At 33.5% G+C, this 144,179-nt stretch overlaps 8 protein-coding genes across 35 annotated transcripts in view; 3 read left to right on the top strand and 5 right to left on the bottom strand.

Moving 5' to 3' along the window:
- The window catches only part of LOC112276930 (histidine kinase 5), a 7,280-nt gene extending 4,702 nt beyond the window's left edge, over positions 1 to 2,578 (top strand). Inside the window, exons 8-10 of the mRNA XM_024508752.3 lie at positions 1 to 785; positions 1,067 to 1,267; positions 1,569 to 2,578. The exon at positions 1 to 785 is cut by the window's left edge and continues 49 nt beyond it. Coding sequence (XP_024364520.1) covers positions 1 to 785; positions 1,067 to 1,267; positions 1,569 to 1,802 — 1,220 coding nt within the window. The 3' untranslated portion in view covers positions 1,803 to 2,578. The remainder of the gene's footprint in view (positions 786 to 1,066; positions 1,268 to 1,568) is intronic.
- Positions 2,579 to 49,732: 47,154 nt separating this feature from the next.
- LOC112296100 (putative glycosyltransferase At5g03795) lies at positions 49,733 to 52,500 on the bottom strand. The gene has a single exon (XM_024548267.3). It carries the CDS (start codon positions 51,544 to 51,546, stop codon positions 50,131 to 50,133), a length of 1,416 nt encoding a protein of 471 aa, XP_024404035.1. The 5' UTR covers positions 51,547 to 52,500; the 3' UTR covers positions 49,733 to 50,130.
- An 8,781-nt stretch (positions 52,501 to 61,281) lies between these two features.
- Positions 61,282 to 66,705, bottom strand: LOC112293607 (protein FIP1). 6 transcript variants are annotated; one of them, XM_024543251.3, is made up of 16 exons: positions 66,479 to 66,705; positions 65,982 to 66,229; positions 65,519 to 65,606; positions 65,284 to 65,392; positions 64,853 to 64,902; positions 64,550 to 64,616; positions 64,238 to 64,313; positions 63,976 to 64,031; positions 63,446 to 63,542; positions 63,193 to 63,277; positions 62,906 to 62,971; positions 62,595 to 62,654; positions 62,398 to 62,490; positions 62,127 to 62,189; positions 61,739 to 61,822; positions 61,282 to 61,482 (listed from the first exon to the last, which is right to left on the bottom strand). In XM_024543251.3, the coding sequence occupies exons 2-16, from the start codon at positions 66,059 to 66,061 to the stop codon at positions 61,465 to 61,467; spliced, it is 1,092 nt and encodes a 363-aa protein (XP_024399019.1). In that variant the 5' UTR covers positions 66,062 to 66,229; positions 66,479 to 66,705; the 3' UTR covers positions 61,282 to 61,464. The 6 variants fall into 6 exon arrangements, with proteins under 6 accessions (XP_024399019.1, XP_024399043.1, XP_090100257.1 ...); XM_024543275.3 differs by having other exon boundaries at positions 65,982 to 66,184; positions 66,479 to 66,656; XM_090244131.1 differs by having other exon boundaries at positions 65,982 to 66,357; positions 66,479 to 66,627.
- Positions 66,706 to 68,463: 1,758 nt separating this feature from the next.
- Positions 68,464 to 71,839, bottom strand: LOC112278570 (uncharacterized). Of its 6 annotated transcripts, none has more exons than XM_073532254.2 (8): positions 71,698 to 71,839; positions 71,262 to 71,453; positions 70,636 to 70,789; positions 70,353 to 70,420; positions 69,902 to 69,965; positions 69,594 to 69,759; positions 69,223 to 69,348; positions 68,464 to 68,840 (listed from the first exon to the last, which is right to left on the bottom strand). In XM_073532254.2, exons 2-8 carry the CDS (start codon positions 71,352 to 71,354, stop codon positions 68,732 to 68,734), a joined length of 780 nt encoding a protein of 259 aa, XP_073388355.1. In that variant the 5' UTR covers positions 71,355 to 71,453; positions 71,698 to 71,839; the 3' UTR covers positions 68,464 to 68,731. The 6 variants fall into 6 exon arrangements, with proteins under 6 accessions (XP_073388355.1, XP_024367970.1, XP_073388356.1 ...); XM_024512202.3 differs by having other exon boundaries at positions 71,298 to 71,453; XM_073532255.2 differs by having other exon boundaries at positions 71,262 to 71,465; positions 71,698 to 71,815.
- A 615-nt stretch (positions 71,840 to 72,454) lies between these two features.
- Positions 72,455 to 74,870, bottom strand: LOC112278649 (universal stress protein PHOS32). Of its 2 annotated transcripts, none has more exons than XM_024512265.3 (3): positions 74,505 to 74,870; positions 73,037 to 73,432; positions 72,455 to 72,863 (listed from the first exon to the last, which is right to left on the bottom strand). In XM_024512265.3, the coding sequence occupies exons 2-3, from the start codon at positions 73,422 to 73,424 to the stop codon at positions 72,622 to 72,624; spliced, it is 630 nt and encodes a 209-aa protein (XP_024368033.1). In that variant the 5' UTR covers positions 73,425 to 73,432; positions 74,505 to 74,870; the 3' UTR covers positions 72,455 to 72,621. The 2 variants fall into 2 exon arrangements, with proteins under 2 accessions (XP_024368033.1, XP_090100287.1); XM_090244161.1 differs by lacking the exon at positions 74,505 to 74,870 and adding an exon at positions 73,720 to 73,855.
- A 26,904-nt stretch (positions 74,871 to 101,774) lies between these two features.
- LOC112295781 (uncharacterized) lies at positions 101,775 to 104,621 on the top strand. 3 transcript variants are annotated; one of them, XM_090244128.1, is made up of 6 exons: positions 101,775 to 101,907; positions 102,054 to 102,311; positions 102,438 to 103,120; positions 103,292 to 103,429; positions 103,692 to 103,771; positions 103,882 to 104,621. In XM_090244128.1, the coding sequence occupies exons 3-6, from the start codon at positions 103,012 to 103,014 to the stop codon at positions 104,017 to 104,019; spliced, it is 465 nt and encodes a 154-aa protein (XP_090100254.1). In that variant the 5' UTR covers positions 101,775 to 101,907; positions 102,054 to 102,311; positions 102,438 to 103,011; the 3' UTR covers positions 104,020 to 104,621. The 3 variants fall into 3 exon arrangements, with proteins under 3 accessions (XP_090100254.1, XP_090100252.1, XP_024403505.1); XM_090244126.1 differs by having other exon boundaries at positions 102,054 to 103,120; XM_024547737.3 differs by lacking the exons at positions 101,775 to 101,907; positions 102,054 to 102,311; positions 103,292 to 103,429 and having other exon boundaries at positions 102,334 to 103,120.
- Positions 104,622 to 123,130: 18,509 nt separating this feature from the next.
- LOC112295352 (PHAF1 protein At3g51130) lies at positions 123,131 to 127,505 on the top strand. Its single transcript, XM_090244123.1, has 14 exons — positions 123,131 to 123,532; positions 123,797 to 123,879; positions 124,304 to 124,405; positions 124,613 to 124,680; positions 124,770 to 124,875; positions 124,981 to 125,041; positions 125,124 to 125,290; positions 125,543 to 125,605; positions 125,733 to 125,780; positions 125,899 to 126,012; positions 126,191 to 126,290; positions 126,475 to 126,560; positions 126,712 to 126,816; positions 127,035 to 127,505. The coding sequence occupies exons 1-14, from the start codon at positions 123,283 to 123,285 to the stop codon at positions 127,086 to 127,088; spliced, it is 1,407 nt and encodes a 468-aa protein (XP_090100249.1). The 5' UTR covers positions 123,131 to 123,282; the 3' UTR covers positions 127,089 to 127,505.
- A 58-nt stretch (positions 127,506 to 127,563) lies between these two features.
- On the bottom strand, positions 127,564 to 132,624 carry LOC112295316 (uncharacterized). Of its 15 annotated transcripts, none has more exons than XM_090244108.1 (7): positions 132,166 to 132,551; positions 131,585 to 131,840; positions 130,549 to 131,083; positions 129,659 to 130,158; positions 128,964 to 129,365; positions 128,520 to 128,731; positions 127,564 to 128,296 (listed from the first exon to the last, which is right to left on the bottom strand). In XM_090244108.1, exons 3-7 carry the CDS (start codon positions 130,893 to 130,895, stop codon positions 128,120 to 128,122), a joined length of 1,638 nt encoding a protein of 545 aa, XP_090100234.1. In that variant the 5' UTR covers positions 130,896 to 131,083; positions 131,585 to 131,840; positions 132,166 to 132,551; the 3' UTR covers positions 127,564 to 128,119. The 15 variants fall into 15 exon arrangements, 14 of the variants coding, with proteins under 14 accessions (XP_090100234.1, XP_090100240.1, XP_090100241.1 ...); XM_090244114.1 differs by having other exon boundaries at positions 131,585 to 131,810; positions 132,166 to 132,538; XM_090244115.1 differs by having other exon boundaries at positions 132,218 to 132,477.
- Positions 132,625 to 144,179: the final 11,555 nt, after the last annotated feature.

Raw genomic sequence — 144,179 nt, 5'->3', positions numbered from 1 at the left:
GTTCGACGTTCTCCTTCGCCCTACCTTTAAGAGTACATCCAGAGAGGTCTATGAGTTCAGGTCGACTTAGTGATGAGGTTTATGAGATGATGACGAAGGAGGCGAGAACGGAGGGTGTCAATGATAGATTGGCATCATCAAAAATGGTTGGTTACTACCATTTTACATCGAAAGTTGCGTCGAAACCTCCAAGTCCATCTTCAAGTCCACCCATTTCACGCAGCCGTTGTAGCTCATTATCGGTTGATGTGTCCACTCAATCAAGCTCTCAACAGAGAACCAAGAGCGCATCAAAAAGTCGTGACGGTCATGCACCTTTAAACCGTCGAAAAACAACTTCGGGAAAGCCAGTTGCCTTAGGATTTTTCCAAGACGGATCACCGGAGTTTATGGACGTCGACTCAAAGGCACTCGACCGTATGGAGTACATACCTGGCTTATCTATTCCAGGGTCCCAAAGTCCAGCACCTCCTGTATCAAAGCACATCATAGACGGGTCTTCATCCCGTACCCCTCGTCCTTCGTCTAAGGTCCGGATGCCGAAAATTCAGGCATCGCAAGCAAAAAATGTTGGGAATAGTCCAGAAAGAACTATGCCGCCACATTCAGCTCAAGGTGTTTTGTCCCAAAGACGGTCTCGAATATTGCTGGCTGAGGACAACAAGGTGAATGTGATGGTGGCGCAGTCAATGATGCAGCGTCTTGGTCACAAATTGGAGGTTGTTAGTAATGGAGCGGAGGCAATCGAAGCCTTAAAGCGAAATTCATATGATGTTATTTTGATGGTAAGTTCCTAGGCATAGTATTGCTTTTGTTTACGTGTCAACATGCTATTTCGCAGCGCGAAGCAACTTGGGCGATGGAGTTTTAATTATTGTTTTTTATGCACTAGTAATATGTAGATTTTCTGCCCTTGAAGACAGTGACTGCAGTTCAGTTATTACTTTGGACTTCGATCCCAGCTTCTTTCATTTAAACCTGTGATAATTACCCCAATTCTTCATATGTCTCGTTCTTGAACTCAAACTTCGTTATTTACTGACTGCAGTTGCTTGTTGCTGTGCAGGACGTCTGTATGCCGGTTATGGATGGACTTGAAGCCACGCGAAGGATACGTCGTTACGAAGCAACAGGATCATGGGAGGACTCGAAAGAAGGGGAGACGATTAGAAACGCAGAGTCCAGTTCTTTCCAACGTTCTCCGCCTGTGAACTTTACCAGCACACAATCTCATAGTCCAATGCGACAAAGAACTCCTATTATTGCGGTATGTTTGTACGTGCAATTATTTTAATCTAAGACCTGTTTTGATCCAATTGTTTCTTTTCGCATGCTGCAACAGGTTGTGCTGAGGCTGTTGTTTTGTGAGTTTCTTCTCTGCCTAGTATTTACTGAAGTTCCAAGAATATGTGTTTGTGCTCTCTAGTTAGTTACGCTTGTTTTGATTCTAGAAGGTTCACAACACATATCACAGTTTTTCGCTTTCTATTTTCTACCCAATTTCTGTTCACATTTTCATATATTTCAATGTTGATACGAAATATTGAAGCTTGGTTTACTATTTGCAGATGACAGCGAATGCTCTGACTGATAACATGATGGAGTGTTATATGCATGGAATGGATTCCTTCGTGGCGAAGCCTGTGACGTTTATGAAACTAGAACAGGTGCTGAAGCAATTCGTACCCTGTCTTGACCGCGGCCAAAGCTCATCAGATCAATCAACTTCGGACAACTCGCGTCCGCTGAGGTATACTAATAGCAAAGATACCCCCACTCTTCAAACAAATATGACGGAGTAGGTGTATGACCGTGCAAAACCTAGCACTTTAAAACTTAAGCTCCATTTGAAAGCTCTGGAACACATGGCGTAGCTCTCGAGGACCAGAGTCACGTACAGGAAATCTTCCAGTGGATCGTTTGCAAAATCCTTTGCTCTATTCCTGGTTTAGAAAACTACACAAAATACTTCAAGGCAAAGTTCTGTACTCCAGCTGATCTTCTGCATGTCTGAGCTGTTCGAGTTAATACCTTTGAAGAGCCGCCTGTTGGAGTACTTGCGAAAGCGCCGACTGTATGGTGATCGTGAACAGGAATTGGGTACCCCATTCTTTTGTGAAACCTTTTCACTAGCTCAAGGAGTGAAGTATCAGCTGCAATGCGGGCATTATTTGTCTATGTTCAGATCTAGAGGATGGTTTCGTCCCTTTGTTGCAACATTTGCTGGTGCGTGCGTGATGACGTTCAACATTTTCCCAGGTCAGGCGACTTGAAGTGTAAATATATTTTTGTACCATAGAATTGGATCCCTCTTCTAAACATATTTAAAAAAACGTGATACTAGCTCTTTTAGCAAGAAATCGAGGCCTTCGTGATTTTACGATTTATCATGGACAAGGAAGTCAGAGTTCAAATGTGATTTTATGGGTTGTATTGCTTTTTTCACATTGTAATGTTTTTGTTATGATCTAGGATTATCACATCTTTAAGCGTCCGTTTCGTTCACGTAATTTGCAGTGTACTTGCAAAAATGTAAGTTTTTGGATGAGAGTGTAATAAAGTACATACATTGCACCTTTCTACGGCACTCCACATAGTCATTAATTTGCATTGTCTGACACTGCAATAAATAAATTCACTAATGGCAATCCATGTCAGCAATTGCGAGATTTTTTTTTATTGATAAGCAGTTAATAATTCATTGCGTATACACATGTGAGTTTAGACTAAGTAGCATCCAGGTTCTATGGCTTTCACTTCCAATCTGATTCTAAATTGTGGATGAATAACATCAATTTGATTTTAATGTACGTCACTTCTGTTTTATCACAAAATACTACAGCCTACTTTATAAAAAGGTGTAACCTAAAAATTTGGATCTTCAAAGTAGTTAATGAAACAGAGCTTAAATAAGGATCTTAGTGTAGCTACTAAAACAGATCAAACATATTTGAATTTTAGGTCAACATAACTGACCAAAACTAATTCACGGGCCTGATTTTGAATAATATCAAGTAAAACATTGCTAAAGTGTGGTATTCTTCTTCCAAGACAAAATCTCTAAATCTTTGTTCAACGTTGTTCCAGAGGATGACTTAGGGGATCAAGTTATATATATATATATACACACATACTTAATTATTCTCTTCTGCAGGGCTCGGTGGTGTTTGAAAAAAGAGTTAAAACTTTCTAATGTCTCTGAAATACTTGCAGAGAATCTCATAGATCTGAAATCTTGTTGATGTGTTCCGTACTAAAGTAAACAATGTCTTGTACAAGGAGTCTTGTAAACCAATTTTTTAATGTTTAATACTAAATATAGGAAAACATTAAATTTATTTAGATGTAAAATATTTAGATCCTTAACAAACTTTCATAAAATAATTATAAATCTATTGAAAGTCATGTTGTAAGATGAAAATTACCGAAAACAAGAAGGGCAATATTTGAGGTTATTTAAGATGTGACTGAGAGGAATGCTTTCTTTCCTGTGATGTGTTGAAGAAAAATTCCTAACTTAATATTTGATACCATGATTCCAAAAATATATCTAAAAAAATCAAGAAAACTATCCGAATCAATGGTACACATCAAAAATATGGAATAAGTGGTGCAATCAAAAAATATATCCAAAAAAAAAGGGTAAATTAGAATTGATTCAAACTTGTGAAATTAAAAATGTATATTCTTTGGTTGTAAAATATATGAATAAAGTGGAAAAGAAAGTCAAAGGAAAATAAGCTATTTTCCTTTCAAAGTGTATCAAAAACTTATTTATTTTTATGAAATTTTTTTAAGTATAAAAGCTTCTATTTGGAAGGTTAAGAGATTAGAAAATTGTCCAAATATTTAAAGGAGGGTATAAGTTTAAAAAATGATGTTAATAGAATAAAGCAGATTTATCTCAGATAAATTTTCAAAAATATTTGCAATCTTTAATTTATAATTAGTTATTTAATTTTCTTTCTTTCAGAAAGAGATTTTCTTAGATTAAAAATTGAGATCAAAAGAAGTACTGATCATCTTTGTGGATATATATATATGTACCTACATACATACATATTATTAGAATGGACTATTGTAAAATAAAAAGCACCTTTTTTCTCTTCAATGTATGATGTCTTTGATGGATCACCAGGCATTAAATTTAATAGATTGATAAATTTGAAGCAAGATGTTACTAGATCTTTACTGCCAACAGAATTATACAAACATTGTTTTGGTAATAAATCGTAAATTAAACCTTCTTATTATGGTGTTTTTGTTCCAATTATTTTTTCATTGCATATCTAATTTTATTTTAATTAGCTAACAAAAAAAATGTAATAGTACGTAAGGAAATCACCAACATATAATATTACCACAATTAGAATTTGCAAAAAATGATTTGTTTAAAAACTAAAGAAATATTAATTTGAAAGGAAAAAAATCCTTACATTGAAAAAATATTATATATATATATATATATATATATATATATATTTATATTTATAATTTTTTTATCAAATATATATATTTTTTTTATTGATTCGAGTCAATAAAAGGCTATACAAAAGATTTAAATAACATTGAGAAACACATCTATAATAATGAAGCAATTAGTGGAACCAAGTTAAAAGTATTAAACAAAATTTATAAATAATTTTTAGTAACATATAGAAGATAAGTATTACATGCAATTAAAAAAAATTCTATATCAATTATAGCCACTATAAAAAAATATATAAAATAATTACAATATCTAACAAAACGAGTGCTTAAATTATTTTTATGTAACTATTTTTACATGTGTTGTAAGAATTAATTTATAACATAAAAATAATTTTAAAATGAAATAAATTAATAAGATTTAAAATATTATTTAAATTATATATGGTTCAAAATATTTTAAGATATTTTAAACTATGTTTAGGTAAATATTTTGAAATATAGAAATATGTATAATTTATATATGATATTGCTAATGCCATTATAGTTTTTGCTATTGTTACCACAACTTGCCACCAACTTGACATATCATTTTAGTTTTTTTTCCTTCTAATCTAAAATTATGTTCAATCAAATAGTTTAATAGATACTATAAAAGCAAAGGTGGCATGTGGTGGATGGCAGGTTGAAGTTGCATTAGTAATAAACTAAAGTTTATAAAATTTAAATTTAATCATTTACATTTTAAAGTAAATTTAATCATTTACATTTTAAATTAAATTTTATTAAAAAATTATTTATTTGATTTTATTTTTATTCTATTGCTGTTTTATAAAAAATATTCTTCAAAAAAAAAAATATTGAGAATTTAGAAGATTAAATTTTGATCTTGTTCAAAATAATTTTAAAACTTTAAATTTTAAGTATTGTTAAAAAGAGAGGATATTGAAAAAAAATACAATTATTATTACTTTATTTTACTTCATTTCCTATAATCCATTGCAAACAAATAAGTTTAGCTTTAGTGTTATATTTATTTATTGGAGTGCATGTTAGTTTAATAATATTTTAATGAATAATATAATTTTTATTAAATTTAAAAATTTGTATGTTACTTTAGTAAATTGTTTTTGTCATATGTTTTTATTAGATCCAAAATAAGACGAATATAAAGATGAAATAAAAGAAGGAAAGAGTTCTATTTCTTAATATTATTGGTGGTGACAATATTATTAATAATAGTCTGCTAATAATGCTTTTGTAGCAAGTAATCATATAACACTACATTACGCACCAAGTTGAGGAACCCATAGAGAGAATGGCTTCCAACATCTTCTAAGTTAGTTTAAATTAATGTTAATTTGGATTGTAAAAAAGTTAATATACCAATTCATAGAATCATACACATGAGTAATGAAAATAAAAATATAAAATTTTAATACGTGTTTGATTTATTATGAAGTTAATTGGAAGTATAAATATAAATATAAATCAGAGCTAAATAATCCTAGAATACATTCTTTAAGAGGAAATATAATTCTATGAACATCCAACGATCAAAGCAGTTTATAATGCACTTGTAATTCTAGAATAGGTAAAATAACAGAATTCCATGCATCTAGAAATATTGAATACATCCATCTTAAGACAGAAAAAGAAACTTCGTTTTCCAATTAATATCATGTATATTTTTTGCTTGTGTGCTACTTTTAGGGTTTGAGATGTGGGTCACTTTTTCAGGTTTGGTCCTTCCTGGTTTTCTAACAAAGTTAACCTTTTTGCCACTTTGGGCCAACTTTTCTTCTATAATAGACCAGAGATCACACACACACACACACACATCTTCCAGTGAAAAGTGAAACTGTTCAACTCATCTATTGAAGTTAATTTCGAATCCTACAACCTCAATTCTGTATTCACAGCCACAGCTCTGCATTCCAGTGCATAAGATCCAAGCCTTGTATCCTCACAGTTGATGTTTTTTTCACCATTTCTTTGAGATACTGAACGATGCAAATCACTCTAGCAAAAACGGAATCCTGCGTGAGAGTGAAAGCGGAGGCCTGCTTTTCAAGCTTTTTTGACTGCATCGAAGCTCGGAAAACCCAATCAACGCATCTCCAGAGACCATGTCGACGTTGATGTGTCTGTCTGCAGAGCAGCCGGTCTGTTGTTACAGTTTGGCTGGGATTATCAGATATCGCGGCATTGTGCTCTGGTAGCCCAGGAGCCCAGTTTTTTTAACACAACGGCAGGAAACCTTTCGACGCTTTAAGAAGTCTTGCCGTGGACTGCAGGCATTTTTGGGTATAGTTTCTACACTGCCTGGAGCTTTACCCACCAGCTGCATGAATGCGGATAAGTTCGGCTTGTGGTGTGGCTCCAACTGTCCGTGTTCGGCCACGTTGGTGTCCATTTACCACCGCGGAGGCCGCCACCTTTGCAGCATCTAGAGCCCCCATCTGCGCATTTTGAGAATGACTGGACGGGTCAACTTATTTGTTTTTATTATAAATTGTTATTGTTCCTATATAATGTACCTTCACAGACGGCTGGCGTGTAAAGTTTTAAGTATTGCTTTTGGTCCAGGTGGTATGTGGAATTGTGTTTGGGAGGATACGAAGGGATGAGATCGGAGTTGAACAGGGTGCACATATTTCTGTTTTCCGGGGTTTCGGGGTTGTGATCTAGTAGCCAGAGCCGGTGGTGGGTTTCGCGAATCAGTCCACGAGAGAAGAGAACGTTTCCTGATTCTAGATGGTCACTGGTAAATATGGTGAATTCATTTGAGGGAAAATAACATCCCTAAGTTTCGATTCTGCTGCTCAGTTGCGAAGGTGTTGCACAGATAAAAGTGGAAGTATCGTGACAGCATGGCACCGAGATTGATGCTGAAAATCGACACCGATCGGGTTTTGGTGGAGTTGGTGGAAGTGGTTTCGTGAGAAAGAAATTCCAGCTGCAGACTCGTCGATTTTATCTGGTTTGAGGGGAAAGAAAGGCCTCAGTCCTTCGTCTTCATTGATCTCCTTCGATGGCATAGTCGTCTCTCTTCTGATTGCAACATCAACGACGCCTCATGTTCTAATCAAACAGCCAGCAGTGGTAGAGAAGTGGTGGGGGGATCGTCCATGTTGTCGAGATTTCATTAATTAACATGGATCTTTCTCGGTTGACGATGGCACTTGTGAAGGTTGAATACTGCCTCACATCTCTAGACTTTCGCAGTTTTTGAGGCATGGTCTGGTGACAGCTTTCAGATGCCTCTCAAAATGTTTTCACTTACCACTACCCGGAGGTTTTTGCAAAGAACTAAATCGACATGGTCCCGTACCTGCGAATCTTTCTTTACCCAGGCTCACAGAACGAAAGTATTGTCCAAAACGAGTCCGAGACTAATTTTGATTGCCAGACATCAGAATCCGATCCAGCACCCCTCAGCACGATAAAATATTTTCTTCAATTTGCTTGCGAACAGCAAAGATTTCATCGCCCTGGACGAAGATCGCGCCCACTTGTTCTTCCTTCCAGTCTCGATTGACGCTCTCTGATGAGTCAACGACCCCTCCTCGCCTTCATCAGCAACGCACCCGAATCCATCATCGACCCCATCGCCGCACCCATGCTACAGACATGGATCTCTGAAACCGACACCGACATCAACATCCAATCCGCTTCCGATGAGCCATTTCCAGGGCCGAGCGAGATAAATTACTGCCAATCCAGGTTGTGGGTGAGCATTTCTCTCCCCCCACAAAATAATTCACATGGTGGATTTCATAGGGACTGGGAGGTGCGTGTCGGTGCTGATCTCACAAATCCATCATCATCTTCGACCTCTCCCATTGGCATCTAAATGAGTGAGTGACATGGACCTGAAAAGTTTGATGGCAAAAGATCTAAATTTTAAGGATTTATCAATGAAGTATAACTTATGATTAAACTTCAATTCCAAAGCTATTCAAGTCTAAGATCACAAGTTAGATTTATTGATTCACTTCTTTCAAGTTCAACATTATCGTGGTTTTTATCTGTTCTTAAATGATGAGATCCAATATTGAATAATTTGGAGGCTTTTTTAATGGAGTTTTGGTCCATGTATGGAAAACATGATGTAACTTGTGTTATAATCAACAAGATCCATATTTTAAGACAAGGCAATCGATTCATAATATTATATGCTTCACAATTTTGATAACTTACAACTGATATAAAGTGGGATGATGCTATAGTTATTAGCCAGTTTCTTTATGGATTACAATATGAGGTAAAGAAATTGATGCTCAACTTATTTGATTCTCAAATATTGAGTCAAGCAATCGACTTTACTAAGAAGTGTGACAATCAATTTTTTGAATTTTGATCTAAGAGTTGAATAAGTGGGCTTCAACATTACTATAATTCAATGGCAATACCAATGTCTCTTCAACATATACATTCAGAAGTAGAAGATATGCAAATTGATGCAGTATATTTCAAATCTCTTACTGAGCAAGAAAAGATTTTTTGCCGTCATGAAGGATTGTGATTATATTGTGGAGAACTTAAATACACTACTCAACATTGTTAAAAGAAGTGACTTAATTATAAAATAAGGAGTACAAATGTCAAAGAAGACAATATATCAGAAAATGAATTTGTTCAAATACAATATGGATCATGTGGTTGGAACCTTATATAATACCTAATGAAGGTCTTATTCTCTTCTCAGAACCTTCTTCTTGTTTTATATTAAATATTATTTTAAGATCTATTTATTATAAAGCCTTTGCTTTGTTAGATTTAGGAGCTCTAGAATATTTCTTAGATGAAGAATTAGCTAAAAGGCTTAAGATACTTTTGGTAAGTAAAACTAAATATATTTACATAGAAGTCATAAATAGTCGCTTATTGTCTTCTGAAGATATTATTCATAAAATCCTTCCCATAGAAGTAATAATTAATGCTCATAGTAGCTTTATGGTATTTAATATCATTAGATCTCCCTCTAATCTAATCATTTTAGGCTTATTGTAGTTAAAATTATAACCTTATAGTAGATTGGATTTCTCATACTCTTAACTTTTTTAAAAGTATAACTAAGAGTGTAGTTAATCAAGTAGAAAATCACAAGTCTAGTATAATTAAACCTATGTTGATAGGTACAAGAGTTTTTTTGTATGCTACAAAAGAAAAATCACCTTATGTCATTTATACCACACCTGTTTCTAAAAGAACAAAGACTTCAAGTGATATTCCAAGCCAATATCATGATTTTTAAGATGTATTTGAGAAAAAAAATGCAGATACTCTTCTAGAACATTGTCCCTATGACTATTCAATTGACCTTCAAGAAAGAGCACAATTGCCATTTGGACCAATCTATAATTTATCACAAAATGAGTTGGATGAATTCAAGGAATATATTGAAGAGAATCTAGCCAAGAACTTCATATATCATTCCAAATCTCTAATAGGAGCCCTAATTTTATTTGTAAAAAGAAAAGATGGATCATTGTGGATGTGTCTTGATTATAAAAGATTCAACAAGATCACCATCAAAAACATGTATCCAGTATGTTTAATATCTGGACTTCTTGATCAGTTGATTCAAATTAAGATTTATATAAAAATAGATCTACAAGGAGCATAAAATCTGATACACATCAAAGAAGGATATGAATAGAAGACTACATTTTGAACCAAGTATAGACATTTTGAATATAATATCATACCTTTTGGACTTATAAATGTACCAACAACTTTTCAACATCTTATGAATGATGCTTTTGAGAATTTTTAGATGATTTTGTTGTCTATTATCTAGATGACATCTTGATCTATTCTAAAAATATAGAAGAACATAAACTTCATGTTTATCGTGTGTTACAAAAATTAAGAGATACAAGATTCTATGCTAAGATAAAAAAAGTGTATATTTGATACGACTCAAGTTGACTTCTTATGTTACATCATTTCAAATGATAGACTTATGATGGATCTTAAGAAAGTTCAAACTATTATGGATTCGAAGATCCCAAAAATGATATGAGATATCTAATATTTTTTGGAATTTTTCAGTTACTATCAGATCTTCATCAAAGACTTCTCTCAAATTACACCTCCACTTATACATTTGACTTATATAGAGAAACTTCAATAGAATAAAGAAGCGAAAGTAACATATGAAGCTTTAAAGACAAGCTTTGTTTCTGCATCAATTTTGTATTGGATTGACTTCTCTAACGCATTCTTTATGGAAATAGATGCATCAAAATTTACTTTGGATGCCGCATTATCACAAATGGGAATATATGATAAACTTCACCTAATAGTTTTTTATTCTAGGAAATTTCAACAACTGAGATTAATTATGAAATCCACGACAAAGAGCTTTTTGCAATTATGGATTCTTTTCAAGAATGGTGTCATTATCTAGAAGGCACTTCCAGTCTTATCACTATATATACGGACTACAAGAACCTCAAGTATTTCATGTCATCTTGTGTTTTGAATCGTTGTTAGGCTCGTTGGAGCATGTCTTTGTCAAGATTTGAGTTCAATATCACTTATTGGCCATAAAAATAATAAGATTTATTTGATGCTCTTTCTAGACATTCTTATCTTGTATCTAAAGAAAGAAATGCAGCTTTTGATTAATAAAAGATAATTTTATTGAAGCAAGAATAATTTCATCTTTGAATAGTGAAATCAACATTAACTATTGATTTAACTTTTTTCAAACGAATTCGATCAAGTATGTCTTTTAATCTTTTTGTTCATGATATCGAAAATACTTCTTCTAAGTCTTATGATACTTCTAAGTTTGAGTTCAAGAACAACCTACTTTATTTCAAAGGACACCCATATGTGCCAGAAGGAGAAGCACATTTATGTGTTCGTCAAATATGTCACAATTTTCCAGTAGCAGGATATTTTGGATACAACAAGACTTTGAAGCTAATATCTAGAGATTTTTAGTGGCCGAAAATGTAAAAGGATGTAAAAGACTTTGTTCAATCGTAGGATATTTGTTCAAGGTCAAAAACTCCTTAACATTAACCTTATGGACTTCTTCAACCATTACCTATTCCAAAACAACTATGATATTCTATTTCTATGGATTTTATCATGGATCTTCTAGTCTCAAGATCGTGTAATTTTATGTTTGTGATAGTAGATCATTTTACCAAAGTGACATATTTTGTATCTTACACAAAATCTATCACAGGAAAAGAAACTGCCAAGCTTTTTTTTGACAATATCTATTAATATTATGGATTGCCAAAAGATACTATATCAAATAAGGAGACTCAATTTGTATTAAGATTTTGGAGAATTCTTTTCAAGATTTTAAAGGTGGACATAAAGCTTTCTTTGACCTTTTATCTTCAAACTAATAGATAGATAGAGTGCATAAATCAAGTTTTGGAGCAATACTTAAGGTATACCATCAGTTATCAAAAAGATGATTGAAGAACCTTCTTGCCATTGGCAGAGTTTGCTTATGATAATGCGATGAATTCTTCTATGCAACAAATATCTTTCTTTGTCAATTATGGTTATTATCCATGACTTGATACTTTTGACTTTTCAAAAGTTAATAATCCTGTAATATGAGGTTTCTCAAATTATTTTTCAAAATTATATGCAATAATGAAGGTGCAATTAAAGGAAGCTCAAGAACGACAAAAGATCGACATGGATGCTTATCAAAAAGAAAAATTGTACTTCATTTTAAGTAATAAGGTATGATTAGTTCATTGTAATATCAAGACTACTCATCCTTATGATAAGTTGGATTGCCACAAACTTGAAATTTTTCCTATTTGTAAAGAAATCAATTCAATTGCTTCTCAATTATATCTACCGGAGGCAATGAAGATCCATCATCTCTTCCACATATCTCTTCTTGAATCATACACGACTATGAATATACCAAGAAAAAAACAAGGTCCACTTCTTTCTATAGAAGTAGACAATAATCAAGAATTTGAAGTGGAAGAAGTTCTAGATTTAAGGCAATGCCAAAATAAATTAAAATATCTTGTCTATTAGCATGGATATGATATTAATAATATTAATGAAAGCGAGTAAAGAATCTTGCAAATGTAGTAAAGGTGATGGAGGCTTTTTATTAACAACATCGATCTAAATCAAGATAAAAATAGTAAGCCTTTGCTATAAAAGAAACAAGGTCTAGAAAAGATTGCATTCTACATTTTTTTTTTTTTTTTTTTTTTTTTTTTTTGTAGCTTCTTTGTATTTGTGACGTTAAGAAGATAGAGAAACAATAACCAATAGATTCAACTCAAGAACATTCATTTGTAGACTTATTAAATGAGACATTGTGATTGTCACAATCTTCAAGATAATAAAATTAAGATGAAGATCCTTAAGAATGACATGTTCTTCTTTGAATAGACGGTGACATACAACATGTTTGGTATTATGACATTGGAAGAGACTCCCAATGTTTGGTGATTTTATTAGAAGTAGGAACAATTCTTGATGGTATTCCAAATGTTTTATTTGAAGGAAGTTATGAAGACGTCAACAATGATCGAATAAGAGGGTGGTCTTCTAGCCTTGGTATAAGACACTATTGATGGCTGAGAGGGCCTATCAACTATCTTCAAAGTAAACAAAGATTAGAATATGTTGTAAATTTAATTCGACATGTCTTCGATTTCTTCAATATATGAAGACCGCTCCTTATAGAATTCGTCCTTAGAAGAGGAGATAATGTCGCCAAAATACACATATAAACCAATAATTATCTATATGATTTAGATAATAGTAAGTAAAAATAAGTTAATTCCATAATATCTTCTATAATAGCTTTTTAAAGGCTTCATAGACGCTGCTTTGGCTTTATAGGTGTCTTTAATTAACTTTTTAGGTTAAAAATATGATCAATAAATAAGCCATGTGCCACACATGTTGGTAGCTTGAAGAACAAGCTAATTATGTGGCTTACATGTAAAAAACTTGGCTTGTAAGCTAAGACATGTGTCTTGCAAAGTCAACATATATTAGAGGTCCTGTAGAACGTAGCTCTTAGTTAGATAGTATATATAGAGGCAAGAGTGAAGTCTTCTTCACTCTTGTCAACTCCTTTCTTGCTTCTAGTCTAGATTTAAGAGTCTCTAGTTTTCTTCTCATTTAGCAATAGCCATTCTAGTTTTTTTTTAATCTACTATTATATTTCTATTATACCATTTATCTTTTGAGACAGATTTTTCAAGTTTATGCATTTTCTTTTAGTTCATGTCTTTGATACTATCTTTTAATTTCATTCAAAAATTTGATTGAAATCTCTCATACAAGACCTTTTTTGTGACATGCATGTTGTGCTAGATTTGACATACCCATCCATAATATTAACTTGGGCTAACAACCATCTTAGTATGGCAATTGAGTCTAGAGACCAACACTGCTTTGCATTGATTTAAGTGGGCAATAGTCCAACACCATCAACTTAGACTAACGACCATCATGTCAAATCAACTTAAGTTAATGACCACCCTATATTATCAACTTTACTCGACTACTAGTTTATTATGCTATATTTGGCTGAAAATCTCTTTATAATGTCAAATTTGGAAAAAAATAGATGATCAAGGAAGAATCCAAATAATAAAGAGATTTATAATAAGAGAGTAATATAAACAAAAAAATAATTATGTAGAAAAAAATAAAAACCACCATTGATTACAACTAAAATATAGTACAAGTTGACAAAAAAATGGAAATAATAAGAAAAAAATTTGTTAATAATTCTATCTCAAAAATGAAATATGAGCTTTGTTAACAATACTAAAAGCAAAAAGAAATCAAGCTCCAACTACTACATGTAACTTAATATGCAGAAAAAAAGTTAATAAGATAAGGAAAAGTTTTCAATGCTCAAATGACAAGATTAAAAGCATATACACCAACTATAATATGAGCACAAATAAAGCAGTTGCTGTTTCATAATCAACCATTACATGTATCCAACTCCATTAATATGTTGACTTTGCATGACATGTATTTTGATTTGTAACGCAAGTTTTCTACATGAATGCCACATAATTTATTAAAAAAAAGAAGTCTAAAAGCTACAAACACTTAACATCAGCAAGGATTGTAGTCTAAGAGAAGTGTGGAGAAAGATGATTCTTACTTCCAACACTCTTTACTTATAGGTGGTGGTTTGCTCACCAATGAGACAACTTCCATCCTTTTGATATTACATCCATTTCTACCTCATCTAACTAAACCTTTGATGCCACCACAATAACTTACTTTAATTCTTTGTTACTTTTTTACTATTAGCAACATACTATGCTTAATCTCTATGTGGTTATAATTAAGCAAGTACTTGCTGATCTTCAACACTTTCACTTTGCTAATATTCAAAAGGATTTTAATCCTAATCTCTGAATCAAGTCATGATGTCTATCCTTCACTAATGCCTTTGTAAGCACATCAATAAGCATGTCATTTGTAGTACAATACTTCATACTTATTATTCCATCTTCAATCTTCTCTCATATGAAATGATATTGAACATCAATGTGCTTGGTCCTTGAGTGGTGTTTTGGATTCTTGGCAAATACAAGACATCCTTGATCGTCACACATAATTAGGGTTGCTTCTAATTGTACTAGACCAATGTCTTCTAAGAGTTGCCTTATCCAACATGCCTCCATTGCATAATAACTTGCTGCCATGTACTTTGCCTCCATTGTTGATCTTGCAATGCTAGGTTGTCTCTTGTAATTCCATGAAATGGTTCCTACTTCAATGAAGAACACATATCATGTTGTGGATCTTCTATCATTTGCATCTCTAGCCCAATCCGTATCACAATAACCTTGCAAGTCAATGTTCTTACCACCAAGGCACAATTTGAAGTCTTTTGTACCTTTTAAATACCTCAATATTCTCTTTACTATTTTCCAATGCATTGGTCCAGCCTTGGACATGTATTAGCTTACAACACTCACCGCATACGCAAGATCCACTCTTGTGGCCACCATTGCATACATGACTGAGCCTATTGCTACCTTGTATGGAACACTTTGCATCTCATCTTCAACTTGTGTAAACTCCTCATCCGTGAGCTTCATCAAATTCAAATTTACCTCTAAGGATGTTCCAATAGGCTTGCACTCCTCCATGTTGAATCGTTTCAATACTTCTTCAATGTACTTGATTTGACTCATTGTAATGGTCTTGTTACCACAATCTCTTACAAATTCCACTCCCAAACAATAGTGCAACTTTCCTAAATCACTCATCTTATATTCCTTCTCTAATTTGGCTTTCATCAAATCCATCTTTTCCATATTGTTAGCTAAGATGATCAAATCATCAACATAAAGGATTACAATCAACAAAAACTCTCTAGATTGCATCACGTACAATGAATGATCAGCTTCATTCCTCACAAATCTTTCATTGACAAAGAAGGTGTCAATTCGTTGGTACCATATTCTTGGTGATTATTTCAATTCATACAAGGATTTCTTCAATTTGTACACAAGATGTTCTTTGCCTTGTTGTACAAATCTTTGAAGTTGGTCCATATAGATGTCTTCTTGCAATTCTCCATTCAAAAAGGCCGTCTTTACATCCATTTGATGTATTTCCAAATCTATTGCTATCCCAATTACTACAATGGTCCTAATGGTGGTGAATTTGGCAACGAGTGCATAAGTCTCATTGAAATCAATTCCAGCAACTTATGAGTATCTTTTGGCAACTAATCTTGCCTTGTGCCTCACCACCATATCCATTGCATCTCTTTTAGTCCTAAATACCCACTTACAACCAACACTAGATCAATTTTTTAGAAGAGGTGCCAATTCTCATGTACCATTGTTTATAAGAGATTGATACTCTTCTTCCATAGTCTTCTCTCACTTGATTGCATCTTCACACTTTATAGCATCACACAAAGATAATCGATCAGCAAGAAAAACAATATTTGCATGTACTTTACTTACTTGAAGGAAGATGTGATCCTTCCACCATTCGCCACGTTGCCTTCTTTCTTTCAAAGGATATCTCCTTTCACTTGTAAAAGAACATTCACCTTCTTGTACTCTTTGTTCTTTTCCAACTCTTAAACCTTGTCATTTTTCATTAAATGGTTGGTACTCTTTATCATTATCATCATCCCAATCTTCAACATCTTCATTTCTTTCATTGCTGGTCCTAACAATTGTAGGAGCCTTCATCTTTTCAATCTTCTTTGGCTTTTCATCTTCATCATTTTCATTGTCTTCATTTTCTTTTTTCTTTGCTGAATTCAAAGATGTGTCCATAAACACACCATTACTCTCACTTGGACACATCTCCAAGTGCTCACAAGTTGTTAGGGACATAGTCCTTAGAACCCTCTAGAGATAAGTTTCTAGAACCTTCTAGAAGCAAGTCTCTGGAACCTTTTGGAAGCTTCGTAGTTGGTAGAAGTTGCTTGAGAAGCTTCCTAAATAGGAGTATATATTAGAATCAAGACTGAAGAGTTCTTCAGTCTCGACAACACATCTCTTGGAGCTCTAGATCACCTCTCTGGTGTTGTTCTTGTATTCATCTGATTAATCTAGTTCTTGTCAGTTCTTCTTGAACTTCTTGTTAGATCTCGAGTCTGTATTTCTGTGTTCGTGACAGTTTGTTAAGACTACACTCACCTCAGATATCAGAGTTAGTTTCTTCCTCATTAGAGTGTGGATTACTCCTCTGCTTGGAAGTGTACTAGCATTTTAGAGGTTGCAGATTACCCTCCTCTAAACTGATACTTCTTTTGTTACAATATTGGAGTCTTATTCTTCTTAGAGAGAGTGGATTACCTCTTTTTTTGAAGCTCTTAAGGCATTTTAGAGGTTGCGGAGTACCATCTTCTAAACCAATATTTTCTTCTTGTAGAGTCATTTTTGTCCTTCTCTTAGAATGGCCGGAGGACAAGACATTAGTATGACAAAAAGTTCAGAGTCCAAGTTGGATGCTATCATAAATGCCCTCGCTACGTTATAGCAAAGAATTGTAGAGATTGAAGTAGTCATGGCAAGGCTTCATAATGATAGAGCATTTGGGATGGCACAATCTAGGTTGCACCAGCCTCAAACTTCGACACTTGGAGAAGCAAATTTGCCTCAGGTTCGACAAGCACCGCTGGTTCTACAACATAAAGAACCTCAAGTTAACCTTCCGGACAAGTTCGATGGTATGCATTCCAAGTTTCGAGGATTTGTCAATCAAATCAGGTTGATAATAGTTTTACAGCCCGAATGCTATCCAACGGAGGAGTCACGTGTTGGGCTTGTTGGAACCTTACTTACAGAGCAAGCTCTATCATGGTTTGCTCCTTTGTTTGAGAAACGATCGTCCATACTAAACAACTTTGAAACCTTTTTGGAAGCGTTTGCGGAAGCATTTGGTGAACACGATAAGGTTCGATGGGCTACAACAAAGATCCGATAACTACGACAAGGGATGTGCTCTACATTAGTCTATATATCGAACTTCAGGCAATTAGCATGCGACATCAATTGGGACGAAGAAGCATTGATAAGTCAATTCTATTGGGATTTAAGGGATGATGTGAAGGATTTGCTGTTAACTCTTCCTGATCCACGAACACTCAACGAAGCTATTAGCCAAGCTGTGAAGTGCGATAATCGCCTATTCCAACGTCGCCAAGACCAACGTTCAAGACAACATATGGTTTGCCATGTCCCAATTATGTCGACGAGCAGCATGAATTCACATTCAGAGGTAGAAGACATGCAAATTGATGCGGTACGTGTCAAATTCCTTACCTTAGAAGAAAAAAAGTAGCATCTGAAGGAAGGTCTATGCTTGTATTGCGGTGAAGAAGGCCTTAAAGTTGGAAACTGTCCCAAGAAGCAAAATCGACGTATTGTCAGGACTAGGGGCCCGTTTGTCCAGAAAAATGAGGATGCCCAGCCACAATAGGAACCGTATGACTGGACAATGAAATATCGCAACAACAACCAAGTTCCTTTCTTTTCGCTCAACTTGCCCTTTGCTTTACAATCTCTTTGCTTATTGGCCCTCAAAAATTGAGAACCTTAGCATTATTAGATTCAGGAGCATTTGCTTGTTTCTTAGACGAAGAATTTGTGAAGTTTCATAAGATCCCTTTAGTACAAAAATCCAAACATATTCACGTTGAGGTCATAGATGGGCGACCTTTATTGTTTGGTAGTGCCACCCATGAATCAGAACCTATAGAAGTGACGTTTAAGGGCCATAGTAGTCATATTATTTTCAATATTATTAGAACCTCCATCAAATCTTGTTATTCTTGGTCTTTCCTGGTTGGAAAAGCATAATCCATCCATAGATTGGAGATTGCGGAAGATGATCTTTCCCACAAAACCACCCAAGAGCAAGCCTAGTAGAAAACCCTGAATAGAGAAATTGTTATTCATTGGAGCAAGAGCGTTTATAAGATCGTCCAAAGAAGGCACACCATTTGTCATTTATGCGGCTCCAACTACCGGGGAGAAGATCTCGACAACAAGTATACCTGAGCAATATAAGGATTTTAAAGACGTATTTCAAAAGAAGAATGCCGACATGCTATCGGAACACCGACCATATGATTGCGCCATAGACTTGTAGGAAGGAGCACAACCACTTTTTGGTCCAATCTACAATCTATCGCAGACGGAGTTGGCAGAGTTACGAAAGTATATCGATGAGAATCTAGCCAAGAACTTCATCCGTCATTCAAAATCGTCAACTAGAGCATCCATCTTATTTATGAAGAAGAAAGATGGCTCATTGCGGATGTGCGTGGACTATCAAGGCCTCAACAAGGTAACAAAGAAGAATCATTATCCATTACCCTTGATTTCTAGTTTCTTAGAACAACTTGGACGTGCAAGGATCTTTACAAAAATTGATCTAAGGGGAGCTTACAACCTCGTATGAATCAAGGAAGGAGATGAGTGGAAGACAGCGTTTCGTACAAGGTATGGCCATTTTGAGTATAATGTCATGCTCTTTGGTCTTACCAATGCTCCAGCGGTCTTTCAATATATGATGAATGACATTTTCCGAGAGCACCTTGACGATTTTGTTATCATCTATTTGGATGATATTTTGATATTCTCCAAAAATGAGGAAGAGCATGAAAAGCACGTTCGTTTGGTCTTGGAAAAACTATGCAAGCGAGGACTATATACCAAGTTGGAGAAGTATTTATTTTACCAAATAGAGATGGAGTTTCTGGGGTTCATTGCAACTACAGAAGGCTTGAAGATGGACCCCGAGAAGGTGGAAGCAATCGTGTCTTAGGAGGTTCCGAAGACGGTTAGAGACGTACAATACTTTCTTGATTTTGTCAACTTCTATCAGATCTTCATCAAGAATTACTCTCAAGTTGCTGCTCGTCTTACTCAGTTGACATGCAAGGATAAGCTGGAATGAGGACGTCTAGCGGAGAAGGTGTTTCAAGACCTGAAGATCGCATTTACTACTGCTCCAATCTTGGTACACGCAAACTTTACAAAGGCCTTTTATTTAGAAACTAATACTTCGGATTTTGCTTTGAGAGCTGGACTTTCATAAATGGGAGAAGACAAGAAGCTCCATTTGGTTGCATTCTATTCTCGAAAGTTCTCTGCTGTTGAAATCAATTATGAGATCCACAATAAGGAACTTCTTGTTATAGTGGATTCTTTCCAAGAATGGCGTTACTTTCTTGAAGGAGCTGCACACCCAGTGACCGTATACACAGATCACAAGAATTTGGAGTATTTCATGTCGACTCGAGTTCTAAATCGACATCAAGCTCGATGGAGTATGTTGCTATCTAGGTTCGATTTTGTTATCACTTATCGACTTGAAAAGCAGCAAGGATTATCTGATGCCTTATCGAGGAGATCGTATCTTGTACCAAAGGCTAGAGAAGCAGCGTTTGATCAACAATGTATGACATTGTTGAAGTCAGAGCAATTTCAGCTTTGCACTACTATTGTGCCAATTGATGCTGACTTCCTGAATCAGGTACATGTTGTGACCATTGAAGATTCAGTAGCCATTGATATTAAGCAGCGTACCAATGATGATAAGTTCAAGATGGAAGGAGATCTTTTATACTTTACGGAGCGATTATATATCCCAAAAGGACTAGCACGATTTCGAGTTCTTCAATGTCACCACGATTTTCCAACTACGGGATATTTTGGATTCAACAAGACCTTGGAGCTTATTTCTCGAGATTTTTGGTGGCCCCAAATGTGGAAGGATGTGAAAGATTTTGTCCTCTCCTACGACATCTGTTCAAGATCCAAGAATCCTCGGCATCACCCTTATGGACTCCTACAGCCATTGCCGATTCCACGTCAACCATGGTCTTCAATTTCCATGGACTTCATCACGGACCTGCCATCATCGAACTCATTTGACAGCATCTTTGTCGTAGTAGATCGGCTTATAAAGATGGTGCACTTTGTCCCTTGCAAGAAGACATCGTCCAGTGAAGTCATAGCAAGGCTCTTTCTCGATAATGTGTATCAATATCATGGACTATCAGATGATATCGTATCAGATCGAGGAATCCAATTCATATCAAAGTTTTGGAGATCTCTCTTTGAGATATTGAAGGTCGATATCAAGCTTTCTTCGACTTTTCATCCTCAAACTGACGGCCAAACGGAACGGGTGAACCAAATCTTGGAACAATACTTACGATGTAGTATCAACTATCAGCAAGATGATTGGACCACATATCTGTCGCTAGCCGAATTTGCATATAACAACACCTTCCATGCATCGACTCAATACACACCATTCTTTTCCAACTATGGATATCATTCGAAGCTTGATTTATTGAGTCCGTCAACAAATAACAATCTAGCAGCTGAAGGATTTGTGAAACAACTATTAGAGCTTCAAAATACGTTGAAGCTTCAATTACAATCCGCTCAAGAATCCTATAAGGCGTATGTAGATAGATTTCAGAATCAAGCACCTACTTTCAAAATTGGAGATAAATCATGGCTTCTTCGACGAAATATCAAGACCAAGCGACCATGTGATAAGTTGGACTATTGAAGATTGGGACCATTTATCATCCAGAAGCAAATCAATCTAGTGGCGTACTGTCTGGAATTACCGGCTTCTATAAAGGTACATCCAGTCTTTCATGTTTCTGTGTTGGAGTCTTATCGAGAGTCATCTTTTCTTGGAAGAGTGCAATGTTCGCCACCTAATATTGAGATTGAAAACCATGAGGAATACGAGGTTGAAAAGGTACTGGATTCACGGCGAAGGTGGGATAAGTTGGAGTATCTTGTTCATTGGTGCGACTACGACATTAATGAGCAAACGTGGGAGCTAGCTGAAAATCTCACCAATGCGTCGCAAAAGGTACAGGAGTTTCATCAACAACATCTTCATAAACCTAAGCCGGTTCGACGATAGCTTCCTTCTGAAGCTTGCTTACCTAAGAATATAAGAAAGGGGCAGAGCACCACCAATATTCGTAGTTGATGTAGTTATTTTTTCCAAGATAAAATAGAATTTTTTTAGTAGCCATAGTTTGGTCTTCTGATATGGATAGCCAAGAGATAGATACTATGCCAGTCAGATTATTTCAACCAACTAGCTCGTGAAGGCGACCCCGAGATGAAGAACCGCCTACACCACGACGACGACGGAGGGTACCGAGTAACCGATCTCTGGTGATTGTATTTGAGTCCGAGCCTACTTACGATGGTCAGCCAGAAGACATGTTTGCAGGACAATTTCACAATGAGGACAGAGAAGTTCATGCTTGGTCAGAAGTTGAAGGGGTGGGCCACTACCGTTGGCTTCAAGGGCTGATGAACCACTTGCCTCGTGAACAAGAGTTGGAGTTCATAGCAGACGTTATGCGATAGATCTTCATTTTCTTGCGTTGGTACTGATTAACAACAACATTGCTTCTCAAAGACCTCGAAGCTAAAGCAGGGGGTGATGTTAGGAACATAGTCATTAGAATCTTCTAAAGGTAAGTTTCTAGAACCTTCTAGAAGCAAGTCTTTGGAACCTTTTAGAAGCTTCCTAGTTGGTAGAAGTTGCTTGAGAAGCTTTCTAAATAGGAATATATATTGGAATCGAGGTTGAAGAGTTCTTCAGTCTCAACAACACATCTTTTGAAGCTCTAGCTCACCTCTCTGGTGTTGTTCTTGTATTCATCTGATTAATCTAGTTCTTGCCAATTCTTCTTGAACTTTTTGTTAGATCTGAAGTCTATATTTCTATGTCCGTGACACAAGCACTCTTGTACTCCAAAAACTCAACATCACGACTTTTGACAATCTTCTTGGTTTCCAAGCACATTAACCTATATGCCTTATTACCTTCACAATAAACAAGAAACACACACTTTGTACCTTTTGCATCAAGTTTGGACCTCATACAATCTGGTGTTTTTGCATATGTAATGCAACCAAAGGTCATCATATCGAAAATACAAGGTTGTCTACCACTCCATGCTTCTTGTGGTGTCATTGATGCAAGAGCACTTGTTGGACATCTATTTCTTGTATATATTGCATTCACTATAGCTTCCGCCTAAAATTCATAGCCAAGGTTTTGAGCATGTAACATACTCCTTGCCATCTGTACAATGGTTCAATTTGCCCTTTAAGCAATACCATTTTGTTGTGGAGTGTACGAAATTGTGGTTTGTCTAGCAATTCCTTCATTCTTCAAATAAACATCAAATTGCTTAGACATGTACTCACCTCCATTGTCCGTATGTAGCACCTTGATCTTGCATTCACTTTATTTTTTAATAAGTGCTTTAAAATCCTTAAACCTCTAAAAGCATTCATTCTTGACTTTAAGAATGTAGATCCAAATCTTTCTTGAATAATCATCAATGAAAGTAAGAAAATACCTTGATCATCTAATACTTGTGTTCTTCATAGGTCCACATACATCCGAATGGACAATCTCTAGCAACTTGATAGCACGTATTGCTACACTCTTTGGAAATGAGGCCCTTTGTTGTTTGCCTTGTATGCATCCTTCACATGCAAGTTGTTTTGTATTATGGCTTGTATTGCCAAGATCTAAGCCAGTTACCATGGTCTTGAGCTCTTTCATGCTCTTCACATTCAAATGGCTAAGGTGATGATGCCATATATTCAACTTGTCTTGGTTTGATGTAAACTCAACAAATGTGGCTACCTCCACTCCATTTATCTTCTTACAAATGAAGTAGTAAAAATTTCCCTCTTTCAAGCTTTTGAAGACTTTGTCTCCACTCAATGTTCTTATAAAACATCCATTCATATTAAATTAAATTTTAAAACCTTCCATTACAAGTTTACTCACCGAAATTAGGTTTTGCTTCATCTTAGGCACATGAAGGACATTTTTGAGTCTAATCCTATTGGTTTATCCATTCACAACTACCTCCACCATAATAGAGCCAATTCCAATGGCTTCACATATACCACTATCTGCCAACACCACGTTTGATGCTAGAATAGCCTCATAAGTGTCAAATAAACACTTATAAGGTGTCGTATACTTGGAACAACTTTAATCCACAATCCATCTTGATATGGCAGCCATAGAGGTTCCATTTTTTGCTGTGAATGCATAATCTTGTTCTCCAAACTCATCTTGCACATTATTTACATTCTTCTTCTTCATCTTTTTACCTTTGTAGCAATTTCGAGTAAAATGGCCTACTTTGCTACAAATGAAGCAAGATTTGATATTACCTCATTGATTTGAATAGTTGCCCTTGCCTTGACGTAAATAGAGTAGTGAATCTTTACTTTGAGGCTCTTTTTCATTCTTCTTGATTATTTCATGGACAAGTCTTGCCGTCACATTATCCATTGTAAGCTCTTTTAGTTTGATGGACTCTAATGCCACAATAAGGTAGTTATAGGATTTGGAAAGGCCTATTAGCAAGGTCATGATAATATCACTTTCTTCTAAAGGCTTGTCAACAATTGCTAGTTGGTTTGCAAGAGCCTTTATCTTATTGACATGAGCCATAAGGTCTTCACCTTCTTCCATCTTGTAAGTAAAGAATTTCCTCCTTTTATAGATGATGTTGGATAAGTTTTTATTGTCATAGATGTTGCAAAGAGTCTTCTATGCTTCCGCTGGTCCTTTGCTAGAGATAATATGGGAGAAGTTGGCTTCATCCACATTAATTATAATCAATCCAAAAGCCTTCTTTTCACAATGTTTGAACTCCTTCTTCTCCTTCATATAAACATTTTTACTTGGAGCCTCTTTACTTTCATCTACAATATCCCAAAGATCCAAAGATGCTAACAAAAGCTAAATTTTACCTTCCAATAGTAGAAATTATCACCTCTAAACTTCTCAATAACTCTTAATCCTTCACCCTCACTTGAAGCCATGTCTAAGGAAGAGTTGTAACAAAAAAAAGATTGTAAGAAGAAGTCCTAATGCTCTCAAAAATCAGCAAGAAGGTTTTGTTGCCTTAGAATCACAAAATCCTTCTTTGTGAACAAACTAGTATTTTAACTCTCAAAAACTCTCTCAACTTCACTTTTAAAACTTGTTACAAGTCTGATGACTTATCTAAGTGTCTCAAATCTGATTTGCCACTCTAGTATCTTTCTTATGCTCACAAATCACCTCTATACACCATAAGAGGCCTTTTAAGTACAATCAGTAATTTTAGGATATGAAATTGTAAAGTTAGATTACCAAGGATCTATCTCAACAAAAGTACAATGCAAACTTTGTCTATAGGTGAAAAACAAGATACTAACACCAAAATGCTCTTAACCACAAGTAAGAACAAACCATGATCTAGATCTAAATCTGAATCTAAAAGCTAGGTTCTTCCAAAACTTAACATCAGCAACAATAACTTCATTTACTCCATACTTACAAAACCACTTCAAAGAACTTCAAAAAAATATTCAAGCAAATGTGAGTGGACCCATAACCTATTGAAGAAAAGAAGTCTAAAAGCTACAAACATTTAGCATCAGCAAGGATTGTAGTCTAAGAGAAGTGTGGAGAAAGATGATTCTTACTTTCAACACTCTTTACTTATAGGTGGTGGTTTGCTCACCAACGAGGCAACTTCCATCTTTTTGATATTACATCCATTTCTACCTCATCTAACTAAACTCTTGATGCTACCACAATAACTTACTTTAACTCTTTGCTATCTTTTTATTATTAGCAACATACTATGCTTAATCTCTATGTGGTTGTAACTAAGCAAGTACTTATTGATCTTCAACATAATTAGCTTGTTTTACAAGCTACCAACATATGTGGCATATGGATAGCTGTTACAGATATACACATTTATTCTAATAGTTACTTATATGATTAGATAGAAATAGATAAATATAAATTAATTTCATAAAGTCTTTTAGAAAAGCTTCCTAGAAGCTTCATAGATGTGGTTTTGACTTTAGATGTATTTATAGGATAGAAACTTAGCCAACAAGTTAATTACATGTTGATAGCTTGTAGAACAAGGTAACTATGTGGTGCATACATAGATAACTTGCCTTGTAAGTTAAGACATGTGGCTAGCAAAGTCAACACATGTTGGAGGTCCTATAGGACATTGCCATATAGCTCGTAGTTAAGAGTATATATGGAGGCAAGAGTAAAGCCTTCTTCACTCTAGTCAATGCTTTTCTAATCTTTAGTCTTATTCGAAGACTTTCTAGTTTTCTTATTTTTGGCAATAGCTATTTTACTTCAATATTATATCATCTTTGAGTGACTTTCTACTTCCTTTCAGTGATACAAGAGTGTGTTGAGGATTTTCTTTCTTCAAGATTCATGTCTTTGATAGTTTGGCAAAAGTGTTAATATATTATTTTTATTTTATTTTAGAAGTGAGTAGATTATCTCACTTCTATTGTTATATTTTGAAGGTTGGAGACTATCCACCTTTAAACAAAAAATCTTATTTTATAACTATAATATTTTTCTTAAAGAGAGTGGATTATTTCTTTTTATGAAAAATTTTATTAGAGATTGTAGATTATCCTCCTTTAATTTAACTTTTTGAATTTATTTGAGTTGTCTATGGAAGGAAAGATTATAGATGCTATTCTTAACAGAAGTGAGAATAGATTTGTAACTATTGTAGATCTTCATAAGCTTATCAATATTCTAAGAATAAAAATCTCACATATTTCTAATGTGAATCATGGAGGTACTATGCCTATGCCTATGAAAGAAGTTTAGAGTGTGTAGTAAGAAGTTGTGTAGTTGAAGGAAGTAAGTAGATTGACTTCAGAACCAAATCCAAGGAATTTTGATTCTACAAGTATGATGGGAATAAGGATTAATATGCTTGAGAAGTTTGATGGAACAAGATCAAAATTTCAAGGATTTTTGCAACAAGTCAAGTTCTATCTAAGGTTGCATCTTTTTCAATATCTTAATGGATAACTCAAGTTGGATTTGTAGGTGCACTTTTTTTAAGAAGTGCTCTTTCTTGGTTTGTACCTTTAATAAAAAAAGATTTAAGATTCCTTTATAATTTGAATTCATTCTTAGAAGTGTTTACGACCACATTTAGAAAAAGTGATCGAGAAAGAGTAGCAAAGATTAAGCTCTTATCTTTATGGCAAGGATCTCAATCAGCCACCATATATATTGTTGAATTCCAAAATCTCACTTGTAACGTGGACTGAAATGATAAAGCCCTTATCAATCAATTTTGATATAGATTGAAGGATAATGTCAAAGACTTGTTACTGATAATGCCAAAGACAAAATCTTTGGAATAATTTATTACTCAAGCCATTGCATGTGTTAATTGATTATTTGAAAGATGTCAAGAATAAAGATATGGCTGGAGAGAAACAAATCAAATAATGAAGGCAACTTCTAAGTTTTTAGAAACTTATTTATCAAAGCTAAAACTAATACAAATTGATTTTAAATCCTTCACAAGCAGGAAAGTAGTCGACAATGTCAAAAAGGCTTATGCTTATATTATAGAGAAGCTAAATATACTTCTCTATATTTTCCAAAGAAACAACACAATTATAAAATGAGAAGTATGATTGCCAAAGAAGACAATGTGTTGAAAAATAAGTTCTTCCAATTACTATAGGGACCGTACAATTGAAATTATATGCAACATCTAAGAAAGGTCCTTTTCTCTTCTCTGATCCATTATCTTGTTTTATAATAGAAGTTTTTTTAAGACAAATAAAACACAAAGTCTTAATCTAGTTGGATTCAAGAGCCTTAGCTTGTTTCATAGATGAAGACTTTGTAAAAAAATAAGATATATTCATAGTTAAAAGAATCAAACTTGTGCATGTAGAAGTAATAGATGGACGTTCATTATCTTTTGAAGATATTACACATAAAATTATTAATGTAAAAGTAGAAATTAGTAGTCACAATAGTTTAATAATATTTAATATGATTAAATCTCCTTTTAATCCAATCATTTTAGGATTATTGTAGTTAGAAAGATGTAACCCTCAAACAGACTAGATTTCTCACAATCTTAATTTTTTCCATAGTTTAGTCCAAAGTCTTGCTAGGCAAGTAAAAATCTATAAGTTTAGTATATCTTAATTTTTATTAGTAGATGCAAAAGCTTTTATGTATGCTACAAATGAAGGTCCATCTTTTGCTATATCTACCTTGTCCATTGTTGATGGTGAGAAGATATCAAGTGATATTCTTAACAAGTATCAAGATTTCTAGGATGTTTTTGAAAAGAAGAATGCAGATATTCTTATAGAGTATTGTTTTTATGATTGTACCATTGATCTTCAAGAAGGAATTTAACCTTCATTTGGACCAATCTTTATTTTATCACAAAATTAATTGGTTGTACTTAAAGAGTACATTGATGACAACTTGGCTAAAAACTTTATACACCATTCTAAATCTCCAGCCAGGGCTTCCATCTTATTTGTGCAGAAAAAAGATAGATCTCTACAGATGTGTAGATTATCGAAGACTTAATAAAATCACCATAAAAAATAGGTATCTTCTACATTTATCATGGATATATATATATATATATATTTATTCCAATAGTTATTAATATGATTAGCTAGATGTAGGTAAATATAGATTAATTTTATAAAGTCTTTTAGAGAAGCTTCTTAAAAGCTTTATAGATGTGGTTTTGACTTTAGATGTATTTATAAGATAGAAACTTGGCCAATAAGTTAACCATGTGTTGGTAGCTTATAAAATAAGTTAATTCTATATAGTAACTTCTAAAATAAGCTAATAATATGGTACATATATAAATAACTTGCTTTACAAGTTAAGACATGTAACTAGCAAAGTCAACACATGTTAGAGGTCCTATAGAATATTGCCATGTAATTCTTAATTAGAGAGTATATATGGAAATAAGAGTAAAGCCTTTTTACTCTTATCAATGGCTTTTTAGTCCTTGTTCTTCTTTTAAGACTTACTAGTCTTCTTGTTTTTAAGAATAGCCATTCCACTTCAATATTTTATTATCTTTGATTGACTTTTTAGTTTCTTTCAATGACACAAGAATGTATTGAGGATTTTCTTTCTTCAAGATTCATGTCTTTGATAGTTTGATACGAGTGCTAACATATTATTTTTATCTTATTTTAGAAGTAAATGAATTATACCATTTTTACTTTTATATTTTGAAGGTTGTAGACTATCCACTTTTAAACAAAAAATCTTGTTTTTTAATACTAATCTTTTTCTTAAAGAAAGTGGATTATCTCTCTTTATAGAAATTTTTATTAGAGTTTATAGATTATCTTCCTTTGATTTAATTTTTTATATTTATTTGAGTTGTCTATAAAAGGAAAGATTATGGATACTACTCCTACCAAAAAAAAAGAATAAATTTGTAATTATTATGAATCTTCATGACCTTATCAATATTCTTAGGACAAAAATTTCTTACATCATTAATATCAATCATAAGAGTACTACTTCTATACTTATAGAAGAAGTCTAGAATCTACATGAAGAAGTTGTGCAATTGAGGAGAATAAGTCGATTAGCCTTACAACCACATTCAAGGGGTCTTGTTTCTACAAGCTCAAGAAAAGCAAGAATTAGTATGCCCAAGAAGTTTGATGAAACAAGTTCAACATTTCAAGGGTTTTTACAACAAGTTAAGCTTTATTTAAGATTATATTCTTTCCAATACGTCGATGAATTTATTCAAGTCGGCTTCATAGGCACACTTCTATCTGGAAGTGTTCTTTCTTAATTTGTACCTTTGATGGAAAAATATTTATGACTTTTTAATGATTTAAATTCATTCTTAGAAGTATTTATAGCCACATTTGGAAAAAGTAATCGAGAATAAATAGTAGAGACCAAACTTTTATCTTTATGACAAGGATCATGATCATCTACTACATATATTACTAAATTCCAAAACTTCACTTGCAACATGGACGGAAATAACAAAGCACTTATCAATCAATTTTGATATGGGTTGAAGGATAGCATCAAAGATTTGTTATTAATAATGCCAAAAGAAAAATCTTTGGAATAATTTATTGCTCAAGACATTGCATGATGTAATCAATTATTTGAAAGGCATCAAGAACAAAGACTTGGCTAAAGAGGATAAGTCAAGTAATAGCAACAACTTCCAAGTTTTCTGAAATATATTCATCAAAGTCGGAATTAATGCAAATTAATATGATACGTTTTAAACCTCTCACAGAGTAAGAAAAGATAAGACATTGTCAAGAGGGTTTATATTTATATTATGGAAAAGCTAAGTATACTACTCAACATTATCCAAAGAAGCAACACATATACAAAATGAGGAGCACAATTACCAAAGAAGCTAATGTGTCAAAAAATAAGTTTCTCTAACTATAATAGGGATTGTGCGGCTAGAATCATGTGCAACCTCTAATAAAAGTCTTATTTTCTCCTCAAATCCCTTACTTTATTTTACAATAGATGTAAGTTTAGGACCTAAAGATCACAAAGTCTTTGATTTATTAGATTCAAGATCCTTAGTTTGTTTTATAAACAAAGATTTTGTCAAAAATCAAAAAAAATCTTTAGTCAAGAAAACTAAACCTGTATATGTAAAAATCATAGATGGTCATTCATTGTCTTTTGGAAATGTTACTCATGAGACTGTTCCTTTAGATGTAGCAATTAAAGATCATAATAGCGTAGTAGTATTTAATGTAATAAGATCTTCCTCTAATCTGGTTAGTTTAGGATTATCATGGCTAAAAAAATATAACCCTCAGATAGATTCAAAATCTCATAATATTAATTTTTTTCGTAGTATAATCCAAGATTAGATTAATGAAGTAGAAGTATATAAGTCTAGTACATCCAAACCTTTACTAATAGGTGTAAGAGCTTTCATATATGCTAGAAAAAAAAATCATCTTTTGCTATATATGCTACGCCCATTTTTAATGGTGGAAAAATGTCAAGTAGTATTCCTAGGCAATATGAAGAATTTTAAGATGTTTTTAAAAAGAAAAATACAAATTTTCTTCTAGATCATTGATCTTATGATTGTTCAATTGATCTATAAGAATGAACTCAACCACCATTTGAACAAATCTATAGCTTATTACAGAATGAGTTTGTTACATTAAAGGAATATATTGATGAGAATTTAGCAAAAAACTTCATATGTCATTCTAAAACTCTAGCCGAGGCTCTTATCTTATTTGTAAAGAAGAAAGACGGATCTCTGCAGATGTGTGTAGATTATCAAGGACCCAACAAGAATACCATCAAAAATAGGTATGATTTGTCTTTGATTTCAAGACTGCTTGATTAATTCAATCAAGCAAAGCTCTATATAAAAATTAGATCTACAAAGACTATACAACTTAGTTTGTATCAAAGAAAGAGATGAATAGAACACTACTTTTCAAACTAGGTATGGACATTTTGAATATAATGTCATGCCTTTTGGACTCACAAATGCATCGACCACTTTTTAACATCTTATAAATAATATTTTTTGTGAGTTTTTAGATGATTTTGCTATTTTTTATTTAGACAACATTCTAATCTATTTTAAGAACACAAAAGAATATGAACTTCATGTTTATTACGTGTTACAGAAATTTAGAAATGTAGGACTATATGCCAAGTTAAAAAAGTGTATATTCTACACTACTCAAATTGACTTTTTAGGATACATCATTTCCAACAAAGGCCTTATGATAAATCCCAAAAAAGTCCAAACTATCATAGATTAGAAGATTATAAAAATAATATGAGATGTGCAATGTTTTTTGGACTTTATTAATTATTATCAAATCTTCATCAGGAACTTTTTTCAAGTTGTAGCTCCACTTATACATTTGACTTGTAAAGACAAACTTGATTAGAATAAAGAAATAAAAGTATCATTTGATATTTTAAAAGAAGAGTTTATTTCTGCACCAATTTTGTATTACATCAACCTCTCCAAGGTATTTTTTATAGAAATAGATGTATTAGACTTTGCTATGATTATTGTATTATTATAAATATAAATAAATAATAATTTCTACCTAATATCTTTCTATTTTAAGAAATTTTTAGTAATTGAGATTAATTATGAGATCCATGACAAAAAATTCCTTGCAATTGTGGATTCATTTCAAAAATGGCATCATTCTCTAGAAGGCGTTTCAAGTCCAACCACCATATATATGGATCATAAGAACCTCGAGTACTTTTTATCAACTTGTATTTTGAAACATTGTCAAGCCCGTTGAAACATGTCTTTATTTTAGATTTAATTTCAAGATCACTTATCTACCCGAAAAACAACAAGGTCTATTAAATATCTTTTCTAAATATTCTTATCTTATATCAAAAGAAGGAGATGCATCTTTTGATCAATAAAGAACAATTCTCTTGAAGCTTGAGAATTTTCATCTTCAAGGAATAAAATCAACATTGACTATTGATTCAATATTTGTCAAGTAAATTCAATTAAATATGTCCTCTGATCTTCTTATTTATGATATCAAGAATACTTCTTCTAATTCATATGATATTCAAAGTTTGAGTTCTAGAACAATCTACTATATTTCAAAGATTGCCTATATATTCGAGAAGATGAGGCATGATTACATGTCTTTCAAGCTTATCATGATTTTTCAGCAGTTGAACATTTTGGATACAACAAGATTTTAGAGCTAATATCAAAAGATTTTTAGTAGCCTCAAATATAGAAGGCAATAAAAGACTTTGTACAATCATGTGATACTTATTCAAGATCTAAAACTCCTTATTATTGATCTTATGGACTTCTTCAACCATTATCAATTCCAAAACAACCATGGTCTTCTATTTCTATAGATTTTATTACAGATCTTTCAAATTTAAGTTCATATGACTTTATGTTTGTAATCTTAGATCGCTTCATCAAAATAGTACATTTTGTATTATGTACAAAATCTATTTCATGAAAAGAAACAACTAAGCTTTTCATTGACAATATCTATTGTTATCATAGATTGCCAAAGGATATTATATTGAATAAGGGGACTCAATTTGTATCAAGATTTTTGACAATCCTATTTAAGATTCTAAAGATAGATATAAATCTTTTTTTGGTTCTTTATCCTTAAACTAATGATGAAATAAAATGGATGAATCAAGTTTTGGAATAATATTTGAAGTGTACCATCAACTATCATCAAGATGATTCGACAACTCTTTTGTCATTGGCAGAGTTTGCATATAATAATTTGGTATATTTTTCTACTCAAAAAATATCTTTTTTTTGCTAATTATGGTTATCATCTACATCTTGATACTTTTGACTTTTCAAAAATTAATAATCTTGTGATGGAAGATTTAGCAAATTATTTGTTAGAGCTACATGCAACAATGAAGATACAATTAAAAGAAGCTCAAGAATAACAAAAGACCAACACAGATGCCTATTGCAAGGAGCAACCGAAATTCAACATAGGTAACAAAGTATGGTTACTTTGTTGCAATATCAAGACTACTCGTCTTTGTGATAAGTTGGACTATCATAGGCTGGCACTTTTTTCTATTTGTGAATAAATCAATCCTGTTGCTTATCGATTATATCTATCAAAGTCTATGAAGATCCACCTTATATTTCATGTATCCCTTCTTGAGCCATATAAAATAGTGAATATCTTAAGAAGAAGATAAATGCCACCTCCTCTTATAGAAATGGCTAATAATCAAGAGTTTAAAGTAGAAGAAGTCTTAGACTCAAGGTGGCACCAAAATAAGTTGAAATATCTTGTTCATTGGCATGGATATGATATTACCAAATATACATGGGAGCTAACAAAGAATCTTATAAATGAAACAAAGAAGATTGAGGCCTTTCATCAATAACATCCATCAAAATTAAAATGAAGAATTATAAAAGATCCATGAAAGATGATGACGACTACTGGTGGAACTCGTTCCTAGAAGAGGAGGTAATGTCACGAACATATACATTTATTCCAATACTTACTTATATATTTATGTAGAAGTAGGTAAATATAAATTAATTTTATAAAGTCTTTTAGAATAGCTTCTTAGAAGCTTCATAGACACGATTTTGACTTTAGATGTATTATAGAAACTTGGCCAACAAGTTAATTATGTATTGATAGCTTATAGAAGAAATTAACTCTATGTAATAGCTTATGGAACAAGCTAACCATGTGGCATATACATAGATAACTTGCCTTGCAAGTTAAGACATGTGGCTAGCAAAGTCAACCTATTTTAAAGGTCCTATAGGACATCGCAACATAGCTCCTAGTTGAGAATATATATGGAGGCAAAAGTGATGCCTTCTTAATTTTTGTCAAAGCCTTTCTACTTCTTAGTCTTCTTTCAAGACTTTTTAGTCTTTTTGTTTTTGGCAATAACCATTCTAGTTTAATATTATATCATATTTAAGTGACTTTCTAGTTCCTTTTAGTGACATAAGAGTGTATTGAAGATTTTCTTTCTTTGAGATTTATGTCCTTGATAATATCTTGTTGATCAAGTTTTTAACCTACTAATTAACTACAAACATATGTAAAGTCAAAATAGCATCTAAGAAGCTTCTAAAAAGCTTTTCTAGAAGGTATTATGAAATTAATCTATTTTTATCTAATTCTATTTATTCATATTACTTAGATAATAATTATAGTAGATATATATCTATAACACAGCTATCCTACATTGCTAACCTAAGTTGATAGTCTTTCTATATTATCGAGTAGGGCTAGCAACCATCTCATGGCATCAAATCTAACAAACAACTTCTATGTAGTACCTATTGTAATATGCAATGTCTCAATGCCAATTTGGACTAATAACTCCTTCATAATATTGACTTGTCCTACAAATCATCTTGTTTAATTACCTAGGAATCAAGACCATCTGATTGCATCAATTCAAATTAGTGAATATCTTCTTATGCCAACTTTAGTTGGTGACTATCTTATTGTGCCAACTTTGATACAAAATATTCCATAGTGCCTACCAAGGCTGATAATTTTCTTAAAATGCCAACTTAGGTTGGTGATTTCCTTCCACTAACAAATTATATTGATGATTGCTTGACTATGTCAAGCCGAGTTGGGTTAGTAAATACCTTGCTTCAACAACATGGTTGATGATTACCTTGCCAAGTTAACATAGGCTAGCAATCACTTTGTAGGGCCAAATCTAGCAAGGAATCTCTCTTCAATGCCAACTAAGATCAATGATCTTCCTTCCTTTCTTCTCTCCAACCTCTTCTTCTTCCTCTCCTCCTTCAAAATGTTAATTTAGCATGATGATTGCTTCGTAGTATTAACAAGGTCAATGTTCACCTTGCCACAATAATTTAGACAAGTGATAATCTTGTAGTAGTAATCAAAAGTAACAATCATTGTATAATATTAATTAGAATTGATAAATGCCTTGTAGTATCGACTTGAATCAATAATTCCTTACAGTATTAACATTCATTGACAATCAATCCATCACGCTAATCTACATCAATAATCATGCATCAATAATCAATAATCACGCTAATCTACATCAATAAATATATTGATCTAAGTCAATAAATATCCTATTGTGTTGATTTAGACTAATGACCACTCTACTCCATCAATATGGATTGGTGACTATCTCACTATGTCACATGAGCTAGCAACAAGCTTGCATTGCTAACTTATGTTGGTGATATCTTTAATCCATAATTGCCTTATTATGCCAACTTACACTAACAATTAACATATCTTGCCAACTTATACCAAAAAATATCTTGTTATGTTGACCTAAGCCGATAACTATTCCACCACATTGATATAGGTTGGTATCATAGTATGTGTATTCTTGCTTGAAAATACGTTGGGTACCTAACTATAGAAGGTAAGTAAAAATGTAACAACAATTCTTTTAAATCTAATAGAATCTTAAATAAACTTTAAATAAACCTTAATAATCTTAATCAAACTTTGATCAATTCAAAATAAATTTAAAAGAAGTTATAAAAGAAATACAAAGAAGTTCTAAACTAATCTAAAAAAAAATAACAAGAAATATTAAAGAAATATAAAAATAAAACTTTAAATAAATAATAATAATATTTTTAAATACCAAAGATAGAAAATTTTAAAAAATAAGAATCTTAAAGAAATATTAAAAATAGAAATTTTAATTAAATTTTAATCAATTCCTAAATCAAATTCTAATTAAAATCTTAATTAAATGTTAATTAGATCCTAGGTCAAATCCTAATGAAATCATAATAAAATCCTAAATCTTAGATTATAAAAAAATCATAATCAATTCCTAATCAAGTTTTAAATCAAATTTCAAGTAAATCCTAATCCTAATCTAATCTTAAACCAAATCCTAAATCAAACCTTATAGCAAAATAGAACCTCAACAACTAATGATTGAACTATCAATATCAATTTAAAATTTGCACACTTCTTAATATCTTAGTTAAAAACAAGTACAAGAAAGATGAAATCAATTACATATACCAATTGAGAGAAATGTAAGATAATCCAATTGGGTGTTGGGTGGCCTTCTACTCCAACCTAAATATTGAACTTCCAACACCAATACCTCCTTCTTGAACTATTGAATTCTCCTCAAATTTCACATAAAAGTTAGAAATTGAGTCTAATATCCATATAAATTTTTTTTACTTCAATTCAATTGAAAAATTACTAAAGATCTTAGAAATACTCAATGACCCTCAAACTCTAATTTTAGAGACTTCAACCCACAAAAACATTAAATTAATTTGATATAACCATTTGATTGACCTCAAAAATTGCACACATATTTACAACTAGCCCACCAACTCACTCCCGAAATTCACCCATACATACACCATAGAAGTCAAAAAACTATCAAATTATAAGCATATTTTTATTTCTCAAAATCTAAATCAACTAAGAACATTACTAATTTTGAAAATCCCTCAAAAAATCAATATTGATTCAATTGATATAAAACAAATGCCCAAAAATCTCTCCTCAAGTCTGCTCTCAAATCCCACTCTTTGACTTATCTAAAAATCCCAAAGTCTCCATATAGATGCAATTTTATGCTTTAGGATCTGATTTTGATCGAGGTTGACAACCGATCTTCTTTAGATATCAATTTTAGGTAATTTGATGTAAGCTTTGATTTATCCTATTATTAACTTTCTTTTAAATATGCCTATATTAATTTTTTTATCTCATTTACTTAGATTTGGCTCATTTATGCTTTTACAAAGTAAATAGAAGTCCCTTCTATAAAAAAATAACATTAAGACTAAATATTTTTTTACCTTTCTATTTTTTATCCTCATTTTTTTAATACATCTTTTTGCTAGGATCTTCCATAATAATTTACATATTTTTATTTTTAATTATATGATCATGTTATCACATAATATTAGTGACTACTCCATTGTATTGAAGTGGGCCTTCAACCATCTTTTAGTGCCATTAATGGCTAATAACTACCTTGTAGTATCAACCTTGATTAGCAATCTCTTTGTATCACCTATTTATATTGTGGTATTATGTATATTCTTGTTTGAGAATGCATTGGGTACCTAACTATAGAAGGTATAGAAAAATGCAACAAAAACCCTACGAAGTCTAATTTTTTTAAAGATACAACAAAGAATCCTAAAAAAAATACTAAAAAATAAAAATATTAAATAAATTTTAAATAAATCATAATCAAAGCCTAATTTTTTCTTAATTAAAATCTTAATAATTTTTGATCGAATCCTACATCAAATCTTAATTAAAATCCTAATTAAAACCATAATAAATCTTAATCATAATCCTAAGTTAAATCCTAATGAAATCCTAAATCTTAAATCAATCCTAATGAATTCTAGTAAAATCTTAAATAAACCTTAAATAAATCTTAATTAAATCCAAATAAAATCCTAAATTCTAACCAAATTTTAGAAAAATCTTAAATCCTAATTAATTCCTAATCAAATCCTAAATTCTAAACCAATCCTAATCAATTCTTAATCAATTTCTAAATCTTAAATAAATCTTAAAAAATCCTATAGCAAATTAAAAATTCAATAACTAATGATTGAATTCTTGATTTTGATTCAAATTTTGTTTACCTTGCAACAACTAAGTAAGCAACAAGGATAAACAATTTGAAGAAGATTGCATATACCAATAGCAAGCAAAGCTTCGAAAAGCTCTTGATTTTTGGCCGCCTTCCTTCTCAAACTTGAATGTTGATCTTTCAATACCAATTTTTTATTGCTAAATTATTCAATTACTCTAAAAATTGAGTTATTTTTAGATATTTAAGTCTCTCACTAAATTTTGCTTCAATCCAATTAGCAAATATTGCTAGATCTTGGAATTACTCATTGACCTTAAATCTCAAATTTTTGAGATTATAATCCACAAAAATTATCATATGCTTCAATCTAATTCCTTGATTGACTTTAAATTTTTCACACACATTCACAAAAAGCATAAAAAAATTGTCCAATTTTCATCCATTGTCAAGGATAAGAACTTGATAAAGACAAATAAATAAGTAAGACTTCTCTCAAAGAAAGATGACAAAATAGAAATAACTCAATATATATATTAAAAAAGAAACTGCAATGGCTATTGTCAAAAGACAAGAAAAATAGAGACCATTGAAAGTAGACTAGAAGTAAGAAAGAAGTTGACAAAAGTGAAGAAGGCTTCACTCTTGTCTCTATATATACTATCTAACTAGGAGCTATATGGCGATGTTCTGTAGGACCTCCAATATGTGTTGACTTTGTAGGACACATGCCTTAACTTACAAGGCAAGTTTTTCTATATGTGAGCCACATAGTTAGCTTGGTCTTCAAGCTAATAACATGTGTAGTACATGGCCAACTTGTTGACCACGTTTCTAATCCAAAAAGTCAATTAAAGATACCTATAAAGTCAAAGTAGTATCTATGAAGCTTCTAGAAAGCTTTTATAGCAAATATTATAGAATTAACTTACTTCTACCTATTTATACATGTAATTATTAGCTTACATGCGTATGTCCGCGACATTACCCTCCTCTTCTAGGGACGAGTTCCATGAGAAGCGGTCATCATATGTTGAGAAAATCTATGATGTAACGAATTGTATTCGCCACATACTCCAATCTTTGTTTTTTTTTAAGATGATTTATAGGGCCTCTCAACCATCGATAGTATCCCATACCAAGGCGAGAAGACCACCTAATTATTTAATCGTTGTTGAGGCCTTCATAACTTCCTTCAAATAAAACATTTGGAACACGGTCAGGAGTTGTTCCTACCTCTAGTAAAGTCACTAAACATTGGGAGTCCTTTCGAAGGTCATGATATCAAATGCATTGTATCTCGCCATCTATTTGAGGAAGAATATGTCATTCTTGAAGATCTTTATCTCGATTGTGCCATCTTGAAGGTTGTGACAATTATAATATCTCGTTCGGCTGGTCTGCAAACAAAGGCTCTTGAGTCAAATCTATTAGTTGTTGGTTCTCCATCTCTTCAACATCACAACTATAAAGAAGCTACAAACAAGGATTCAAAGTAGAATGTTATCTTGCCTAGATGTTGTTTCTTTTATAAAAAAGGTTTTCATCTTGATTTTGATGGATGTCGTCGATAAAAATCCTCCACCGCCTTTGTTGTATTTACAAGATTCTTTACTAGCTCCCATGTGCATTCACTAATATCATATCTACGCCAATGGACAAGATATTCCAATTTATTTTGGCACCGCCTTGAATCTAAGACTTCTTCCACTTCAAACTCTTCATTATTGTCCACTTCTATAGGAGGAGGTGGACTTTGTCTTCTTCTTGGTATGTCTACTGTCTTGTATGGTTCAAGAAGAGACATGTGGAATACTAGATGGATTTTCATTGACTCCGGTAGATGTAAACGATATGCAACTACATTGATTTGTGTAGAAATAGAAAATGGTCCAAGCCTTTGATAGTCCAACTTGTCACAAGAACGAGTGGTCTTGATATTGCGACAAAGTAACCATATCTTGTCACCCATAAGGAATGGTGGTTGTTCCTTTTGATAGACATCCACATTGGCCTTTTGCTATTCTTGAGCTTCTTTTAACTATACCTTCATCATTGCATATAGCTCTAACAAATAAATTGCCAAATCTTTTGTCACAGGATTATCAACTTTTGAAAAGTCAAAAGTATTAAGTCGTAGATGATAACCATAATTGGCAAAGAAAGGTGTTTATTTTGTAGAAGAATATATCATGTTTTTGTAAGCAAAATCTGCTAATGGCAAAAGAATTGTCCAATTATCTTGTTGGTAGTTGATGGCACATCTTAAATATTGCTCTAAAACTTGATTAATACGCTCCGTTTGTCCATTAGTTTGAGGATGGAATATCAAAGATAGTTTTATATCCACTTTTAGAATCTTAAAAAGAGTCTACCAAAATCTTGATACAAGCTGAGTTCTTCTATTTGATATAATATCCTTGGATAATCCATGATAGCGATAAATATTGTCAAGAAAGAGCTTAGCTATTTCTTCACATATGATGGATTTTGTACATAGTACAAAATATGCCATCTTGGTAAAATAATCTACTATCATGAATATAGAGCCATAAGAACTTGATATTAGAAGATGTGTGATGAAATCCATAGAAATAGAAGACCATGATTGTTCTCGAATGGATAATGGCTAAAAAAGTCTATAAGGTTGATAAGAAGGAGTTTTTGATCTTGACCAAACATCACAAGATTGTACAAAATCTTTGATTGCATTCTACATTTGAGGCCACCAAAAGTCCCTAGATATTAGTTCCAAAATTTTATTGTATCTAAAATGTCCTACTACTGGAAAGTCATGATGAGCTTGAAGAACACGGATAGGCGTCCGTCAAAATATAGTAGATTGTTCTTGAATTCAAACTTAAAAGTATCATGAGACTTTGAAGGATTTTCCTTAATATCATGAATAAGAGGATCAAAAGACATACTTGACTGAACTTGCTTAATGAAAGTTGAATCAATAGTTAGTATTGATTTTATTGCTCGAAGATGAAGATGCTTTGGTTTCAAGAGAATTATTTGTTGTTGATCAAAAGCAGCATCTCGTTCCTTTGATGCAAGGTATGATCATCTAGAGAGTATATTTGACAAACCTTGTTATTTTTTTGAGTCAATAAGTGATCTTGAATTTGAATCTTGACAAAAACATACTCTAATGGGCTTGGCGATAATTCAAAACACGTGTTGATATAAAATATTCAAGGTTTCTGTGATCCGTATACACGGTGATTAGGTTAGAAGCACCTTCTAGATAATGGTGTCATTCTTGAAACGAATCCACAATTACAAGAAGTTCTTTGTAGTGGATCTTGTAGTTCATCTCAGCTGCTGAAAGTTTTTTGGAATGAAAAGCTATTGGATGAAGTTTATCATTTGTTCTCATTTATGACAATATGGCACCCAAATCAAAATGTGATGTATTTGTTTCTATAAAAAATGGCTTAAAAAAATTGATGCGATATAAGATTAGTGCAGAAACAAAGACTTTCTTCTAAGCTTCAAATGCTACTTCTGCTTCTTGATTCCATTGAAGTTTGTCTTTACAAGTCAAATGTGTAAGTAGAGCTGCAACTTGAGAGAAGTCTTTAATGAAGATCCAATAGTAGTTGGCAAATCCCAAAAAGCATTGGACATATCTTACCGTTTTTGAGATCTTCCAATCCATAATAGTTTGAATTTTCTTAAGATCCATCATAAGTCATAAATACAGATTTAATTGTACTAGACTTATGACTTTCTGCTTGATAAACTACGCTCTTAGTTATACTTTTAAAAAATTCAAGACTACGAGAAGTCCAATCTATTTTAGGGTTATATTTTTTTAGCCATGATAAATCTAAAATAACTGGATTAGAAGGAGATTTAATGATATTAAATATTACAAAGGTACTATGACCATTAGTTACTACTTCTATAGGAAGAAATTCATGGATAACATCTCCTAAAGACAACGGACGACCATCTATGACTTCTACATGAACATGTTTAGTTTTTTTCATTAAAAGTATGCTATGTCTTTTAGCAAATTCTTCATCTTAAAAACATGCTGAGGCTCTTGAATCTAGCAAGACAAAGGCTTTGTGACGTTTAGGTCCCAGAATAATATTTATCGTAAAACATGGAGAGGGTTTAGAAGACAGAATAAGACCTTCACTATGTGTTGTACAAGGTTCCAGCCACACAGTCCCTATTATAGTTGGATAAATTTATTTTCTCACATGCTATTTTCTTTGATCGCCATATTTCTCATTTTATGGTTGCGTTGCTTCTTTGGGCAATGTTGAGCAATGTGTTTAGGTTCTCCACAATATAAGTATAATTCTTCTTGATGACAATGAATCTTTTCTTGTTTAGTAAGAGGTTTGAAGCGTATCGCATCAATTTACATACCCTCTACTTCCGAATGTATATATTGAAGAGATGTTGGTGTTGCCATTGAATTATAGTAACGTTGAGGTCCACTTGTATGGTTCTCAAATCAAAATTCAAAAAGATGATTGTTGTACTTCATAGCAAAGTCAATTACTTCACTGAATGTTTGAGGATCATGTAAGTTGAGCATTAATTTTTTTACCTCATTTTATAATCCGTAGAAAAATTGGATAATAAGTGCAGCATCATCCTAGCTAATATCAGTTGCAAGTTGTCAAAACTATGAAGTGTACAACGTTACTGATCGATTGTCTTGTCGCAAAATATGAATCTTGTTGGTTGCAACACGAATTGCATCATGTTCTCCATACATGGATCAAAACTCCACTAAAAAAGCCTTTAGATTATTCAATATTAGATCTCCTCGTTCAAAAAAAGATGAAAACCATGATAATACTGAACTTGAAAGAAACATATCAATGAATCTAACTTGCAATCCTAGTGTTAGATAGCTTTGGAGTTGAAGTTCAATCACAACTTGTACTTGATTGATAAATCCTTTAAACTCTGGTGTAGTGCCATCAAACTTCTCGAGTAGGGTAATTCTAGGTTCTCTAATATTGGAAGGACGTTCCACCATAGGAGAAGGGATATGATTTGATGCAGATGTTGAAGCAACTCCAATCATTTCTATATCTTGACTTCTTGCCAATCTTGTTGCTCCTTGTGGTGGTAAATTGACCTGATGCATCGCAAGCATTAACTCCTTCAATTGCTCTTGGATTTGTGCCATTGCACTCTTCATTTCAGCAAGTTTTGCCATGATAATACTTAGAAAAAAAAGATGTCTAATATCGCTTAAGACAAATAGAAGAGAGGACTTGAGAACAAAGAAAATACTAAGAACAATATCAGTTTAGAAGAGGGTAATCCGTAACTTCTAATACGCTTATGTCTTATCAAAAAAAAAGGATAATCCACTCGTAATCAAGATTAGATAAAGCTCTGATATTGTAAGTATACTCTTGTCAATCTGTCAAGGAAAAGAACTTGATAAAGAAAAATAAACAAGTGAGACTTCTCTCAAAGAAAGATGACAAAATAGAAATAACTCAATATGTACATTAAAAAAGAAACTGCAATGGCTATTGCCAAAAGACAAGAAAACTAGAGACCATTGAAAGTAGACTAGAAACAAGAAAGAAGTTGACAAAAGTGAAGAGGGCTTCACTCTTATCTCTATATATACTATCTAACTAGGAGCTACGTGGCAATATTATGTAAGACCTTCAATATGTGTTGACTTTGTAGGATACATGCCTTGACTTACAAGGCAAGTTTTTCTATATGTGGGCCACATAGTTAGCTTAATTTTCAAGCTAATAACATGTGTGGCACATGGCCAACTTGTTGACCATGTTTCTAATCCAAAAAGTCAATTAAAGACATCTATAAAGTCAAAGCAACATCTATGAAACTTCTAGAAAGCTTTCATAGCAAATATTATAGAATTAACTTACTTCTACCTATTTATACATATAATTACTGGCTTACATGTGTATGTTCGTGATATTCATATATATGAGACGTAAATCATAAAATCCTAAAATTTATAAACTTATTTTATTTTTTAAAATCTAAACCCATTGAGTACATTATTAACTTTTAAAATTTCTTAGAACCTAAATTTTAATTCAAATGACATAAAACTAATACTTAAAAATCTCTCTTTAAGTTTGCTCTAAAATTTCACTCTATAATTTATAAAAGAACCTTAAAGTCACCATGGGTGCATGATTTTATATCTTGGGATCTTATTTCAACCTAGATTAATAACTAGTCCTTTCCGGACATCAATTTTTGATAATTTGATATAAATTTTGATTTAACCTATTTTTAACTTTCTTTTAAATATTTCTATATTAATTTCTTATCTTATTTATTTTAAATTGGCTCATTTATGCTTCTACAAAATAAATAGAAGTTCCTTCTACAAAAAAAAATATTAAGACTATATCTTTTACTACCTTTCTATGATTTATCCTTATTATTCTACTATATCTTTTTACCTGGCTCTTTTATAATAACATCTATATTTTTATTTTTTACTATATAGTCATGTTATTACATAACATCTATCTCCTCTAAACCTATGCAACTTTTGTTATACACCACATAATCCAAATCTTGTTTGATTCATATTATATTTTTTATGTCTTCATCCAAATCTTCTTCACCATTTTTTCTATTTAAGTTAAAATCATCTTGTTGTCTTAAAAGATCTTGTAACATTGACTTGAATTGATAAATCTTGCATTGCCGACCTACATCAACAACCACTTTACTATTCTAACCTATGATGATGACCACCGCACCATATTGACCTACATTGACATGGATTAGAAACTTTCTTGTAGCAATGATTTTGTAGCCCTCAAATTTAGTTACATTACAATTCAGCACTTCTATCTACTCATAATTTTAGAATAATTCAAAAATAAGAATTCTCACTTTTTTTTCCTTCTTTTCCAATCATCTTGCAATTTAACACTTCCACAAGCTTGCAGCTCTAGAATAATTCAAAATTAAAAAAACCCCTCTTTTCTATTTATTTTACAATTCAAGACTCTTATATGCTTGCAATTATATAATAATTCGAAAAAAAAAAAAATCACTCTTCTCAATTACATTATAATTTAGTACTTCTACTTGCTGGCATTTCTAGAATAATTCAAAAATCTGAAATTCACATCTCTTACTTACATTGCAATTTAGCACTCATACTTACTCACAGCTTTGGAATAAATCAAAAATAAAAATTCTTTCTTCTTTTTTCTTCTAGTTACCTCATAATTTGACACTTCTATAAGCTAGCACCTCTGTAATAATTCAAAATTAAAAAGCTCCCCCTCCCCTCCTACCTCACCTTGCAAATTAAAACTCTGACAAGCTCACAATTGTATCATAATTTTAGAAAAGAAATTCACTCCTTCTACTTACATCCGAATTTGGTACTACCACTTACTTGCAACTTTGGAATAATTTAGAAACAAAATTTCACACCTCCTACTCACATCACAATTTTGCATTCTTACTTATTTGCAACTTTGGAATAATTTTTTTTTAAAAAATTCAGCTTACAACAAATTTTGAGCTTATAGTAGATCTTTGTGCCCCTTGTGACTTGTTCACACTTAATCACAAAATCTTAAATCAAATCACACTTGTGCCACAATTGACTTGGTCACAAATCCGGAATATGGAGAAGTAATAATAAGTTACCTTAATTTTATTTATAATCAAAGCTTTTTGGATTTTTTCCATGTCACTCATGCAATTCTAAAGATTAGAAGCATGCATTCCAACCACATTATGAATAATAGTGAGTACAATAAATTGTTTATGTTGATCATAATTCAATGCATTTTCATTAGGCCTCCAACCTATTTTTGACCACAAAATGTCAAAACTAGTGGACAATAAGTTACCAACCTAACAAAAATATCCCACCTTATAGATTAGAAATAGGAGGGTGGTTAATAATAGATTGGCTACCTTAATGAATATTATAAGTAAGTATTATTATTATTATTGTTGGAAGGGACGAGGTAGAGTTGTTGATTTGGTGGCATTGCTTCTCTCAATATCAACAGCATTAGATTATTGCTACAATTTTTTGTTTATTATAACCTAATTGGTGCTCAACTTCACACTTTTTTTTTGTATTGGATAGGGCTTGACTTTACCTTTTTGTCTTTTTTTTAAAAATTGTAATTGAATATGTATTTAATATATTTGATACTATAATTATTTATTTAGTTGTAAAAAAAAATCAAAAAATCAAAAATACCATATTAATAATGATAAAAGTATAATATATTAACTTTAATTTATTATTTTGATATATATACATATATATATATATATATATATATATATATATATATATATATATATATTTATATATTCTTTTAAGATACATTTTAAATCAAATATTTTAAACCAAAATTAAATTGATTAATATTTCTACAAGATACATTATATTTTTGTAATCATATATAGTATAATTTAACAAATTAGAGTCTACTACTTGGTTTTAGTTATATACAATTATAATTGCTATCAATTCTTAAATTTATGACAACATAAGAAAAATCACAATTATACGTAGTTTCTTAGATTCTACCTTTGAACAATTATACAAAATAATCTATATTAAAAATTTCACTTTAGTTGTATAAAGTACATGCTTTTTTAACTTAGTAAATGATCTTGTCTATTTTATTTTTTTACAATGCAAGACATGCATGTTATATATGAGTTGTTGAATTTGTAGAGGAGATAAAAATGTTTTTTAAGTAACAAACCATGAAATCATTTAAAACAGTATAAAATACATTATTTACTAAAGCACTAAAAAATTATAAAAAATATCATAAAACCAAAATAAATGATATTATATTCAAAATGATTATATTCAAAATATTGAAAATGATTTTATTAATTTTATTTAAATAGATTTATAAAAATCATACATTATAAAATTCATAAAAAAAAATTATACAAGACAATTTAAATTTTGGTATCACATGTGTCATATAATATTAACAAATTTGTTATAAAAAATTGATAAAAAGTTTCATAATATAATAAGTTAGAGATAAAATCATATTTATATTTAAAAAGTATTATATGTTATAAAAGAAAAAATTGACTTAAATAATAATATACAATTGTTATAAGATGATGTTGTATAAAAATCAAGTCACATGATTCCTATTATAATTTGCATCTTTGGATATTGTTGAAAAGACTGTATTGATATTCTACAATGTAAAATTGAACCTCCTTGCTAATATCAAAGAAAATCTTATATTATAAAAAGGTTTAAATGATACAACATTAATTTGTATGTCTTTTTATATTGTAAAAAGTTATGGTGAGATATTTATAGGTTTGTAGATAGAACCCAAAGAATTGATTGTCACATTTGACATTAAATCATTTTCTTGATATTTGAAGATAAAAATTAAGAAAAATAAATAAATAAATAAAATAATCAATAATGTAGTAACTTAAAAGATTTTGTTAAATAATATAGCATAATCAAACATAAATCAAAATAATCCCCATAATAAATCAAAGTTATTAATTATTAACTTTTATTACTTTAAAATTTACAGAAGTTATAATAAAAAACTAAACACAAATTTAAAATTTTGGAGTTAGATGTGTGTATATCTATTCATATATATATATATATATATAGTTAGAGCTTGGTAGCAAGTTGTCTTTGGTTGATAAATCTCTAAAATTTGCATTTGGCACAATTAAGCTACTTTAAAAATTCGATTTTTGGTTCTTTAATGGATGTAATCATATTTTTGAAATGATTTGTAATGGTAAATGTTATTGAAGATAGCTGTTAAAAAAAAATAAAAATAAAAATAAAAATAAATCTTAGAATTTTTTAGTCTTCATAACCAATTACTTTAAATATTGGTTAAAATTATGGACAATGTATTATAAGCATTACATCTCATATTTCTTTATGTATTTTTAGTAAATATTCTTAAAAATTTCTTGATTTTTTATAAAAAGCCATTAGAAAAAACCTATTTATTCCATTAAAAATAAAAATATATGAAATTTTTTAATAAGAAGAAAAATGACTGAAAACTTTAGAACTGCTTCTGTACTTTTAAAAAAGTAATAAAAAAAAATATTCTTGAATAGATTCTTATTAAGAAACTTCATTCTTATTATAATTTTTAATATATATATATATATACATATATATATATATATATATATATATATATATATGTATTTAAAATTTTATTATAATTTTCATATAAATATATATATATAAATATATATATATATATATATTTAAAATTTTATTATAATTTTCATATAAATATATATATATATAAATATATATATATATATATATTTAAAATTTTATTATAATTTTCATATAAATATATATATATATATATATATATTTAAAATTTTATTATAATTTTCATATAAATATATATATATATATTTAAAATTTTATTATAATTTTCATATAAATATATATATATATATAAATATATATACATATATATATAAATATATATATATATATATATATATATTTTTGAAAGATATATATGAATAAAATAAATAGATACTAGAAAATTTATTGCCAAGTACAAAGGAACTAAATAATCTTGAATGACCATTTTAGTATAGAAAGATGTTAATAAAAGTAACAATGTCTTTAGTCTTGCTTGTATGTATAATATCTAAGCAAAAAACTATGTGAATGCTTTATATAGACCACAAATATTATTAATTAAATATGTTTGTAATGGGTTTTTAGGTGTAAAAAATTATTTTTTAAAAAAACAAACAATAACAACTTATTACCACATAGCATATCTAAGGACTTGTAAAACTCTAATCCACTTATAGAAAACTTCATTGATATTTGTTGAAGGAGATATTATCTAGATAACTTGTTTTTGACTACTTTTGTTTAGCATAATTTAATTAAATAATGTAAGCATTTGTAATACTATGAGCAACCTACAAATCGTACATTCATTTAAGTTCCTTATAATGCCTCTAAAAAATAATGTATTAAAAGAAGTCTTTTGAAATTATATACATATATTTATCTAGAGAAATTTTAATTTAAAAATAAACATGAATAAAATACTCAAAATAAAACAAAATTCTTGATATACCAAAAAAACTAAAGAATCTAAAAAAATAATTTAATAATTCATATTAACGAAATTTCAAAACTTGACAACAGAAAACATTTGAATAAGTAATTTAAAAATTAATTTAATTGCTTATCTCAAGTACTTTTAAAACTTAATAATGAAACAATACATCATCTTCTTAAAATAATAAAACTAATGTGGAAAGTGCTGTAAACTTAATAATAAAGAACCAACATATCAGCATTTGTTTAAGATTATGCACCAACCAATCATATTTAATTCTTACAATAACAAAAAGGATGATAAAAAAAAATAAAAAAATAAAAAAAATAGTATCAAAATACCAATTAAATAAAGAAAAATTATCAAACTTATAAATAAATTGAAACATATTTATTACAAAATTAATAAATGATTATTTACAATGATTTCTAACAAATAAGTAAAGATACTTATTTTGAGCTCAAGTTACTAATAAACATCATAAAATCAATCCATTTAGAAAAAAAATACCAAATGTAGTGTGATACGTTGAAAAAACTATTTTTAATCAAAACAGTAATTATATATATATATATATATATATAGATGGATAGATAGATATTCACACACCCAAAAAATGAATAACATTCAATCTCTCATTCCATTCGTCTTTCATATTTGCCACAAAACCCACATCTCAAAAATCAGATACTGAACAGTTGGAGGAGAAAGGTCTTAAAATAATAACAATAATGATAATATAATTTGGTGTTTTAAAATAAACAGGAAGAAGAGTTAGTTGCTTCTTCTTCTTCTTCTTTGCTAATTCTGCCAGAAAATTGCCAAAGCTCACAAATCCGGGTGATTGCCATCGCCAAGTTGATATCTTGTCCACTCTTCCACCGACACAACATATACACACAAACAAACACACGATCTGCACTGGAGTGGGCAACATCGTGCATGAGCCAGGAATGAGTGGCTCATGCAAATCCAAACTCGATCGTGATCGACCAATTGCAGTGACCAAGCAATCCATGTGTTCGTCACGCATCCGTGTGGGTCGTGATGGCGCTCATCGTTTTCATCTGTGGCTATCCAACGAGATCGATGGTCTATCAGAAGTTTATTAACTGTCATCGAAGGAACTGGCTTCGACTTGCCGTGTGTATTTGATGCTGTGTCTGCGCACCCAGAGCTCAAGCAACGTCATGTGAAAGGCATCGTATGCGACGGGGGGATTGTTCCACTCCAGGTGCTTGATCGCCTGGTGGCCGAGGTATTGCATCTCCCGGTGCTTTGTAGATGAGACGTTAGCCAGAATTTGTTTCAGGTTTGGGAGGTCTTCAATGCCTAGCACAACTGCGAACTGCCCCCAGTTTAAGAATCCCTGGAACGGCAGGTCGTGGAAGGTGAGCTTGGAGAGCAGAACGGGGACGCAACCAAAGCGAAGAGCGTCCACTAAGCTGAAGGTGTCATGTGGCAGGACGCTCACACAAAATCTGCTTCTTGCGAGGTTTCGGTACACGGATAAGCGATGCGGGGAGGGATTCGCTTCTACAATGAAGTCTGGGTCAGTTTCCCAGGTGTGAAAGGCTGATAAAAGCGGGGTCGTTACGTCGGGGCAGCCGCTGAAGTAAGCCAGAGATGTGCGGTTCCTTCTCCCGAGAATCGCTTGACGCACGTCCTCCTCCCCGACGGGTTTGTATTGTGGGAATACTACGTCTTTGTGAGGATAGAATTTCTGGTTGTGCCGGAGAGGCGCGCAAGCAGCCTGGATGGAGTTTTTCCCTAACTCCAGTATGTTGCGGTGCTTGCTGTTGTGCTCGAAAGCATGACAGGAGAGATAGAAATGGTCGGCTCCAAGAGAGGATTCCCAGTAGGGGTAGTTGGTTCTCACCTTCTCGAGGTAGCGACGGAGCTTCTCAGCAACTTGAGTGGGGCCGAGGTCGACCCACAGAACGTCGATCGAAAACGGGAGTAGAAATAATTGAGCTCGTTTGGCTTTCTCTGTGACGAATTCGCTTCGTGTCAGAAGTCGGAAGAATAAGTCGGCCGTGCTACTGATCTCCTCCGTCACGTCTTCATCTCCGTCGTAATTATGCTCGTACTTTGTGCTTCCTGCTTGAGTGGGGTACACCCAAATCTGCAGCTGTTCCCGCATCTCCTCGTAACTCAGGGTGAAGACTTTCGGTGAATGGTATAGTTTTGGCAGGCTCTCATGTAGGGCAATAAGATCTAGCTCCGAAATGTCTAATGCTGAAACTGGATCCGAGATGCTGACTTCGACGCCCACTTTGGGCATTCCTTCCAACTTATCCTCCGATTCCAGCGACAGGAGAGACCTTCCGTGTGCAAGAGCTAGTTTTGAAGAATCATTGTTACTAATTTGCGAGATTACTGTGGGAGGAGATTGATTCACGCTCAACTCCCGGGGTGCTCGTGAACATGTGATCGCTGTAAGGAGGAATCCATAAGCTAGCAATAAAGTCAAGTAAGACACTACAACAGTTGGCACCGAAATTTCTCTTGAGATCAAGCCCATGGCTGCCTCTAGTTAATCACTTTCGGAATTTGCCCTGTTAGCCTTCCTATGCCATTTTACCAAACAGCTCCGATTTCAATGAATCTCAGCTCGAGTGGTCTAGTTGCAAACGAATCTGTTCCTACAATGCACTACCTAGGACACCAACACCTGATTGACTGAGCCAGAAACCTGAAAAGGAGAGATGGAAATTGGTTGAACCAGTACTAATTACACTCACTCCACCAAGTTAAACGCAACCTATTAAAATTCGACATTTGAATGCATTCACCACGCCGTTGACTACTCTAGACACCATCCACCGACAAGAAAGCAGTTGAACGCGTGAACACTAAGTCTAAGTCTCAGCTTCGAAACTTCGACAGGGTCAGGATAAAAAAATAAAACAAACACCTGTAATAAAGATGCTAAACAATAAATCTAGACCAAAAATCGCCAACCATATGAAACGGCTGTGACGAGTTCTCCTTGCAAGAGGATGAACTAAACTGGTAACCGATGATCGAACTCGCTGAATGAAGGTCGTGCTTAGCTCTCCATTCAACACTTAAGCAGGCCTCGCTCTAGTTTCACCCTAAAACTTCAACCTCGTTGGCTGGATCTATACCAAGGTGGCGATCTAGCATAGAAACACAGATACAACCAAAACCAGATTCAAATCCGTCACATGAACTCCAAATGCAAAGCAGCAGCAACAACAACAGCAACAGCAACGGAGCCCAGCAATTCGGCAGCCAACACCATTCAGGGCTGCTGCAATGACAATCTCTCTTTTTCTCTCTCTCTCTCTCTCAATCAATTTCAGGTGAGTCCAACTTTCTTTCACTCTTTTTCTCTCCGATTCAACCCCAAACCCTTTCTTCGACGCTTCTTCGAGGAACCCATTTATTTGCACCCAGATACAGACAATGAAACAGAAGCCCAACCTCACCCTTTCGGAAAATCTAGCATAAAATTGGAAGGTGGCGATCGTCTATTGTGGAGGTTGCGGGGTTGACCTTCGACCTAACGCCGCTGCCACTGACCGGTGTCGTTTTCGCGATCTTCGTTCATCCCTCGCATTCGATAATCCATCGATCCATCATAAATCTGTCTTCTTTCAAAAGTTTCATTCACTTATATTCATCCAGTGAGTCGACTGCTGTCGACGGATCTTCGGGTGGCCAGCCGTTTTGCCGGGTGCGAGGGTGTAGGGCCCCCCCTCGTGTCGTCCACGAGGGTGAAGGGCGAGAGAGAGAGACTTATTTGTGGGTTTGCATGTCCACGTCACTTGAGGGCATGCTGTCCACGTCATCTTTCCCGGGCTTCCTACAGTCACCTGTGACCGCCACTTTGGACTCATAAGCCCCAGCCAAGTGCCAAGATGAATAAGACATATATATATATATATATATTAAAATCTCAAGGGAGGTGGAATAATACGACTATAAAAAGTGGGAAATACATATATCTATATATATATATATATATATAAATAATTATTGCAAGAAAGTGTCAAAAAAAGAAGGGGGAGGAGTGTCACGGATATACATATAATTACCTACAAGAGTCGATAAAAGTATGTAAAAGTAGATAAAAGTAGGTTAATCGTGCAATATCTTCTAGAAAAGCTTCTTAGAAGCTTTATAGACGCTGCTTTGACCTTAAAGGAGTCCATAGTTGACTTTTAGGTTAGAAACTTGGTCAACAAGTTAGCCATGTGCCACACATGTTGGTAGCTTGAAGGACAAGCTAACTACGTAGTCCACTCATAAAAAACTTGTCTTGCAAGCAAAGACATGTGGCCTAGAAAGTCAACACATATTGGAGGTCTTATAGAATATCGCCACGTGGCTTCTAATTAGATAGTATATATAGAGGCAAGAGTGAAGCTCTCTTCACTCTTGTCAACTCCTTTCTTGCTTCTAGTCTAGTTTCAAGGGTCTCTAGTTTTCTTGTCTTTTGGCAATAGCCATTCTAGTTTCTCTTTTCAATATACATACTTATTATTCATATTTTGTTACTTTTCTTTGAGTGAAGGCTTACTTGTCTGAACTATTTTTTCATCGAGTTCTTGTCCTTGACAGATTGACAAGAGTGCACTTACAATATCAGAGCTTTGTTTTTCTTGAGTAAGAGTGGATTACCCCTTTCTCTTGACAAGGCATAAGCGTATTAGAAGTTTGCGGATTACCCACTTCTAAACTGATATTGTTCTTAGTATCTTCTTTGTTATCAAGTCTTTATTTTCTTTTGTCTTGAGTAGTATCAAACAAATTTTTCTTCTTAGTGTCATTATGGCAGAGCTTGTTGAAATGAAGAGTGCAATGGCACAATTGCAAGAGCAAATGAGGGAGTTAATGCTTGCGATGCATCAACTCAATTCACCAACACATGAAAGAACAAGAATAGCAGAAAGTAGGGATATAGAGATGATCGGAGCTGCTTCAACATCTACAACAAATCACGTTCCTTCTCCAATTGTACAACACCCTATAAGCACTAGAGAACCAAGAATTGCCTTACCTGAGAAATTTGATGGTACGAGATCAAAGTTTCGAGGGTTCATCAATCAAGTACAATTGGCAATTGAACTTCAACCGCAAAGCTATCCAACTCTAGGATCACAAGTCAGGTTTATTGGCACTCTACTTTCTGGTTCTGCATTATCATGGTTTTCATCTTTTCTTGAACAACGAAATCCAATATTGGACAATTTGGAAGCTTTTTTGGCGGAGTTTCGATCTATGTATGGTGAACACGATGCAACTCATGTTGCAACAAATAAGATCCGAATTCTGCGATAAGAAAATCACTCAGTAACAGTGTATGCTTCACAATTTCGATAACTTGCAATTGACATCAAGTGGGATGATGCTGCACTCATCAGTCAATTTCTTTATGGATTGCAATACGAAGTAAAGAAATTGATGCTCAACTTACCTGATCCTCAAACTTTGAGTGAAGCAATCGATTTTGCGGTAAAATGTGATAATCGACTTTTTGAATTTCGATCTGAGAATCATTCATGGAAACCTCAACGTTATTACTCAATGGCAACATCAACATCTTTGCCAAACGTACATTCGAAAGTAGAAGACATGCAAATTGACGCGATACATTTTAAACCCCTAACTGAGCAAGAAAAGATTCGTCGTCGTCAAGAAGGATTATGTTTATATTGCGGAGAACCTAAGCACACTGCTCAACATTGTCCAAAGAAACGACGCAACTATAAAATGAGGGGTACGACGGTCAAAGAAGACAACATGTCGGAAAACGGATTCGTCCAGCTACAATAGGGACCGTGCAGCTGGAACCTTGTACAATTCCTAATGAAGGTCCTATCCTCTCCTTGTTTTATAATAGACTTATATTTAGGACCTAAGAATTACAAAGCCTCTGCTTTATTAGATTCGGGAGCCTCAGCATGTTTTTTAGATGAACAATTTGTTAAAAGTCGTAAAATACCCTTTGTACAGAAACCTAAACCAGTACATGTAGAAGTCATAGATGGTCGTCCCTTGTCTTCTGGAGATGTCACTCATGAAACTCATCCTATAAAAGTAACAATAGACGGTCATGATAGCTACATAGCTTTTAACATAATTAAATCCCCGTCCAATCCAATTATTTTAGGTTTATCCTGGCTAGAAAAATATAACCCTCGAATAGATTGGAATTCACGTAAACTTGACTTTTCCCAGAGCGTTATTAATAGTTCTACCAACCAAGTAAAAACTTATAAGTCTAGTATAGTAAAACTCGCACTGATAGGTGTAAAAGCATTTATACACGCAGCAAAAGAAGGATCAACTTTTGCTATTTATGCTGCACCTATTTCTGAAAACGTAAAGACTTCAAGTGGCATTCCAAGTCAATATCAGGAGTATCAAGACGTTTTTGAGAAAAAGAATGCAGATATTCTTCCTGAGCATCGCCCATATGATTGTTCAATCGACCTCAAGGAAGGAACTCAGCCACCATTTGGACCAATTTACAGTTTATCGCAAGATGAGATGGCTGAACTCAAGACATATATTGACGAGAATTTAGCGAAGAATTTCATACGCCATTCAAAATCTCCAACAAGAGCTCCAATTCTATTCGTAAAGAAAAAAGATGGATCTTTACGAATGTGTGTTGATTATTGAGGACTCAACAAGATCACAATCAAGAACAGGTATCCATTACCTTTGATATCAGGACTCCTTGACCAGTTGAATCAAGCTAAGATCTATACAAAAATAGATCTAAGAGGAGTATATAATCTAGTACGGATCAAAGAAGGAGATGAATGGAAGACTGCATTTCGAACCAGGTATGGACATTTCGAATATAATGTCATGCCCTTTGGACTCACGAATGCATCAGCTGCTTTTCAACATCTCATGAATGATGTATTTCGTGAATTCTTAGATAATTTTGTCGTCTATTATCTAGACGATATCCTAATCTATTCTAAGAACATCGAAGAACATGAAATACATGTTTGTTAAGTATTACAAAAACTTAGAGATGTAGGATTGTACGCCAAGATGGAAAAGTGTATATTTCACACTACTCAAGTTGACTTTTTAGGATACATCATTTCAAATCATGGTCTCATGATGGATTCTAAGAAAGTCCAAACAATCATGGATTGGAAGATTCCAAGGACAGTAAGAGATGTCCAATGTTTCTTGGGATTTGCCAATTACTATCGGATCTTCATCAAAGATTTTTCACGAGTTGCAGCTCCACTTACACGCTTGACTAGTAAAGATAAATTTCAATGGAATCAAGAAGCGGAAGCAGCATTTGAAGCCTTGAAGACATCGTTTGTCTCTGCACCAGTCTTATATCGTGTTGACTTTTCCAAGGCATTTTTTATGGAAACAGATGCATCAGATTTTGCCTTGGGTGCAGTTTTATCACAAATGGGAACAGATGACAAACTTCATCCGATAGCTTTTCATTCAAGAAAATTCTCAGCAGCCGAGATCAATTATGAGATCCACGATAAAGAACTTCTTGCAATCGTGGATTCTTTTCAAGAATGGCGTCATTATCTAGAAGGTGCTTCTAGTCCAGTCATTGTGTATACAGATCACAAGAATCTCGAGTATTTCATGTCAGCACGCGTGTTGAATCGTCGTCAAGCTTGTTGGAGTATGTCTTTGTCAAGATTCGAGTTCATTATCACTTATTGGCCAGGAAAACAACAAGGTTTGTCCGATGCCCTATCTAGACATTCTTATTTTGCACCAAAAGAAGGAGATGCAGCTTTTGAGCAACAAAGAACGGTCCTCTTGAAACCGGAGCAATTTCATCTCCGAGCAATGAAATCAACATTGACTGTTGATTCAACTTTTCTCAAGCAAATCCAGTCCAGTATGTCCTCAGACCCTCTTGTTTATGATATCGAGAATAATTCTTCTAAGTCTCATGATCCTTCTAAGTTCGAGTTCAAGAATAATCTATTATATTTTGAAGGACGCCTATATGTTCCAGAAGGAGAAGCACGTTTACGTGTTCTTCAAGCACGTCATGACTTTCCAACAGCAGGGCACTTTGGATATAATAAGACTTTGGAACTCATATCAAGAGATTTTTGGTGGCCACAAATGTGGAAGTCAGTCAAAGACTTTGTACAATCATGTGATATTTGTTCAAGATCAAAAATTCCTCGTCATCGACCTTACGGACTTCTTCAGCCATTACCTATACCAGAACAACCATGGTCTTCTGTTTCTATGGATTTCATCACAGATCTTCCAAGCTCAAGATCTTATGATTCTATATTTGTGATAGTAGATCGTTTCACCAAGATGGCACATTTTGTGCCATGTACAAAATCTATCACAGGTGAAGAAACAACTAAGCTTTTCATTGATAATATCTATCGCTATCATGGATTACCTAAAGATATCATATCAGATAGGGGAACTCAATTTGTGTCAAGATTCTGGAGGACCCTTTTCAAGATTTTAAAAGTGGACATAAAGCTATCTTCGGCTTTCCATCCTCAAACTGATAGACAAATAGAGCGCGTAAACCAAGTCTTGGAGCAATATTTAAGGTGTACTATCAACTACCAACAAGATGATTGGACAACCCTTCTGCCATTGGCAGAGTTTGCTTATAATAATACGGTACATTCTTCTACGCAACAAACACCTTTCTTTGCCAATTATGGCTATCATCCACGACTTGATACTTTTGATTTTTCAAAAGTTGATAATCCTGCAGCAGAGGATATGGCAAATCGGTTGTCAGAGTTACATGCAATAATGAAGACGCAATTGAAGGAAGCTCAAGAATGACAAAAGATAAACGCAGATCTATATCGTAACGAGCAACCACAACTCAACGTGGGTGATAAGGTATGGCTACTTCGTCGCAATATCAAGACTACTCGACCTTGTGACAAGTTGGACTATCGTAGGCTTGGCCCCTTTTCTGTTTTTGAACAGATCAACCCAGTTGCATATCGGTTACATCTACCGGAGTCAATGAAGATCCATCATGTATTCCACGTGTCTCTTCTTGAACCATATAAGACAGTGGATATACAAGGAAGAAGATAAATGCCACCGCCTCCTATAGAAGTAGATAATAATGAAGAATTTGAGGTGGAAGAGATATTAGACTCAAGGCGGCGCCGAAATAAGCTGGAATATCTTGTTCATTGGTGCTGATATGATATTAGTGAACGCACATGGGAGCCATCCAGGAATCTAGCAAATGCATCAGCTAAAGTCAAAGTTTTTTATCAACGACATCCATCAAAACCAAGATGAAAATCTCTCTTATAAAAGAGACAAGATTGAGGCAAGATAACATTCAATTTCCTAGCCTTGTTTGTAACTTCTTTGCATTTGTGACGCTAATTAGATGGAGAGCCAACAACCAGTGGATTCAACTCAAGAACCTTCGTTTGCTGACTTACCGGATGCGACATTGCGATTGTCACAACCTTCAAGATGACGCAACCGAGATGAAGACCCTCAAGAACGACATGTTCTTCCTCGAATAGATGGTGAGATACAACGCGTTTGGTATCACGACCTTGGAAGAGATTCTCGATGTTTGGTGATATTACTGGAGATAGGAACGACTGTTGATGGTGTTTCAAATGTATTATTTGAAGGAAGTTATGACGGCCTCAATAATGATCAAATAACAGGGTAGTCTTCTCGCCCTGAAATGGGACACTATCGATGGCTAAGAGGACCCATCAACTACCTTCGAAGAGAACAGAGATCAGAGTATGTAGCAAATACTATTCGCCGCATATTAGACTTTCTCAACATATAATCACCGCTCCTCGTAGAACTCGTCCCTAGAAGGGGGGGTAATGTCACGGATATACATATAATTACCTACAAGAGTCGATAAAAGTATGTAAAAGTAGATAAAAGTAGGTTAATCGTGCAATATCTTCTAGAAAAGCTTCTTAGAAGCTTCATAGACGCTGCTTTGACCTTAAAGGAATCCATAGTTGACTTTTAGATTAGAAACTTGGTCAACAAGTTAGCCATGTGCCACACATGTTGGTAGCTTGAAGGACAAGCTAACTACGTAGTCCACTCATAGAAAACTTGTCTTGCAAGCAAAGACATGTGGCCTAGAAAGTCAACACATATTGGAGGTCTTATAGAATATCGCCACGTGGCTTCTAATTAGATAGTATATATAGAGGCAAGAGTGAAGCTCTCTTCACTCTTGTCAACTCCTTTCTTGCTTCTAGTCTAGTTTCAAGGGTCTCTAGTTTTCTTGTCTTTTGGCAATAGCCATTCTAGTTTCTCTTTTCAATATACATACTTATTATTCATATTTTGTTACTTTTCTTTGAGTGAAGGCTTACTTGTCTGAACTATTTTTTCATCGAGTTCTTGTCCTTGATAAGGAGTGGTTGAGGATTTTATTTAATTTTATTTTTATTTTTCCCATGAAAATACAACGCGTGGGCTCTACTCTCTCTTCCCAAGATAGATAGATTGATAGATAGATTGATAGATAGATTGATAGAGTGCATTGGGTCACCATTGCCACCTCCTTTTGCTACTCCATGGTTTCCCCCAATTGAGGATTCAAAAGTTGCTGAAATATGGCTTCTACAATAGTAGGTTTCAAAGGTGGAGAATATTATTTTGATACATTCTTTGATTTAATTGCTTTAAATAAGATTAAGTCTTTATTGATGCTTGATTTTGGCACTGTCTAGTTTGCTAAGATAAAAGGATTAAAAGGTGAGTCTTACAAGAAATAAATGTAACCTCTTGTGCCACTCATCCTTGCATACATACAATAAATTTCTTACTTACACTAAAAAGTTTTAAATTAAATTTTTATTAAGAGATTTTGTAAGTGCAATTAAAAATCCATTTAAAGTAATTTAAAATATATATATAAAATTGTTTATAATTTTTTAAAAATTTAATCAAAAAAGAAAAGAAAAGAAAAATAGTGCCATAAGCCATTGCACACAAATGTTAATGTAAATTTATCCTAAAAGTTTTTAGTGTAATTAAGAATTGTATTGTGTCTATATAGGAGAGCATGATATAAAGGGGGTGTCTATGCAATAAAAAGGAGGTGTTCACCTAGTGGTTATGATAATAAAAAAAAATAACATCTACTTTTATATAGAAAAAAATTAATTTTTTTAGGTATTTTGCACATGTAATGCTTAACACATGTCTTTAAAAAATTAAATCTAAAAAAGTTAAATATTATTTTATTTTTTCTTTCCATTAATAAATTTATTACAAATTACATAAGGCTATATTTGAGACTAAATTATAAAAACCATCTATTTATTGTTTCTATAAAATTGATCTATTTTTAATAAATGATGTAGAAGTTAATAATTCATACTTGATTCTTTTTAAAATATTTTACATTTAAATTTATATTTATAGAAATCAGTTATATACAAAGAGAGAGTCAATAATGAATTTTTTCTTTAAAATATTTAAATTTAATAATATTAACGTTGAGCCTCCAATAATAGTATAATTGGATTTTATAAATCTCAATTAAGTTGTGTTATTTTTGTTTGTTTATTCATCAAACATTTTAGAATGTTTTAATATTCTTAGTTGATTTTGGCATCACACAAAATTATTAAAGATTGTTACACATATTTTCTAAGCACTTAGATTTGGAAAGAATAAAATAAAAAGTGGCATTTTACCCAAAAAAAAAAAAAAAAAAAAAAAAAAAAAAACATCTTTTTGAAATTTAATTCAAAAAATGTTTTTTTTACCAAGTATACAAATTGATTTAAGATTTATTTATTATTTGATTTTTAAAGTTTTCTAATCTATTTAAGATAAATAACTCTAGATAAAATCTTTAAAAACATATCTTAGTGCTTTTTTGAATAGATATCGATTTTGTTTCATTATTCTCTTATTATTTGTGCACTTATCACCAAATAATCATCTACAAAAAGACGAAAATCAAATTATAGAACCATATGAAAATGGTATTAACTATCAACAAAATAATAGTATATGTAGTTTGTCCTTGGTCTAATTTTTACAATATCACTATTTATCCAGTTTTCCAACAAATTTTTTTTTTAATCCATACGTAATTATTCTAAATTGAATATGCTTTAGTGTTAAAATATTTGTCTACACAAACCAATTACTTGATATACAAGCAAAAGTACAGATTCACGTGGAAGAAGCCCTAGAGCATTATGTAATATCAATTACTCTTTAAGAAACAACTGTTCTGCCAAATTAAAAATAGAATTGAACATTAAGCATTCAACATGATTCTTTTTATAAAGAACTGCCCAATAATACAAATTGAACATATATCAACTACATTTCTTACTATCGTTTGCAAGTCCAAGAGGTACACAGATGGAGGAAATGTAAGTTATTTACTACACCTTATCAAACACGAGGAATTTGTAAACGTGGTAACTTCTTTCGTCTATTAAAAACTCATCTCCACCTGATGTGAAATATGGTCAATTTAGTCATCACAATGACGACATTGCGTTAACATCATAAGAATGACTACTCCAATTCTAAATTTACGTCTAGACGATTTCAGGCAGGTTTCTACAACTACAGCTATCCCAAGGAGAAGAAATAAAATAAAATAAAAACTCTTCATGGATACAATATAATACATCGTTAAATTCTGTTGACAAATCAGTTGCTTAGTAAAGACTTCATCATCAACAATATTATTAAGATGAGGTTACATTGGAGGCTGACTGTCGAAGTTCAAGATACTGTCTCCGCAGGTCCAAACTTTTGAGACGCTCAGCTTCAAGAGCTACTTCAAACTGCCAACAATCAAGTTCATATATTCCAAGTTAAAGTTGTGTGTAGGGCAGAATTAAACCAACGTATTTCAATATTACTTTTTTAAAAAACAAAAACAAGCTTTTCTATCTTGTGTCACTTCTCTGAGTTAAATCACACTTGATGACCAGGGAGTGTGTATCACGTGTTAAGACCAAAACAATTGCAGACTAACGAGATGTAGGTAATGCACATTTTATGCTAAGACTCTGACTGAAGAAACACACAAGGGGTTTGCCAATTTCCTTTGTTACTGCTAATAATCGTTCTGTCAAGACAACTTACCTTCGCTGTGCGGACACTCCACTCATCCAATTCAGCTCGCAAGCCTTCATTCTCTTCCACATACTGGTGTGCAACCAACACACAGTGGATCAGCTACACCAATATTACGTACATAGAAATCCCGCCAAAGCACAAGATAAATCCAATTTGAATCCAAAACTGAACCCCGTGAGATAGATGAAACGCTTTTTCCTGCAAACCACTATTCGCGTAAATGAAAGAGACCATTCAACACAATGAGTAAATTCACAATTTGAGGGCAAGATCTTGCCTTGTCATTCTCTGATCGTACAGCTACCAGGTCAGACTCTCGTCCACCTATTAGACTTCGTGCTGTCTTCACCTCATCCTGCAAAATATCCCTCTACCAAAAGCAGCAATAGTCAAGAACGAAGAGGTAAAATATTAAAACCCGTGCCAACAGTCCGTTCAATCGTCAATAATAAGTATATGGTAGACATATAGTACCTCAGCAGCAATGGCTCGCAATTCTTGTTCTCTTGTGTCTAGGAGATGTACCAAGTCGACCTGAAAAATTCAACGCATGAGCATCCAGCAGAATAAATCATTCCACAACAAAATCCACGAGTGCATGCATTACATTTAGGGCACGCATCGATCACTGACGCTTAAGTGAAGACTGCTTAAAGCAAGCCGATTTAGAGTTAAAGGGGACTGAATTCATTGATTCAAATTAGACCAATTTGGAGGCATTGGGCACATATACATCAAGTTCCAAGAATATTAACACAGTTGCAAGAGCTTAAACATCTTCATACCAATGGTGTAGTGCTGCCATCCTGAGAGCGCTCGTATTCAAACTTTCTTTTCTGGAGCCTAGAAAACTGTACACCAGAATCATCCGAGAAAAGACGTAATCAAACAAAAGGTAGCAGAAAAAATGAGTACCGAAATTAGGTAATTCTTGAAACGCTTTATGTGAAATCGAACATATTTCGGAGACAAAATAACCGCCCGGCTCAAAGCACAAATACTGTACCCTAAACTATGTAGGATGTACCGCCTTCAGCCTGATCATATACCAAATCTTGTGATTGACTCATACCTCCTTGTGAAGGTGTTGAAGATTATCCATTTGGTAACGAATAAGTGCCGCTTGCTGCTCCACTAATCCTCCCCGCTCTGTGTACCTGCATATTCTTACCACAGATCAACATCCATGCAATAGCTTTATCAAGGCACATTCACAAGATTCGGACAGAGTACACTCCTAACCTTGAGTGCATAGCTTACTGAAGTTCAACCGTTCCACACATTCACGAGTATGAAAAAATAGAGACACAACAGAAACGCATCACCTGATGCCCCTCAGCGACTCCGGAGGTTGCAATGGAGAGTAAAGAGAGTGCATGGCATCTGGCTCACAATCAATCAAGTTGTGATGGCGAACCTTCCCTGCATTCACCAGACTCCTAGAATCATTTACTCCAATGATAATACACAATATTTGTGGTACACGAAAGTTTGTTGAAACATTTTTGACACTTGTACTCATACTTGGCACTCATTTGAAGGCAGACGCGAATTGCAAAACTCAACCTTGATTTTAGTCTAATACCACATTGCCTCTTCGTTAGCTATTAGTAAATATACTTTGCAAAGGTGATAAAGACAAGTTACATGAATCTTGCGAATCAGACAGGACGCCTGCTGCAAGGCATACTAAATAGTTTGAGGTAGTTTATGAAACGAAAAGAAATCCTTTACATAGTTCACTAGTGCGTTTTCTAGTTCATTTCACACGATTAAAAGACGGAATTTTTTTATCATTTAAAAGAAAAAAGGATCAAACAAACAAGGCTCTCCTTGTTAAGTAGCGGACTCTCACATATAAAAGTTCCAACCAATGCTGCAGCACATACAATCTGCACCAGAATGACAACCCTGTATGAGCAATAATAACAAGGTTAGTCTAATGAAAAGCGAAAGAAGTCATTCGTCAAACAAGTCACTTCGACCACACTATAGAAGGAATCCAATATGCTAATCAAATCAAACCATCACGTTCCCATCCTGCCTTGACTTCAAAGGTCGTAAATCCGATGATCTCATGCTACATTATATTCGAAGAGAAAAAAGAAAAGACGAACCGCAACAGAAGCAAATGAGGAATATCCAGTTGCTCCTGTAGATCCCATGCAACCACCACTAAAATCGAACCAGTTCCTGAAAGTCACCATTACAAAGTCTTAGAACCGTCTAGCAGATATCAATAGAGGGATACGAAAACAAAAACACGAATTAATAAGATAAGATCAAATAAAATAAAATAAAATAAAAAACAGCTAGTGAACTACGATTAATTATCGTGAGTAATAAAACTCATGCAACACACGGGAAATGCATAACTAGCAACATCATTACATTCATAATTGAGAAGAGAGAAAAAGGGGATATAGTACCGTAAGCGACAACCTTGAAAGGCAAGTATACAATCCACTCAAGGTTGGCACTAAATTGAAGAAAACCCTAGGGAAACCAAAAAGTGATAAGTGGACAGAGATCTTAAAACACATGTGAAAATAAAAAGGGAAAGCGTTGAAAATAGCCGTGTAAGTAAGTGAAGCTATGGGTCAGATGAGGCCGAGGCAATGCACGTCAAAAAGCAGAGGGTTGTCTTTACCTACATCTAGGTGTGAAGGTCGTTATTATGTATTGACGTGATACCAATTACAAAGTCAACATGAGTAGTGAAGAATACATACCTGGTCCCGTTCTTTCTTCAATTGCTTGCACAGATGCTGTTGCAATAAACCTACATTTTCCAGCAATAATTAACACCATTAAACCCACTTCAACAATGATCATGCACAATAGCTCTACACAATTAAATTAACCCCACATAGATAATCGCACCATGAGTTGACAAAGAGGAAGGAAAATGTAACAGTTGCTCTTTTTACAACGTCGTGAAAGCGTCAGTCGCTATGCAGGTATCTCCTTAACTAACTATGTCTACAATGCAAGAATCCAAACAAACAGGATTTTTGCTCTTGCTATTCTTCATGGTTTCTAGGATGGAAGAAACGACTGCATTAAGCAGATATGTATATACAACCTAATCAGTCCAGAATAATACAGAGAATAAGTATGACGGCCCCAGAAAGGAACAGGAAAACAGATTATCCAAATGAACCTGTGATAGCCAGCATTACAAGATTGCACAGAGCAAATATTGGCGCGTGATTGATAGGCGTTAACTTGGGTATCCATGCAGACGTGACTACCAGAACCGCGTAGGCGCCCTGTTAGCACAGCCGAGTGTTCCATGTCAACAAATGCCTCAAACTAGGAGCCTCGCTACATTTAAGAGCTACCTCAAAGCAATGAAAACACTGAGGCTTGGCAGGCAATGAAGTTGGAATAAGTACAAGATAAATGCAGTAGAGTGCACTTCCAATAGTACTGGCTTTCTGCCGCCAACCTGACTGTGGTAGCTCAGGTATTACGTCTGTAAACCTGCGATTCAAAACACAAGGAAATCGAAATTCGAGCTATATGAGGTAAGGAAATCGTTTTGTACCATGCAATCACAATCACTAAGAACGTAATCACCGCTTCAAAGAGATTGATTTTTAACAATGCCATAGATCAAGGGCGATCTGCATTATATGGCTCATGTGAAGGAACCGTTCCAGAATGCATTGCAACTGCACAGTGAACATTTTCTAGCGCGCTGGTTGTAAAAATTTCAATCCGGCATCACGATTTTGCAGCACTAGAAGATGTGATATGAACTTGATTGCAAACGAGTGTGGAACGAAGAATAGCAATAAAAACTGAATATGAAAACTTTAAGTATGTGAGAGAGGAGTGGATGGAAGGGATACAAACTGATTGGGGTTGATTGGAATATCTGTGGAGGCTTGCCGAGGATCTGAATTCGCCTGGACTGAACCCTGCCATCGTAACATCCCGCTTCACTGTATCGCTCTTCAATCACCCTAACCTCAAGCCTCCTCCGCCCTCCCAGTTCTTTCCGCGACAAATAAACTGCAAACTCCTTCCACTCCACGACTTGGAACAAGCAGCAAGACCTTCAAATCATCCACGACGTCTATTTCTTCAAAGCAGTAACCACACTCCACCAAATTCAAACAAATCAAATCATTCCCCGCAGTTCGACGTCCTTCTCTCTGGTCTCAGATTAGCAGTAAACATCGAAATACCGCCAGAATTTTCTTTAGCACCAAACCAAGAACCCACCCAGCTACACCAAAAACATTAACATCAACACATGATTACAAGACGATGCCAGAAAATAAAAAATACAAAATACAAAATTACCCCCGAAGTCAATAAAGACAACAAAAGCTTCCAACCCCGCTTACCAAGCAAAGCCACGCTTAATGACGAACCTCCCGACGAACAGAAGAGCCACAGAGCGCAATGTCCGCAACTTCCAACTCCAGATCGCAGAAACGAACGCCTCGAGCGCCAAATGAAGCTCAACTTCCGAAGCTTGCGAAGGCGACAAACACCGCAGAAGAAGCAAAAAAAAATCACACACGCTCTCTCTCACTCACTCACCAGCAGTGTAGCCACCTCATCGTGACACCCGGCTTGGGTATATCTATACCCGGATAATGCACCGTTTTCTGAAATACCTGGACTTGGCCATGTGTGTCCCTTTGATACCCTCATCCCACCATGATACCATGTTATACCCGTATATGTCTCGGTTATGGGTCTTGTCCCGGATACCAGCTAGGTGCATATATCCACGTCCGGGTGTCAATCAACCCTTTTGGATGGAGTGGTCTTCGCGGGTATTCATCATCCATGGGACGAATGGTAGTTCATGGAATTGGTCTTTTCATTCATCCCTTCTTCTTTCTTGCTTGCTTGTTGCCAATCCTTAAGCATAATCCCATATTTTAATTAGGCTCCACAACCTCATTTCTACACAAAATATACAACATGCTACATTCTACCACTACTCTAACTTGAATTAACTCGAGAGAAATCTTATCTTCCATGCTTTTAAAATAGGAAATTAGTTGAGGGTTGATTTCAATTTTTGATTTTTGATTTGTGATTATTATTATTTTTTAAATTAAAGATTTAGGATTTGTTGTTAGATAACTTTAACTTTGGTTTTACAGATTTTAAGATTAGGACTTGTTGTTTAGCTTTTATTTGTAATCTGAATATAAAAATAAAATACGATATGTTATATATTTATTCATCTCTGTAAATTTTCAAGACATGTTTATCTGCAATAACATTATCTGCAAGCAAATAAATAAGAGTACATGTTAAATTTTAAGATTACTTGTAATAAAATTTTAAAAACATAGTTTATGACTTGAAGAGTGTATCATGTAAGCAAACTCAAAATTTATAAATCCAAGAAAAGATCAATGAAAATAACAGCAAAAAATCGTGTTTTTAGAAATAATCATATATATAAAAACATATAGTTTAAAATGGATTTTTAACTTTTGAATAGGAAAAAAGAAGAAAGAAAAAAGAAAAAAGAAAAAATCTTCTTCTTACAACGTATTTATGAAACTCAGTTTTAAAAATAATTCAAATCTTTTGAAAACTAACTTCATCATACACAATTGATCTTTTTCAATTGTTTAACAAAACGCACTTATAAGTTCAGCTATTTAAGTGCTTCATGTTGCATCTAATTAAAAATACACCCAAGATCAGATTTTAAGGAAATTGTTCTATATGTCTGTGTGTGTGTGTGTGTGTACTGTACTGATTACATACTTAAACAGGTAAAAAAAAGTAACAAATAAATAAATAAAATAGCTATTTTATCATTTATTCATTGTATAGGATTTCTTTTTTGAATAAGTAAATTTAGACAATTATAAATTTATCCACCCTGAAATTCCAACATATTTTTCAAACAAAAATCTGAAGATATTACTGCAAAACTTCACCAAAACAGTAGAAAGTACCCCAACATCCAATCTGAAATAACATTTTTAACATTGAAAAATGATTACCACAACTTTAGACCGTGTTTTAACAAGTTATTTAAAATAAATAAATAAATAAATTTCCAATTACTATTATATTCATAAGTCATAATACTAAAACTTTTAAATGCAATTTCAATACAAAAGTGCATTTCTTTTCCTTAAGTCTGTGGCTTAGAGTCCAGGGACCACACAGTTCCAGGACATAAAAATGAGTTTTTCCAAGGGTTAGGAAGTCCATTAGTTTTTGTGTGGTTCGATGTGAATCTTTGGGCTTAGCAAATTTCGCCAGGTGAAGCAAATTAATTGACTAAGAAATATCACTGTGCAGGTTGGTGCATGATGATGAACCAACAATCAACAGGACATGTGCTTCGTGACTCAAGATGGATTTTATACACTTAGGGTCATCTAAACCATTGCAATGCTATTGAATTGCGTGTTTCTGTTTCTGAAGTTGGTTTATGTGTTCGTTTGTTTGTTTTCTTTTTTCCCGACCATCTCCTGGTGTCTATATTCCTGTGTAATGATTGATCAAAATTGCTGCACCTTGTCTAAATGTAGGATTAATTCATGCTTAATCATCTCAAGTAGCAACCATCTTCAGCAGCTCCTTATGTTTCAAATGCCATGGAAACCAGCAATTTACATAAGAGATGGGTTGATTTGAGATGGGCCACTGTCTGCTACCAGCACAGTCTTTCGGGACAGAAGTGAGATGTCCCTCTGTAGATTCTCAAGCTCTTGTTCATATCTGCACAGAAGTGTTGAAAAGTGATAGTAGAAATTTAGGCCTCTTGGAAGAGACGATGTTTTATCGTGTTAAGACTTGAACTTATATGTGCCGCTCTATGACATTAGTTTCTGAAATAGTAGTCATCTAAGTTTCAATAACCCACATGAAATGTTGTCAATGGGTTGTTTAGTAAAACAAATAAATCACGCATCATGGCTAACACAGAATTCCTATGCAAACTAACACTCAAGTAATTTGTAACTCTTTTCGCTCCTCGCTATCAAAATACCTTTCATGAAAGGTGTCAAGCATACCACTTAGAGGATTCATTGAATGTGTGATATTTATAAGGCAATTAGAAATGTGATCAGGAGAAGGAGCGAAAAAAAAAAAAAAAAACCTGTTTTTCCGTATCTTTTGGGCGTCCGTGTCGGCAATGAAGGGGAGTTTTAGGTATTCCGCATTTACTACAGCCCATTTGATCTTTAAACCATTGACTATCTTCTGCTTTTCATCGCCTTCTAGTCTGAGTTTTGGCAATAACAATGACATCAGTATAAGACATAAATTAGTGAAAGACCTCCTAAACAAAGTAATGCAATCAATACCTGCACTGAACAGTGTTGCCTGTTTGTCAAAGACCATCTTTGAAACACCAATGTGGATTCTTCACCACCATGCACCACACAAGTACTTACATTACATATTTATTTGCAATCTCGTCGGCAGGAAGAACCAATATGTCTGAAGCAGTCGGTGTTTAGTCATGACCTGCGAGTGCCTGGATGCTGGCACTTGTCCTGTTTCTCAGCAATACCCTTCGCAATAATCTTAGCAATCTCATTTTTTCTCTTGACCAGGTACATCGGCAACCTTCCGAAGCCTGGCTTTTCATGTTCCAATACCTCCTTCCTTGGACAGTGGGACCTATCGGCCTCTACCCTTCAAAAAAAAGAAAATCTCGTTGCGCTACATTCTGGATTGGTCTCACCTTACAGTCTCTATGTGTGCCTAATATTTGAAACCTTGATGACATCAGAGGAAAAGGCCATTGATATCCAAGTAGGGCTCGATCTTACTTGCTTTGATCACTCTCTCTGCATTCGAGTAAATGTAATCAGTATCGCTCTTGATGCCATACCTCTGCATGAACGGCATTTTTTTTGCAGGGTGAGTGTTTTAAACGATATATTTATGGACTTACCTATAGTTAGTCGCTTAACCTGAAAGGTTCACATCTCATCAACTTGAAGAAGAAGTCAACGTGCCAGTATACTAGCCTTAAATGATTAAACGATTAAACTGCAGAAAAATTAACTTTTGTCCATAAATAGTGTTACATGCGCAAGCTTCAAGTTTTGCAGGTTGCTTTTCGACTCTCTTCACTGGACACCTCGACATCACTAATAGAGATTGCTTTTACTTACAAGGGTATGCTACGCAGAGTTAACTGCGATCTTTAAATAACGAAGGAACAACAGTCGAAACGGAAACTCTGGATGAATCGGTTTATGAAGAAACACATCTTACAGGGGGTTGGTTTGTCAGATCTGGAAGAGGAGCCTTTTTTGACGTACATCTATCCGTTGCAATGGTGCCTGCAATAGTTTGTGGGAAAAGTCTCCCTCAGATTTCAAACAATAAACATAACTCTTACAATTCATAGAAAAAGCGTCAAGGAAGCAGAGGTGCACTATCAAAATGAAGAATAAAAAACGTTGGTAAAACGGCATTGTTAGATTAAACTTAGCGGAAAGTATCAATGTTTGAGCTCCCAAAGGTGGAAAGACTGGCAACGATGAGGATGTGGTACGTTTAACTGTTAAATTTGGCTCCTTCGAGTGCTTCCGGAGAAACTTGCTTGGCTGAGGTTTCGTAGAGCCTGGAAGTAATCCAAAGGTGGCGGTCTCTCGCAACTTCATATTGTTCTTCATTCTCCATAGCAAAGTCTTAACCGTAATCGGATCCTGCACATTCTTCAACCAGTCCTAAATTTCTTTTCATATGTAAATTTGAATCCTAAACTTGCTTCAATTCTCATATCCCGCTGTCTCCAAAACACAACAATGACGTACAGCAAAAATCACTGTCAAGCTCGACAAAGTTTGGCCAGAAACGACCACAATACCACCACCCTCCCTCCCCGCTTCCCACCCTCTCCCTCTTCATTGTCGCTATGTGAAATACATCTCTCGTTTCAATACATTTCAATAGTTTGAGAGGATCTCTGTCGCAAAAACAAAATCCACGACTTCAAAGCTCATGCCAAACCCTAAGCAAATGTTACACAGAAGCCCTGCCAACAATCGTCACTCACACTAATGTGGCTGCCGAGAAATGTAAGCGTATGGATAGGGCTTAACGCCCTCATGGCTGTCTTCTCCATCACTACCTTGTACATAAATGCAACAACAAATCTGAACAAGGACTGTAGCGCACCAGTGCCTTGTCAGGGGCTTTAGGCGGCGTCCTTGCCTTCTTCAGAGCAGGCTTGGTGATAATATTGTACACGCTCTCCTTTGAATCCCACATGGTATCCTCCTGCTCCAGTAAAATCCTCCCCTACTCGTGCTTTTCCGACCGGATTCCTTTACCACTCTCTTCTCATCGTCATCCTCTTCAACATGTTCACTGCACATGCACCTTCACCGTCACGAGCCTCCTCATGCTTAGGACACAGAGCGCAAAAATGCTGTAAATAAACAGCACCGTTCGCAAAATTTCCGCTAAAAAATTAACCACAGCTCATGTTTTCCCATGGCAAAGTCATGTCCGCGATTGCCTGAGTGAAGTACAACTAAACATGAGAAGAATCAACAGAAGCACCGGTCAAATGAGGAGACCAAAACAAGAATCCCTTTCTCTGGCCTCATACCAAGCGACAAGCTGTCTGCTCTGTGTGCGATCGATGTGGATCAACCGAGCCTCATCCGACAACGCAGATTACTGCAACAGTCGCGAAAACAAGCTTTGCTCCTCAGCTTAGATTAGGTCAATTTCTCAGCGGCGCTTTCTTCTGGTTCCTTACAATGGACGCGGCTTCTCGGTCCACGTTAATGAGCATCATCAACTTCCATGCAGCAGTAGCAGCATCGCTGCTTTCCTGTGGTCGGCATTACAGAACGCCTCTCTTCCCTCGCATGAGAAGGACGCTGTTCACTGGGAGGCATGAGGCAGGTCCTTCAATCTCTAGTTGCAATGCAATCAACTGCTTACTGAATGCGGTTGTAGAGGACGTCTACAGGCTACTTTAGTAGAGGGCGATTATGCACCGAATGTGTTTTGGTTAGCTTGGATATACACGCATTCAAGGGTACAGGAAGTGAATGTTACAAGGAGAGTGAATTGATGTAGAACAATTGGAATACAGTCACTGCCAAGTCTCCTGAGTTTTCTGTTTCATACAGCACACTGAAATAAATAAATAAATAAATGTACTTAAACTAGATTAGTGTACGCTGGAGGACCTCCATATAACGTGAAGTGGAAAGAACAAAACGAACAGCTTCTGAAACAACAGGAATGAGAAGGCATTACTTGACAGCATCTCCAGCTTGAGCACACCAAAACAATTGGTTAGTAAAGGGCGACCACTGTTGGTGCATGCATTTGTTTCATCATGCAGCCTATCATTTGAGATGACTTGGCATTTAGCCTCAAGGAATTTTCCAACGTTACTTTTCATGATTACATGGCTATGGCCTACAGTCCCACTTCCATCTCTGTTGAAACAAGCAAACGATCACCACCACACTGTACGAGCACATTCACTCTCCTCCTATGACTCTTGATCATCATCTTAAACGGAGCTTTTATCTGCATCGACTATCATATCAGTTTCGGCCTGCAGCCTGGAAGGTGGATTCTGGGGCGCAAGAGGACTTGGTGTTGCATGTCTAGGACTCGACGGATGCGTGATGATCTCAACATCCTTGTTTTCCGGATATCTTACAACAACGACTGGGCAATAACAGTGATGGAGGCAGTAATCACTGACACTCCCCAGACGACCTTTCCGAGCGCGTTTAGAGGCACCAAACCCTGGATGACAACAAAAACCACACAGTTTGATGAGACCTCGCGGAAAAGATTGCGAAAGAAAGGTGCAATTCTAGTAGCAACAGATGGTAGAGTAATGATGACCTGAAATCTTGACAACTGGTGTCGTGATCATCACTTAGATTATCGCATAATCATTACAACTACTTGCCTACCTCGACTACCCATGATCATTGCACTGACTCCGAGACGCTCAGCCTCCAAGCAAATTCGCTCCTTCATGTCATGATCCTTGACAATGTGAATCTTGTAAGGAATTTTTGCATCCGATAGCGGTTTGGCAAGGTCACAGCTTTTAGTGTTGGTGAAAGCATCAAATTGCTCTTCCATTTTCTGCTCGTCATCAAAGGGAATAACTTGGTCTGAGGCGCCCCAATCTGCTCCGAAAAGAACACTCGTAGGTCGCACATGCAGAACCACTACATTGTCGCCAGGACGAAGGTAGTTTTCCACTGCCCACTCCACCGCATGGGCACTTTCATCACTCAAATCGACTGCAATCGCGACCTTTCGATCACATCGTCGTGCACTTGGAAGTGACATGGTTTTTACTGCAATACAACATGTATTCATGACAGACTTAGCGATATTCAAGCACAAAATCAACCTCCAAGTGCAAGTCTCATAGTTTCAAGATCCACTTCAATAAGAATGACCAGGACGCTGAGGAAGATGTTAAAGGTAAGAATGATTTATTTTTTTAGAAAGAAAAATATGTAGCCGAGTAAGATACTGATGATGACTGGTGGGAATATTGCCTTCTAAGATTCAGAACTGAAGGAGAGCAACTGAATATAGTAGTGTAACAATTCCGCGAATATGTTCGTATGATCAATACCTGGAATGACCATTGGGGGAATCGATGATAGTCTTACGACCTGGGAGCTACATTTGTACAGTTCAATTCTAATGATGTCTTAAACAGAATAGAAAATACAGTATGAGCAAAAAAGAGTAAACACGCGCATCACAGGCTTGGATATTTATCCTTGTGTTTCTTTGTCGGCATCATGTCTCAGGTTACCCCGATGGTCAAATGGAGCACCGAAAAAATAATAACAGCAACTCACATTGGACGCCACCAATTCGAAATAAAGAAATCGAAATACGTTGCAACAAAGCGCAGAGAACATCAGTAGAAATTTACACATTTCCATCACAAATTGTACCATGATTCAATTGTCTCGGACGTCAGTAGCTACGAACTTTCAAACAACACATCTCAATGCCTGTATCCTCTCAAAATGGGTACCACATCGTTGTAAAGTTACGCTCGAACTCACACTTCGACGTAAGTACCTGGTGAGTCACTTTTCTACTATAAGTTATTCCTTTAATAGAGAACTTCGCATCAAATAGTTCAACTTCATTTCCAGTTCTTCATGACCGACACACGAAATGATTCACAAATGTCTTAATCAGTCCAAAACCAGAAAACAGCAACATCTGCATGAATGGTAGGCGATGAATCGCAAACACGCTAATCATCCATCAACCAACTCCAAAAACAAGCACACATCCCAACAACCAATCCGCAAACCACAGTCACAAAACTCTCCAAAAAAGGAAACAAAAATTATTTTTATTTTTTTCTAAAATAAAAATTATAAAACAAATCCATACCTGATACCGCGAGCTACGTCACAACACTATCACCCACTCCAAAGGCTCCAAATCACAGACGAAAAAACTTCTTGCTCGTCTCCAATTCTACAAAAGCACGTCAGCTTCACCAACCGATTTCGCAAGCCAAACCGAACCTAAAACCTCGTGAGAAACCTCGACAGAGTCATAGCAACGACGAGAACATCCGGAAGCACCAGGTTTAAAGCATCGCGGGCACCGAAACACGTCATGGACGAGGACGACGACGAGGAGAGTATGGTAGAGTAGCTAGCTAGCTAGGCTGAATGGAGGCTGAATGGAAATTGACCTCCATCAAAGGAACCAAACTACTACACACAAACCAGCAAAGCCAAGCAAAACAAAACAAAACAAAGCAGAGGGATTGAGAGGGACCGGCTCTCACGTCCACACACTCCCCCCCCCCCCCCCCACTCCCTCCAATCTACCATTCCCTTGAAATTCCTTCCCCCGAAGAAGCTTCTAAAAAGGGCTCTCGAAAATCTACACTTCAAGAGGAGACACTCCGTTTGTAGATGTGGAGTGGCGGGTGACGGGGATGCCCTTAGCCACGTCATCACCAGTTGTTTTCCTTTCATCGACGATTGTGAGTCTCTAGAACAGAACTAGGATGGGCCTTTCACTGTTAGGAGGGTTTATTGTTTTTATTCATTTTGGGATGCTTAAGTGGTGATATGATATGTATGAATATATTTATTACATTGAATAGATTGGGTATAAGAGGTGATATGTTACGTATGAATATATTTATTATATTGAATAGATTGGGTATAAGATAAAGAGACAAAGAAGCCTTCTCATTGGCCAAAATCAAAGAAATTGTTATCAAGCATAAAGCGATGCATAACATGTAGAGAGCTCTCCACTTTGTTATCTACACATCACATCATTTTACAACACTTCTATGCCCAATGGCAGAAGTTTCTGCTAGTGTAGATATTTTTATGTGTGTACATGTGAGTCTCACACAAAGAGAGACTAGATTCAGTGAGACACAAGATCTATTTGGGAATTAAACTTAAGTATGTTGTTGATCTAATTGATTTGTTTGCATTTACCTATAGCAATAATAACTTCTAATGCATCATAGTTAGTTTTTGCTAAATATATTTCTTATATATATATATATATATATATATACACATACACATGCAAGAAAGGAAATTCTTTAGCAAGCTATATAATTGATGACTCATAGTTCTTTTTAGGAGTGTATTTAAAAATATTAAAATTTGATTAATATATTTATATTATTATTGAAAAGATTTTGATATCCATACCTGAAAAATTGAAACATTTAAACATTCAATTTTGAATTTTTTTGATTATAATGACTTCATATCAGTATAATAAGCTAATGTTTAAAAGCAAATTTTTTGAAACATGATCTTTAAAATAAGATAAAATATAATAAATCAATAATCATTAATCAAGAATTTTATATTTTGATTTAAAATAATAACTTCAATCAGTTAAGACTTAATTCTTGTTCTCAAAAACATTCTAAAATTAACAAAATAAAATATCTTAAAGTAACAACAAATAGTGTATAAAATTGCATTAATTGAAACTAAAAATGATTATTTATTTTTACTAAATTATGTATTAAAAAATAATCATATTAGATAAGAAATATTAAATATTATATATATATATATATATATATATATATAACAGAATTAAAAAAAATAAATATAATTTTAAAAAATATAATAAAATCTCTTTCTTTAGAAATAAATCAAGTTATCTAATTCTATTAGGCTTCTTAAAAAATAATTACTAAAAGAAGAATCACATTCCTCACATATTTCTAAGTTATCTATTTAAAAACCAATATTCCTAAAGGAAAAAAAATCATTTAAACATTTATCTTAGAAATAAAAACTATGTACTTTTTAAGTGTTAATAATAATAACAAAAATGCTAATTTATGTGAGAGTTTCTAATAGTAATTTTAATTGTATGATAAAAAATAAAATATTAATTTTAATAGATATTGGCCAAAATATGTATATTTCAAACATACAAGTATAAAAATATCATTAAAAAAATTTATGAGGTTTGTAATGCTTATGAATAAAGTAACTTAATTGCAAGAATTGTATTTATAATAATTTATTATAGATAAAAAGCTTCTCACAGCGTATATTTAAAAATATCTAAAAATAAATTTGGATGTAAAAAACTTCTTTAAAGCTTTTCAAAAAATGATCTTCTCTATCTCACATACTTTAATTTATTATGATTTATTTCAAAATTATTCAATAATATGATTATTAATCTAATAATTCAAATGAATGTTCAATAATTTTGTAATAATTTTGATTTTATTTATTAAAAAAAATTTGAACTTGAATTAATAATTATGCTTTGATTTATTTTTACTATTTTTGTTGGTATTATCTATCTCATATATATTGTCAATTTTCAAAAAAATCATTATGATTTTTGTAAAAAGACATAAAAATTATTGAATTATCTAAAATAAAATCTATTATACATATATATATATATATATATATATAGATAGACAGATAGATAGATAGATAGATAGATAGATAGATAGAATTTATAAAAGTATTGATACCATCTTATTTTGGATCTACCTTTATAATATTTTGGTTTTACAATATTATTAAGCTATAATAATCCATATTATATTATAATATTTCTACTACTTAATATAAATTTTTAAAAACTTATGTTCTTAAAAAAAATTATAATATAGTGTAATAATTTTTTAAAAAATATTTTTTCTCTTTCTTTTATATCTTTTTAGAATTATCATTTTTTTAATATTATATAATATTATATATCACTTATTTTTAAATATTATAATAATAAAAAAATAATATCTATTATTATAGTAAACTTATTGTTATCAACACAATAGAACATGTTTATTACTGGATATAAAATAAAAAAGAATGTTTACATTGATTAATGCACATAAATGTACTTGTTTATATATTACTATGCTATTCAAAGTTGCTGTAATATTATTTTGTACTAATTCAATTTTTTTTTAATTAAAAGAAAAAAAATGCAAGTTCATTCTACTTCTAAGAAATATTTGCAAGGTGTTGAGTTGTCTCTCTTTTAGATGACCTTATTGCTTGCTTTATAATTATGTGTTTCAATATTCTTCCTCACATCATTATTGTTGGTATGATAAGTGCTTTCTTCTATAAGCTTTTATATCATTATTCTTGAATATTGAAAAGTTGTCATCTGCTAAGATTATGGACATGCTTTTGTAGACTTTTTGGTTGGTTTTTTAGCACTTTGGATGGAAAGCTTTCAAATTTTATTGTTGAAATGATTATTGGACTCAAGAATTCTCATTATGGAGACTTTGAAGTAAAAGAAGCTCTCTTATCTACACTTCCTAATGCCTTCGTAAAAGAATATATTTGACCAAAGTTAAAGAAAAAATATCAATTAATTACATTGCTGCAACTTTGAATGATAAACAAGAGATAGTATTGTGAAGTTGGATCAATATTAGAATGAGTAGCAGTAGAGTTTATGAGGATTGATAGAACTATATATCTTCAGTATGTGGCTTTGAGAAGTTTAGAATATATTAATATTTTAATTCTTTCAAGTTCATGTCTTTAATATCCACAAACCAACCACAATTTATGATTTATCGATTAAAATACTTATATTGCCACTATCTTTGCATTCAAAAAGACTAAAAAATCACTCAAAGATGATATAGTATTAAACTAAAATGGCTTTTTTTAAAGAAAAGAAGATTAGAAAGTCTTGAAACAAGACTAAAGACTAAAAAGGCATCAATAAAAATAAAGAAGGCTTAATTCTTGCCTCCATATATACTCTTAACTATGAGCTATATGGCAATATCTTATAAGACCTCCATAACATGTTGATTTCATAAGACATGCATCTTAATTTGTAAGGCAAATATTCTATATATACACCATATAGTTAGCTTGTCTCCAAAGCTATCTACACATGGTTAACTTATTGATCAAGTTTTTAATCTATCAATCAACTACAAACATATATAAAATTAGAACAATATTTATGAAGCTTCTAGAAAGCTTTATTAGAAAATTTTATGAAATAAATCTATTTTTATTCAATTTTATTTAATCATATAGATAAATAATAGAACAAATATATATATCCATGATATTGTCCCTCTTTCTAAGAATGAATTCAACAAAGATCAATACTGTGTAATAATATAATTATATAGTAAAAAATAAAAACAAGGATGTTATCATAGAAGAACTTAATTGAAAGATGTAAAAAAAAAATAAGGATAAATAATAGAAAGATAGTAAAAGATTTAGTCTTGATATTATCTTTTTTAAAAAGAACTTCTATTTACTTTGTAAAGACATAAATGAACCAAATCAATATAAATGAAATTTGAAATAAAGATATTTATATTTTAAAAAAATTAAGAATAGATTAAAGCAAAATCTATCTCAAATTATCAAAAATTGATACTCAAAGAAGACCAGTTGTCAATCTAGGTTGAAATTAGACCAAAGAAACAAAATTGCATCTATAAAAAAATTTTAAGATTCTTTTGGAGATCAAAGAATAAGATTTGAGAGTACACTTGAGGAAAGATTTTTAAGCATTAGTTTTATATTATTTGAATTAATATTAAAATTTTTAAGGATTTTTAAAGTTAATAATATTCTTGGTGGGTTTAGATTTTGAGAAATAAAATATTTTTATAAATTGAAAGATTTCTTGAATTTTGTGGCATATATATAAATAAAATTTGAACAATTTTTTGATTTGCTTTTTGTAAATATTTATGCAAAATTTGACATCAATCAAATAGTTAGATTAAAGCATATGAAGATTTTTGTTGGTTGATGTCTTAAAAATTAGAGTTAAAAATGATTATTAGCCTCCAAACTCTAATTTTTAAGACATTAACCAACAAATATTTCTAAGATCTTCAATAATTTTCCAATTGTATTGGAGTAAAAATTATTTGCATAGATAATAGACTTAATTTTTAATATTTTTATGAAATTTGAAAGTAATTCAATGGTTTAAAAAGGAAATATTAGCATTGAAAGTTCAACATTAAGATTGGAGTAGGAAGCCTCCTAACATCCAATTGGATTATCTTGCATTTCTCTCATTTGATAAATGCGATCAATTTCATCCTTCTTATATTATTTTTATAAAATTAAATTATTAAAAAGTATATAGAATTTGAATTGATATCAATAGTTTGATCATTAATTGTTGAGGTTTTAATTTGCTATAGGATTTATTGAAAGTTGTTTTAAGATTTAGAATTTAATTAGAATTTGATTAGGATTTGATTTAGAATTTATTTAAGATGTAGATTTTTCATAAGGATTTTATTAGGATTTGATCTAGCTTTGAATAATATTCAATTAGAGTTTTAATTAGGTTAAGGTTTATTAAGATTTTAATTAAGATTAAATTAGGATTTTATTAGAATTTATTTAAGATTTTTTATTTTTAATATTTTTTTAGAATTCTTTGTTTTTTATTTAATTTTTTATTTTTAGTATTTTTGAAGATTTTTTTCTTTAATTTTTTTTTTATTATTTCTTTAAATATTCATTTTATATTTCTTTAAGATTTTTTTTTTTGGATTAATTTAGAACTTTTTTGTATTTTTTATAACTTCTTTTTATTTTATTTTGAATTAATCATAGTTTGATTAGGATTATTAAAATTTATTTAAAGTTTTTCTTAAGACTCTATTAGACTTGGTAGAATTGTTATTGTATTTTTATTTACTTTCTAGAACTAGGTGCCTGATGTATTTTCAAAGAAGAATACATGTAATAAAATATAAGTAGTGAACCTCATATAAATGCTTGAGGTAGGATGTATTTGAATTTTTTTAATTTTTAATTTTTATTTAATAAATAATAAGAGCAAGAATTTTGAAGGAGCTATGGAAGAAGCTTCAAGTAAAGCTACGAAGAGAATTTCTAGTAAAGAATAAGATATGTATATAGATCCAATCATTACAAGCATATCCCAAGCTTATTTATTATGTATGCAACAATAGCAAATTAATGTTGAGGAGGAAGATTTGAAAATCAAACCATTATAAGTAGTGATTAACAAGATTGATTAATTTAATAAAAGACACATCTCAAAGTACCTAAGATGTTATATGTAGAAATAGAATTAAATTGGATTTCTAAGGAGCTATGGAAGAAGCTTCAAGTAAAGCTACTAAGAGAATTTCTAGTAAAGAATAAGGTATGTATATAGATCCAATCATTACAAGCATATTCCAAGCTTGTACATTATATATGCAACAATAGCAAATTAATATTTACAAGGAAGATTTAAAAATCAAACCATTATAAATAGTAGTTAACAAGATTGATTAATTTAATAGAAGAGACATCTCAAAGTACCTAAGATGTTATATGTAGAAATAGAATTAAATTGGATTTCTAAGTAAAAGTTGATTGAACTATTTAGACTTCCACAATATTAGAGATATGAGAATATATTATATCAATTATGAAGCATAATGAGAGTTTATGGAAGATATTTTTATATGCATTAAAAGATAAATATTTCTTAGAGGATATTGATTATGTTACTATGAAATTATTTCTTCAATATATTGAATGATCTAAGAAGAATTTACAAGCAACAAAACTATTAAGGTAGTTTGAAAGGAAATATTTTTAATTATTAAAAGTAGATAAGTTAACATTGAAGTTAAAGAAGATTGAATTATTTCTTCAAGTAGTCAATAGAAAATTCTAAAAAAAATAGGAGTTGCTTCTTAAAGACAAAGAAGAAAATGAAAGATTGACATTAAAGTAAAAAAATGTTGAAGATAAAGTGGATTTGCTTAAAAAATAAGACAAGAAGAAAGACAAGATTAATATTCTAAGAGTAGTACAAGTATCTAAAATTCAAGTACATACAACACAATGAATAATGCCTATTATTAAATCTTTAGTATCTACATTAAAGAAAGAAGATATGGAAGTTGAAGAAATTATATGTAGTATGCGAAATCTTCAAATAAAATTGGTAAGTATCAATAAAAAAAACTTGATGAAAATAAATGAATAAGTATAAAAAAATAGAAATAAAAAAGTATGTATATTAAAAAGAAATAAGAATGGCTATTGCCAAAAGACAACGAAACTAGAGAATCTTGATTGTGGACTAGAAGTAAGAAAGGAATTGACAAGAGTGAAGAAGGCCTCACTCTTGCCTCTATATATACTATTTAACTAGAAGCTACATGACAATGTTCTATAAGACCTCTAATATGTGTTGACTTAGCAAGATATAAGTGTTAATTTACAAGGTAAGTTTTTTATGTGTATACCACATAGTTAGCTTGTTCTTTAAGCTATAAACATATGTGGCACATGGTTAACTTGTTGACCACGTTTCTAACTTAAAAAGTCAATTATAGACACATATAAAGTCAAAGTAGCATCTATAAAGCTTCTAACAAGCTTTTATAGAAGATATCATGGAATTAATCTACTTTTTGATACTTTTATCTACTTCTATGTAATCATATAGGTAATTATTGGTTTACATGTCTATATCCATGACATTACTCTCTCTTCTTAGGATTATTTATAAGATAAGCAAAGATCATATGTTCACAAATTCTAAGATGTAACAAATTATATTTGTCACATATTTTGATCTTTGTTTTCTTTGAAGGTAATAAATAGGTCCTCTTAGCCTTTAATAATGTTCTATTTTAGGACAAGAAAACCATCTTGTGATTTGATTATTATTAAAATCTTTGTGATTTTCTTCAAATAAAACATTTGTAATATCATTAGGAGTTATATCTACCTCCAATAAAATTACTAAACTTTGAGAATGTTTTCCCAGGTCATGATATCAAACGTATTGTATTTTGCCATCTATTCAAAGAAGAACATGTCATTTTTGAAGGACTTCATCTCTATTACGTCATTTTGAAGGTTGTAATAATTAAAATGTCTTTTTTGGTAATTCAAAAAATGATGGCTCTTGAATTGAATTTGTTGATTGTTAAATCTCCATCTTCTTCATGCCAAAATTATATAAAAATTACAAATAAAGATAGAAGATATAATAAAATTTATTTTGAATTGCGTTTCATTTATAATAAAAGTTTGCTATTCTTCATGTTCATTTTGATAGTTGTTGTTAATGAAAAGCTTCTACCATCTTTGTTGCATTTGCAAGATTCTTTATCGACTCCCATCTACGTTTACTAATTTCGTATCCGTACCATTGGACAAGATATTCTAATTTATTTTGGCTTTGCCTTGAGTCTAGAATTTCTTCTACTTCAAACTCTTCATTATTGTCCACTCCTATAAGAGGAGGTGGACTTTGTCTTCTTCTTGGTATATTCACAATCTTGTATGGTCTAAGAAGAGACATATGGAAGATAAGATGAATCTTCATTGACACTAGTAGATGTAATCAATAAGCAACTGGATTGATTTGTCTACAAATAAGAAAAGATCCAAGCTTACGGTAGTCCAACTTATCACAAGGACGAGTATTCTTGATATTACGATGAAGTAATCATACCTTATTACATACATTGAATTATTATTTTTCCTTTTGATAGGCATTCTCATTGAAATTTTGTCATTCTTGAGCTTCTTTTAATTGCATCTTTATTGTTGCATGTAGATCAAACAAATAATTTACTAAATCTTTTTTTACATAATTATTAACTTTTGAAAAGTCAAAAATATCAAATTATGGATGGTAACCATAATTGATAAAGAAAGTTATTTTTTGCATAGAAGAATACATTGTAATATCATAAGCAAACTCTGCCAATGGCAAGAAGATTCTCCAATTGTTTATTGATAATTGATGGTACATCTTAAGTATTGCTCCAAAACTTGGTTTAGGTACTCTATCTATCATCAGTTTGAAGGTCAAAGGCCAAAGAAAGCTTTATGTCCATCTTTAAAATCTTAAAAAGAGTTCTCCAAAAACTTGATACGAATTGAGTCCTTATATCTGATATAATATCTTTTGGCAATCCATGATATCAATAGATATTGTAGAGGAAAAGCTTGGCAGTTTCTTTACTTATGATAGATTTTGTGCAGGGTACAAAATGTATCATTTTAATAAAAAAATCTACTATTACAAATATAGAATCATATAAATATGAGATTCAAAGATCCATAATAAAATCCATAGAAATAAAAGACTATGATTGTTTTGAAATAAGTAATGGCTGAAGAAGTCCATAAGGTTGATGCCGAGGAGTTTTTGACCATGAACAAATGTCACACAATTGAATAAGGTCTTTTATAGTCTTCGGCATTTGCAACCACCAAAAATCTTTGGATATTATCTCCAAAGTCTTATTGTATCCAAAATGTACTACTACTAAAAAGTTGTGATATGCTTGAAGAACATGTAAATATGCTTTTCTTTCTAGAATGTATAGGTGTCCTTCAAAATAAAGTAGGTTGATCTTGAACTTGAATTTGGAAGTATCACAAGCCTTAAAAGAAATATTCTTAATATCATAAATAAGAAAATTAAAGGACATACTTGATTGAATTTTTTTGAAAAAAGTTGAATCAATAATTAATGTTGATTTCATTACTCTAAAATGAAATTATTTTGGCTTTTATAATATTATCCTTTTTTGATCAAAAGTTTTTTTTTTTTTTTTTTTTTTTTTTTTAGGCACAAGATAAAAATGTCTAAAGAGGGCGTTGGACAAACCTTATTGTTTTTTCAGCCTATAAGTGATATAAAATTTGAATCTTGACAAAGACATGTTTCAACGAACCTAACAATGATTCAAAATATAAGATGACATGTAATACTCAAGGTTCTTATGATCTATATATATGATGACTGGACTAGAAGCATATTCTATATAATAATGTCATTCATGAAAAGAATCCATAATAACAAGAAGCTCTTTATCATGGATCTCAGAATTAATCTTAGCTATTAAAAATTACTTTGAAAACTTTTGGATGAATTTTATCATTTAGCATTGAAAGCTAAATGATATCATAATAATACAACATTCAAAGCAAAGGTCAATATGTCTGTTTTTATAAAAAATGCCTTGAAAAAGTCAACTTGATATGAGATTGGTGGAAAAACAAAGGCTATCTTTAAAACTTCAAATGTTGCTTCTACTTCTTGATTCCATTGAAGTTTGTCTTTACAAGTCAAACATATAAGTAAAGTTACAATTTGAAAAAATTCCTTGATAAAGATCCAATAGTAGTTGATAAATCCCAAAAAACATTAGACATCTCATATCATTTTTGAGATCTTCTAATCTATAATAGTTTAAATTTTCTAAGGATCCATCATAAGTCCATCGTTTGAAATGATGTAACCTTAAAAGTCAACTTGAGTAGTGTAAAATATATACTTTTCTAACTTGACATAAAATCTTGCATCTCTTAATTTTTGTAATACATGACAAACATGAAGTTCATATTCTACTATATTCTTAAAATTGATTAAGATATTGTTTAGATAATAAACAATAAAATCGTCCAAAAATTCTCAAAAATCATCATTCATAAGATATTAAAAAATTACTCGTGCATTTGTAAGTCCAAAAGGCATGACATTATATTCAAAATATTCGTACTTATTTCATAATATAATTTTTTGTCATAGATATATAATTGAAGAAGGTTCCAAAAAGTTCTAAGAAGTTTTAAAAGATTCTATATGATTTTAGAAGGTTCTAGAAGATTCTAAAAAGTACCAATAGATTCTAAAAAGATTCTTAAAGGTTCTAATAAATTCTAGAAGGTCTCAAAAGGTTCCAATAGATTCTAAGAAAATTTTAGAAGGTCATAGGAGGTCTTAGGAGGTTTTAGGAGGCTTTAAATGATTTAGGAAGTTGTTGAAGAAGGATCTTAGGCTTATTTTATTCTCAAGCCTCATAAAAACTTCTCAAGAAGCTTCTTAGGACCTAATATATATAAGAATCGAGGCTTAGAAGATCTTTAGTCTTCACAACTCACTTCTTGTGGTCTAGCTAGGACCTTCTTGCCTTGTATCTAATTATTTTTTTTAATGTCAAATTAACTCTATTCTTTGGTCTTGAATCCTTGTCTTGTATATGGTCTCTAATAGTTTGTCAAGACTGCTATGAAACAATATTAAGAACTTAGTCTTTTTTAACAGAGAGTAGATTACCTCTCTTCTTAGAAGTACTATAATATTGTAGAAGTTGCAGATTACCTTCTCTTAGACTAATATTGTTCATTTTTTAATATTATTTTGGTTTTTTTTCTTTATATCATAGATTTGAATTTTTTCTTTTGAAGGCATGTATTTCTCTAATTTTCTATGGCAGAAGGTAGAAAATTCAATATGATAGACTCTAAAGAGATTAAGTTAGATTCTATTATTAATACTCTCGAAGTATTGAGGATTATGACAAAGACTTTGTCAAAGCATAATAAAGAATAAAATATGACTATACATAATGGTTAACAAGCCAAAGTACCTCAACAACCACATTAAATAGCAACAGAGGTTCCAAATTCTCAAACGACTATATTTATTTCAAATATAGGAGGTGCATCTACTCAAGGCAATGATCTCACAATAATAACAACAAAAGAACCAAAGATCAACCTTCCAAAAAAGTTTGATGGTACCCGCTTAAAACTTTGTAGCTTTGTAAATTAAGTATGATTAATCACTTTGCTTCAATCTCAATGATATTCTATTGAAGCATCTCATGTTGATTTGGTCGGAACCTTGCTCTTAAGACAAGCTTTATCCTATTTTGTCCCATTATTTGAAATAAATTCTCCTATATATTACAATTTTGAAGAATTTTTGGTAGCATTTATAGAAGCATTTGGTGAACATGATAAGGTTCATTCTTCAACAACTAAAATTCAAAGCCTTTGACAAAGAACGTACTTTGCATCAACATATGCCTTAAATTTTTGACAATTAACATGTGATATAAATTGGGGAGAAGATGCATTGATAAGCCAATTTCATTGGGGATTAAAAAATGATATCAAAGACTTATTGTTATCTATGCTAGATCTTCTAATACTCAATGATGCCATTAGTCAAGCAATGAAGTATGATAACCATTTATATCAATGACAATAAGATAAATGTTTTTTAATTATGCCACATGAATACACCAATTATTTAGCAATTTCTTCACCATCTAATCTTAATGAGCATTTAAAAACAAAAAATATGCAGATTGATGCAATTCGCTTTAAACATCTTTCAAAATTAGAAAAAAAGTATCGAAAGAAACTTAGCCTATGCTTATATTATAGAAAACCTAGCCATAAGATTATAATTATTTAGAAAAATACCAATGCATATATTAAATGAGGAGTGCAGTCACATCATCAAAAGCATTGGAGAAAAATAAGGATGTCCAGCCACAGTAGGAACCGTACAAATGGATTCTTTACTATCACAAATCAAAAAAGATCTTGTATTCTCTCCTAGCCCTTCTTATTGTTTTATTATACATGTACAGTTAAAAGTCACAAAACTAGATTGTCATGCATTACTTGACTTGAAGCCTCTGCATGTTTTATTGACGAAGAATATTTTAGATCATACAAAATCTGTACGGTCAAAAAATTCATAGCTATACATATAGAAGTAATAGATAGTCGACCTTTATCCTCTCAAGATGTCACTTATGAAAAAATTCCATTAGAAATAACCTTTGACAACTATAGTAGCTAACTATTATTCATTGTCATTAGATTAATATGAAGTCCACTCATTTTAGGACTGACATAGCTTTAAAAATACAATTGAAAAATAAATTGGATATCACAAAAGTTAGAATTTTTTCTAATAGATCATGGAATCTCTAGATCTATGAAAAAGCTTCTAACATCTAACAAGCCAAAACTTAAACAACATTTATTTATTAGAGCTAGAACATTTGTAAGGGCGGCCAAACAAGGTACTATATTTGTTATCTATACAAATTCACAATCGGAACCTATCATTATTACAAGAATAATTCCAAACGCATATAAAGATTTTATAGATGTATTTGAAAAGAAAAATGTAGATATCTTATCAAAGTATTACCCTTATAATTATGCAATTGACTTTGAAGAAGGTGCTCAACCAATATTTGGACCCATCTACAATTTATCCCAAAATGAGCTTACGACTTTAAAAGAGTATATTGAGAGAAATGTGGCTAAGAATTTTATTTGACATTCCAAGTCATCACTTGGTGCTCTGATATTATTTAAAAAGAAAAAAGATAGATCCTTACAAATATATGTCAATTATTGTGGTCTTAATAAAATCATGGTAAGGAATTGATATCCATTGTTGTTGATATCCAGACTTCTTGATCAACTTAGCCAAACAAAGATGTTTATGAAGATTGATCTAAGAGGCGCATATAAGTTAGTATACATTAAATAGATAGATGAATGGAAGACATCATTTTGTACTAAGTATAGATATTTTGAATACAATGTCATGCCTTTTGGACTTATTAATGTTCTAGTTATATTCCAACACTTAATGAATGATATATTTTGCAAGTATCTTGATGATTTTGTTGTGATCTATTTAGATGATATTTTGATCTTTTTCAAGAATCCGGAAGACCACAAAAAATATGTCCCCCTTATATTGGAAAAGCTACGAAGTGTTGGACTTTATGCAAAACAGGAGAAGTATATATTTCATGCATCTCAAGTCAAATTTATTGGATATATTATTTCCAACAAAGGCCTTTTTATGGATCCAAAGAAGGTACAAACAATCATCAATTGGACAAAGCCAAAAACTATATATGATATCCAATACTTTCTTAGATTTGTAAACTTCTACAAGATTTTTATTAAGAATTATTCCAAGATTGCTGCTCCACTTATACGATTGATATGCAATGACAAATTAGACTAGAGCCCCAAAGTAGAGAAAGTTTTTCAAAGCTTAAAAGATGCTTTCACAATAGCTCCAATTTCGATACATTTAGATTTCAACAAGTCCTATTTTATAGAGATCGATGCCTCAGACTTTGCATTGGGACTAGTTTTGTCATATTATGGAGAAGATAGCAAACTTTATCTAATTACATTCCATTCTAAAAAATTCTCAGTGGCAAAAATTAATTACAAAATCTACAATAAAGAACTACTTGTTATCGTAGATTCTTTCTAAGAATGGTGCTACTTTCTTGAAGGCTCCTCTCATCATGTGACTGTATATATAGATCACATGAATCTTAAGTATTTCATGTCAATCCGAATATTCAATCGTTGATAAGTATGTTAGAGTATATCTTTATCACGATTTGACTTTTGTATCACATATCTATTCAAGAGCCAATAAAGATTATTAGATGCATTATTAAGACATTCCTACCTTGAATCAAAAGAAGGTGAGGCATCATATCATCAATAACAAACAACTTTGTTAAAACGTGAGTAATTTCATCTTCAAACAACTAATGTATCAATGCCTGTGGATTTATCATTTCTTGATCAGGTTTATAAAGCCTCAAACATGGACCTTCTTGTTCTTAATATCAAGCATCTTGCCAACAACTTTTTTAAAGAGTCTTCTAAATTCAAGTATGAAGACAATTTCTTGTTCTTTAAAGAACATTTGTTTATTCTTGAAGGACCAATTTGCATGCATGTTCTTCAAACATGCCATGACTTTCCTGCATCCAAATATTTTGGATTCAACAAGACTTTGGAACTTTTGTGTAGAAACTTTTGGTGGCCTAAAAATTAGAAGGACATTAAGAAATTTGTACTATCATGTGATACTTATTCAAGGTCAAAGAACCCTCGACATCAGCCATATGGACTTTTTCAATCCCTTCCTATTTCAAGACAACCATGGTCATCTATTTTTATGGATTTCATTACAGATCTCCCACCATCAAACTCATTTGATACTATCTTCATAGTTGTTGATCAATTGACTAGGATGGCACATTTTATACCTTGCAAGAAGTCAATTACTAGTGAAGAGATGGTAAGATTCTTTATTGACAAGGTCTATTGTTACTACGGATGGTTAGACGATATTGTGTTGGATTGTGGATCATAATTTGTATCAAGGTTTTGAAAGACACTTTTCAAGATTCTTAAAGTTGACGTCAACCTTTTTTCTACCTTCCACCCTCAAACTGATGGCCAAATGGAGTGGATCAACCAAATTCTTGAGCAATATTTGAGGTGTACCATCAACTATTAACAAGACGATTAGACTTCCTACTTATTATTAGTAAAATTTGCATATAACAATATAATCCATACATCTATGCAGTAAATGCCATTCTACTCAAATTATAGTCATCATCTAAAGTTGGATATGTTAGAGCCTTCAAAGTTAGCAAATCCAGCAGCAGAGGAGTTTGCTATGAAGATGGCCAAACTTCAAGCAACCATGAAAAGACTCAACAACGTTTTAAGCTATTGGTGGATGAATTGAGGAAGGAACATCCTTCATTTCAAGTTAATGACAAAGTATGGCTTCCTCAGCATAATAATAAAACCAATAAGCCATGTGACAAATTGGACTATCGAAGGCTGGGACCATTTGTGATTGAAAAACAAATTAATTACATAACTTATGGCTTGGAATTATCTTCATCTATGAAGATTCATCTAGTCTTTCATGTTTTACTTTTGGAAAGATATAAAGAATCAAACATACTAGGTCAAAGACAACCACCATCTCTCATGGTTGAAATCAATGATCATATTGAATTTGGAGTAGAAGAAGTATTATATTTAAGAATAAGACATGGAAGGCTTGAATATCTAGTCCATTGGCATGGATATGATATCAAAAATTGTACATGGAAATTAGCGGGCAACCTTATAAATGTACAAATGGAAGTTTGAAGGTTCCATCAACGACATCCATCCAAACCAAAAGCAGCAAAATGAAAAAAAATAGCTTGGTAAGATGCCTTCACTATGAAGATTCTTAATTCTTAGCTTCATAAAGAAGGAGAAGAAGCAACCTCTGAAGAGGCAATTGTTGTCAAATGTTTAGAATAGTATAAGTCAGTAGTTTGAGTTCACGACCATAGCTTGTTTATATTCTTTTAGTCTTGTTTACTTTATATGATATAAATAGTCAAAAAATAGATGCCTTCTGGTCCTACCATCTCAACTAAGTAGATTGCGAAGATAATCCCAAGAGGAAGAATCACTTAAACTATAAAGATGTCGAAGGATACCTAGTAATAGATCAATAATAATTATATTTGAGATAGAACCTGCCTATGAAGGACGTCCAAAAGAAGTGTTTGTAGGACGATTCCATAAGAAAGATATTAAAATTCATGCTTGGTCACAAGTAGAAGGCTTCGGATACTATCAATGGCTACAAGGGCCTATAAATCATTTACTTCACCAAAAACAACTGAAATATATAACGGACACCATATGACAGATCTTCAACTTCTTGCACATATACTAACTTAGTGCAATATTACTTCTCAGAGATCTTGAAGCTAGAAGAAGAGATGATGTCACGGACATATAATTGAAGAACATTCTAAAAGTTTCCAAAAAAATCTAGGAGGTTTTAGAAGGTTCTAGAAGGTATCAATAGGTTCTAAAAAAGCTCTTGAAGGTTCTAGGAGGTTCCAAAAGATTTTTAAAGATTCCAATAGATTCTAAGAAAGTTCTAGAAAGTCATAGGAGGTCTTAGAAGGTTTTAAGAGGACCTTCTTCCCTTCTATTTAATTGTTGTTTTAATGTCAAGTTAACTCCATTCCTTGATCTTAAATCCTTGTCTTGTATATGGTCCCTAGTACTTTTATTCATCTCCTTTTTTAATAAGTACTAAATTGTAAACTCCTTGTATACTTATTTTTGTGTAGATTTTAGCTTGATTGAATTCATGAAGAAGTTCAAATATTAAAGCTAGTGGATATATGTTCTTGATGTTAAACTTGTAGAGTCCTCAATAATCAAAATATATTTGCAATGATCCATTTTTTTTCTTTACAAAGAGAATTGAAACTCTTACTAGAGATTTGGATTAGTGTATAAAGTGCTTGCTTAGATTCTCTTAAATATACTCCTTGAATTCAACCAATTCAATTTGAAATAACTTGTAGCTTGGTCCAAATAGTAGTTGTGCTCTTTCTTAAAGGTCAATTGAATAGTGATAGGGATGATGTTGTAGAAGAGTATCTGTATTTTTTTTTCAAATATATCTTAAAATTCTTGATATTAGCTTGGAAAGATACTTAAAGTCTTTGCACCATTAGAAATAGGTATGGCATAAATGACACAAGGTGATCCTTTTTTTGCACCATGCAAGAAAGTACTTGGTCTACAAATACAAAGTTTAATTATGTTAAATTTGTGATTTTATACTTGATTAACTACACTCTTAATTATACAATCTTAGAAAAGTCAAGAGTATAAGAGATCCAATCTATTCTAGGGTTGTATTTTTTTAACCACAATAAGTCTAAAATGATTAGATTAGATGGAGATCTAATGATATTAAATACCACAAAGCTATTATGACCATTGGTTATTACTTCTATAGGAAGGATTTTGTGAGTAACATCTCTAGAAGACAATCAATGACCATCTAAGACTTCTACACAAACAAATTAAGTTTTCTTTATTAAAGATATACTAAGTCTTTTAGAAAATTCTTCATCTTAGAAACATACTAAGGCTTCCAAATCTAACAAGGAAAAAGCTTTGTGATATTTAGGTCCTAAAATAATATTTAATATAAAACAAAGAGAAGGTTCTAAAGAGATAATAGGATCTTCATTAGGTATTATACAAGGTTTCATCAGCATGGTCCCTATTATAGCTAGACAAACTCATTTTCTAATATATTATCTTTTTTGACATTTGTACTCTTCATTTTATAATTATGTCACTTCTTTGAACAATGTTGAGTAGTTTGTTTAGATTCTCGATAATATAAGTACAATCCTTCTTGATAGTGACAAGTCTTTTTTTGCTCAATAAGAGATCTGAAACGTATCACATTAATTTGTATATCTTTTATTTGCAAATGTATGTATTGAAGAGGCATTGGTATTGCCATTGAATTATAGTAACATTAAGGTTCACTTATCTGACTCTTAGATCAAAATTTAAAAAGTTGAGTGTCACACTTAACAACAAAATCAATTCCTTGATTCAATGTTTAAGGATCATGTCAATTGGGCATTAATTTCTTTACCTCATATTGTAATCCATAGAAAAATTGGCTTATAATTGCAGCATCATCCCACTTAATATCAGTTACAAGTTGTCAAAATTGTGAAGCATATAATGTTATGGATTGATTGCCTTATCGTAAAATATGGATCTTATTGGTTGCAACATGAGTTGTATCATATTTTCTATACATGGATCAAAATCTGTTAAAAAATCTTCTAAATTATTCAATATTGGATCTCATTGTTCAAGAAAAGATAAAAATTATGATAATATTGGACTTGAAAGAAGTGTACCAATGAATCTAACTTATGATCCTAGAGTTAGATAGCTTTGAGGTTGAAGTTCAATTACAAGTTGTATTTGATTAATAAATCCTCAAAACTTAAATCTTCTACTATCAAACTTCTCAAATAGGACAATTCTTGATTTTCTAGTATTAAAACGATGTTCCACCATAAAAAAAGGACATGATTAAATGGAGATGTTGAAATAATTCCAATTATATCTATATCTTCATTTTTTGTCATTCTTGTTGCTTCTTCTAGGAATAAATTGATTGTTGCATTATAAGCATTAACTCCCTCAAATGCTCTTACATTTGTGCCATTGCACACTTCATTTCAAAAAGCTCTGTTGGAATAATACTTAGAAAATAAATGTCTAATATTACGCAAGACAAGCAGAAGAAGGGATTTGAAAACAAAGAAGATACTAAGAACAATATTAGTTTAGAAGATGATAATCTACAACTTCTAATATGCTTATATCTTATCAAGAAATAGGAGTAATTCACTCTTAATCAAGAAAAGACAAAGCTCTAATATTAGAAGTATATTCTTATCAATCTCTTAAAGACATGAATTGGAAGAAGATTCATAAACTTAAAAAATTTGTATTAAAAGAAAAGTGACAGAATAGCAATAAAATAATATGTATATTAAAAACAATTGGAATGGCTATTTCTAAAAGATAAGAATACTAGAGGCTCTTAAATTTAGACTAGAAGCAAAAAAAAAGTTGACAAGAGTGAAGAGAGCTTCATTCTTGCCCTTTTATATATTATCTAACTAAGAGCTACATGGCAATATTCTTTAGGACCTTTAATATGTGTTGACTTTGCAGGACACATACCTTAGCTTACAAGACAAGTTTTCTATATGTAGGCCATATAATTAACTTATTCTTCAAGCTACCAACATGTGTGGTATATTGCCAACTTGTTGACGACGTTTCTAATCTAAAAAATCAATTATAGACATCTATAAAGTCAAAGCAATATCCATGAAGCTTTTAGAAAGTTTCTATAGAAGATATTATAGAATTAACTCTACTTTTACTTATTTTTATCTAATCATATAGGTAATTATTAGTTTACATGTGTATGTTCATGACATTGGATGAGACATTGGAATTATCACAACCTTCAACATAATATTATATTGATGAAGATCCTTGAAAATATCTTTTTCTTGGAATAGATGGTAAGATATAATGTATTTGATATCATGACTCTGGAAGAGATTTCCAATATTTGATGATTTTATTAGAGGTAGAAATGTCTTCTTATGATATTTCAAATATTTTATTTGAAAGAAGTTACAAAGGCCTTAACAATGATCAAATAATAAAGAAGTCTTTCCACCTCAATATAGAATTTTATTAATAATTGAAAGAATCTATTAACCACTTTTGAAGAATATAAAGATCAAAGTATGTAGGTAATTGAATTTGCCGTAATTTGGACTTCTTCAACATGTAATGACCACTCCTCATAAAATTCATTCTTAGAAAAGGAAGGAGGGAGGAAATAATATCACTAACATATATATTTACTTAGATAAGAAGTATTGGATAGAAGATAAAAATATGTAGATTTCATATTATCTTATGGTAGAACTTCTTAAAAGCTTCATAGATGAGTATTTGATTTAATACATGTTTACATTGATTAAAAGATTAAAAACTTGGCCAACAAGTTAGCCATGTGTCATACATATTGATAGCTTCTCGTACAAGCTAACAATATAGCGCGCATATAAGAAAGTTGCTTTGTAATTTAAAACATGCTCCTTGCAAATGGGACATGTGTTGAAGGTCTTATAGAACGTGGCCATGTAGCTCCTAATTAGATAGTATATATGGAAGCAAGAATCAAACCTCTTTTATACTTGTGAATACCTTTTTAGTTTTTAGTCTTATTTTATGAATTTTTAGTCTTATTGTCTTTAAAAATAAATATTTTAATTTAATATTATAACATCTTTGAGTGATTCTTCAATCTTTTTGAGTAACATAAGAATGTATTAATCTTTTAGTTCTTTGAAATTTATGTCTTTGGTACGTCACTACTTTATCTTATACTACTCTCATATATTCAATGGTTTCAAAGATATTATGATAGTTATTCACTTCTTCTTTGTCTTTGAATCTAGTTGTAAGATGAGTACTACAAAACAATGACTTACTTTGATATTATGTTTTATCAATAGATGTCACGGACATACATATAATTACCTATATGAATAGATAAAAGTATGTAAAAGTAGGTTAATTATGTAATATCTTCTAGAGAAGCTTCTTAGAAGCTTCATAGATGCTGCTTTGACTTTATAGGAGTCTATAGTTGACTTTTAGGTTAGAAACTTGGTCAACAAGTTAGCCATGTGCCACGCATGTTGGAAGCTTAAAGAACAAGCTAACTACGTGGTCCATCCATAGAAAACTTGCCTTGCAAGCAAAGGCATGTGGCCTAGAAAGTCAACATATATTGGAGGTCTTATAGAACATCGCCACGTGGCTTCTAGTTAGATAGTATATATAGAGGCAAGAGTGAAGCCCTCTTCACTCTTGTCAACTCCTTTCTTGCTTCTAGTCTAGTTTCAAGGGTCTCTAGTTTTCTTGTATTTTGGCAATAGCCATTCCAGTTTCTTTCTTAATATACATATTTCTATTTTGTCCTATTTCTTTTTGAGAAAAGTCTCACTTACTCTTTAGCTTTCATCGAGTTCTTGTCCTTGACAGATTGACAAGAGTACACTTACAATATCAGAGCTTTGTCTTTTCTTGATTAAGAGTGGATTACCCCTTTTTCTTGATAAGACATAAGCGCATTAGAAGTTGCGGATTACCCTCTTTTAAACTGATATTGTTCTTAGTATTTTCTTTGTTATCAATTCCTCTCTTCTATTTGTTTTGAGCGTTATTAGACATCTTCTCTTTTCTAAGTGCTACTATGGCAGAGCTTGTTGAAATGAAGAGTGCAATGGCACAGATGCAAGAACAATTGAGGGAGTTAATGCTTGCGATGCATCAACTCAATTTACCACCACAAAGAGCAACAAGAATGGTAGGAAGTGAAGATATAGAGATGATTGGGGCTGCTTCAACATCTGCACCAAACCATGTCCCTTCTCCCAGAATGGAACACCCTTTGAGTGTTAGAGAACCGAGAGTTGCCTTGCCCGAGAAGTTTGATGGTACCAGATCCAAGTTTCGAGGATTCATCAATCAGGTCCAACTAGTGATTGAACTTCAACCCCAGAGCTATCCAACTCCAGGGTCACAAGTAAGATTCATTGGTACACTTCTTTCAGGTTCAGCATTGTCATGGTTTTCATCTTTTCTTGAACCACGAGATCCAATATTGGATAATCTGGAGGCTTTTTTGGCGGAGTTTCGATCCATGTTTGGAGAACATGATGCAATTCGTGTTGCAACCAACAAGATCCGTATTTTGCGACAAGGCAATCGATCAGTAACATTATATGCTTCGCAATTTCGACAACTTGCAACTGATATCAAGTGGGATGATGCCGCACTTGTGAGTCAATTTCTCTACGGATTACAATATGAGGTAAAGAAATTGATGCTTAATTTACCTGATCCTCAAACATTGAGTCAAGCAATTGACTTTGCTGTGAAGTGCGACAATCGACTTTTTGAATTTCGATCCGAGAGTCGCACAAGTGGGCCTCAACATTACTACAATTCAATGGCAACACCGACGTCTCCTCAACACATACCTTCAGAAGTAGAGGATATGCAAATTGATGCGGTACGTTTCAAACCTCTTACTGAGCAAGAAAAGTCTCGTCGTCGACAAGAAGGATTGTGCTTATATTGTGGAGAACCTAAGCACACTGCTCAACATTGTCCAAAGAAGCGACGTAACTACAAAATGAGGAGTACGACTGTCAAAGAAGACAGTATGTCGGAAAACGAGTACGTCCAGCTACAATAGGGACCGTGCGGCTGGAATCTTGTACAACTTCTAATGAAGGTCCTATCCTCTCCTCAGAACCATCTCCTTGTTTTATAATAGATGTGCGTTTAGGACCTAATAATTACAAAGCCTCTGCCTTGGTAGATTCAGGAGCCTCATCTTGTTTTTTAGATGAAGAATTTGCTAGATGTCATAGAATATCATTAATACAAAAAACTAAACCTGTACACGTAGAAGTCATAGATGGTCGTCCGTTGTCTTCTGGAGATGTAACTCACGAAACACTTCCTGTAGATGTAGTAATAAATGGTCATAGTAGTTGCGTAATTTTTAATATAATTAGATCTCCCTCTAATCCAGTAATTTTAGGCTTATCATGGTTAGAAAAGTATAATCCTCGAATAGATTGGATTTCTCGTAAACTTGATTTTCCTCAAAGCATTAGTAACAGTTCTATTAACCAAGTAAAAAACCATGAGTCTAGTATAGTAAAACTCGCACCTATAGGTGCAAAAGCATTTATACACGCAGCAAAAGAAGGATCAACTTTTGCTATTTATGCTGCACCTATTTCTGAAAGCGTAAAGACTTCAAGTGGCATTCCAAGTCAATATCAGGATTATCAAGACGTTTTTGAGAAAAAGAATGCAGATATTCTTCCTGAGCATCGCCCATACGATTGTTCAATCGATCTCAAGGAAGGAACTCAGCCACCATTTGGACCAATTTACAGTTTATCGCAAGATGAGTTGGCTGAACTCAAGACATATATTGACGAGAATTTAGAGAAGAATTTCATACGCCATTCAAAATCTCCAGCAGGAGCTCCAATTCTATTCGTAAAGAAAAAAGATGGATCTTTACGAATGTGTGTTGACTATCGAGGACTCAACAAGATCACAATCAAGAACAGGTATCCATTACCTTTGATATCACGACTCCTTGACCAGTTGAATCAAGCTAAGATCTATACAAAAATAGATCTAAGAGGAGCATATAATCTAGTACGGATCAAAGAAGGAGATGAATGGAAGACTGCGTTTCGAACCAGGTACGGACATTTTGAATATAATGTCATGCCTTTTGGACTCACGAATGCACCAGCTGCTTTTCAACATCTCATGAATGATGTATTTCGTGAATTCTTAGACAATTTTGTCGTCTGCTACCTAGACGATATCCTGATTTATTCTAAGAATGTTGAAGAACATGAAATACATGTTCGTCAAGTATTACAAAAACTCAGAGATGCAGGATTGTACGCCAAGATGAAAAAGTGTGTATTTCACACTACTCAAGTTGACTTTTTAGGATACATCATTTCAAATGATGGTCTTATGATGGATTCTAAGAAAGTCCAAACAATCATGGATTGGAAGATTCCAAAGACTGTAAGAGATGTCCAATGTTTCTTGGGATTTGCCAATTACTATCGGATCTTCATCAAAGACTTCTCACGAATTGCAGCTCCACTTACACGCTTGACTAGTAAAGATAAATTCCAATGGAATCAAGAAGCGGAAGCAGCATTTGAAGCCTTGAAGACATCGTTTGTCTCTGCACCAGTCTTATATCGTGTTGACTTTTTCAAGGCATTTTTTATGGAAACAGATGCATCAGATTTTGCCTTGGGTGCAGTTTTATCACAAATGGGAACAGATGACAAACTTCATCCGATAGCTTTTCATTCAAGAAAATTCTCAACAGCCGAGATCAATTATGAGATCCACGATAAAGAACTTCTTGCAATCGTGGATTCTTTTCAAGAATGGCGTCATTATCTAGAAGGTGCTTCTAGTCCAGTCATTGTGTATACAGATCACAAGAACCTCGAGTATTTCATGTCAGCCACGTGTTGAATCGTCGTCAAGCTCGTTGGAGTATGTCTTTGTCAAGATTCGACTTCATTATCACTTATCGGCCAGGAAAACAACAAGCTTTGTCCGATGCCCTGTCTAGACGTTCTTATTTTGCACCAAAAAAAGGAGATGCAGCTTTTGAGCAACAAAGAACGGTCCTCTTGAAACCGGAGCAATTTCATCTCCGAGCAGTGAAATCAACATTGACTGTTGATTCAACTTTTCTCAAGCAAATCCAGTCCAGTATGTCCTCAGACCCTCTTGTTCATGATATCGAGAATAATTCTTCCAAGTCTCATGATTCTTCTAAGTTCGAGTTCAAGAATAATCTATTATATTTTGAAGGACGCCTATATGTTCCAGAAGGAAAAGCACGTTTGCGTGTTCTTCAAGCACGTCATGACTTTCCAGCAGCAGGGCACTTTGGATATAATAAGACTTTGGAACTCATATCAAGAGATTTTTGGTGGCCACAAATGTGGAAGTCAGTCAAAGACTTTGTACAATCATGTGATATTTGTTCAAGATCAAAAATTCCTCGACATCGACCTTACGGACTTCTTCAGCCATTACCTATACCAGAACAACCATGGTCTTCTGTTTCTATGGATTTCATCACAGATCTTCCAAACTCAAGATCTTATGATTCTATATTTGTGATAGTAGATCGTTTCACCAAGATGGCACATTTTATGCCATGTACAAAATCTATCACAGGTGAAGAAACAGCTAAGCTTTTCATTGATAATATCTATCGCTATCATGGATTGCCTAAAGATATCATATCAGATAGGGGAACTCAATTTGTGTCAAGATTCTGGAGGACCCTTTTCAAGATTTTAAAAGTGGACATAAAGCTATCTTCAGCTTTCCATCCTCAAACTGATGGACAAACAGAGCGCGTAAACCAAGTCTTGGAACAGTATTTAAGGTGTACTATCAACTACCAACAAGATGATTGGACAAACCTTCTGCCATTGGCAGAGTTTGCTTATAATAATACGGTACATTCCTCCACGCAACAAACACCTTTCTTTGCCAATTATGGCTATCATCCACGACTTGATACTTTTGATTTTTCAAAAGTTGATAATCCTGCAGCAGAAGATATGGCAAATCGGTTGTCAGAGTTACATGCAATAATGAAGGCGCAGTTGAAGAAAGCTCAAGAACGACAAAAGATAAATGCAGATGTATATCGTAAAGAGCAACCACAACTCAACGTGGGTGATAAGGTATGGCTACTTCGTCGCAATATCAAGACCACTCGACCTTGTGACAAATTGGACTATCGTAGTCTTGGCCCCTTTTCTGTTTCTGAACAGATCAACCCAGTTGCATATCGGTTACATCTACCGGAGTCAATGAAGATCCATCCTGTATTCCACGTGTCTCTTCTTGAACCATATAAGACAGTGGATATACAAGGAAGAAGACAAATGCCACCGCCTCCTATAGAAGTAGATAATAATGAAGAATTTGAGGTGGAAGAGATATTAGACTCAAGGCGGTGCCGAAATAAGCTGGAATATCTTGTTCATTGGTGCGGATATGATATTAGTGAGCGCACATGGGAGCCATCCAGGAATCTAGCAAATGCATCAGCTAAAGTCAAAGTTTTTCATCAACGACATCCATCAAAACCAAGATGAAAACCTCTCTTATAAAAGAGACAAGATTGAGGAAGTTATGAAGGCCTCAACAGTGATCAAATAACAGGGTGGTCTTCTCGCCCTGGAATGGGACACTATCGATGGCTAAGAGGATCCATCAACTATCTTCGAAGAGAACAAAGATCAGAGTATGTAGCAAATACAATTCGCCGCATATTAGATTTTCTCAATATAGAGTCACCGCTCCTCGTGGAACTCGTCCCTAGAAGGGAGGGTAATGTCACGGACATACATATAATTACCTATATGAATAGATAAAAGTATGTAAAAGTAGGTTAATTATGTAATATCTTCTAGAGAAGCTTCTTAGAAGCTTCATAGATGCTGCTTTGACTTTATAGGAGTCTATAGTTGACTTTTAGGTTAGAAACTTGGTCAACAAGTTAGCCATGTGCCACGTATGTTGGAAGCTTAAAGAACAAGCTAACTACGTGGTCCATCCATAGAAAACTTGCCTTGCAAGCAAAGGCATGTGGCCTAGAAAGTCAACATATATTGGAGGTCTTATAGAACATCGCCACGTGGCTTCTAGTTAGATAGTATATATAGAGGCAAGAGTGAAGCCCTCTTCACTCTTGTCAACTCCTTTCTTGCTTCTAGTCTAGTTTCAAGGGTCTCTAGTTTTCTTGTATTTTGGCAATAGCCATTCCAGTTTCTTTCTTAATATACATATTTCTATTTTGTCCTATTTCTTTTTGAGAAAAGTCTCACTTACTCTTTAGCTTTCATCGAGTTCTTGTCCTTGACAATAGATTGCAATATGTTAACCACAAGATGTTGAATGAAGAAAGTGTTTACATTGATTAATGCACATAAAAGTACTTATTTACATACAACATTGCTATTTAGAGTTGCTTCCATATTATTCTGTATTAATTTGGGATTTTTCTAACAAATTGTAAGTTTATCCTACTGATAAGGAATATTTGCAAGTTGATGAGTTGGCTCTCTTTTGGATGACCTTATCACTTTGTGATGATGTACTTCTACAAAACTTCTTATTTCTTTCTATCAAGAAACATCATTTGAATAATAATTTCTAAATTTTGTATGAATATTTCAAAGGTGGGTACTTACCAAAGTAATATTGCTGCATGGACTTCTTCTTCAACAACGATCAGTGACAGAGTTGTGTTTGAGTTTTCTCACAAGTTTCAACGTTCAATGAGAACAAACAAACTTCTAACTTTTGCATGTTGTCAAGGCGGCTGAAATGCAAAGTTAGATGCACAAAGCTGCATTTCGGTTAATCAGAATGAAACTGACTGAACTAAATCCTTCGGGAGATTCGCTTTATTTACTTGAACATGTGAGATGCAGATGCTTCAATGTACAAAGGTAGCCACTGCATGTCAGGTGCAAAGTCAAGTCACCATTGTTTTACTGCAGATATTACAGTGAATTTAGCAGATCATAGAACTTCATGTTCCGTTGATCATGGTAGGACCATTTCTCACCCAGCACAATACTTCTACCTTTCCTGTTGAGTAAAATGCAAAATTGTGATGGTAATCATACAAAGCAGTCGTGCTTCTCGCTGCTTTATGAGAGTTACTCACAAAACCATTTCTTCGGGCATCTTTTAGGGTTGGGGTGAAAGGCTCAATCAGTTTCGTGGGAAAGATCAATGAAGAAGCAGAAATGATTGTCGGTCAAATGACCTCGACACACTCCGCAGCAGCGGGTGTTGATATAATGGATATGCTTGTTTCAACTTTCCAAATCCCAAAATATCAGCAACTTGTGAGCATGAAATCAGGCATGATACATTTATTGCGCGCCGGTGAATCTTTCCAGAATCCGTGCTTCAGTGAAACGACGCAATCAAACCCAAAGTCAGCGAGGTAATGTAATCTTTTCGACGACCTTGTTGCCAATATGGAGGTTACGTGGTCCTTTGTCAGTCCATCCAAGAAAAGTTGCATTCGATGTTGACGGTTAATGCATCCTCGAGGGTGAACTGGTTCCAGACACTGACATTTATAAATCATTCCATCGAGACCGATTTCGCGTGATTGGCGTGTGTTGACTTCTAAAATGGTTTTCCGTGTCCAATGGTGCGTTGGTGGATGACTGGTGACTTGAGAACTGCTTGTTTTTTTTCGTATTATGGAGGGTACACCCTTTGACATAATCGCGCTATGGATCTGGAATAGAATCCAACCGCCGTCCTCTTCAATGCTTTAAATCAAGTCACACAAGTAACCACCACCTTGGTTTCCTTTATGATACTTTTATTAGCAACTACTTTGACATCCTTCGGCGTGCGCTCAACCAAAAGAAGCCGCTATGGTCATGGTGAAGTTTTCATCAACATTAAGCGCCGCTCTGTGACATCCTTTGAGATGTTTCGGCAAACAAGTCCGACTCGGAAGCAGAATTCAGTGAAAATGACCTGCTTGTGCCATTGACATTAGCTCCGCTGGGTGCCGCTGTGTTTGAAAGAAAGCAGCTCTTGGGTTTGACATTTGATCCGCCGACCTTGCACTACTCCGAAATCCGGCAGCGTTGGGTTTGGTATGCAATCGGTTTCGAAGAGCTGAGATGAAGAGGGTTCTACTCGTGTCTATGTTGGCGACGTTGGTGTGCACATTGGTGGTCGCGTCGGTACTAGTGCCGCCCTGCAGAGCTGCACGAACCCTGCGAGACTCAGGTAATGAATTGTTGATAAGAGTTCCTTGTGACCAACTCAGTCTTTTGTGAGAAAACTTCTAGCAACTGGACATTGAATTATGGTAGGCATATGATAAGTCTGAGAATTGTTCTCGGCACATGAATATCGGGTGCGTTGAGGTTGACACAAGTGGATTACAATATTGGTCAGAATTCCCTTTGAATCGAAGCAGAAGAACAGGAGGTTATCCGATCCTATGGTTAGTTGCGCAACATCTGTATAAGGGACCAGGTCGTTATCATAGGCGCTGCCTCAGAAATATTGGAGCCAGATATGTGAATGGGAAAGGTCACGTCACTTGATTAGCCGTTATCATTTCGGTCTTTGTCAATAACCATTCAGTCGAAGGCTTAGCACTAAGAAACTTGCTAGCCAAGCGTGCATTTTAGGAAATACTATCCTGCCGTGTCTGCGTTTCTTACTTAGTTTGCAATCTTCGTCACGATGTCAAGATGGATGACACTTTCCATCGAGCTCAGAAGACCGTTAGTAGATTCTGCAACGATACGATGCTGACTAACTCATGTGAATTTTGCTCTTATTGTCTCAGATAGGATCTTGACCGAAGCACAAGATGAATTTGAGAGGCGATCATCGAACTGGAATGGACTAGAGTCTGGTCACGATATGGTAAGTCCTATTACATTCTACTCGGGCTGTAAAACGACCCCCGTTTTGTAATAACTTTCTATGTGCATTACGGCACTGGTCCTAACTGTTTATTCTGCGGATGTTAACAGGTGTCAACGTTTACAAACGCCGGCAAGAAAAAGGAATGGGTTCGCTTCCGAAAGGAGCTAGTGAGCATAGAATCTGACTATGGGGATACCGTTGCAGTAGCAAACCCCAGTCCAGTGTTCGATCCCACTGTCCCATGATCAAGTTTTACAGGCCCGTGAATTACTGAGGCGCCGAGACAGAAGGAGGAGGCTATGTAAGACCCCGAATCCAATGGTTGGACGAGCCGGCAGGATTGCGTGGTGATGTTCCGCACTGAGACCAGCTTCTGAATCCATGTCCACGAAATCATGGACTCTGTCGATCCATCGAAGCGGCCACCACCAGCGGTCTCGCTAGTGTACCATTATCTAACCCAGAAGACCATTCTTACTGATCCAAGTTGCAGGGGTTTTATTCTCCTAGACAGTCGGAGCTCGCATCGTGACACTGATTTTTCTAGGCGTGGTCCCTACCATCGTTTGTATGCACACAACATCATCAACGCAACACAGAATTCGGCTTGTGCGCAACCGTTTTCACCGCAAGCAATCCACCGACACAACTGGTGGCCTCTTCCGACGCCACAGCTTAAAAATACTTCGACCAGTGGATGAATGGATTGTTGCTGGATTATGGATGAGTGGATGGATGCATATGTAGTGGATGTACGAAATTAGTTGCAGAGGCTACATAGTCGCTCAAGTATGTACAAGTTGTGACAAATAAAACTGTAATTCTGCCTTGTGGATTTAGCATTAAATCTCGGCATGTATGGCGTGCGTAGAATATTGTTGTTGAATGAATAGTTTTCATATAGCCAATAAAAACTATTTGTTTAAAATTGAGATCTTACTAAAATTAGATAGTTCATTATGTAGAATTGAATAATGAATTGTGTGCAAAGTTGTATTTAATTATATAATTAAAGTATATAAGATATTAAAATTAAATTTAATGATTTATTTTTATAAAAGATAATGTGAATCTATAAAAATTAAATTTATTTAAATTTATAACATTTACATCTATTTGAATTTGAACCTACAACATGGATCTATGTGCTCCAATTTTAGAAAAAATCTTTTGATTAAGATATTGAAAGAAAAAAATTTCTATATAATAAATATTATATTATATTAAAAATATAAAAACTTATATGATGTTATGAATAATGAATATATATATATATATATATATATATATAGATATATATTTAAAAAAAATGTGCAACAAAAGGAAGTAATATTTATTAAAAGTATAGATTTTCATTGCAATTATAATATTTGAATGCTAATTATTACTGCAATAGTTCTTTTTGCAAACAATAAGCAATTTTTTGCTTTGTGTTGTAATCTTCTCCATCAAAGTTAATTAATAGTCTATTTGGTAGTGATAAGATTGGAATTCATATAACATGCTTTAAAATAATTAATTTCTATATATATATATATATATATATATATATATATTATCCAAGTTATTATTTATTAATAGATCCAATCGAATTTCAGACTTTTAAATCTAAAAACAGGACAAAGAAAGAGGATAGCCAAACACCTTAGGTCTTATCACTTATGCTTCTCTAAGAGAGTTTGAACAAACAAAAATAGGCACCCAAAGATAGGTCGACTATAAGGTAAGGATTACCTCTTATAAACCTTTAAAGAGAAGTAAAAATTATTAAAGAAAAGAAGAAGAAAAAAAAAAAAAAAAAAAAAAAAAAACACAATAGAAAGAACCAAAAGAGAGATGAAGATCCTTAAATTAAAGCTCCATAAGACAATTATTTTTAAAAATATAGAAATTTCTTGTGAGATCTTTTAAAGTTGATGGCTAGAGGCACCTTTAACAATCAAAAAAGACACTCTTAATTTTAGGACTTATAATTTTTTTAAGTAATAATATCTAATATTTTAAAATAAATGATTAAACATATTATTTATTATCACATTTTTATTTTGATTAAGTTACAATCAATATTTAACATAAATTTATATTTATATTCATATATATATGATTTTTTATGATTAATTCATTTTTAAACTACATCATATTATTAGATTATATGTATGTTATTAAGAATTAAAAAGTATTCAAATTATCCTATAAACATAGAAGATTTAAATTCTAAAATTTATTAAAAAATATTATAAGAAATAATAATAAATAATATAATTTAAATACTTGCTTATATATAATATATATTTTTAGATTAAACTTTAAATTAAGATTTAAATAAAAATTATTATACATTCATAATTATATTTTTAATATATAAAAATATATAATATTTTTATTTATTAAAAATATATGAAAAAATATAAATTATTTTATTCTTTTATATTTTTTTAATCACTTGAACAATGATAATTATCTATTGTTCTCATCTATTATTGCATTGCTAAAATAGAATCTTATTTCACATAATTCAATATAGATGGATGTCAAACTAGAACAACTATTGTAATTTTTCTTTACAACTCTCAAAACATTAGTCAAAGAAATTATTCTAGTCTTATCTTTCAATCTAAATTATTTTTGAGAGTAACTTTAAAGCATCAATTCTAAATTAAGTTTTTTTTCTATTTAATTAAATAATCTAAATTATTTAAAAATATATATATATTATTAGTATTTTAACTATAATATATATATATATATATATATATATGCATATAAAATAGTAAATTAAAATTGTAACTTGATTACTTATCTACTTTGTCTTTAATGAATAATATCAAACTGATTAAAGTCATTAAGTAAAATACTACCACGGATAGACATAGTTGCTCTAGTATATACTTATATAATTAGATAGAAGTAGGTAAAAATAGATAAAAGTAGGTTAATATCATAATACTTTCTAGAATAACTTTTTAGAAGCTTCATAGATGTTGCTTTGGCTTTACATATATTTATAGTTGATTGATTAATTAGAAATTTGCTCAACAAGTTAATGACATGTTAATAGCTTACAAAAAGAGCTAATTATGTAGCTTATATATAAAAAACTTACCTTGCAAGTTAAAATATGTATTCTGTAAAGTCAACACGTTTTAGAGGTCGTATAGGACATCGCCACATAGTCCCTAATTAAGAGTATATATGGAGGTAAGAGTCAAATCTCCTTTACTCTTGTCAATGTCTTTCTAGACTTTTGTCATATTTCGAGACTTTCTAGTCTTCTTGTTTTTGGCGATAGCCATTCTAATTCAAAATTATATCATCTTTGAGTGACTTTTTAGTTTCTTTTAGTAATACAAGAGTGTATTAAGGATTTTATTTCTTTGAGATACATGTCCTTGACAATTTGACAAGTGTGCTAATTTATTCATTTTATCTTGTTTTAGAAGTGAGTGAATTATCTCACTTCTATTTTTATATTTTGAAGGTTGTACACTACCTATCATTAATATATATATATATATATATATATATCTATATATTTTTTAATACTGAACTTTGTTTTAAAGAGAATTAACCACCTCTCTTTGTGAAAATTTTTATTTGGTATTAGAAGTTGCTGAATACCTTCTTTTACTTTAATTTTTTGAATTTATTTGAGTTGTCAATGGAAGGAAAGATTACGGATGCTATTTTCAGCAAAAGTGAGAATAGATTTGCAACTACCACAAAACTTCATGAGCTTGTCAATACTCTGTGAGTGGAAATCTCACATATTTCTAACGTGAATCATGGAAGTACTATTCCTATACATATCAAAGAAGTTCAAAGTCTATAGTAAAGAATTATGCAATTGGAGGAAACAAACAGATTAACCTCTTAACCAAATCTATGAAGTTTTGTTTCTACAAGTATGATGGGGACAAGGATTAATATGCTTGAGAAGTTTGATGGAAGAAGATCAAAATTTTAAGGATTTTTGCAATAAGTCAAGCTTTATCTAAGGATGAATCCCTTCCAATATCCTAATGGATTTACTCAAGTCAGATTTATAGATACACTTCTATCACTAAGTGCTCTCTTTTAGTTTTAAACTTTAATTAAAAAAAGATTTGTAACTCCTTTATGATTTGAATTTATTTTAAGAAGCATATATGGCCACATTTGAAAATAGTGTTTGAGAAAGAATGGCAGTGATGAGGCTCTTATTTTTATGGCAAGGATCATGATTAGCCACCATATATGCTATTGAATTAGAAAGCCTCACTTATAATATTTTTATATTTTAATTATTTATAGTATGTATAAATTCACTAAAATAGATAATATATTTATAAGTCTTGACATACTTTAGAGTGGTAAGTAGGTTAATTTAAAGAGAGTTGATGTAAGAAAATTTATTTTGAGGTTTACTTATATTGATTATAGTGTTTGAAATATATAAGATTCAAATATTTAATATAAAATTTAAGGAGAAGATTGGGTCTCAAAGATAAAGATTCAAATCTCTAAGAAGCTTATTTGGAGGGATAAAAGTAAGGTATGGATGGATGAAGGCTAAAAGTAGAGATCTTTATTCCTATTGGTCAAAGTCCATGCCCAATAGAAATTCAACAGGCTATCTACAATCATAACAAGGATTTTGGCAACTTCAAAAGAGGCATTTGAGAATCAAAACTAAAGATTGTAAGGTTTAGGATTTGGACTACAATTTATGTGCAAATTTTAGAAGATTTGGAAGTAAGGTGATAAAATTATAGTTGTTTGAAGTTAAGGTGTCTTTTTAAGATATACTATTATTATTTTGAATATACAAGGAGTCTTATGATAGATTTTGGAGATTAAAAGGAGCCACCACAAGGATAATTTTAAGATATATATATTTCATAAGAAAGAATTTTTGTATTTAGAGTTTGTACAAAGACATTATAGAGTATTGAAGACAGTATATGTAATTCAAAGGTAATAAGTAGGTCATTTTGTTGATAGTAATGGTTGGAACCATATTTTGAGTTTTTAGGTGAATTTTTGGCTTTAAATTTTTAGAAGTGTGTTATTAGATTAAAAAGCAATATATCAAAATTTTATAGTGTTTGAGTACTTATTTTGTGAGATATGAAGAAATTTACACACAGATGTATATTAGCAAGGATTTAAAGCTACTATTTGAATTTTGGCAATATCTAAAGATTTAAAAAATTTCTAATTGAAATTTGTTGTAGTACTTATTAAAAGTACATCAATACTTTATATAAAATTTGGATTTATTTGGATGGTCCAATCATGAGATATGACTTGTTGAAGTTCAAGAAAAGATCACCTTAGGGATATACAATATTTTATAATATTTTTATTACATTTTTGGTGATCTTTGGTACTTATGACTTATGTATTTATGTAATTGCCTCTATAGGGGCAATTTTATATATAAACTTTGTATTTTTTTATCTTGAGGTTTAGTTGAGCAATTAGTGACAACGTGAAGCCCAATGCTTTTTTAAGGCAAATTCTCTCAAATCTGACAATGTTAACTAGAATGACAAAGCTCTTATCAATCAATTTTAATATGAATTGAAGGAAAATATCAAAGATTTATTATTGACAATGCTAAAGGTAGAATTTTTTGAATAATTTATTCCTCAAGTCATTGCATGTAATAATTAATTATTTGAAAGATGTCAAAAACAAAGATTTGGCTAGAGAATAACAAATCAAATAATGATGGCAACTCCCAAGTTTTCATAAACTTATTCATTAAGACGAGAATCAATACAAATTGATAGGATATGTTTTAAACAACTTACACAGAAGAATAAGACTCAACGATATCAAGAGGGCTTATACTTATATTATAGAAAAGCTAAATACATTGCTCAATATTACCCAAAGAAACAACACAACCATAAAATTAGAAGCATGGTTGCCAAAGAAGACAAGGTGTCAAAAAATGAATTTTTCTACTTATAATAGGGATTGTGCGGCTAGAAACTTGCATGATTCCTAGTAAAAGTTTTATTTTCTTCTCACATTTCTTACCTTGTTTTATAATAGAAGTTTATTTAAAACTAAAAAATCACAAAGTCTTAGCTTTATTAGATTTAGGATCCTTAACATATTTTATAGATAAAGATTTTGTCAAAAAATAAGAGATATCATTAGTCAAAAAAACTAAACTTGTACATGTAGAAGTCATAGATGGTTGTTTGTTATCTTTTCGAGATGTTAAGCATGAGACTATTTTTTTTACATATAAAAATTAAAAATCATAATATCATAGTAATATTTAATGTAATAAGATCTTTTTTCAATTTAAATATTTAAAGATTATCTTGATTAAAAAATTATAATTTTTATATAGATTGGATTTTTTCTTACTTTAATTTTTTTTATAGTTTAATCCAAAATCCTATTAGTTAAGTAGTAATATATAAATCTAATATATTTAAATTCTTATTAATAGATGTGAGAGCTTTTATACATATTACAAAAGAAGAATTATCTTTTGCTTTAAATACCAAGCCCATTTTTGATGGTATGAAAATATCAAGTAGTATTCTTAGATAATATCAAGATTTTCAAGATATTTTTGAAAAAAAGAATGCAAAAATGTCTTGAAAATCTTAGGATATATCATTTTGAATGAAGGACTAATGATGGATCCGAAGGAAGTCTAGACTATCATAGATTGAAAGATTCTAAGAATAATAAAGAACGTACAATACTTTTTGGACTTTGCCAATTATTATCATATCTCCATCAAGAATTTTTCTCAAGTTGGAATTCTATTAACATGTTTGACTTATAAAGACAAAGTTGAGTACAGTAAAGAAGTGGAAGTATTATTTGATGCTTTATAAAAAGAATTTACTTCTGTACTAATCTTATATTGTATTGATTTTTCTAAGGTATTTTTTATAGAAATAAATGCATCAAACTTTGCTTTGGATGCAGTATTATTATAGATGTGAGTAGAAAAAAAATTCCATCCAGTAACTTTCCATTCCAAAAAAATTTCAACAACCAAGATTAATTATAAAATTCATAACAAAAAGTTCTTTGATATAGTAGATTTATTTTAAGAATAGTGTTATTATTAAGAATGCACCTCAAGTCTAGTCACTATATACACAAATCATAAGAACCTGTCAAGGACAAAGACTCGATGAGGAAAAATATACAAAAAGGCTATCTCGATATAATAAGTCAAAATATAAACAAGTAGGTATATTAAAAAGAAACTGGAATGGCTATTGCCATAAGACAAGAAACTAAAGACCCTTCAACCTGGACTAGAAGCAAGAAAGGAGTTGACAAGAGTGACGAAGCCTTCACTCTTGTCTCTATATATACTATCTAACTAGGAGCTACGTGGCGACGTTCTATAGGACCTCCAATATGTGTTGACTTTGTAGGACACATGCCTTGACTTACAAGGCAAGTTTTTCTACGTGTGGGCCACATAGTTAGCTTGATCTTCAAGCTAACAACATGTGTGGCATATGGCCAACTTGTTGACCACGTTTTTAATCCAAAAAGTCAATTAAAGATACCTATGAAGTCAAAGCAGCGTCTAGGAAGTTTCTAGGAAGCTTCTATATTAAATATTATAGAATTAACCTACTTTTATCTACTTTTACTTACTTCTACTTATTTCTATATGTAATTATTAGCTTACATGATTATGGCCGTGACATTACCCCCCCTTCTAGAGGCGAGTTCCACGAGGAGCGATCATCTATGATGCGACGAATTGTATTCGCCACATACTCTGATCTCTGTTCTCTTCGAAGATGATTGATAGGGCCTCTCAACCATCGGTAGTGTCCCATACCAGGGTGGGAAGACCACCCAGTTATTTGATCATTGTTGAGGCCTTCGTAACTTCCTTCGAATAGAATATTTGGAACACCATCAGGAGTTGTTCCTACCTCTAGCAAAATCACCAAACATCGGGAGTCCCTTCCCAAATCGTGATACCAAACGAGTTGTATCTCACCATCTATTCGATGAAGAACATGTCGTTCTTGAAGATGTTCATCTCGATTGCATCATCTTGAAGGTTGTGACAATCGTAATGTCTCATCCGACAGGACAGCAAACGAAGGTTTTTCAGTTGAATCCGCTGGTTGTTGGCTCTCTATCTAATTAGCGTCACAAATGTAAAGAAGTTACAAACAAGGATAGGAAATTGAATGTTATCTTGCCTCAATCTTGTCTCTTTTATAAGAGAGATTTTCATCTTGGTTTCGATGGATGTCGTTGATAAAAAACTTTGACTTTAGCTGATGCATTTGCTAGATTCTTGGATGGCTCCCATGTGCGTTCACTAATATCATATCCGCGCCAATGAACAAGATATTCCAGCTTATTTCGACGCCGCCTTGAGTCTAATATCTCTTCCACTTCAAATTCTTCATTATTATCTACTTCTATAGGAGGCGGTGGCATTTGTCTTCTTCCTTGTATATCCACTGTCTTATATGGTTCAAGAAGAGACACGTGGAATACATGATGGATCTTCATTGACTCCGGTAGATGTAACCGATATGCAACTGGGTTGATCTGTTCAAAAACAGAAAAGGGGCCAAGCCTACGATAGTCCAACTTGTCACAAGGTCGAGTAGTCTTGATATTGCGACGAAGTAGCCATACCTTATCACCCACATTGAGTTGTGGTTTCTCCTTACGATATAGATCTGCGTTTATCTTTTGTCGTTCTTGAGCTTCCTTCAATTGCGTCTTCATTATTGCATGTAACTCTGACAACCGATTTGCCATATCTTCTGCTGCAGGATTATCAACTTTTGAAAAATCAAAAGTATCAAGTCGTTGATGATAGCCATAATTGGCAAAGAAAGGTGTTTGTTGCGTGGAAGAATGTACCGTATTATTATAAGCAAACTCTGCCAATGGCAGAAGGTTTGTCCAATCATCTTGTTGGTAGTTGATAGTACACCTTAAATATTGCTCCAAGACTTGGTTTACGCGCTCTGTTTGTCCATCAGTTTGAGGATGGAAAGCCGAAGATAGCTTTATGTCCACTTTTAAAATCTTGAAAAGGGTCCTCCAGAATCTTGACACAAATTGAGTTCCCCTATCTGATATGATATCTTTAGGTAATCCATGATAGCGATAGATATTATCAATGAAAAGCTTAGCTGTTTCTTCACCTGTGATAGATTTTGTACATGGCACAAAATGTGCCATCTTAGTGAAACGATCTACTATCACAAATATAGAATCATAAGATCTTGAGCTTGGAAGATCTGTGATGAAATCCATAGAAACAGAAGACCATGGTTGTTCTGGTATAGGTAATGGCTGAAGAAGTCCGTAAGGTCGATGACGAGGAATTTTTGATCTTGAACAAATATCACATGATTGTACAAAGTCTTTGACTGACTTCCACATTTGTGGCCACCAAAAATCTCTTGATATGAGTTCCAAAGTCTTATTATATCCAAAGTGCCCTGCTGTTGGAAAGTCATGACGTGCTTGAAGAACACGTAAACGTGCTTCTCTTTCTGGAACATATAGGCGTCCTTCAAAATATAATAGATTATTCTTGAACTCGAACTTTGAAGGATCATGAGACTTAGAAGAATTATTCTCGATATCATAAACAAGAGGGTCTGAGGACATACTGGACTGGATTTGCTTGAGAAAAGTTGAATCAACAGTCAATGTTGATTTCATTGCTCGGAGATGAAATTGCTCCGGTTTCAAGAGGACCGTTCTTTGTTGCTCAAAAGTTGCATCTCCTTCTTTTGGTGCAAAATAAGAACGTCTAGATAGGGCATCGGACAAACCTTGTTGTTTTCCTGGCCAATAAGTGATAATGAACTCGAATCTTGACAAAGACATACTCCAACAAGCTTGACGACGATTCAACACGCGTGCTGACATGAAATACTCGAGGTTCTTGTGATCTGTATACAGAGTGACTGGACTAGCAGCGCCTTCTAGATAATGACGCCATTCTTGAAAGGAATCCACGATCACAAGAAGTTCTTTATCGTGGATCTCATAATCGATCTTGGTTGCTGAGAATTATCTTGAATGGAAAGCTATCAGATGAAGTTTGACATCTGTTCCCATTTGTGATAAAACTGCACCCAAGGCAAAATCTGATGCATCTGTTTCCATAAAAAATGCCTTGGAAAAGTCAACACGATATAAGACTGGTGCAGAGACAAACGATGTCTTCAAGGCTTCAAATGCTGCTTCCGCTTCTTGATTCCATTGAAATTTATCTTTACTAGTCAAGCGTGTAAGTGGAGCTGCAACTCGTGAAAAATCTTTGATGAAGATCCGATAGTAATTGGCAAATCCCAAGAAACATTGGACATGTCTTACTGTCCTTGGAATCTTCTAATCCACGATTGTTTGGACTTTCTTAGAATCCATCATGAGACCATCATTTGAAATGATGTATCCTAAAAAGTCAACTTGAGTAGTGTGAAATATACACTTTTCCATCTTGGCGTACAATCCTGCATCTCTAAGTTTTTGTAATACTTAACAAACATGTATTTCATGTTCTTCGATGTTCTTAGAATAGATTAGGATATCGTCTAGATAGTAGACGACAAAATTATCTAAGAATTCACGAAATACATCATTCATGAGATGTTGAAAAGCAGCTGATGCATTCGTGAGTCCAAAGGGCATGACATTATATTCGAAATGTCCATACCTGGTTCGAAACGCAGTCTTCCAATCATCTCCTTCTTTGATCCGTACTAGATTATATGCTCCTCTTAGATCTATTTTTGTATAGATCTTAGCTTGATTCAACTGGTCAAGGAGTCGTGATATCAAAGGTAATGGATACATGTTCTTGATTGTGATCTTGTTGAGTCCTCGATAGTCAACACACATTCGTAAAGATCCATCTTTTTTCTTTACGAATAGAATTGGAGCTCCTGCTGGAGATTTTGAATGGCGTATGAAATTCTTCTCTAAATTCTCGTCAATATATGTCTTGAGTTCAGCCAACTCATCTTGCGATAAACTGTAAATTGGTCCAAATGGTGGCTGAGTTCCTTCCTTGAGATCGATTGAACAATCGTATGGGCGATGCTCAGGAAGAATATCTGCATTCTTTTTCTCAAAAACGTCTTGATAATCCTGATATTGACTTGGAATGCCACTTGAAGTCTTTACGCTTTCAGAAATAGGTGCAGCATAAATAGCAAAAGTTGATCCTTCTTTTGCTGCGTGTATAAATGCTTTTACACCTATCAGTGCGGGTTTTACTATACTAGACTTATACTTTTTTACTTGGTTGGTAGAACTATTAATAACGCTCTGGGAAAAGTCAAGTTTATGTGAATTCCAATCTATTCGAGGGTTATATTTTTCTAGCCAGGATAAACCTAAAATAATTGGATTGGACGGGGATTTAATTATGTTAAAAGCTATGTAGCTATCATGACCGTCTATTGTTACTTTTATAGGATGAGTTTCATGAGTGACATCTCCAAAAGACAAGGGACGACCATCTATGACTTCTACATGTACTGGTTTAGGTTTCTGTACAAAAGGTATTTTACGACTTTTAACAAATTGTTCATCTAAAAAACATGCTGAGGCTCCCGAATCTAATAAAGCAGAGGCTTTGTAATTCTTAGGTCCTAAATATAAGTCTATTATAAAACAAGGAGAGGGTTCTGAGGAGAGGATAGGATCTTCATTAGGAATTGTACAAGGTTCCAGCTGCACGGTCCCTATTGTAGCTGGACGAATCCGTTTTCCGACATGTTGTCTTCTTTGACCATCGTACCCCTCATTTTATAGTTGCGTTGTTTCTTTGGACAATGTTGAGCAGTGTGCTTAGGTTCTCCGCAATATAAACATAATCCTTCTTAACGACGACGAATCTTTTCTTGCTCAATTAGAGGTTTAAAACGTACCGCGTCAATTTGCATGTCTTCTACTTCTGAATGTACGTTTGGCAAAGATGTTGATGTTGCCATTGAGTAATAACATTGAGGTTTCCGTGAATGATTCTCAGATCAAAATTCAAAAAGTCGATTATCACATTTTACCGCAAAATCGATTGCTTGACTCAAAGTTTGAGGATCAGGTAAGTTGAGCATCAATTTCTTTACTTCGTATTGCAATCCATAGAGAAATTGACTAATGAGTGCAGCATCATCCCACTTGATGTCAATTGCAAGTTGTCGAAATTGTGAAGCATACACTGTTACTGAGCGATTTCTTTGTCGCAGAATTCGGATCTTATTTGTTGCAACACGAGTTTCATCGTGTTCACCATACATAGATCGAAACTCTGCCAAAAAAGCTTCCAAATTGTCCAATACTGGATTTTGTTGTTCAAGAAAAGACGAAAACCATGATAATGCAGAACCAGAAAGTAGAGTGCCAATAAACCTGACTTGTGATCCTGGAGTTGGATAGCTTTGCGGTTGAAGTTCAATTGCCAATTGTACTTGATTGATGAACCCTCGAAACTTTGATCTCGTACCATCAAATTTCTCGGGTAAGGTAATTCTTGGTTCTCTAGTGCTTACAGGGTGTTGTACAATTGGAGAAGGAACGTGATTTGTTATAGATGTTGAAGCAGCTCCGATCATCTCTATATCCCTACTTTCTGCTATTCTTGTTCTTTCATGTGTTGGTGAATTGAGTTGATGCATCGCAAGCATTAACTCCCTCATTTGCTCTTGCAATTGTGCCATTGCACTCTTCATTTCAACAAGCTCTGCCATAATGACACTAAGAAAAATTTGTTTGATACTGCTCAAGACAAAAGAAAAGAAAGACTTGATAACAAAGAAGATACTAAGAACAATATCAGTTTAGAAGTGGATAATCCGCAAACTTCTAATATGCTTATGTCTTGTCAAGAGAAAGGGGTAATCTACTCTCACTCAAGAAAAACAAAGCTCTGATATTGTAAGTGCACTCTTGTCAATCTGTCAAGGACAAAGACTCGATGAGGGAAAATATACAAAAAAGCTATCTCGATATAATAAGTCAAAATATAAACAAGTAGGTATATTAAAAAGAAACTGGAATGGCTATTGCCACAAGACAAGAAACTAAAGACCCTTGAACCTGGACTAGAAGCAAGAAAGGAGTTGACAAGAGTGAAGAAGCCTTCACTCTTGTCTCTATATATACTATCTAACTAGGAGCTACGTGGCGACGTTCTATAGGACCTCCAATATGTGTTGACTTTGTAGGACACATGCCTTGACTTACAAGGCAAGTTTTTCTACGTGTGGGCCACATAGTTAGCTTGATCTTCAAGCTAACAACATGTGTGGCACATGGCCAACTTGTTGACCACGTTTCTAATCCAAAAAGTCAATTAAAGACACCTATGAAGTCAAAGCAGCGTCTAGGAAGTTTCTAGGAAGCTTCTATATTAAATATTATAGAATTAACTTACTTTTATCTACTTTTACTTACTTCTACCTATTTCTATATGTAATTATTAGCTTACATGATTATGGCCGTGACAGAACCTCGAGAATTTTATATTAGCTTGTATTTTAAATTATTTTGAAGCTTGTTCGAGCATATCCTTTGATTTCAAGATTTTTTATTGACTTAGAAAACAACAAGGTTTATTGGACGACCTTTCTAGATGTAATATTATTTTGGACCAAAAAAAAGAAATGCATCTTTATCTTCAAGCTAAAGTATTTTTATCCTTTGATTGGAAGAATTTTCTTCAAGTTGAAGCATTTTTATCTTTGAACAGCAAAATCAACATTAACTATTGATTCAACGATGTTGTGATGTAATACGACTATAAAGTGAAATTATAATCAAAATTGAATTTTTAATTAATATCTAATTATCTTAACTCAATTATAATTTGAGGTATCTAAACATGGATTTTATAAAAGCCTCTTAGGTTATTTTCTTATCTTAATAATTAGTAAGTTGAAAGTTAATTAGTAATTTACCTTCTAGGTTGTAGAGATTCTTCTACTACCTTAGAAAGACCATAAATTCATAAAATCAGAGTAGAAGAAGTAAATAATTAGTGTAGTTAGTACTAGGATTAAGTTGAGAGTAGGGTTGGACTAAAAAATCCTTAAGATAGGTTAGATTGATACCCAGTGGTTAGCCGTTTGTGAGATAGGGTCGAAATCAGACCTTTGGCCACAAAAACGATAGCCTAGGGCAAAATAGAGATTCATTTGAAGATTAAAAGATAGAATTTACTAGCTTAAAGTTCTTTCCAAAGGCATAAGGATTGTTTTTAGATGATTTTTGAGTACTTAGCAATCATTGTTCAAAGTCAAGGTTTGTATTGGTGATTTGGGTTTTATATAATATAATTAAGGCTAGCAATTTTGGCCTGTTTGCGCAATTGGTGTAACACATACAGTTGAAAATTTTGTATTATTTGGATTATTGGGTGTGCTAAGTATATACAAAATTTTGTAATAATCTAACATCATGGTTTAGAGATATCTAGTTTTTAGCACAAGATGGTTTTGAAAGTTGGGAGTTTGAGATTGAATAGGGTTTCTATGATATCTAGAGATCTATCAGTTGGATCAAGGTAAAATTTGGTATGGTATTGAAGGACTTGAAGATCAAACTACACACCATTTTGAGTCAAAGTTAACGGTTAGAAAGGGAGAAATCACTAGTGGGATTTCTGTTTCACTTTTCAAGTTGGCGGCCGAGTAACATCAGTACAATTTTTGGAAGTTTTCTCACAATTTGTATGTTGGATTGGACTAAAAATTCTTAAGCTTATAGAAGACTTACATTGATAATTACATACAAAATTTTACATCAAGTGGATGGTCGAATTGGATGTTACAACTTGTTAAAGCTCATTGATTAGAGTTGGAACCTACAAGAAAAATCTAAATTGCTTAAATATGAAAGTAACAAGGTAATTGGGATTTATGTATAATTAAGGCTACTAAGAAGAGTGTTTTTAGCACCTTTGAATTGAAATTCAGATTATATTCTTTTTGTATGGATAAAACCTATAAGAGTTTGTTGGATACTAGTGAAACACAACCTCACCTTCCACAATTAGGTGCCCAATACATTCTCGAGTAAAACAAGACAAAATTTGACAACATTTGTGTTTTATTAAGGATCTTTTAGTCTGAAGTTTATATGATTCTATATTTATGGTAGTAGATTGTTTTATCAAGATGGCACATTTTATACCATGTACAAAATCTATCATATGTAAAGAAACAACTAAGTTTTTTTTAGCAATATCTATTGCTATTATGGATTATCTAAAGATATTATATTAGATAAAAGAACTTAATTTATATCAAGATTTTTAAAAATTCTTTTTAAGATTTTAAAGGATCCTCAAAGTAATAAACAAACAAATCAAGTGAATCAAGTTTTAGAGCAGTACTTAAGGTGTACCATCAACTATCATCAAGATGATTAATCAACTCTTTTATTATTGGGTGAATTTTCTTATAATAATTTGATGTCGTATTGTAACACAAGTATATGGTAAAAGATGATAATATGGAACTTATTATAGAAGAGCCAAGTTAAAAGATAAAATAAAAAAATATGGATAAAAGATAGGAAGGTAGTAAAACTTTTAGTAGTACTACTACTTTTTACAAAAGTAACTTCTGTTTACTTTATAGGACCATAAATAAGGCAAAATAAGATAGATTGGAAAAATAAGTGATATAAATATCTTTAGAAGGAAGTTAAAAGTGAATTATAGCAAAAATTGCCTAAAAAAACTAGATATTGATACCCAAAGAGGGCTAGTTAGCAACCTAGGTCGAAATCAGACCCTAAGACACAAAATCAAGCATCTATGGTAACTCGAGGGTTCTTTTGCAGATTAGAGATTAGGATTTGATAACAAACTAGATAGGGTTTCTATGAGCATTGGTTTTGGGCAACTTGGATTTGTTATAACTTTGTAAGAGCTTTACAAAATCAAGATTATTTTTGGATGAATTGGATTTTGTAAAATAAAATAGGATTGACATTTCTAATAATTTCAAGTATTTTATAGCAGATCTATATGTAAAATTTTGTAGGTTAATGGTTATAGTTGTGCTTAATATTTATTGTGAATCTTAGCTCAATCTAATGGTTGAATTGAGGATTATTGAGATTTAAGTGGGTCAAGGTCTCAGAAAATAGAATTTTAGGTCTAGTGAGGATTTTTAAGATTTCTTGCAATCTAATAGTTGGATTGGAGTGAAATTTGTATGAGAGGATATTAGACTTGTTTTCCTATGTATATGAGAGTTTTGAAATCAATCAAATGTTGAAAAGAAGAGATGTTGGCTTTGGAATATTAGCATTAAGGTTGGAGAAGGAGGTTATCTAATAACCAAGCACGTTTTTCAGGCTATCATCTATTTGGTATATCTAATCTTTTTCAATTTTTTTTGTACTTTTTTTCAACTTAATTATTAAAAAGTATGCAAATTTTGAGTTAAGATCAATAATTCATTCATTAGTAATTGAGGTGTAAATCCATTATAGGAATTACTAGGATTTGATTTAAGATTTAAGCTTTGGTTTAGGATTTGGTTAGGGTTTGATTTAGAGTTAAGATTTTATTAGGATTTGATTTAGAATTAGGATTTGGTTAGGATTTGATTTAGAGTTAGGATTTGGTTAGTATTTGATTTAGGATTAGGATTTGATTTAAGATTTAGGATTTGGTTAGGGTTTGATTTAGAATTAGGATTTGATTTAGGATTTAAGATTTAGTTAGGATTTGATTTAGGATTAGGATTTACTTAGGATTTGATTTAGGATTAGGATTTGGTTAGGATTTAGTTTAGAGTTTAAGGTTTGATTTAGAATTGATTAGGATTTGATTTAGGATTAGGATTTGGTTTAGAATTTAGGATTTAGTTAGGATTTGATTTAGAATTAGGATTTGATTAGAATTAGGATTTGATTAGGATTTGGTTTATAATTTAAGATTTAGTTTAGAGTTGGTTAGGATTTAATTTAGGATTTAGGATTTGGTTAGGATTTGATTTAGGATTTAGGGTTTTATTTAAATTTATTTAGGATTTAAGATTTAGTTAATTTTTGGCCTAAAGTTTTAATGAAGTCCAATAGGATTTTAACTAGGATTAAATTAAGATTGAATTGAGATGTATTTGAGATATATTTATGATCATTTTAATATTTCTTTAAGATTTCTTATTGTTTCTTTGTAATTCCTTTGAGGTTTCTTTCAACTTGATTAAAACTTGCTTAGCATTGTTATGATCTAATTAGAGTTTAGTTAGTATTCTATTAGAGTTAGGATTTTGTTGTTGCAATTTCCATTCTATCTTCCACAGCTAGGTGCCCAGAACATTTTTAAGTAAGATTTCACATATTATAATATTGCTATATTCTTTCACTCAATAAACACTTTTATTTATCAACTATGGTTATCATCCATGACTTAATACTTTTGACTTTTCAAAAGTTGATAATTCTATGGTGAAAGATTTAGGAAATTGTTTGTGAAAGCTACATGCATCAATAAAGGCACAATTAAAGAGAACTCAAGAATGAAAAAAAATTAATATAGATGCTTATCACAAAGAACAATAACAATTCAACGTATGTGACAAGGTATGGTTACTTTGTTGCAATATCAAAACTACTCATCTTTGTGACAAGTTGGACTATTGTAGGCTTAGGCCTTTTTCTATTAGTAAATAAATCAAACTTGTTGCTTATTGATTATATCTACCAAAATCTATGAAGATCCACTCCATATTTCATGTGTCCTTTTTTGAGACATATAAAACAATGAATATCTCAAGAAGAAGACAAATGCCACTTCCACCTATAGAAGTAGATAATAATCAAGAGTTCAAGGTGGAAGAAGTATTAGATTCAAAGCAATGCCAAAATAGGTTGGAATATCTTGTTTATTAGCATAGATATGATATTAGTGAATGTACATGGAAGTCAACAAAAAAATCTTGCAAATGAAAGAAAGAGACTTAAAGCTTTTAATTGATGATATCCATCAAAATCAAGATGAAGAATAATAAATCTTTGCTTTAAAAGAAATAAGATCAAATGAACATAACATTCTACCTTCTATCCTTCTTTATAGCTTTTTTATATTTATGATACTAAAGAGATAGAGAATCAACAACTAGCAGATTTAATTCAAGGGCTTTCATTTACACACTTACTAAATAAAATATCACGATTGTCACAAACTTTAAGATGACCAACTTGAGATGAAGATCTTAAAAAACAACTTGTCCTTTCTTGAATAAATAAAAAGATACATTATATTTGATATCACAACTTTCAAAGAAACTACCAATGTTTGGTGATTTTATTTGAGATAGAAACAACTCTTGACAATGTACCAAATGTTTAATTTGAAGGAAGTTACAAAGGCCTTAACAATGACCAAATAACAAGGTGGTCTTTTTATCTTAGTATAGGACATTATTAATGGCTAAGAGGACCTATCAACCATCTTCAAATAAAACAAAGATCAGAATATGTAGTAAATATAATTTATCGCAACTTGGATTTTCTAAATATATGAAGACCGCTCTTGTCTCTAGAAAAGGAAGTAATGTCATGGATATACACAAATACTATAGTAAATAACTATATGATTAGATAGAAATTGATAAAAGTAGATAAAAATAGGTTAATTTTATAACACCTAGAGAAGCTTTTTAAAAGTTTCATAGATGTTGCTTTGATTTAACATGTATAATTGAATGATAGGTTAGAAACTTGATTAAAAAGCTAACAACGTATTGGTAGCTTGTAGAAGAAGCTAACTATGTGGCACACATATAGAGAACTTGCCTTATAAATTAAAATACGTATCTTACAAAGTCAACTTATTTTGGAGGTCCTATAAGACATCGCCATGTAGTTCTTACTTAAGAGTGTATATGGAGGCAAGAGTGAAGTCTTTTTCACTCTTGTCAATGCCTTTCTAGTCTTTAGTCTTATTTCAAGACTTTCTAGTCTTTTTTTTTTAAAAAAATGTCTATTCTAATTCAAAATTATATCAACTTCGAGTGACTTTCTTGTTCTTTTTAGTAACACAAGAGTGTATTAAGGATTTTCTTTCTTCAAGATTCATGTCCTTGACAAAAACTAAATCAACATACGTATTATTTAGATCAAAATACATATTATTTAAAAAAAAAAAAAAATTGATGATTGACAATTAAAATAAAGTCTCTAAAATGGATTTTTTGCCAACTAAACTAATTTGAACCATTGTTATCAAATAACTTGAACCAATTAATACTCAAGACCAACTAATAGTGAGAAATCAGAAGTGACCCACACGAATCCGAGAGTACAGACCCACCCCCCACGGCCATGGGTTACACACCGTGCCGTAAGAGCGACCCCAAGCAACAGATTCAGGCCCCAATTCTGCGGATACTGGAGACCGTGATCATGGCAGTGTGAACGGGGAAGGGGGGCAGGCACACCTTCGGCACTCGGTCTCCCATGCCCGTGCCCTGCCCTGCCCCGCATCCTTCTTCCTCTTCTACTTCTTGACCATGAAGACTCAATTGCCATTTTTGCAGCGTCGCGGAGCCTCAATCTATCAATCAATCGGTCGCTCGCTTGATTGTTCCACGGCTTGTCTCATCGAAGAATTCTTTGCCGATCTTTTGTTGGGTATCGGAGGAACAGAACCCACAACTTTGTTTTTACAGGAAAAGTTCCGATCGTCCCCGCAGTGCAATTCGATGGGAGGGCTCACGCTCGACCTCAGACCAGGGGCGGGCCTGGGTGCCTTCAATCTCGGTAACTTGCCAGCAATTGTGCTTCCTTTCGTCGCTAATTGCAGCGATTCATCGCGTTTCGGGAGAATTGGAATATGTGGGGTGGTGACATTCTCCGCGGAGGAGTTAGAAGGATTTGGGTTTTGGTGATTTGTGAGAAGAGGATTTGGGTCATGTGCGATGATTCGTGAGAGCTTTGGGTCGTGGGACTCGAGAGGGTGGACTTCTCGATTGAGATGAGTTTGAAGTTTTGTGAATTTTGAAGTGGTTATGGTCAAATGTTCAGGGATGCCGGTATGTGAGGCCTTGACCTACGTTGAGCAGCACAGGGCGTTGTTCGATGTTGTGCACGTGAAATATGATGACGAGGTACGTTGTACTGTGTTTGCCGATTTTTCTTGACAAAAGGGTTTGTGAGGCAATTGAATTTCGGATTTCCACCTAATTCGAATCCAGTGCTGGCCTGGGCGAGGGTGTTTTGCGTGTTTGGAGATATGAGTTTGTCTCTGTTTGCTGTGCTTTAATTCATTTTGTGCGAGTGGTTGAATGCTACTTCCACTTTCGCAATTTGAACACAAATGTCTTTCATCGTCGACCATCTGATTGCATAATGCAAAGAGAATTAGGGAAGTCGTTGCAGCAGGAATTGTCGCGTAGATGTAGGGTTAATAGGTGTCAGTGGAATGATTATGCGCCTGTCGTCTTGTTTTATGTTGGTCGATTCATTTCTCGGAAAGGGAATGGGAAGGTGATCAACTTACGTTTCTTATGGCTGAAACATGAACTGCAAAAGGAGATTGTGAAGCGTGAGCGTGTGCAGGAACCTTTGCAAATGGATTTGGTCCTCAGCTTTCCCGAGCACGGTTTTCATCTACGGTTCGAATCCCAGTCCCAGGTATGCATTCTTCCCTGATTAGTGACACTGTTACAAATCCATTGATAGTGGCATCAATTTTTACTAGTGAGGGGAAGCGCAGTGTACTTTTCTGTTCATCCTACCTGAATTACCTAAATTCTCGCACTTGTCATTGTGCCCTAGTTGAAGTTTCTGATTGTGAGTTGGGTCAAGTTGATCTGAAATTCTTGTTGTGTGCCTTTACAGCGGCTGAGGCTGATAGAAGTGTATGATGTGCAACGTTTACACCTGCGCTATGCCACTTCGTCCATTGGGTGAGAATGCGAGACTTTTCCCTTCAATTGGCTGTCTGCAATTTTAGTTCTGTAGCGATTCCTTACTGGTTTTGCTCCTGATAATACAGGGGTCCTAATATTTCAGCTACATTTGTAGCGGTTTACGCACTCTTTGGACCAACTTTCCCAGGCGTATACAACAAGAAGCGAAGCATTTATACCTTATTTTATCCTGTAAGTACACGTCTACCGTGGTTAACGGCTATCTCTTTATACTTTATTTGTTCTGGAAATTTGTGACTATCAAGAGACTAAAACTTGAGTATTTACTTCCTGCAGGGTTTGTCGTTTGCTTTCCCGATCCCTGCACAGTATACAGAATGTTGCCAACACCGGGAAGGTGAGCGTTTGACACACACAAACTGTGCTATTGTTCATCATTTTGCTAATGTGTACCACTGACATGGACACGCTATATGCAGCGGAGTTGCCGTTGGAGTTCCCAGATGGTACCACCCCAGTTATGTCTCGAGTATTCGTTTATGATAGCGCAGTCGGAGGTGGAGTTGGTGTCGGTGCTCCCCTTAAAATTGCTTTACCGCCTCAGCTTCCGCCTGGTAGCTTGTACATGGAAGAGGTTCATGCCAAGGTAGGTGATTCTGGTCGGTGATGGTGTATCTCATGTTTTGACCCTCACGTTACGAGAATAATCATTTTGGGCCAGAACAGATCTTCTATCCAAAGTAAATCTCACTTGTTTAAGTAGTCTGACATGTGAAGTAATTGATTTGAGTCAGGTTTGAGTGCTTATACTGGAGTTTTAAGACCGGAAATGAAATCAGACTGCCACATTGCAGTAGTGCGATTTTTTGTAACAAGGAAGTTGCTTTCAACTGTGTAGTTGGCAGAAGAGTTGTGGTTCACAGGTGGCGGTCAGCATCTGCCATTTGGTGCATCTCCACAGGTTAGTTGTCTGACCTGCTTACTTACCTATAACTGGCACAAATGCACATGTTGCTTGACAATTGTAATTCTTAATATGCAAAAAACTTGCTCCCATACGCAGTTCTTAATATGAATGTGCTTGGCAGGACGTTTGGGCAGAGTTGGGCCGCCCATGCGGCATACATCAGAAGCAGGTTGATCCATTATTTCCACTCCTCTTGTTTTAAATTGACTTTTAGCATGTAAAACATGCTGATCATGATCATGTTCAACAATATTTTTCACTGGTTATAATTTCCAATGAGATTGTAGGTTGATCCAATGGTGATCCATTCCGCCTCAGACCCAAGACCTCGCACTGCACTTTGCGGTGATTATTTTTACAACTATTTCACAAGAGGCATTGACATCTTGTTTGATGGACAGGTTCGCAGTCTGTTACCACTTTATTTTTAAATTCATAGAAATCGATTTAATTTAAAAAAACAAACAACAGAAAAACAAAAACAAAAATAAAATCTAAAATCTGCGATGATATTTAATTAGCCTGCAATGCTACGTATACAGGTGTGTCTGAAGCTTACAATGTGAGTTGGATTGGCAGACCCATCGAATCAAAAAGTTTGTACTCCACACTAACTTTCCAGGTCACACAGATTTCAACTGTTACATCAAGTGCAACTTCTACATTCATGTTCCCCAAAGTAAGGATTCCTATTCTGTCGAGTTTTATGCAGCAAGCATGTGATGACGGTTCTTGATGCTGAAAAATTTGAAATGGCTATGCTTGATGCAAGCTTTGAATACCGATTTTGTAGGTAATGGTATGCTTATATTTTGTCATAGAATATGGCCACTCCATCAATTCTGAGTTGTGGGCAATAACAGGTCATGGTGAGGAAATCGATAAAGCTGCTTGCGGTGATGGTTTTCAAAGGGTTATTACTGCTGACACCAAATGGAGTGAAGTACAGGTACTCGTATTCGGTTCTGAGTGTGTCATTTACTGGATGGTGATGTATGTGATAAAAGTAGCGCAGAAACTGATCTGTTGCATTGTTAAGGCATTGTAGCTGTGAACTTGTTCATCCGTATGTTCTCAATATGTGGTGGATGCTGTAATAGGGGCTACTCGGTGATGGAGGCCGTGCTGCAATTCAAACGCAAGGATCTGTCAGCAATCCATTTGGTCCAACATTTGTGTATGGCTACCGCAATATCGCATTGGAGGTAATGAATTCGTGGATTTCTATGCAATTTCGATGCTTCTTGATGTCACCATGTTTTCTTCTGTGCGTAGTTTGCACTGGTGTGTAGTTCGTCCTTCATTTTCAACGTGGGAGACCCATATTGGCTTCAAAATAAATTTCGGTTGTTACCAGATCATTTATCATGTGCCTCGCTTTTGGATTGCATTTCCAACGTAAAATTTTGTGTTGATTCTACAGGTAATGAAGAATGGGCACATTGCAACTGTAACTTTGTTCCAGAGCTATGTATAACCCTCTTTTACTTTTGCAACACGAAATTTTTTTCTGCTGGGATGATAGCAGTGTAAGGTTTCATGTAGAAATTGTACAGCACATGCCTAGATAGTTTGTTACCCGTGAAGAGCTTTTGCGACTATTTTTTTTCTAGTTGGTCAGGCGAGAGCTTCTGACGATAATGCATGAAAGGGATAAGTGCCTGATTTTCAAGGTTGTAAATGAGCTTAATGATGCTCTTTGCTGTACCTTACGTAAGTTGCTCACTAGAAAAGGACGTCTGTCTACAGCCTCTTTCATCTTATTCAAATATGTGTAGTTAAACTCTGATTGATAGTCGGGAGGGGTAGGGTAAGTGATAGATTACATTAATTTCATTGGAAGTGCTCAGCTGGCAGTTCCTTCGATTTGAAGGGAATAAACCTCCATTTGGTATGTTGTGAACTTCACTTTGATTTACTTGAGATTTGGCAAATAGTTTCTCAGCACAGAGTTTTTGTTCAAAGAGATCGGGTCATGGATTCTGTATTAAGCCGTAAACATAAGGTACACCTCAGCATGTTCCGATTTCAAGGAATAAACGCATTTTACAGATTCAACTGAACCAATGGTCTGATCCTAAGCATAATCACAAGAACCATCGTATCTTCCGTTAGAAGTGCTTTTTAAAACTATCAATAGAGAAAGAAAAACGAAAACAGAGAAAAAGTAGGTTTGCTAATTTGGAGATTTGAGCTTCAGATTGTCGCAGATAAGCATCACCTTTCGACTTCGCCTAATCAGAAAGCCTCGCTGTACAGATATTCGTAACAATTTGCTAACTAGACGCAGCGCCAACATCGCACTAAAATCAATGGCATGGGAATAAGCTTCACCTAAGTAAGTCTGTACATTGCTCGGATCATATATAAGAGGGTTTTCTCAACGGCAAGGTAAGCTTGAGGTACATCCTCCGATACCAGTCCCGACAATTGGTGTACTGTGAAATCATGTGTTTCAAGGACAAAATCGTGACAAAAGATGATAATCGCCACCGTTATCATTTTGGATCATCTAATTTGGTTGTTGCAATGTGTTGGGGCAACCAAGTCTTCAACATAATCAAACAAAACTTGATCGTACAATTTTTTCAACCGCTCCAGGGCTCTCTCCTTGTCCCGATCAGGCGCAGTTTCTAGCTGGAAGTGTACCCCAATGAATCGCTGAAACCCACCCTCTGCATCGAACTAATGGACACAACATTTTCCGATGAAATCGACATAAGGAACCAATTTTCTGTACTATGTCATTTCCATAAATTTTCCTATCATGGCTCCATACGCTATCATAAACTTCACAAGGATGAAAATGGAATATGAAAATATATACCAGCAAATACATTCCTGTGGCTCACCTAGCATCAAGTAAAGACCTTTACGACACACCCTGCATGTGCTGGAGATAAGCTACCTGGGATCGCCCTCCAGCTTCAAAGGCCGCTTTTGCCAACCTACTGATGTCCACTTTGTGTCCAACTACCTGGGGCTTTCCTGTCGGAACGGGTTTCCCTTTGGCACGCAAATAATCAAACACCGTCTTCACAGCGAACCGTTGGTCCTCCATCGCTGCCACCTTCACAGGATACCGCTGCTCCTCACCTCCAGCATGCGCTGCTCCGGTCACTTCATCAAAACTACGTCACATTAATTACAGCAATTCAAGCTCACAATTGTTTTTCTACTGATGGCTAATCTACTACCCACCATCATCATGTTTCACCTAAGTAAAGCCAGACATAATTTCGGCAAGACATGTGCATCGATTAATTTAGCATTACAGTGATTGGTTATGCTGCTTTCAGTTGAACTGTAGCAAGAACAAAAACTGCTACTGTACATTAGTTGAGAGTCTTACAAGAAAGCATCTGACCATGCTGGTCTTGGACTGCGTCTTCCATTCCTAGCTCACCATCCTGGTTGGCTGACCACCCAGGTTCATATGCTTCCAAGAAAGCCTGTTTTGCTCTATTAGGGAGGTCGTGAGGATGAACAAATGGAACACCCACGGGCCAATTTATCGCCTCTCGCAGACGTCCACACGGGCTTTCGACTGCATTCAGGTGTTGTTCCTCGCACTCCTTCAAGTTACAATAACGAATCTTCAGGCCCTTTGCGTCTGCAATCTCTTGAACTCGTTCCTTCAATACACGCTGGGCTTCCAGCCGCAAACGCTTTGATGGAGCAAGTGGCTTCCCTCGAGACACCTGTTTCTTCCGCTTCATTGCTGCTTTCAGTTGAGCTGTAGCAGGAACAAAAACTGTGCACAAACTTCAGTTACTCAGTCCTCAGTCACTCAGTAGGTAAGACTCCATGCAGTAAATAAATGAGAAACGCCAACACAATAAAGCAACCCACAAAAATCCCAGGGAACTATTACCACTTTGTTTGTTTTGCAACATGCAACTAACTAATATAGTTACAAAGACCTAAGCTACACACATATCCAGTCGATTTCCCATATGTTTAAGTTCAGTGAAAGACACAAAACCTGTCAGAAACAACGAACCAAAAAACTTATAACAAAGAAGTCAAATCAATACAGACAGTTACCTTCGACAGGAGCTGGAAAAGAAAACGTTGGAACGCCAGGTCGAGCCAAAAGCTGATCCATGAGATTAGCTCGCTGCATAAAGTCATGGACAGCCACAGGATGCTGGAAAGGACTTCCTACAGGATGCCCTGCAGCAGTCATCGCTGAGCAATGTAGGATGGCAGTCGCACGAGGCATCAGCTTGAAACTAACTGTGCAACGGCCAACGTGTGCAGAACATTGTGCCTGACTCAAATCTACACTGTTGTCTGTTCGATACATTGACGGGCCCAGGTGCCCTGCGGTAGCTTGATACAGTGACGTTCCAATATACAAAACCATGTCTTGGGGACCCAGGTCTGCATCCACAACAAACCACCGACCCTGTAGGTCTCTTATCTGAAGCCCTGGCCTATCGGATTTCATTAATGTCAACAGACCTCTATCTGCATCCTCTTCGTACATTGAAAGCGCCCCTTGCTCGCTGGGCAGTAAATTAGCTGAGTGGTGAGCTCCAGGCCTGCATACGTTGAACCGTTTCAGCTTAACTCCACAGATCAGGCAACAGCCTTAGCACAGAACTATCACAATTCAACAGCTCTCCGTTTTTCCGGACATCAAGAACGCATCATTAGCCGAGACGCATGAAGCTACGTCCCAGCACGAGCTAACGAAGTAAAAATCCTAAATCAGAGAATAGTTCCTAGATTCAAATCCATACACCGAACCAGTCATAAATGACCGCCTATCATGCGAGCACACACGAACCATCTATTTTGTCGAGTAATATACATTACTCACATTTGTTGGACATGTGACGACGAGGATTCCAACTGATAACAATGTGACAATGGACTCCAGTGTCATAACAAATCAAAAATCCAGGGCTCAAATCAAGAAATACACGCACCTATTGTGACAGCAGCTTGATAATACTGAGGTTGACATTTCGCCTGACTTCAGTGGCACATTATCTAATAGATCCGTAAACGAAAAGCTCCGCAGCTCCAGCGAGCAAGCGATAGCATCCAAGCACACACGGGTCGCATTGCCCAACAAAGCAAACAAGTTAGGCAAGCCCGTAGGTGGCAGCTCAGTCACTCCAGCCCCCTCCACATTCATCCTTCCAGGTCGAAAATCAAACACCTCCCGAGAATGCTGCGGTTCTGCATGATAGCCAACTGTGCAATTCCAGTTGTGAGGGTCTTCAGCGTGAACGGTATCTGCACTAACCATTGGCTTCAAGTGGAAGAACATCCGAACTGAGTCCAGTACACATCGTAGAAGCACGTCGTCAGACTGAGGGACTTGGATTATAGCCACATTGTAGTTCCTAAGAGACTGGGACAAACTTGCCACAGCGATCTTGTAACTCTCCGATGGGAGCCCATCAACTGCGACCAAATCCTTCAGCTTGATACGGGCTGGCGATGTAATGCCCGCTGCTGCCATAGCGCCAATGCACTCTCAAAACCTTCTCACAATTAGGTCTTCTAAGTAACTCTAACGATAAATGAGCATTGTGAAGCGTACATTCTCCGGCACACTCGATCAGAAATTAAAATACCCTTCTAAAAACTTTCCAGAGCAGGGCTGGCCTATCACTGATATGGATTCAGCATGTTATTGATGACTACAGTACGAAACATCGAAACAATGTATTTTGAAAAAAGATACCACGAAAGACTTTACACTCCCTGAGTCTTCTTTGAAGATCTCATACCCCTCCACAAATAAAAGAAAATACTTCTTCTCGCAACCTCCTAAGGAATCAAAAGGAAGAAAGTTTCAGGTTTAAACCAAAAACTCCAGATATGGCTGCAAGGTAGAAAAGAACACCCAACATGTATCGAAGGCTGAAGGGCACGTCTCAAGGGCTCCATGCCCAAGAGCAGAAAGGGCGTAGCTAATAACACTCGAGCATCATGATTTTGACAAATACTTACTAGAATTCCCAGCACTTAATTTCAGCAATCACTCAGCACTCTCTATCATTCAGCCTGCATCGCGAGGCATCCACCAGCCATCCGAAATCTGAAGCACTGTGCAAAGAAGCCCAGGATCCTCGTTTGCGGACGAAATAATGCCTTCGCAATCGGAACTGGACAGAATCTTGCCGCATGATTGCAACGCTCGTACGTGATGCGTACACTTTTCCCCTCGAGCAGCCACCTAACCAAACAGCAATCTCGTTTCACTCCACTGCACATGCTACAAAAATCCCTATGATTACCCAGACCTAAAAACATCGTACCATACTGATAACCCAAACCCACCATCCCCATTTGAAAAAATGGAAAATAAATAAATAAATAAAAGAAATCGATCGTAACAACAACAGAAAAACTAATTCCGTCACCTCCTCCTCCTCCTCCTCCTCTCTCGCAATCACACCCAGCACAACAACACCCTCAACGCACTATTCTACTAACCATCTTCCCTGACATGAGAAGGAAAAACAAGCCAAATGAACCAACAAACCAAACAAACAAACAAACAAAACCACGGGGAACAGTCGCCGCATTACCCCGAAAGACCCAACCACCCACAACACCAAGCAGCGGAATAAAAATTCGGACCCAAAGTACTGAGTCTCGCAGTTGCGATTCCTTGCGATGGCCCCTGTCCCATGGCCTCGAAGGGGCCAGTACCAGGGCCAGCAGCGCTGAAGCGTGCCTTACAAATCAGCAGTGCTTCGCACCAACAACAGCACCACCATCATCATCAGCATCATCACTGTGCACGGTCCCCCACCCCCGCCCTGTCCTCCTGCTCCTCCACCTCATGAGGGTATAGCCCCGTGCCGTCTTTTTTTCATTCCCCGGGAGCGCTTTTTCCGACTCCGCCGCGTTGCATTGCCAGATTCCCCCTCCTCCTCCTTCATGCCCTTGTGTGGCGCCACTGCCTGCCCCCGCTCGAACTCCCAGAAATCAATCCCCTCAAAACCGAATCCACCCCCCCACCCGCTCTACTGCGTTGCGTCAGATCCTCCTGCTGCTATTGTTGCTACTGCACGGCCCCAAATATACCCTTTCCTGCCTTCCTTCCCACGATCCCACCACCACCCCCGCTCGTTCCTATCGCCCCTCATCGCCATCATCGGACGATTGCTGCTTGCTCCGCGTGCAGAGAGCATGATGGATGCGTCCCCACATGGCATCTCATCAGCATCATCCACATGGTGGGCGAGCGCCGCACTCTTTCTTCGACGTGCGATTCCCCCTCCATTCCTCCCTCCCTCCCTCCCTCCATGACTCTGTCTCTGCGCTTGGGTGTTGCGTGATTTTCTTCCGTATTTATTCCGTTGGCTGGTTGTTGCCATCGTTTTATTTTTTCTTTTCTTTCCTTTCTTTTCTTTTTTTTTCTTTTTTTCTTTGCCGAAATTTGGTTTTCCGTGTGTCCCATACGAGATCCGGGAGCTCGTCGGTGAGTTTTGTGGGTGTGTCGGTGACGGGACGGGGGTGCTTGGCGGCGTTTCCATTGCTCCCGATGAATTTTAAGTTTTGGGTCATTTGATTTTGCTTACTTGGTGTGTTGGGGTTTGAATGGTTTGGAATGTGGAGTTGTGGGATTTTGAAATTTTAGTGGGTTTTGGGGTGTTGGGTGGAAAAGAAATAATAGTAATGCGTTTTAAGAAGCCAGCCTCTTGTTCTTTTCTTTTCTTTTTTGTTTTTTTTTTCCACTTTGTGTGTTTGAATTGTTTGAGATTGTGTGAAACAAGTTTAAACTTAAAAAGTTGAATACCTATGCTGCTTAAAAATGATCCGAGGAGTTAATGTCAATGAAGCACAACAGCATATATATTGCAAAAACTTGTATAGAGATCTCATGTCAACAGTTTAAAATGATCAATAGACGACACTTATGGAAAATTTTAAAATATAGTAAAGAACCCAATCACCCTTCAAGCTTGTAAGTTACAATTGAATTTTGATTATTAATTTAATCTAATGTCTCAATTCAGGATTTTTTTTTGATGACACATTTTTTACACTTTGAAATATTACAGATTTAATGTAGTCAGTTGAAAATTTTCATTACTTATGTTATAACAAATGTATCTGAATTTAACAAAGAAAAGACAAACACCACAAGCTTTGTATGATGTATAAACGGAAAGTTTTGATATTATAATAAACAGGTTGTACTGTAGGTCATACCTTCTTTTCATTCTTACTTGAGGTAGAAATGCGGCTGTTGTGTTCAGTGAGTACAATTTTTTTCAAGCTTATATAAAACAATATTTTCACAATTCTACTCTCAATTCGGTTATTCTTTTATCTTCTATTTAATGTTTTTTCTCCTTTTCCCTACATCTCTCCCTTTCTTTAATATATATACATATATAAATATAAATATATATATATATATATATATATATTCATCACCCATTCACCCTATGAAGTTTTTTCTTGCAAATTTATTGATTCAAACAATAGCAATATAAAATCACTTATCCAATTTAACTACTAATCGTATAACTTTTGGAAGGATAATAAATTATCAAAGTGGTTTCCTTAACAAGTAATAGTTTAACATTTTGGGTATTGGCTACTGTTATGGTATTGGAATGTAGAGCCAAAAGCAAGTTTCAAATTGGGAGGAGTTATAGTGAGGAACGTGGTATAATGAGCTTGTTTTCATATATAGGAGGTTAGACTTAAAGATTAATTTATTCTTCCTTGTTATGAAGCAAATGATAAAAATGAAAGAAAAGAGAGGGGAAAGATGTCAACACGTGACATTAATAAATTTAATAATAATAATAATATGTCTGGTTTGTTTTATTATAGTGCACCACAGAGGCTTGATGTTTCTTCTTTTAAGCAACAAACTTTTCAACTGCTTTGTAATATTCATCCTATAGACTCGACATAAACATAAGAATCAGTTATGTATTAATTTTGGAACCCATGTTTTGATAAATGATTTAGATACACGAAAATTTTATTTTTAATATTTATTATTTCTTTACAACTTTTAAAAAACTCTAACCAATTTAAGTCACAGTAAATAATTCTATTTTATATAAAATAACTTCAAATGAGATGCATTGCAATGGTAATTAATCTCAAATCATGATTATTACACTGAACACATTGCAGAAAAAACAACAATTATTATGGTAATGTCTTCAATAGATTATAGATTATTTTAAGTAATAAAAAACTAAATAAATAAAAAAATTCAAAAAATTCAAAAACATAATTTATCTATTATATAAAAGTGTTAATATTAAATGAATATATATATATATATATATACAAACTTATATGCATGTAACAAAACTATTTTCTTGTGCATACAAAAAACATTTTTATGTATATAAAAAATTTATAATATATATTTAATTACATAAAACTTACCTTTGAATATTTGAAAGTAAAATATTATCATAAATATCACAAACTATGTCCAAGTATTATTTTCATCAATTATTCAATTCAAATTTTGAATATTTAAGAAAAAATATTATAATAAATTAAATTATATTTTATTTATGGTAATAATATAATTTTTTTTAAAATCATATAAATGAATAAAGATTAGAGTGCAAGAAAGGTATTGTCCAGACTAAAAATGATCTTAATTTTATATTTACATACATTATATAACAAAAAGGCTATGTAGTAACTTCTTAAAAACAATAAATATTTTGAAAAAAATGTCTAAATTTTAAATTACTCCAATAATGATTTTATACATTTATAAATTTCTTAAAAAAAGACATTTGTAGCTTTAACTTATGTTTAAAAAACATCTACAATGTTTTACAAAGAAGATAATAACAAACTAATATATATATATATATATATATATATTATTTGAATAATAAGATATCAAGGATATGAACATTAAAGAACTAAAATATCAATACACTCTTTTGTCACTCAAAAATATTAGATAATCACTCAAAGATGATATAATATTAAATTAGAATCACTATTGGCAAAAACAAGAAGACTAGAAAGTCTTGAAATAATACTAAAGATTAAAAAGGCATTATCAAGAGTGAAAAAAACTTCACTTTTGCCTCCATGTATATTCTCAACTAGGAGCTACATGGCAATGTTTATAAGACCTCTAAAACATATTGATTTTGCAAGACACTTATCTTAACTTTCAAGGCAAGTTTTTTATATGTGTACCACATAGTTAGCTTGTTTAGCAAGCAACCAACATGTGGTTAACTTATTGACCAAGTTTCTAACCTATCAATCAACTACAAACACATGTAAAGTCAAAACAATATCTATAAAGCTTCTAAAAAGCTTTTCTAAAAAATAATATGAAATAAATCTACTTTTATTTACTTCTACATAATCATAAAGATAAATATTAGAGTAAATAAGTATATTTGTCGCATTACATTCTAATTTAAATATGAATTCCATGAAGAGAGGTCATCATATGTTAAAGAAATTCAAAATGTAGCAAATTATGCTTGCCACATACTCTGATCTTTATTCTCTTTGAAGATGGTTGTAAGGTCCTCTCAACCATCAATAGTGATCCATATTAGGATAAAAAGACCACTTTATTATTTGATCATTATTGAGGCCTTTATAACTTTTTGTTTAAATAAAACAATTAGAATGTCTTCATGAGTTGTTCCTACTTCTAATAAAATCACCAAACATCAAGAATCTCTTCTAAGATTGTGATACCAAAGAAGTTGTATCTCACCATATATTTGAAGATGGACATATTATTCTTAATGATTTTTTTCTTGATTATGTCATCTTAATGGTTGTGATAATTGCAATGTCTCATCCAATAAGTCAACAAAAGATAGCTCTTGAATTAAATCTATTAGTTGTTAGTTTTTCATCTCTTTAAAGTCACAAATATATAAAAATTACAAGTAAAAATAGAAGATAGAATGTTAACTTCTATAGATCTTGTTTCTTTCATAGCAAAGATTTATTATTCTTCATCTTGAATTTGATGGATGTTGTCAATGAAAAGCTCCAACCTTATTTCTTATATTTGTAAGATTCTTTACTTGCTCCCATGAGTGTTCATTAATATCATATCTGTGCCAATGAATTACATATTCTAATCTATTTCGGCACTGCCTAAAATCTAAAACTTCTTCTACCTCAAACTTTTGATTATTATTGACTTTTATAAGAAGAAGTGGCATTTGTCTTCTTCTTGAGTTATTCACTATTTTATATGGCTCAAGAAGAAATATATGGAATATAAGATGGATCTTTATAGACTCCAATAGATGTAATCAATAAGCAATAGAATTGATTTGTTTACAAATAAAAAAGGTTCAAGCTTACAATAGTCCAACTTGTCACAAAGACAAGTAGTGATATTGTGACAAAATAGCCATATCTTGTCAATTATAATGAATTATAGTTGTTCTTTGCAATAGGCATTCGTATTGATCTTTTGTCATTTTTGAGCTTTCTTTAACTGTGCCTTTATTGTTGCATGTAACTCTGATAATAATTTGCTAAATCTTGTACTATAGAATCATCAATTTTTAAAAAATCATAAATATAAAGTTATAAATAATAACAATAATTAGCAAAGATATTTAATGAGAAGAAGAATGTATAAAATTATTTTATGAAATCCTTATAATTGGTAAAACAATTATCCAATCATCTTAATGATAGCTGATGGTATACTTCAAATATTGTTCTAAAACTTGATTCATGCATTTTATTTGCCTATTTTTTTGAAGATGAAAAATCAATGATAGCTTTATATCCATCTTTAGAATCTTAAAAAAGATTTTTTAAAATCTTGATCCAAATTCAATCTTACTATCTAATACAATATCTATGGATAATTTATCATAGCGATAAATGTTGTAAAGAAAAGCATAGCCATTTTTTTACTTGTGATAGATTTTATATATAGTAAAAAAATTCTATCTTAATAAAATAATCTACTAATATAAATATAGAATCTTATAAATATGATACTAAAAGATTTGTGATAAAATCCATAGAAACAAAAGACCATGATTGTTCAGGAATAAATAATGATTGAAAAAGTCTATAAGATTGATGATAAAGAGTTTTTAATCTTGAACAAATATCACATGATTGTGCAAAGTCTTTAATTGCCTTTTACATTTGAAGCCACCAAAAATCTCTTCATATTAGCTTTAAAGTCTTATTGGATCTAAAAGATATGCTTACTCAAAAGTTATAATGAGCTTGAAGAACTTGTAATTGTACTTTGTCTTTTAGAATATATAATTGTTCCTTAAAATAGAATAGATTATTCTTAAATTTGAACTTAGAAGTATCATGAGACTTAGAAGAATTATTCTTTATATTATGAATAAGAAGATCAAAGAATTTACTTGATTAAATTTGCTTGACAAAGGTTGAATCAATAATCAATATTGATTTTATTGCTCAAAGACAAAGATACTCTACTTTTAAGAAAATTGTTTGTTGAAGATCAAAATTTGTGTCTCTTTCTTCTAGTGCAAGACAAGAATTTCTAAAAAATACATCTAACAAATCTTGTTGTTTTTTAGATCAATAAGTAATCTTAAAATCAAATCTTGATAAAAACATGCTCCAAAAGGCTTGGCAATAATTCAAAATATGTACTGATATGAAGTACTCAAGGTTCTTGTAATTTGTATACATGATAATTAGATTAAAAGTACCTTTAAGGTAATGATGACTTTCTTAAAATATATCTACAATTGCAGAAAAAATCTTTCTCGTGGATTTCATACTTAATCTTGGATGTTGAAATTTTTTTGGAATACAAATCTACTGCATGGAGCTTGTTACTTGCTTCTATTTGTGAAAAAATAACATCCCTAGAAAAATCTTATGTATTTATTTCTATAAAAAATGCCTTCAAAAAATTGATGTAATACAAGATTGGGGCATAAATAAATGTCATCTTTAAGGCTTAAAAAATGCTTTAATTTTTTTGCTCCACTCAAGTTTGTCTTTACATATTAAGTGTATAAAAAGAATTGCAACTTGAAAAAAAGTTCTTGATGAAGATCTTATTATAATTAATAAATTTCAAAAAATATTACACCTTTGACTATTTTTGGAATCTTTCAATTAATGATAGTTTGGACCTTCTTAAAATACATCATAAGACTATTGTTTAAAATGATGTAACTTAAGAAGTCAATTTGAATAGAGTAAAAAATATACTTTTCTATCTTGGCATATATATTTATATTTTTTAGTTTTTTTAATACATAATAAATATATATTCTTAAAATAGATCAAAATATCATCTAAATAATAGACATCAAATTCATCAAAAAACTCACAAAACACATTATTCATTAGATGTTGTAAAATAATTGGCACATTTGTGAATCCAAAAAGCATGATGTTATATTTGAAATTTCCATACCTCATTCAAAATATAATTTTTTTATTTGTCTTTCTTTTTAATGCCTATTAGATTATATGTTCTTTATAGATCTATTTTTATATAGATCTTTGCTTGATTTAGTTGATTAAAGAATCCTGAAATTAATGATAAAAGGTACATATTCTTGATGGTGATCTTATTAAGTCTTCGATATTTTATATACATCTGTAGAGATCTTTATTTTTCTTTTCAAATAAAATATAGCTTCAATTAAAATTTTAGAATGGTGTATGAAGTTCTTAGCCAAATTTTTATTAGTGCATTCCTTAACTAAAAACCAACTTGTTCTATGATAGGTTATAGATTGGTCCGAATGGTGGTTGAATTCCTTCTTGAACATCAATAAAATAATCATGAGGTGATATTTTAGAATAATATTTTCATTTTTCTTTTCAAAGACGTTTTGATAATCTTAGTATTGGCTTGAAATGCCTATTTTAAATATTTTCTCCATCAACAATAGATATGACATATATAACAAAAGTTCACCTTTATTTTGCTGCATATATGAAAGTTCTTACATCTATCAATAATAATTTGGATGTATTGATCTTATAGGTTTCTACTTGCGTAGCAAAATCCAGAGCTTAACTATGGAAAAAATTAAGATTCCAAGAAATCTAGTCTATTAAAAGATTATACCTTTCTAATCACAATAATTCTAAAATAATTTTATTAAAAGGTGATTTAATCACATTAAATATTATAAAACCATTATGACCACTAATTGCCACTTCAATAATAATAATTTCATATGTAACAACTTCAAAAGATAATGAATGTTCATTTATTATTTTTATGTGGATATATTTGATTTTATTAACTAAATATAAATCAAATTTTTTTACAAAGTCTTTGTTTATAAAATAAACTAAGGCTCTTGAATCCAACAAGGCTAAGACTTTATAATTTTTTGGTTCTTGTCACGGACACAGAAATACAGACTCGAGTCTAATAAGAAGTTCAAGAAGAACTGACAAGAACTAGATTAATCAGATGAGAACAACACCAGAGAGGTGAGCTAGAGCTCCAAGAGATGTGTTGTCGAGATTGAAGAACTCTTCAGCCTCGATTCCAATATATACTCCTATTTAGGAAGCTTCTCAAGCAACTTCTATCAACTAGGAAGCTTCTAGAGGGTTCCAGAGACTTGCTTCTAGAAGGTTCTAGAAACTTATCTTTAGAAGGTTCTAAGGACTATGTCGCTAACATCTTCTACCAACTAGGAAGCTTCTAGAAGGTTCCAAAGACTTGCTTCTAGAAGGTTCTAGAAGCTTGTCTCTAGAAGGTTCTAAAAACTTGTGTCTAGAAGGTTCTAGAAACTTGTCTCTAGAAGGTTCTAAGGACTATGTCCCTAACATCACCCCCTCCTTTAGCTTCAAGGTCTCTGAGAAGCAATGTTGTCAATCAATACCAACGTAAGAAAATGAAGATCTGTTGCATAACGTCTGCAATGAACTCCAACTGTTGTTCACGAGATAAGTAGTTCATCGGCCCTTGAAGCCAATGATAGTGGCTCACTCCTTCAACTTCTGACCAAGCATGAACTTCCATGTCTTCATTGTAAAATTGTCCTGCAAATATGCCTTCTGGTTGACCATCGTAAGCAGAATCGGACTCAAATACAATCACCAGTGATCGGTTATTTGGTATCCTCCGTCGTCGTCGTGGTACAGGTGGTTCTTCATCTCGGGGTCGCCTTCGTGAACTAGTTGGTTGAGATAATTTGACTAGCATAGTATCTATCTCTTGGCTATCCATATCGAAAGACCAATACTATGGCTACTGAAAAAATTCTATTTTATCTTGGAGAAAATAACTACATCAACTATGAATTTTGGTGGTGCTCTCCCCCTTTCTTATATTCTTAGGTGAACAAGCTTCAGAAAGAAGCTATTGTCGAATCGGCTTAGATTTATGAGGATATTGTTGATGAAACTCCTGTACCTTTTACGGCGCATTGGTGAGATTTTCAGCTGGCTCCCACGTTCGCTCATTAATGTTGTAGCCGCACCAATAAACAAGATACTCCAACTTGCCCCACCTTCGCCGAGAATCTAGCACCTTTTCAACCTCGTATTCCTCGTGGTTCTCGATCTCAATACTAGGTGGCGGACATTGCACTCTTCCAGGAAAAGATGACTCTCGATAAGGCTCCAACAAAGAAACATGAAAGACTGGATATACCTTCATAGAAACTGGTAATTCCAGACGGTATGCCACTGGATTGATTTGCTTTTGGATGATAAATGGTCCCAATCTTTGATAGTCCAACTTATCACATGGTCGCTTGGTCTTGATATTCCGTCGAAGAAGCCATGCTTTATCTCCAATTTTGAAAGTAGGTGCTTGATTCCGAAATCTATCTACAGACGCCTTGTAGGATTCTTGAGCGGATTGTAATTGAAGCTTCAATGTATTTTGAAGCTCTAATAGTTGTTTCGCAAATCCTTCAGCTGCTGGATTGTTATTTGTTGATGGACTCAATAAATCAAGCTTTGGATGATACCCATAGTTGGAAAAGAATGGTGTGTATTGAGTCGACGCATGGAGGGTGTTGTTATATGCAAACTTGGCTAGTGGCAGATATATGGTCCAATCGTCTTACTAATAGTTGATGCTGCATCGTAAGTATTGTTCCAAGACTTGGTTCATCCATTCCGTTTGACCGTCAGTTTGAGGATGAAAAGCCGAAGAAAGCTTGATATCCACCTTCAATATCTCAAAGAGAGATCTCTAAAACTTCGATACGAACTGGGTTCCTCGATCTGATACGATATCATCTGATAATCCATGATATCCATATTTATTATCGAGAAAGAGTCTTGCTGTGACTTCACTGGACGATGCCTTTTTGCAAGGCACAAAGTGTGCCATTTTTGTAAGCCGATCTACCACAACAAAGATGTTGTCAAATGAGTTCGATGATGGCAGGTCCGTGATGAAGTCCATAGAAATTGAAGACCATGGTCGACGTGGAATCGGCAATGGCTGTAGGAGTCCATAAGGGTGATGTCGAGGATTCTTGGATCTTGAAGAGATGTCAAAGGAGAGGACAAAATCTTTCACATCCTTTCACATTTGGGGCCACCAAAAATCTCGAGAAATAAGCTCCAAGGTCTTGTTGAATCCAAAATGTCCCACAGCTGGAAAATCGTGGCAAGATTGAAGAACTCGGAGTCGTGCTGGTCCTTTTGGAATATATAACCGCTCCTCAAGGTATAAAAGATCTCCCTCCACTTTGAACTTGTCGTCATTGGCACGCTGCTTAATATCAATGGCTACTGAATCTTCAATGGTTACGGCACGTACCTGATTCAGGAAGTCAGCATCAATTGGCATAATAGTAGCGCAAAGCTGAAATTGCTCTGGCTTCAACAATGTCGTACATTGTTGATCAAACGCTACTTCTCCAGCCTTTGGTATAAGATACGATCTCCTCGATAAGGCATCAGATAGTCCTTGCTGCTTTCCAGGTCGATAAGTGATAATAAAATCGAACCTAGATAGCAACATACTCCATCGAGCTTGACGTCGATTTAGAACTTGAGCTGACATGAAATACTCCAAATTCTTGTGATCTCTGTATACGGTCACTAGATGGCAGCTCCTTCAAGAAAGTGATGCCATTCTTGGAAAGAATCCACTATAGCAAGAAGTTCTTTATCGTAGATCTCATAATTGATTTCAATAGCAGAGAACTTTCGAGAATAGAATGCAATCGGATGGAGCTTCTTGTCTTCTCCCATTTGTGAAAGTACAGCTCTCAAAGTAAAATCCGAAGCATCAGTTTCTAAATAGAAGGCCTTTATAAAGTCTGGATGTACCAAGATTGGAGGCGTAGTAAATGTGGTCTTCAGGTTTTGAAACGCCTTCTCTGCTAGAGATCCCCATTCCAGCTTATCCTTGTATGTCAACTGAGTGAGAGGAGCAGCAACTTGACAGTAATTCTTGATAAAGATCCGATAGAAGTTGGCAAAACCAAGAAAGCATTGTACGTCTCTAACCGTCTTTGGAGCCTCCCAAGACACAATTGCTTCTACCTTCTTGGGGTCCATCTTCAAGCCTTTCGTAGTCGCAACGAACCCCAAAAACTCCATCTCTATTTGGTGAAATAAACACTTCTCTAATTTGGCATATAGTCCTCGCTCGCGTAGTTTTTTCAAGACCAAACAAACGTATTTTTCATGTTCTTCCTCATTTTTGGAGAATATCAAAATATCATCCAAATAGATGACAACAAAATTATCAAGGTGCTCTTGGAAAATGTCATTCATCATATGTTGAAAGACCGCTGGAGCATTGGTAAGACGAAAGGGCATGACATTATACTCAAAATGGCCATACCTTATACGGAACACTGTCTTCCACTCATCTCCTTCCTTCATTCGTACGAGGTTGTAAGCTCCCCTTAGATCAATTTTTGTAAAGATCCTTGCACGTCCAAGTTGTTCTAAGAGACCAGAAATCAAGGGTAATGGCTAACGATTCTTCTTTGTTACCTTCTTGAGGCCTCGATAGTCCATGCACATCCGCAATGAGCCATCTTTCTCCTTCACAAATAAGATGGGTGCTCCAACTGACGATTTTGAATGATGGATGAAGTTCTTGGCTAGATTCTCGTCGATGTACTTTCGCAATTCCGCCAACTCCGTCTGCGATAGATTATAGATTGGGCCAAAAGGCGGTTGTGCTCCTTCCTGCAAGTCTATGGCGCAATCATATGGTCTGTGTTCCGGTAGCATGTTGGCATTTTTCTTTTGAAATACGTCTTTAAAATCCTTATATTGCTCCGGTATACTGTCACGGCCATAATCATGTAAGCTAATAATTACATATAGAAATAGGTAGAAGTAAGTAAAAGTAGATAAAAGTAAGTTAATTCTATAATATTTAATATAGAAGCTTCCTAGAAACTTCCTAGACGCTACTTTGACTTCATAGGTGTCTTTAATTGACTTTTTGGATTAGAAACGTGGTCAACAAGTTGGCCATGTGCCACACATGTTGTTAGCTTGAAGATCAAGCTAACTATGTGGCCCACACGTAGAAAAACTTGCCTTGTAAGTCAAGGCATGTGTCCTACAAAGTCAACACATATTGGAGGTCCTATAGAACGTCGCCACGTAGCCCCTAGTTAGATAGTATATATAG

This window comes from Physcomitrium patens, chromosome 2, assembly GCF_059467195.1.
Source record: "Physcomitrium patens ecotype Gransden chromosome 2, ASM5946719v1, whole genome shotgun sequence".
Classification (NCBI taxonomy): Eukaryota; Viridiplantae; Streptophyta; class Bryopsida; order Funariales; family Funariaceae; genus Physcomitrium; species Physcomitrium patens.
Note: the sequence above shows the minus strand (reverse complement) of the source record. Positions and strands in the feature narration are given on the sequence as shown.

Excerpts from the sequence above, each read along its gene's own strand:
- LOC112293607 (XM_024543251.3), bottom strand. The coding sequence starts at position 66,061 with ATGTTACGATGGCAGGGTTCAGTCCAGGCGAATTCAGATCCTCGGCAA. Across the intron at positions 64,617-64,852 it reads TGAAGAAAGAACGGGACCAG|GGTTTTCTTCAATTTAGTGC; the intron begins GTATGTATTCTT and ends TGGTTTCCCTAG. Across the intron at positions 64,314-64,549 it reads TTTCAAGGTTGTCGCTTACG|GAACTGGTTCGATTTTAGTG; the intron begins GTACTATATCCC and ends GGTGACTTTCAG.
- LOC112278570 (XM_073532254.2), bottom strand. The coding sequence starts at position 71,354 with ATGTGGGATTCAAAGGAGAGCGTGTACAATATTATCACCAAGCCTGCT. Across the intron at positions 69,760-69,901 it reads AGAGAGAGTGATCAAAGCAA|AGGCCGATAGGTCCCACTGT; the intron begins GTAAGATCGAGC and ends TTTGAAGGGTAG. Across the intron at positions 69,349-69,593 it reads CAGCATCCAGGCACTCGCAG|ACTAGAAGGCGATGAAAAGC; the intron begins GTCATGACTAAA and ends GCCAAAACTCAG.
- LOC112295352 (XM_090244123.1), top strand. The coding sequence starts at position 123,283 with ATGAAGACTCAATTGCCATTTTTGCAGCGTCGCGGAGCCTCAATCTAT. Across the intron at positions 123,533-123,796 it reads CCTGGGTGCCTTCAATCTCG|GGATGCCGGTATGTGAGGCC; the intron begins GTAACTTGCCAG and ends TCAAATGTTCAG. Across the intron at positions 126,013-126,190 it reads ACATCTTGTTTGATGGACAG|ACCCATCGAATCAAAAAGTT; the intron begins GTTCGCAGTCTG and ends TTGGATTGGCAG.
- LOC112295781 (XM_090244128.1), top strand. The coding sequence starts at position 103,012 with ATGAAGAGGGTTCTACTCGTGTCTATGTTGGCGACGTTGGTGTGCACA. Across the intron at positions 103,430-103,691 it reads CAGATATGTGAATGGGAAAG|ATAGGATCTTGACCGAAGCA; the intron begins GTCACGTCACTT and ends TTATTGTCTCAG. Across the intron at positions 103,772-103,881 it reads TAGAGTCTGGTCACGATATG|GTGTCAACGTTTACAAACGC; the intron begins GTAAGTCCTATT and ends GGATGTTAACAG.
- LOC112295316 (XM_024546716.3), bottom strand. The coding sequence starts at position 132,269 with ATGGGACAGGGGCCATCGCAAGGAATCGCAACTGCGAGACTCAGTACT. Across the intron at positions 131,084-132,217 it reads TGCGAGACTCAGTACTTTGG|CAGCGGGCATTACATCGCCA; the intron begins GTCCGAATTTTT and ends GCGCTATGGCAG. Across the intron at positions 128,732-128,963 it reads GCATGGTCAGATGCTTTCTT|TGACCGGAGCAGCGCATGCT; the intron begins GTAAGACTCTCA and ends GTTTTGATGAAG.
- LOC112296100 (XM_024548267.3), bottom strand. The coding sequence starts at position 51,546 with ATGGGCTTGATCTCAAGAGAAATTTCGGTGCCAACTGTTGTAGTGTCT.
- LOC112278649 (XM_090244161.1), bottom strand. Across the intron at positions 72,864-73,036 it reads AATGATCATGGGTAGTCGAG|GGTTTGGTGCCTCTAAACGC; the intron begins GTAGGCAAGTAG and ends GTTGTCATCCAG.